Below are 144,179 nucleotides of genomic sequence, written 5' to 3'. Positions count from 1 at the left end.
TCCTTAGTAATATTTTTTGCATCAAGAAGTGTAATGGCCCTTCGGATGTGATTGGTCGTCCCACGGCCAGGAATAAAGCAATGTTGTCGTGTAGATACAGCCATATGGATTACAGAGGCCAGGCGTGTAGCTAGCATTTTTGGATAGATCTTATTGTCCAAGTTGATCAATGTTATGGGGTGGTACGAACCAGGATCTGTCAGTGGTTTTTTGTTGTTGAAGAAATACTATAATTTTGGCCTGCGACCAAGACGCTGGAGGTCTACCCCCATTAAAAACATGTATAACCAGCTGAGTCATACACTCTTTTAGCTGTATTGAGAGTTTTTAAATACAATTCAAGAGGTATGTTATCAAGACCAGTAGCCTTGCCACTAGGCAGGCTGTTAATACACAATAGTATCTCTAGCCATTGAGGCAGCTCTTTCAGCTGTAGTTGTTCCTCCTGTGGAAATTGTTCTTTGGAGGTCTGGTTAAGATATATCGCCATCTCTGCCGAGTTTTCTTTGAAGGTCTTCAAAGCAAAGCTTTTGGTAATAAGAGTGAAAAACCTTTCGTATACCATCTGGGTCTGAGATTAGTCCCTTCACAGGGTCTTCAATCACTGTGATTAAGTTCCAGGTTGCCTTTTGTCTAGTTCTAATGGCAAGATGGTGGCCCACTCACTCGCTGCACTCGTAAGCTTCCTCTAGCCGGGCAGCTAGTTTATCAGCCACACCTTTAGCAATTATCTCCATGGTTACTGACTTGGCAGCCATAACTTTTGCTTATGTTTCCTTGTGTTCCCCTCCATTTTGGACTATAGTAATCAGCTTTTCTTCCGTGGTTGCTAATCTCGCTAATCGCTCCTTCGCTACGGCTTGTTTTTTTAAAATTCATTGTAAAAGAGAATCTAAGTGTTTCCCCCGTATTCCTGACTTGAGTGCATCCCAAACAATATCAATGCTAGCGCTTCCTATATTCTCTTTAAGAAATTGAGGTATCCACCCCTTTATATAGTCACAATATTCTTCATTCAAGAGAAGTGCCCGCTCAAAGCTCCATGTTAACGTAGCGTTACCCTTAAACCCTCCTGTTGGACCTGGGGTTACAAGTCCACATAGGGTAGCCTAGCACAGAGTGGAAAGACTTATCCCAAAGGCCCTTGTGTTATGTTTGCGTCACACTCCACACAGCAACTCAGCGCCCATCCACTAAAAATGACACTACACCAGATTAGAAAAATACGGAATGCTTTATAAAAACTCTTTATAGGATCTCCCCTCCATCAGACAGGGGTTGTTTTAGTTAAACAAGCACTTCCACATTTGATCTCCAGGATTATTATGATTCCATTATCGCATTTGGTTCTAGAACCTTATTCTCCATTGACAAGACTTCAGTTATTCCTACAATTGCTTTAAACTCTGGTTAGCACTTTTGCGACCCAAATTACCACTTAGCCGTGAGTACACACCCACTTCAATTCAGAGGAGCACAAGCAACAATCTTAAGCCCTGGAGAACATTTGACACTCCCCATACAGTAAGAACAGAGTTTACATTGACAATTGTTGGTTTGATTCACCCCTAAGCAGATGAGAATATGCAGTAAACTTCAGCAAGATCAATCATTTGTGTATATCCCCCGTGAGGTTCTAACAGGTCTACTTGAGTGAGCGCCAGCAAAAGTACTACGAATTACGGCTCACTAGTCCCAGGGAGACAGTCTTTTCCATTCAGGCTCCCCTGGTCTAGGTATCCGTTTCCTTTAGGCTTCCACAGTAGGGTTCTGTAACGAGGTGGGGGCGCCTACCTCACGTGATTGGTGGAACCCTCACCCTGCTGACCAACCATCGACTCCTTCTTTTCAGTCAGGACGATGGGACGAAGGACGACGCGATCCGGAAGACGACCACAACAGCGGCTCCTTTAACTGGGCGTTCTCAGTAGATGAGGTGGACACTCCCCCAAAGGACGTCAGAGCGACGGGATTGGAGAAAAGCAGGCAAGTCCTGTTCGTTGGGTGTGCTAGCACCTCGGAGGAGGAGAGACAGGCGGAAGCAAGAGGAACGGAGGACGGAGGCGACATCGAAGAGAACGTGGAGAAAGCCAGCCCGGAGGAATATCACGGAGGAGACGGAGAGACGGAAGTCGGAGAGAAGCCAGGAGGCCTACGACCCTGTGGACCGCCGTGCCACGCTCCCGAGGGAGGAGTGTGGCTGTCACAGGTACGGCGGCGTTGGGCGGCTTGGCTGGGGAGGCGAAGCAAAAACGTGTAGATAGTGCAAATAGACCCTGTTCGTTCCTACCCTGTGTTGTGTTCCCGTCCCATCCACTCTCCCATTCCCACCCCTTTTCCTTCCTTTTCTTCCCCACCTCACAAGCACGCCAAGCACTGTAATATAAAGAGGCCCGATACACTGGGTTTCCCTCACATACCCCGGACCCCCTGGTGCAACCCCATTGTGGACTGGACCCTAACGGCTCCCTTTCTGTTGGTTTCTTTCATGCACCCGAGACTGAGGCAGCGGAGAGAACACCTGATACCGGAGATACCGGGGAGACCAACCATTCTACACCCGAGTAAAGGAAAGAGAAAACCATCGCCACGGACCCTAGCGTGTTCGCCCGAGAGAGACTGACATTTAGAAACAAAAAGACGTTTATGTCTAAACCTGCCAGAGCCATAAAAATAAAGCCATCTTTAACCCCATTACTTGGTGTCACGGTCGTCCCTTCTCCCACGCCCACAGGTTCCTTCACTAAATCTCGTGGCGTTGCCTCCGCTTTAATATCCTTCCCCAGCCCCCAGATCTCGGCTTACTTGTAGTGGCTTGACTCAGGTTCGATATTCTGGGGCAGCCGGCAGGCTACGTTTGAAGCGCACACCTCCCTTTCCCCAGGCAAGGCCGTAAAACCTACTGGGCCTGCACTGGGAGAGAGACACTTCTATTGATCCACAATGCAAGGCTCTCCTCTAGCCTCCGATGCGCCCGCTCTTCACCACAGAGCAGCCGTGGGTTAATGAGGCTGCGCAAGAGAGGCGCGTCTGAGGCTCGGCGCCGCCCCTTCAGGGAAACCTTCACGATCTCCTCCGGGCCTGCGCCGCGGGGGAAACACTTCCTGGCAGCGCCGCCCTCTCAGCGAAGCCTCTGCTGTCACAGGCAGCCGAACCGCTACCAGTTTGTTTCCCTCTTCTCACCACCGGACAGAGTCTCCTCACCCACCGATGACTATCTCTTCTTGTGGGGCTCTAAGGATGCTGCGAGTCACGCTACCCCCTCCCTTACGCCACAGTCGACTCTCCGTAGTTCTGCACTGGAGATAAAAACACAGGCAGCGTTTTACCTCACCTCTGGTAAGTCGGGGCAGGTTTCCCGGGTTATCACCTCCCCCATTCCCCCCCGTCCCCCGGGGCACTGTCGTTGGGACGGACACAGGGAGATGATGGGGGTTTGGTTTCTTTGCCGGCCCACTGGCCAGTTCACCCTCTTGCGGGGCAGTGGTGCAGCTGGTATAAAGCGGCTTGGGCCCCACAGTTACTCCGATCAAGTTTGAGGAGGAAAGGTTAAGTTCTCCTTCCTTGATGATGACGATCAACAGGACAAAGTCCTTCAAGATGAAAGCATGGCAGGGTCAGGTCTCGAAGTAGAGGGCAAGGTTAGCAGCAGGGAAGCAACCCCTAGGAGAAGTCAGCCCTAAGCGCCCTATCCCCCTGATACCACAGCCTGAACTCCCGCTAGCTCTAGGTTTCACCACCACCACAACCACAACAAAATGGCCGCCCAGGTTCTGGCCTTATATACCCCTGGACCCTGGTCACTAGAATGGGCCAGAAGGTTCTAGATGACTCTCAATAGTTTATGGGCCAGTCCCTGAGGTAAAATTCTCTGACAGTTGCCAGCCACCATTTTGTAAATGTTCACCTCACTACCACCACCATTTTAAAAGAACACCTGTGCCCCGTCAGGTGTAAAAATTACTGAGGCACCCAAAGCCCTACTGACATCACCAACAAAAAATATATGATGGACAAAAAGGGGGGGGGAAAGATGTAGGAGGCAGAAAGGGGACATAAAAACAAAAGGTAGGAGGGACCACCCAAAGGGCTGACAGGTCTAACACGCGTCCCCCCCAGCTGAAAGTGGGGAGAGCTACCCAACCCCTTGGGAGTTCTCATCACTAAGACGGAAATACCTAGAGAGACCGTCTGCATTGGCGTGGTCCACTCCAGGCCGTTGTTCCACCCGGAAGTCTATTCCCTGTAGGGAGATGGGCCTTCTCAAAAACTTGGGATTCTCTCCCTTCATTTGCATCAGCCAACGAAGGGGGCAGTGGTCCGTCTGTACAAGGAAGTGCGAGCCAAACAGATATGGCCGCAGCTTCTTCAGAGCCCATACCACCGCCAAGGCTTCCCGCTCAATCGCACTCCACCTCTGTTCCCGGGGAAGCAGTCTCCTGGACAAGAAGACAATAGGTTGGTCCAGACCCTCGTCATTGAGTTGCGATAACACTGCCCCAATGCCATGCTCTGATGCATCCGTTTGGACAAGGAATTCCTTAGAGAAATCCGGGGCCCTTAAGACAGGAGCCTCACACATTGCTTGTTTTAGGGTGTCAAAAGCGTGTTGACACACCGCAGTCCAGACTACCCGACGAGGTTGCTTCTTGGATGTGAGTTCACTTAGAGGTGCCACAATTGTGCCATACCCCTTCACAAAGCGACGGTAGTATCCTGTGAGGCCCAGGAAAGCTCGGACCTCAGTTTGGGTCTTGGGGGTTCCCGGGCCATGATAGCCACAATCTTAGCCTGGAGGGGCTGCACCGTTCCCCTGCCCACCAAGTGGCCGAGGTACACTACCAACCCCTGCCCAATCTGGTATTTGCTGGCCTTGATTGTCAAGCCAGCCTGTTTCAGGGCTTGGAGAACAGCCTGTAGGTGACACAAGTTGTCCTCCCAGCTGCTGCTGAAGACGGCAATGTCGTCTAGATAAGCAGCAGGGAGATCTGCCAGTACCCTGATGTGAGGTCAAAAGTACTCAGATATTGGGCAGCTCCCAGCCGGTCAACGAGCTCATCCGCCCTAGGGATTGGATGAGCATCAGTTTTTGTCACTGAATTCAGTCCCCGGTAATCCACACAGAACCTGAGTTCTGGAGTGGTGCCCGGTGGGGCAGCTTTTGGTACCAGAACCACCGGACTGGACCAGGGGCTACTTGAAGGTTCAATCACTCCTAGCTCCAGCATCTTAGTGACTTCACTATGAATACTGGCCATCACCTTATCTGACAGCCGGTAGGTCTTAGACTTCACAGGTGGGCTGTCTCCTGTGTCCACATCATGGGTACACAGGTGGGTCCTTCCCGGGATAAGGGAGAACAGCGAGGAATACTGCTCCAGGACTTGGCGGCAGTCCCTCCGCTGTTCAGGAGTTAGGGATGGTGAGAGAATCACTCCCTCCACAGACCCATCCTTTTCTTGAGACAAAAATAGATCAGGGAGAGGCTCACTTTCCTCCTCCTCAGCTCCATCAGTCACCATCATCAAGATGACCTCGGGCCTCTCATGGTGGGGTTTGAGGCGGTTGGCATGGAGCACCCGATGGGGCTGCCTGGGGGTCTTAAGGTCCACTAAGTAAGTGGCCTTGCCCTTTTTCTCAATCACCTCAAAGGGGCCTGTCCAGCGATCCTGGAGGGCACTAAGCTCTCCAGGCTCCGTCACCCACACTTTCTGACCAGGCTCCAACTCCACAGGGTGAGCATTGTGGTCATACCACTCTTTCATCACTGCCTGGCTGGCTTCCAAGTTGTCAGAAGCTTGCTTCCACAACTTAGCCATTTGGCTCCGGAAGGCCAGCATGTAACTCACCACATCCTGGGGAAGCTTCCTGGGAGTCTTTTCCCATCCGTCTTTCACCAGGCTGAGAGGTCCACGAACAGGGTGCCCGTACAGAAGTTCGAAGGGGCTGAAGCCCACTCCTTTCTGTGGCACTTTCCTGTATGAGAACAACAGACAGGGTAGGAGGACGTCCCATTCCCTCCGCAGGCTCTCAGGCAGACTTCTGATCATGCCTTTCAAGGTTTTATTGAACCTTTCCACCAGACCATTGGTCTGGGGGTGGTAAGGGGTGGAGAACCGGTAGGTAACCCCACACTCCTTCCACATAGCCCGCATGTAGGCTGACATAAGTTGGTCCCCCTGTCAAACACAACTTCCTTGGGGATACCCACTCGGGTAAAAATCCCCATCAGGGCCCTAGCCACTGCAGGTGCAGTAACGGTCCTCAACGGAATTGCCTCTGGGTACCGAGTGGCGTGATCCACCAGAACCAGGATAAACCTGTGACCAGCTGAAGTGGGTGGCTCCAATGGCCCAACAATGTCGATGCCCACCCTTTCAAAGGGGGTGCTAACGACAGTTAGTGGTTCCAGGGGAGCTTTCAGCTTAACCCCTGTTTTCCCACTGGCTTGGCAAGACACACACGTCCTACAGTAAGTGTCAGACGCCACCCTCATTTGAGGCCAGTAAAAATGGGGGACAAGCCGGGCAAAGGTCTTGTCCTGACCCAAGTGTCCTGCCAAGGGTATTTCGTGAGCCAATTCTAAGAGAAAGGCTCACTGTAGAGAAGTCCATCCTCCCAGTAAATGTGGTAGTTCCCTGCAATGTTGCCTGCTGCCTGGGCTTCGGCCTGTCGCCTCAGACCCTCAAGGGTAGGGCACTCCTTCTGGCCCTTACAAAACTCTTCCCTGGTAGGCCCCCCTCCACATGCCACTCGGCAGGGATAGGTAGGTTCTCCAGGTAGACAACATCCCCCTCCGTGGACTCCGGGTCCACCACTACATGTGGCCTGTCCATCTCACGGGGCGTGGATGCCGATGCAGGCTTCTCCTGTCCCCGGATCTTTCCCTTTCTGGCAGCTGGCTGTGCCTTTGTTCCAGGCTCCAGCCCTGGCGAACTTCCCTTCCGGGTAGTCGCGGACCTTGTGCTGGCACAGGTCCAGTCAGGTGTACCCAGCATCTCTGAGTGAGTCCGGTGTTCAACCTCCTTCCAAGCATTGTGCTCCATATCATTCCCCAACAGACAATCGACTGGCACGGCAGGGCTTACGGCAACTCGAAGAGGACCTGCAACCCCTCCCCACTCAAAGGGAACCTCGGCCACAGGGTAGTGACCTATTCTGCCGTCAGCCATCGCGGCGGGATGAAGTACGTGTGAAATCACCTGCTCTGGGGACACCAGATGACTCCTTACCATAGTCATACTGGCACCTGTGTCCCTCAGAGCTTCCCCTCTTTGGCCATTGATTGTGATCCACTGCCCATACTTGGTAGTATTTGAGGGTCCCTGGATCTTAGGAACCATCTCCCGATCTCCCAGGGACACTAAGGTGACTCCCGCCCACTCCCCTCCCTTATCTAAGGGCAACTCCTCCCCGAGCACTACACTAGCTACTCCCGGGGCTTTTCCTCCAGTGGGAGGGGGTGGTCTCTTTGGGCACTTGACATCACCTTTGTAGTGCCCAACCCCACCACATTCATAGCAGCGGACAACCCTTGGCTGCTGACTATGGTCAGGATGAGGTTTTTTCTGCGGGTTGGCCCTAGGAATGAATCCTGATCCCTTTCCTTGGAAACGGTTTTGGGGGCCTTTTGAGAACTCCCTCTTCTTGTCTCCCCCCTCCTTCTTCTGGGGAGCACTCTGTCCCGTCCTTTGGGAATCCCCTCCAGTCCCCTTTGAGGACACCCTGGTACTATCCCAGATGTCCGCCTCCTCAGCAAGCTTCCTGGGACTGGTGAGCTTGCTGTCCACCAGGTGTTGTCACAGCTCTGGAAAACATTTCTCGAGTAGGTGCTCTTTTAGGATTAGGTCATTCAACCCCTCGTAGTCCCCCACCTCGCTGCCTTGCACCCAACCCTCTAGGGCAGTGGTTCCCAAACTTTTGACTCCTGAGGACCCCCATTAAGTCACCACTGGAAGCCGGGGACCCCCAAGCAATTTGTATGAGTTAAATTTCAAATATTAAAACAGTAATTCGAAAAAAATACACACGTGTGCACACAAAACAAATACTCAAAGTACTTAGGGGCAGATTTACAATAAGTGACGCATCCATGCATATCAGCAGGGATGCGCCACTTATTGTGCGCCATGCCTCCGCCACCATTGATGCGCCGCATTTACAATGCTGCGCCTCATGGGGCAAAAAAGCACCGATGCAGGACGCATCTGTGCCGTAAAGGTGGCGCATTGCTGGAGTTGCGTCGCAAGCGCAACACAGCTCCAGCTATGCTCTGGGGGGGGGGCTGAATCTTGTTAATGCTGCATCAATCCTTACGCCTGCTTCAAGCAGGCGCAGGGTTTTGACGCAGCATGGGCCCCAAAGTGACTGAGTGAAATCTTGTAGATTTCACTCAGCCACTTTTAGGAGGCGTTCCTGCGCCGGAACGCCTCTTTCTGGCGCAGGGCTTTACAACGTGGCGCATCTCTCAGATGCGTCACGTTGTAAATACCCTGCACCATGGCGCATCGTTTGCGTCGCCGCTGCATCACGAAAGTGACGCAACGGTGGCATAAAAGAGGAGCTAGGGGCTTGTAAATCTGCCCCTAAGGATTTTGCGGCCAGATGTACAACCATTTCATTTAGCGCCTCGCAATTGGCGACACATTGCGAGTGGCAAATTACGAGTCGCTAAATGAAATGTACAACAGTGTGTTTAACACTGTTTCGGATTCCCAATGGGGTCGCAAATTGCGAGGTTCATTAATATTAATGAGCCTCTCGCAATTTGCGAGCCTATTGGGAATGCCAGCCCTCCTAGGTATGGTGCCTGCTGGGCTCTGCAGGCCTTCATGTCTGGGATTGCTTTTAAATAAAGCAGTTTAAAAAAAATGCAGCCCATTTACCATGCATTTAAAAAAAAAGAAAATGAAACGTTTTCGTTTCATTTTCTAAGGGCAGGCAGAGGTCCCTGGGACCACTGCCTGCCCTTAAAAAATAATTTTGCATGCATTTGCAAAGGGGAAGGGGTCCCCTGGGGACCCCTTCCCATTTGCAAATGCATTACCATCTACTTGAAGTAAGTGGTAATTGCGAATGTTTTGCGACCGCAAAACATTTGTACATGGTTTTAAGACTCGCTATGTGGAAGGGAATGCCCCTTCCAAGGTGATGTCAGAGCACTTTACATCACACACATATAGAGATATTGAATCGTACATGTAAAACAGTGTGTATATAAAATGTTTAAAGAGTGCTTGGTCAGGAAAAGCACAAACTCAGGATTCAGAACATAACACAGTGGCTAGCACTGACTTTAACATTAACAATGTATTTCCACCCAAATAAATCTTTTTAGCAGCATCAGGATAATGAATAACTGGGAAAAAACAAAAGTTACTAACTGGTACCATGCAGTTTGCAAGCAGCTCTTTGATGACAGTTTATAGGTCCCTCTGCTACATTACGATTATCACTTATGAAGTGCACAGTAACAAAAGAATCTCTGTGACAAAAGAAGTAACCACGAACCTATGCACATAAAATGCTGCTTTTTAAAATGCATGTTACACGTTCTTTGCAGTAGGCACATTAACCCTCTGTGCTACATTAGTTAAGTCAAAGCTGCCACTAAGCAAAACTCTCCTCATGCTCCAGCAGGTACATTAATCACTGGCTTTATCTTGACACTTTTATTGCGGCTGGAAAGCTGCTAATTATACAAGAAACGTTTCTGTGCTTTTAAAAATGTTGCCAGCGGACCCCCTGGGAATGTGTCACGGACCCCTGGGGGTCCGCGGACCACAGTTTGGGAAACACTGCTCTAGGGCCTTCTTGGCATAGTCTAGGAAATCCACCCAGTTCTGTGTGGCCAGTTTGTGGCTGTTCCTGAATTTCTGTCTGTACTTCTCAGGAGTCAGCCCAAACTTCCTTATCAGTGCCACTTTCATGGTGGGGTAGTTAGTCTGCTCCACCTGCTCTAGGGCTAGAAGAGCATCCCTCCCTACTGGAGGCATATATTTGTACAGGCCACACCCCCAGTGACTTTCTGATATCCCATGGGCTCTTAGCGAGACCTCATAGGCTGCCAACCATTTCGCAATATCGTCCCCTACACTGTAGCTGGCGACTACGTCTTTTGGCAAATAGGGTCTGGTTTCCCTGATGTTTTCTTTGGGTATGCTGCCACCAACAGGAGCACTAGGAGTCCCTATTTGCAGGGCCTTGAGGTCTAACTCCTTTAGACTCAATTCATGAGCCAGCCTTGTGTCCTCCCTCTCCTTCTCCAACCTCGCTAACTCCCACTTCAACTGCCTTTCCTCTCTCCGGTCAGCTAATTCGGCTTCGGTCAAGTTCCTTACAGAGACACTACTGCCCTCCCTCGAAAGTGTCCTAGGACCTTGCAGTAGGTTCCCCCTTTCGGTTTGGTACGGTTCATCCACCCCGATGACAGTGTCCCGATCCCCATCTTCCTCCTCCTTCTTCCCATCTGGGTGAGCTGCCACCCATGCTCTCAAGCTGGTTTGGAGTTCCCCCTTTTTCGCACCACGCTTGAAAAACACCCCCTTACTTTGGCAAAATTCCCTGAGTTGCGCCGCAGTGTAGGTCTCCAACTCCTCCAATTCAAATTCCTTCTTGCCAACAGGGTCCCAGACAGACACTTTGAAGGATTCAAGGAAGGGCGATAATTAAGGGCTACCTCCACCCACCACCAGAAGAGAATTTGGACAACAAAACGTCTAATTAGGGAGTCCGCCAGGAGAAAACTCCAGGTGTAGGTACGTGGTGCACACTAAGCTGCTGCTAAGTGGACGCAAGCACAAGCTCTAATCCCACCGCTGCCACCAATTATGTTGGACCTGGGGTTACCAGTCCACATAGGGTAGCCTAGCACAGAGTGGAAAGACTTATCCCAAAGGCCCTTGTGTTATGCTTGCGTCACACTCCACACAGCAACTCAGCGCCCCATCCACTAAAAATGACACTACATCAGATTGAAAAAATACGGAATACTTTATAAAAACTCTTTATAGGATCTCCCCTCCATCAGACAGGGGTTGTTTTAGTTAAAAAAGCACTTCCACATTTGATCTCCAGGATTATTATGATTCCATTATCGCATTTGGTTCTAGAACTTAGCCGTGAGTACACACCCACTTCAATTCAGAGGAGCACAAGTAACAATCTTAAGCCCTGGAGAACATTTGACACTCCCCATACAGTAAGAACAGAGTTTACATTGACAATTGTTGGTTTGATTCACCCCTAAGCAGATTAGAATATGCAGTAAACTTCAGCAAGATCAATCATTTGTGTATATCCCCGTGAGGTTCTAACAACAGGTCTACTTGAGTGAGCGCCAGCAATAGTACTACGAATTACAGCTCACTAGTCCCAGGGAGACAGTCTTTTCCATTCAGGCTCCCCTGGTCTATTTATCCGTTTCCTCAGGCTTCCATAGTAGGGTTCCTTCACTAAATCTCGTGGCGTTGCCTCCACTTTAATATCCTTCCCCAGCCCCCGGCTTACTTGTAGTGGCTTGACTCAGGTTCGATATTCTGAGGCAGCCGGCAGGCTACGTTTGAAGCGCACACCTCCCTTTCCCCAGGCAAGGCCGTAACACCTACTGGGCCTGCACTGGGAGAGAGACACTTCTATTGATCCACGATGCAAGGCTCTCTAGCCTCCGATGCGCCCGCTCTTCACCACAGAGCAGCCGCGGGTTAATGAGGCTGCGCAAGAGAGGCGCGTCTGAGGCTCGGCGCCGCCCCTTCAGGGAAACCTTCACGATCTCCTCCGGGCCTGCACCGCGGGAGAAACACTTCCTGGCAGCGCCGCCCTCTCAGCGAAGCCTCCGCTGTCACAGGCAGCCGAACCGCTACCAGTTTGTTTCCCTCTTCTCACCACCGGACAGAGTCTCCTCACCCACCGATGACTATCTCTTCTTGTGGGGCTCTAAGGATGCTGCGAGTCACGCTACCCCCTCCCTTACGCCACAGTCGACTCTCCGTAGTTCTGCACTGGAGATAAAACCACAGGAAGCGTTTTACCTCACCACTGGTAAGTCGGGGCAGGTTTCCCGGGTTATCACCCCATCCCCGGGGCACTGTCGTTGGGACGGACAAAGGGAGATGATGGGGGTTTGGTTTCTTTGCGGCCCACTGGCCAGTTCACCCTCTTGCGGGGCAGTGGTGCAGCTGGTATAAAGCGGCTTGGGACCCACAGTTACTCCGATCAAGTTTGAGGAGGATAGGTTAAGTTCTCCTTCCTTGATGATGACGATCAACAGGACAAAGTCCTTCAATATGAAAGCATGGCAGGGTCAGGTCTTGAAGTAGAGGGCAAGGTTAGCAGCAGGGAAGCAACCCCTAGGAGAAGTCAGCCCTAAGCGCCCTATCCCCCTGATACCACAGCCTGAACTCTCGCTAGCTCTAGGTTTCACCACAACCACAACAAAATGGCCGCCCAGGTTCTGGCGTTATATACCCCTGGACCCTAGTCACTAGAATGGGCCAGAAGGTTCTAGATCACTCTCAATAGTCTATGGGCCAGTCCCTGAGGTAAAATTCTCTGACAGTTGGCAGCCACCATTTTGTAAATGTTCACCTCACTACCACCACCATTTTAAAAGAACACCTGTGCCCCTTCAGGTGTAAAAATTACTGAGGCACCCAAAGCCCTACTGACATCACCAACAAAAAAATATATGATGGACAAAAAGGGGGGAAAAAAGATGAGATGTAGGAGGCAGAAAAGGGACATAAAAACAAAAGGTAGGAGGGACCACCCAAAGGGCTGACAGGTCTAACACCTCCCATCTTGATATCTACAATTAATGGGTTATGGTCAGCCAATATTCGTGGAGTCTTTTCGATTTTACAATCCCGAAGTAGAGAGTGGGATGCTAGAATATAGTCTATTCTTACATGCTTCCTGTGCGGATAAGAGAAATAAGTAAAGCCAAGATTTGTTGGGTTTTGCCAGTTCCAAAGATCCGTAAGCACCTGTCCTGACATAGTGTCCAGAGTGCCCTAAACACTTTTGGTTCCTGTCTCATATTCCTATCGGCTGGAAGGTTTATATTAAAGTCCCCGCAAATTATTAACGGGAGTGGCCAGTTGGCTAATTCGTTATTAATATAATGAATTACCGTTGGGTCATCTAAGTTACTGCCATAGATGGAGCAAATAGTGAGTGGGTCTCCAGTATTTCTATGGAATTGAGTTTTGGCCCATCTCCCTAGCTGGTCCACTGACGTACAGCTGAATTGTAGCGTACGGTTTGATACCAGGATTGCAATCCACCCCCTCCCCATGTGCGAGAATTCTGCATGGCCTCCACCAACACATACCCAAGTGCCCCTAAGAGATGATTTGTGAATTTTCAATATGCGTTTCCTGGATACAAATTATATCTGCTTTTAATAAGCTTAATCCAGCTGCTGTATTCTGTCTTTTTTTAGGATCATTGAGGCCGCAAATATTAATTATAGCGATACGTAGCTTACTCAAGTCAAATCAAGTCAAAATATACTTTTATTTGATTCATTAAAAATCATAAAAGGATGGACAACCATTATGAAACGCAATGCTTTAGAGTAAACATTTTAAAAACGTAAAAAGGGTTTGAGGTCAACATCACAAGAAGGGGCAGCTTATTATTTTAAAATAATGACAAGTATAACAGTGCATTTGGAAAATATGTGGCAATTAATTGGCTTCTTGGCTAGAGTCGCGTTTTGCCAGTTCTTTTGCCGCGGTTTTCCAAAGTGTTATGGCTCTGCAGGACAGGGTAATCGACGACCCTCCAAGACACTTAATGACCGCTGCTCTACATGTTCTTATTTGTTCCTTCCTTAGAACCTCCCGAAGGATGGATTTTCGAGTTTCCAATAAGAAAGGGAAAGTACATAGTAAATGTAGTAGTGACTCTTCCCCTTGATCACAGAGGCGGCATTCCTTGAATGGCCATGTTTGTTTCCATTTTGGGGTCAAATCATTTGAGGGGAAAGATCCCATTCGAAGCAAAGTCAGAGAATATTTTTTCTGGTGGGAGAATTGTTCCAACAGGTATTGTTGCGACTTCAGCCTCTGGTAGGCCTGTATCACAGCCTAGGCACGATGTTTCTTTGCAAAGGTCGTTTTAGCTTACTCATTTATACTTAAGAGATGCTTATTCCACCTAAAAAATATAAGCCTTCTGATTGTGATCTCCCTTTCACTAGACCAACCCGCCGACTCCCCCCGTGCTCCAGCCCCACCCCTCCCACCATCTACATTTGAGGTTACTTGACCGAGCCAGGGCCAGGAGAATGGCATCTGAGGGGAAAAAGCCCTGCTTTTCCTCCGGTCTACCCCGTCCCTTGTTCTCCCCTCAGTTAGAAAACGACAAAACTTTTCAACATTGTATAGAATATACGTGTGATATTGAAGGGTTTTCAGCGTGATTCTCCTTCCTAGAAATAGTGCTAGAAATAGTGTTAATAACAGAAGAAGAAACCTAAAGCAACATTATAATGGCATTGCTTCCCAGCTAATTATATTTAGAGCATTTGATCATTGTCTGTTATTGCTTATTTCCAGTTTGATCAGTAATTTCCTGCAGGTATGTTCTGGCCTGAATCTCGGAAATAAAGCTGCGTGTAGTCCCCTTTTATACGATTTTTAGGCGCGACGGATTCTGCAAGTACACATCAGCTCCTAGTTGTTGGAAAGGGACAAAGAGCTGCCTAAGCAGCCATCTCCGTTGGACTGTAGCGTGGGCAAAATCAGGTCTTGTGAAGAAAGTAACCCCATTAAATGTCTTTTTATTTGTAGGTCTGGCCAAATCATACAAAGCCTGACGTAGGAGAAAGTTTCCAAAATACAGAAGCATAGCGCGGGTGTGCTGAAGCACGTTTAGATGGAGTTAGCGGGAAATTTTGCGCCCGCTGCATTGCTTTGTCCCAGTCTCAAGTGTGTAGATCTGGGAAGGCCCCTTTGAGGAGTGTGATCATGTAGCTCCTAGGATCATTCCCTTCCACACCCTCTGGAATGCCTAGAAAGCGGAGATTATTGCGCCGCTGCCTATTTTCCTGCTCCTCCATCTTCCATATGAGGTCTTTAACTATGCCGTCCAGTGGCGGCTGGTGAAGTTTAAGAGTGGTGGGGCTGGGCTTGCATGGGGTGTTGGTGGGGGTTAATTAGGGGGAATCACAGGTTATGTCAGGGGTTCATGTTAGCGGGGCACATTATTTTTTGTGAGGTCAGTCATCATTTACTCATCTCATTCTTTTGCAAGGCTATGGTGCTGGCCTGGACTTACACGCCCTGAAATATCACGTCTCTAGCTAAGGACGCACATACTTCCATTGCCTCTCTCTTGGTGAGGCCTCTCTCAGCCATGCCACAAGATTCTGTTTCCTTGCAGTTTGATGTTACTCTTCCAACCGCCCAGAAGGCCAACCCACCAAGGCTGAAGACAGGCATCACACCTCTATTAGTCACACTTCAGCATCTTTTTTTTTTTGTTGAATCTTTTTATTAAATGCGAACAACAAAAAACATAGAAAAGAAAACAGAAAACAAGGCAGTACATTACAGTTGTGTCATTTCGGCGCTGGGGGGGCTACATATTCAAATCAGATGCCAGAAGTATGTGATGAGATTGGGGAGGGGGGAGGAGACGAGGAAGAAGCAAGATATCTAGATTCCCGTGGAGGAAACATCAGGTTGGGAGGATGACAGGTCAGTATCCAATGCTGAATGGGGGGGGAGTACAGATGTCACCATGGTATGCGTTCCATTGATTCCAGATCTTCCCCCATTTACGGGGCGTGCCACAGGAAACATATACTGTCTTTTCCCTAAACATGCACCAGTCCATGTTTTGTTGCCACACCAGAACTGTCGGTGGCCTCTGGGCACCCCACAACTGAGCAATGTCCCTCTTAGCGATCATATTACCCAAGGTCACCCATCGAAGCTGCGCTAGGTCATAATCATTCGGCTCCCAGACATTCAACAGACACCGCCTCGCCTCAGGCATTGATTGCACACTCGTGACCTCACTCATAACTTCATGCACGCGAGTCCAATAGCGCATCACAGCAGGACATTCCCAAATGATATGGAGAAACGTACCCACCAGACCACAACCACGCTTGCACAGTCCATCCACAGAGAATCCCATTCGCACCAAACGGGGACCAGTCACGTAGACCCTATGAAGAATCTTGAGCTGGACAAACCAGAGACGCGCCGGGATAGCCACTTCCTTCGGGGAAGAGATCGCAGCCTGCCAGTCCTCGTCATCGAGCTCCAGACCGTCACCAGTCCACGCCTCTCGAAGGGTACGCAGTAGGTCGGTTCTGGCATTGATCAATTTTTTATAGATGAGTTAGATCATGCTATCAGGGATATGCCCGTCTAGCCCAGGGGAAATACAGACAAAACCGCGTGTCGGATTTGCATATATCGAAAGGATTCTCTATCATTCAAGTCATACTCAACTTTCAGCTCCTCAAACGTCTTGACTCTACCCTTGATCCACACATCATTCACCCTGCTGATACCGATCACATCCCACTTGTCGAATCCCTTCGACTGCCAGAGGGAGCCAAGTTTTTCCGATGCATAAAGCAGGGTAGCACGGGTCGGCTTGTCAGCCCATCCCAGGGCCGCTGTGGCGCGATACCACACCTGCACCGCCGTTCTAGTGGGACCCGTGAGAGATCTGCCAACAGATTTCGCATACAGAGCCCTGTTGTAGTCTCCACCAGGCAGCAGCCATCTATCCATCTCAAACGCTGGGCTCGGCAAAGGACCGTATGTGCAGTGGTTGATGGCCCCCAGCTGAGAGGCCCAATAATAGCGGCGGATGTCCGGGAGCACGATACCCCTGTCGTACCACGGGAGCGTCAGCTTCGCAAGAGCAATACGAAGACGTCCCCCCCCATACCAATTGTCTCTGTAGACTATCAATCTCCCGGAAGTAGCGGGCAGGCACAATATCAAGTGTATTTTGCAGCGCATAAAGGAACCGAGGGAGCGACATCATCTTAAACAACGCCGCCCGTCCCAGAGGAGAGAGAGGGAGCCTGCCCCACGCAGTCACATCGCCACGGAGGCGCTGGAGAGGGGGCAACAAGTTGCGTTCATAACGAAGCACAGGGTCCAAGGTGATAAAAATCCCCAAGTACTTGAATCCCTCCCGCACCACCGAGATAGGACATCCACGAGGCAGGAGAGGAGCCTCGCCGGAAAGAACATAGATGCAAGACTTCGACCAGTTGATGACCAGACCGGAGTTTCTACGGAAAGAAGTCAAAACGTCAAAAAGGACAATCAACGATTTCCGAGGCGACGTAAGATATAGGAGTACATCGTCTGCATATAAGGATATTCGGTCTTCAAACTCCGGAGTCCATCTAATGCCCTTCAAGGACGTTTCCCATCTCAGCCACGCCGCCAGTGGCTCCAAAGCAAGGGCAAACAAAAGAGGGGACAAAGGATAGCCCTGGCGCGTTCCCCTACCGAGAGCAAAGGAGGCCGAGACACGACCGTTTACCACCACTTGAGCTAAGGGGTCGGTGTAGAGCAGTTTCACCCAGTCAATGAAGGTGGGGCCAAAGCCAAATTTAGAGAGGACCGCCCAAAGATATGGCCACTCCAGCGTATCAAACGCCATGGTGGCGTCCAAAGACGCCAAGATGGCCGGTTCACGCAGAGTCTCCGCTCGCGCGAGGACTCCATGCAGGCGCCGGAGATTGAGTGCCGTGTTACGATGGGGTATGAATCCGGATTGGTCCGGGTGAACCAGATCGCCTATGACAGTGACCAAGCGGTTGGCAAGCACTTTGGCCAGAATCTTCGGTTCGGCGTTGATCAATGATATAGGCCTAAAGGAGGCGCAGCGGTCACGTGGTTTGCCATCCTTGTGGATCACCACTATGGAAGCCAATCTTTGGTCAGGAGGGAGGGAGCCTGCCTCCAGCGATTCCAAGAACATCGACCGCAGATACGGTGCTAACACATCCGGACGGAGCTTGTAGAGCTCTACAGGGAGCCCATTAGGGCCCGAGGCCTTCCCCGAGCGAACCGAGCGGATGGCAGTCGCAACCTCATCAACTGTAGGCGGAGCCTCTAGAAGATCCCTTTCAGGGTCGGACAAACGTGGCAGCGTAATATCGCGCAGGAGCAAGTGGGAGTCCTGTTCAGGTCTATCAGAGACGGGGGAGTACACTTCCCGGAAATAGGCAGCGAAACATTCAACAATATCAGCAGGGTCGGTGATACTCACGTCATTCACATCCACAATCACAGGGACCACTCAACACGCACGTTCCCTCTTATCCAGCCTAGCAAGCAATTTCCCCGCCTTATCCCCCACATCATACAGACGTCCCTGCTGTTCCCTGCTCATCTCCTTTGCCACATCAGTCACCAACGCCCTATACTCGAGTTGTTTTAGACCCAAAAGGTGCAGCCTCTCTGGGGTGACCTCGGATTCCAACTCCCCCTCAAGAACAGTGATGTCATTTTCAACACGGACAACCTCCTCCCGCCTACGTCTCTTGACATTGCCAATCAAGGAGAGGGCCTGGCCCCGAATCACAGTTTTGTGCGCTTCCCACAGCGTGACAGAGGAGGACACGGAACCCACATTTTCAGCAAAGTATCGGTCAATCGTTTTAATTAGTTCTGCCCTAACCTTGGGATCGCGAAGATATCAGGGGTTTATCGGGGCCACTCTACCCTCCGACCCCAAGTGAGCGTCCACTACCAACCACAGTGGGGAATGATCCGAGATACCCCTAGCTAGATGTTTCACCTCCCTTATGGAGGAGGCCTGGGAGGAGGGCATCAGCACATAATCAAGTCTCGAAAGACTGCCATGGGCACCAGAGTGGAAAGTATATTGCAATTGCCCAGGATGAAGCAGGCGCCAGCAGTCTGTGAGCCCTAGAGCCTCCAGGAAGTCCCCCAACCAGGATTGTGACTTTGCGATTTCTCGGGGAGGGTAGCGATCACACATCCCCGACACTACAGAGTTGAAATCCCCACCCACTACAAGCAGACCCTCGGGGACTCCCAAGATCACTCTTCCCAGGTCCGCATAAGTGGTAGTTTGGAGACCCGGGGGCACGTAGACGGAGAGCAGGGTAACAACCCGTCCCTCCCAGCGCCCCACCATGGCAGCGTACCGTCCCCTGTCGTCAAGGATGATTTCGTCAACGGCAAGAGGGAGGGAGTTCCGAACCAGAATGCCCACCCCCCTGGAGCCAGAAGTGAAACCTGAGTGCGCGACAAGACGATAGCCACGCCTATTCATTGCATGGCACGTATTGCCACGCAAATGCGTCTCCTGAAGCAAAACCACATCAGGGGACAACCGTTTCAACAGCTGCAACACCACGCCCCGCTTGATCCTATCCCCCAACCCATTGATGTTCCAACACAGTACCTTAAGTCCCCTACCCCCCATCCCAGAGATCAACCCCATCCCCACCCCTCACCGGATGCGACACTGTACAAAAGGAGATCATCAATAATATGCCTTGAAGAAAACAATGAAACAGGAACTGTAACCCCCCAAACAACCCCGTACATCATACCCCCACCCCTGCGTAAGACTCAAGAGCCACCCCAACTTGCAGTGTGCCTGTCGCCCCAACATACAACTACTCTACGAAAAGTACCCCAGAGGAGGAAGACTCACCCACCCCCCCGCCCACACCCCAATAAGACATTATAATAGCAAGCAATAGTGGCATAGCACCAAACCACAGCCGAAAGTCAATACGATGGACCGGGAGCCGATTCCGCCCCAATTCCTGCTCCACCGGGCCTCCCTCCGCACCACCGGAGTGTCTAGAGTGTTCAGAACGATCAGGCCCCGGAGGCAGCGTGTCCAGCCAATCACTTGCCGCCCCCGGATGATCAAAGAAAAATGTTCGGTCATTGTACACCACACGTAGCCGGGCGGGAAAAGCATGGCGTACTTCATGTCTCTAGCCCTCAGTCTCTTTTTCACCCCCTGGAATCCAAGTCGCTGTTTCTGAACCTGCTGGGTAAAGTCCGGGTAAAAGCTGACTGCAGTGTTCTCATAAGCCGTTGGACCAGATAGGCGTGACGCTTGCAGGATCGCATCCCTGTCCCGAAAGTTAAAGATCCGAGCAATGATGGGACGCGGAGTGGCTCCCAGCTTAGGCGGGCCACCCGGGATCCTGTGTGCACGTTCAACAGCAAAAAACTTGCTGAGGCCCTTGGGTGCTAGATGATTTAGGACCAGATCTTCCACCAGCAGGTCCACCGAGGATGCTTCCAAAGTTTCTGGGACACCAACCAGACGGACGTTGTTTCGCAAGTTACCGACCTCTGCCTGTAAATCAGAGACGTCAGTAACAAGACTAGAGGTCTGTAGATCGAGGGATTTGACCTTTTCATTGGTTTTCGCAAGGTCAGCCCTGATCAAGGTAACATCGATAGCGACCGTATCCAACTTGTGGGCCAGGGCCTCATACTGTTGACCCAGCGTGGCCTTCATCCCGGCAATGGCGCCCATGACATCCCTCAACAACAGATCTTCATTCCTCGGGGATTCGTCTCCCACCGTGGCCGGGGATTTAGTCGATCCGCCCGGAGAGCCCTTGGGAAGGGTGTATCTGTCCATGACATTTGATTGCACGGAGCCCCCTCGCGTTGCCGGTCTGGTCTTGCGTTTCTCCACCTCAGGCTTGGTGGCCATCTTAGGTCGTGCGCCCCGAAGGGTAGTCTGAGACCTAGTAAAAATGGCTAAACTCGATGCGCCCGCAACAATGTAGAAATGAAGGTGAGACCCAATCACCAGGTGATAGATAGCAGGAGGCCGATTCGCCAGTTGGTGAATCGTGGTTAGGTTGAAAGCAGCAAGCCAGGGCGATCGAGACAAAGTCAAGTAGGTCTAAGCGCGAGAAACGAAACCGAAAGTAGACAACCAGGCAAAGGAGGCTCGCACGATCCGTTGTTGTTTAATTACTGTCCGGCTGGCAGAGAAACCGAGCCCGGGGGCAGTACCATGGAGCAGGCCGGAAAAGTTCAAAAGTCCATATCTTCGGCTCCCGACGTCCAAATCGAAGTCCAAAAATGGATAAACGATCAGCAGGGCCGTGCTAGTAATAACCCGTCGTCCAAGTCAGGATAGGGTTCAGGATAGCCGGTGGAGGTGGCGAAGGTCCGGGAGCCCTAAGGTCACGCGACCATCTTGGGTACGCGCTAAGCTCCTCCTCCCCACACTTCAGCATCTTGAATAGAAAAATAACTTGCAGTTTTATGAAAATAGTGTCTTTTGCTCCTTGTTATTGTGTTTTTGCAGTTGCTCCAGAACAGGACAGCCCAACGTGGATTCAAGATGGCTAAATAAAATGCATGTCCGATATTTAGGATAATCACTGGCGATATAGATACGTTTGATTTAGCGACACAGCTGCCCCAAACAGCTCCCAACAGTTCAGTCATGCCTTCAAGTCCACCAAAACAGACCCAATCCCAGGCCTATTGTGGCTGCCTGGCTAGTGCTTTTACAAACCCTTTGCTCCACAGCTTGTGTAAATCATCGATGCAGAAATTTGAATTCTACCGAAGCTGCTGCCAAGCCAGCCAACTTGGAGTGATTAATGGACAGCGAGGCTCAACAACAGAGAGGCGTGAAAGATAAAGGCAGAGGGAAAGTAGAGAGCAGCAATCCAGCGAGCCCTGCTGAAAACTTGAAAAGAATACAATCGCCATAAAACATGGCAAATGTGATCGCTCTCAATCATGTTTAGGTAGTGATGGGGATTTTCTGAAAAACGGCTGTTTATTTTGACAGTAATACACATTTAGCCATCACCCTTCCAGGTCGAAAATACATTTATATTGACCTGGTCACCTGGATTATTGTCTTTAACATATTAGCGAGGCCCAGTTAATACGTTTATTTTCTCTTTACTTACCACACCTTGTGGGGCACTGTTGTACCTGGAGGGAAGCTTCAACAGACACACGCATCTCTAGTGCGCACCACTTTGTCTGCTCCTCAGCTCCCGGCTGCCAGTGAAACTACACAAGCTGGAGCTCAAATGGCACCCATAGTCCTGCAATGCAGGAAACACCTCGAATCTGCGCAGTGTGTTTCCAAAAGTACTGATGACACACTGCGCAGTCTCGATTTCTCAGCTTCTTGTCTGCATCCTCTACCCCACCCTTTTCCAGCTCGTCACAGGGTGGGACACACCCCACTCTGTGACGAGTTGGGAAAGGGTGGGGTGACCATAATCTCCAAACCATGATGGATGTGAAGCCCCAGGCGCTGCAGGGCTTCACCCTGAAGCGCCTGGGGCTTCCTTTACCCCCATGCCATTAGGAGGTGGAGTCTGGTCACCGAGGCAATGTTTTTGCCAAGCTGATGACCTCACAGGCCTCAGGTCAGTGAGATCGTCAGCCTGGCAAAAGCTGTTCACTTTGGACGTTGCTGGCAGTGTGTCACTCATGACTCATCAGTGCAACAAACAAACAAGCAGGTGAGTGACACTGTGCAGCAGCACTGCCCCATGCAAGAAACATGTGTCCAATTTCTTTTTTTTTCAAAGAAGCAGATTTAAACACTTTTCTTTTATTTTGTCAATGGTATGCCCTGGGGGTAAAAGTAAAGGGGGTGGAGCCCCGACACCCATGACCAGAAACCGCCACTGATGACGTCCTGTTCTTCCCCTTGGGTTTTCAATGCGGCTAAGTCTTACTCTAGATTTTCTGTCTGTAATTCGACGGAAGCCATCTGATTGGCAATCTCTGCACAGGTTCTGCCAACCTTCCTAACAGTTCCTTGAAGTTTTTTGGCAGCTAAGCGTGATCTGCGACTGTCATATTTGGCTTCCTCCTGGAAGCTTTTGATGGTCTGTAGAACTGTTACCAGTGCAGGCTCTATCTTTGCACCATCTTCCCCATCTATTTCCACCATTGTTGCCTAGGATTGTACAGTTGCCTCCTGAGGCTACAGTTGTGTCTGACATGACAGTAAGTTGTGTGGCGGAATAGTCCCAGCTCAGATCTGCTGAACTTCCTCCGTCAGGGATATCACACCTTCTTTGTCGGTCCCCCTTCTTCTTTCTTTGAACCTTCCTCTAACCATGTCTGTTTTTAAAAAGTTCTGTGTTCGAGCTGCTGTTCCCATTTTGCCCCTCTTCTTCACTTGGTGATGATATACTTATATCCAAAATTTCCAATTCTTCGGTTAGGGAGTAGAACTTTTCCAGGAGATTGTCGGGCGTCTTGTGTGAGGTACAGGGGGTTTGGCAGTTTGTGCCTACCGCTCCTTCTAAGCGAGTTTTGGTCCTCTTGCATAGTTTGCTGTTATTTATTTCTTCTTTGCCATCACAGTCATCCCCATCCATGCAGTTTTGTAACTTGATAGGAGCCTCCTGATCAGGGAGTGCGTGGACATCTGGCTTGGTTTCCAGGTTGGCAAGGGGGTAAAGTGCATCTCGGGTGCGACCATGACCTCCTGTACTGAGGAAGCGGAAGTGTGTAAATGGATGGATTCTTTAACTAAGTCTACAGTTCCCTCACTTTGTGTAATCTATGTTGTTTCTGCCACTTTTGCCCCATTTGCAACAGTATGAATCTTGGGACCGGACCCCCCTGTTGGTCTAAAGCTGATCGCAGTTGAGGGTTGACAATGTCCTGAAACAATTTGAGTTTTCACTAGCGTTTTTCTTATGGCTTCCCTTTTTCTTATGGCTTCCCTTTTTAGGGCTCGCCTGCTGTGCACATGTGCACAGCTGGAAGCTCTATAGGGGCTTATCCAGTGTTTATCCACCACTGGCGATTCCACTGGCGATTCCTTTGAGTGCATGTGCTTTTTAGGTCATTGCGCAAGCGCAAGCCCTAAAAAGCGCGTGCACAATGCCACCAGCCGCCTGCCTGCCTGCCTCGCATTACCACATCAAAGGCAGCCCTCCCAGCGCATTTGTCACCACCTAATTATTCACGGCCGCCCGGCCGTACTTTCAGTTTCACGGCCGGAGGCCGTGTCTCCTTTTAAAACCTGTTTAACTTGTTTTGCTTGTTGTTATTCCAGCCAGCATGTCACGGTGCCTCCTGTGTTTCCTTGTCCCCGATGCCTTTCCCTCTGTGCGCTTGTGTCCATTAATCCTATGCTTCCGGAAGCATCTGCCTATTTGTAATTGTGCCCTACACCTTAAAGCAGTCGCCGTCCTTCGTCCCCCCGCTGCTTGGGTCCCATGATCTCAGGTCGCCTTTCCTCTTTGTCCTTTTGTTTCCTTCTGCCTATGCGGACTGGCTCCCCTGCCCCACCCTCTGCTCCGATTGTTCCTATGCTGCTTCGCACCTGTGGACCCCACTTTACTTCCTGGTCTTTATAGCGCCTACTCTCCATGCTCCATGACCGCCATTCTCTGTTCCCCTCTGCTATGCTCCCTGGCTCATGTTTTTTTTTTTCTACTTATGTGCCTTATTCTTCTGGTCCGTGTACCCTTTGGACCCCCTGACGCTTTTACCCAAGTAGCACTACGTCACTTTTTGTCACAATTATCCATATTCTGTTTGCTTTTGAAGCCCTATAGCGCCTGGTCCTTGCCCCAAACCATTTTTCCCGCCGTGTGTCGCACTGTGCGCCCCCGAGGATGTCTGCACAGTGGCCGTCCTGGAGTGCCACTCTCTGCACACAGTGGCCTCATTAGCGCCTCGGAACTGGAGCCCCTCGTAGGGTTCGTTAGCAGCTCTGGTGCCCGTGCACACGGGCCCGGTAATTAGAGTGCCCCCGCCCCCGGGATTTCAACTGCACAGTGCACGGCTAATTGTATTCTGCCTGCAGCCACGCAGGCCTATTATAGATGCACAGCTCCCGCGAAGCCTGTATTTTGGGGAAACATGTTTGGTACATCAGGCTCCAAGTCTGGAAATGTGAGCATCCTTTATTTTGAGATATGGCCACAGCGTAGTGCAGAGCAGATGTGGCCATCGTCACTGCAAAGGTACACCAGTGCCCTCATTGCGAAGTATGCTCACATTTCGTTAACATGTGTTTACAGTGAATTGTGAAACTCATTGGAAGCTATGGCACACATCTCCCGCGCTGATCCGGCATCACATACCAGAGAAGGCCTTGCAGTGATCTGTGCGAACTCCATGAGTAGAACATGCTTCATTTAATTACACTGCGGTTTTGGCCGAATATGTGATGCAATGTGAGGCCCGGCACTAGCAGAAACGGCAGGCTGGTCACCCATGCCACAGCCCTTAAAGGGCAATCTCAGAAGCGGGCCTAGAAATGTATGAGGCAGGACAAATAGAATGATAGCAATGAAACTGCTGTAACTTTCAAGGAAGTGACATCATCTTTTGGCAATGTTCCATGAAACATCGCAAGGAATGTAGAACATTCTGGCTTAGTGTATTTTTCCACCAACTAATCTCACACACACACAAATACACATGCTCTCTCTCCCCTCATTTTGGGATTTAAACAAAGAAATAGTTTGGCCTGTTTTTTTGCAGTTTTATGTAAAGCAAATTCGACCCGAAGGTATTCGAGCGCTTCACACAAGCACCAGTTACATGACACAAGGACACATCCTTTTGTTTGAGGCTCGGGCAGTTTAGTGATTTGCCCACAATCAGATGATGATGAGCCGACGCCGAAACTCGAACAGGGTCTCCCAGTTCCAAATTCGGTAGATCTGGCCTTTAACCAATGCTCACATCCTTGCCCCTTGTTCCCTTAATTGTCACAGAACTGTTTGTACGACTTTAAATAGTTTCACTCTCGATTTGCTTTTTATTTGTGTATTTGGAAACGAGATTTGCTCATAGGTTACTCCGGATAATGTGGCTTTTTCTAAGAATGTATTTTCATCTTTCTACAGAACTATCAATTGAGGAATATGAGCGTGTGAAAGAGTGTAATTAACTCTGCCACACACACACATAACCAAACACACACAACCACAAACACACAACCCCACACACACAACCCCCCCACACACAAACCCGCATGCACACACACACACCCACACACAACGTCCCCATACACACAACCCCCCCACACACAACCCCCCACACACACACAACCCCAGACACACACAATCCCACACAACTCCACTCACACACACAACCCCCCCCCACACACAACGCCACACACACACAACTCCACACACAACCCCCCCCACACACACCCCCACACACACAACCCCACCAAACACACAAACCCCCACATGCACAACCCCACACACACACAACCACACACACAGACACAACCCCATACACAACCCCCCACACACAACCCCATACACAACCCCCCCACACACACAACACCCCCACACACACAAACCCCCCAAACACAACCCCACACACAAACCCCCCACACACACAACCCCAGACACACACACAACCCCACACAACTCTACACACACACACACACAACCCCACACACAACCCCCCACACACACAACGCCCCACACACACACCCCCACACACACAACACCACACACACACACACCCCCCACACATACAACCACACACACACAAACCACACACACACAACCACAAGCACACACACAAGCAAGCACACAACCACACTCAACCACACAACCACACACACAACCCCACAACCACACACAAAACCCCACAACCACACACACAACCCCAAACACTACACACACACAACCCCAAACACACCACACACACAACCACACACACAACCACACACAACCACAACCACACACACATCTATCTATCCATCTACCTATCTATCTATCGCCCTCACCCTATCTATCGTCCTCACTCTATCTGTCTATCTGTCTATCTATCTATCTCCCTCATTTTATCTTTCTATCTGTCTATCTATCTATCTATCTATCTATCTATCTATCTATCTATCTATCTATCTATCTATCTATCTATCTATCTATCTATCTATCTATCTATCTATCTATCTCTCTATCTACCGCCCTCACTCTATCTGTCTATCGCCCTCACTCTATCTAACTATTGCACTCACTCTATCTATCTATCTATCTGTCTATCACCCTCTATCTATCTATCTATCTGTCTATCGCCCTCTATCTATCTATCTATCTATCTATCTATCTATCTATCGCCCTCACTCTATCTAGCTAGCTATCACCCTCACTCTATCTATCTATCTATCCATCTATCTATCTATCTATCACCCTAACTCTATCTATCGTTCTCACTCTGTCTATCTATCGCCCTCACTCTGTCTATCGCCCTCGCTCTATCTATCTATCGATTTATCTATCGCTATCTATCTATCTATCTATCTATCGCCCTCACTCTATCTATCTATTTATCTATCACCCTCACTCTATCTATCTATTTATCTATCACCCTCACTCTATCTATCTATCGCCCTCACTCTCTATCTATGTATCTATAGCCCTCACTATCTATCTATCGCCCTTACTCTATCTCTCTATCTATCTATCGCCCTCACTCTATCTCTCTATCTATCTATCGCCCTCACTCTAGCTATCTATTGCCCTCACTCTATCTATCGCTCTTACTCTATCTCACTAGCTATCTATCTATCGCCTCACTATATCTATCTATCGCCCTCACTCTATTTATCTATCTATCGCCCTCACTCTATCTATCGCCCTCACTCTATCGCCCTCACTCACTCTATCTGTCTATCTATTGCACTCACTCTATCTATCGCCATCACTCTATCTATCGATCGCCCTCACTCTATTTATCTGTATATCTATCTATCGCCCTCACTCTATCTATCGCATCACCACAGAATCACTCAGCACCACCACAGCATCACTCAGGGGCACCACAACATCACTATGCGTTACCTCAGCATCACTCGTTGCCACCACAACATCACTCAGCGCCACCGCAGCATCAATCTGTGCAACCATTCAACAACAACTAGTTCAAATATGTTCTCTCAATGTTTCAAGCTTTATTACAAATGTCACAAAAAGATGTTAATATTTCACTTCTGTTCTTGGATTTTCGTCACAATAAAATACACTGAACATAATCTTCACAAAAGTTATTTACAAAAGTTTAAGCTATTGCCATTATATATTACAATAACTTTTATTTAAGAATAAAATAAAATAAAAGCCATTGTTATTTGTAATATCATTACATCTAAGTCACGTAAATACAACACATATTGCATTACAAATGCTATAGGTGTCACATTTGCGAAAGTTATAACTATTGGCATTGTACATGACAAAGCTATTAATTTTGCTATTTTCAAAACCAACACATAAATAAAAAATGTGTCATTTACAATACCAATAGCTCAAACTTTACTAATGCGAGACCTATTGCATTGCAAATGCTTGTATGTCCTTTGTAGCCCAAACTCGCCATATGCGTTCTTAGCAGCCATGCTCTCGCACCCCAGCTCCCAGCACACCCACCTTTATCGGACCTTCTACGCTCGCCCTATCCCTCTGAATGGTGCTTCTAGGTTTACACTTCAATGCCCTCCCCTCTTAATTGTATTCATGCCCTCCCTTAAAGTCTACCACTCTCTCTCGCTCTCTCTCCCCTCTCCCAGCCAGTCTCACCCATCTCCACCTTTATACATATGGGTTTCTCTTTTATCTTCGCTGACAGTGCTCACCTTTCAGCAGTCCCCACTCTCGCTGACTGCTTACCACCCCCCCCCCCCCCCGGTACTCCCCAATCTCTCCCATCTTCCTCCAAGGCCCCTCGCTGTCCCCAATCGCTCGCTCTGGTCAGTTTCTGCCTTTGGTCTTCATCTCACAGCCTTGCTCGGTCTGTCACTCGCGCTCTCTTCTCTTGGTGCTTCTGCGCATCTCTCGACCCTCCTCAGTAACTTCCACCCATCCTCCTCTCCCTCCCTCTGCTCTCTCCCACTCCTGTATCTACATCTCTGCTCCTTCGCACCAGCCCCCCCCTCTTCACCTCAGCTTTTTTTTTACAACTCTTTATTCTCGACTGCACAATATTAATTACATCAAATCGAATTTACATTCTGTACAGCATAGTCATTTTCTCGTTTTCTCCCAACTAAGCAGAATAACCAATTACAAATCATCATGACATATCATATAGTAAAGGTGATACCACGTCAAAGACAGTTCTCAATTGTACAACACCTTACTATCACCAACATGAGCTTCATTGTTCAATACAACACCTCATGTAAGAACCAGGATTAGCAAAAATTAACCTTATCCCCAGTCCTCCCTCTGCCCCGCACCTCCCACCCCTATCCCACCCGTCTCCTGATCTCATTGAAAACCAGTATGTGTCGAACAGATCCAAAGCGTTACAGGGTTCAAACAGCTTGTGCGTAAGGAGGGTTCCCACCCACCTCGACTACACCCTCGGGCACACAATGTATACGTTCACACGGCCTATCCGCCTGTGATGGTACCAATTCCATCCCTTCCAGGTCTAACAACATGACCTCCCAATCCTGTGCTATGGGATACTTCCGCTGGCCTCTCTCCTCCTCCCATCAAAGCGCCACCATCTCCGCCCTGCCCCACTTCACTAGGTCTGCCTGCCACAAAGACGGTCTGGGTGTTCTGGGGGACTTCCACCTCATCGTCAGTGCTCGGACAGCTAATAATAGGGCCAAATCCCAAAATTTAAGTTGAACTTTTTGTGTTTTGGGACGTTTACGGGACCCCACCAAACAGTACAAAGCGTCCTCCGGCACCGGCAGATTAGTAACATCCCGTAGAGCCTGACATATCTCCGATCAATAATCCCGCAGTAGCGGACATGTCCATACCATGTGGAGAAGTCAATACTCTTCACCTCAGCTTAGTGCTCCCCTCTACCAGTCACCCTCCACCATCCTCCAATCACATAGCCTCTTCTTTCTACCTACCCCCTCCCCATCCCTGGTTCTGTATTGCACATTTGGCTGTATTTTCAAATATGGGATTCGCACATACATTTCCGTGGTATACTGTACATTTTAAAGTTTTGTGAATACATTTTATAACTTTTTATTTCCACATGGGATGTGATATACTGTCTGTACATCATTGCTGCATGCTCCAGACACGTTTGATGTTTTATATTGGGGATTGCTTTCTCAATTCCCCTTGCATACACTTTGTGGTTGCAGGAGTGTCCTCTGTTGCAGTATCAGTCCGGACCTGACCTGAGATTTTGCAGGTATTTTATTTTCACTACTACAATTGTGATGGTTTATTTGCCTATTGCAGCCCTTCTCTCTCTCTTCCCTGCCTCAGCCTTTCTCTCTCTCTCTCTCTCTCTTAACTGCCTCAGCCCTTCTCTCTCCTCCCTCCTTTCTCTGCCTCAGTCCTTTCTCCTTCCACTACCTCAACCCCCTCTATTTCTAGTTTAAACTAGTCCACACCAAGACTACAACCTGGTTCCCCAGGGTAAAATCGGCAGCTTTGTTTGTTAGGCTGCAGGCACAAGTTGCACACTTCCTTCTACCCCCTAAATCATCAGAGGCTTCTGAGGGCTATCACAGCATTTGCATCTCATTAGACAATGGTGTGGTGCACTTCCCCCTCCTGCTTCTTTAACATAGCTGTCCTCATCATCTTATTTATCGTGAATACATAGTTTGAGACCATTGGCGCCGCAGTTGTTCAGCACATTAAGTTAAAGGCAAGAAGTTCTGGGCTGGAGGTAAAGTACATTTGGCTTTAATTAACCATAACCTTTAAAGTAACCATGTTGTTCTTGCTTACATTTCACATGCTTTCATTAATCTTGTTTAAATTGTAATTTACTTGGCAATTTGACCACTAGTACTGCTCTCCTCCCTCTCTTTTTACTGTGCTATAAGCCGTTCAGTCTTTGCATAAGCAAACACAGCATTTGGCATAACTTTATGCGCTTATCAAATAAGCCAAACAGTTAATAAGCAAATAGCCACAGCCCCTTTACAGTCCGGATGATTTAATACATTTAGCAAACAGGCAAAAAGTTTACAGTTTGAACATTAAACATGTGATGTTTATTAACAAGGAAACATTTTGCTATTTATCTATCTTTCGCCCTCACTCTATCTATCCATCTATCTATCTGTCTATCTATCGCCCTCACTCTATCTATCACCCTCACTCTATCGCCATCACTCTATCTATCACCCTCACTCTATCTATCGCCCTCACTCTATCTATCGCCCTCACTCTATCTATCGCCCTCACTCTATCTATCGCCCTCACTCTATCTATTGCCCTCATTCTATTATCGTCCTCACTCTATCTCCCTCACTCTATCTATCTATCTCCCTCACTCTATCTATTGCCCTCACTCTATCTATCACCCTCACTCTATCTATCTATCGCCCTCACTCTATCTATCGCCCTCATTCTATTATCGTCCTCACTCTATCTCCCTCACTCTATCTATCTATCTCCCTCACTCTATCTATTGCCCTCACTCTATCTATCACCCTCACTCTATCTATCGCCCTCTATCTATCTATCGCCCTCTATCTATCTATCGCCCTCTATCTATCTATCGCCCTCTATCTATCGCCCTCTATCTATCTATCGCCCTCTATCTATCTATCGCCTCTATCTATCTATCGCCCTCTATCTATCTATCGCCCTCTATCAATCTATCGCCCTCCCTCTAGCTATCTCCCTCACTCTAACTATCGCCCTCACTTTATCGCCCTCACTCTATCTATCTATCGCCCTCACTCTATCTATCGCCCTCCCTCTATCTATCTATCGCCCTCACTCTATCTATCGCCCTCACTCTATCTATCGCACTCACTTTATCTATCTATCGCATCACTCAGCACCAGTACAGCATCACTCAGGGGCACCACAACATCACAATGCGCTACCACACCATCACTGAACGCCACAGCCTCACTCGTTGCCACCACAACATCACTCAGCGCCACCACAGCATCATACTGTGCAACCTTTCAAAAACAACTGGTTCAAATATGTTCGATCAATGTTTCAAGCTTTATTTCAAATGTCACAAAAAGATGTTAATATTTCACTTCTGTTCTTGGATTTTTGTCACAAAAAAATACAATGAACATAATCTACACAAAAGTTATTTACAAAAGTTTAAGCTATTGCCATTATAAATTACAATAACTTTTATTTAAGTATTAATTATTAAAAACATTAAAAACCATTGTTATTTGTAATATCAATACATCTAAGTCACGTAAATATAACACATATTGCATTACAAATGCTATAGGTGTCACATTTGCAAAAGTTAAAACTATTGGCATTGTAAATGACAAAGCTATTAATTTAGCTATTTTCAAAAAACAAAACATGAATAAAAAAAATTGTCATTTACAATTCCAATAGCTCAAACTTTCCTAATGCGAGACCTATGGCATTGCAAATGCTTGTTCCTTCTTGCTTTGCACCCTCCACTTGGTCACAGTTCTCCCCCTTCTCTCTTCTTTCAAGCGTCTCGCTTTTGCCCCCCCGATTGTCTGCTCTTTTCTGCCGGCTCTCGCCCGACGAAGTGCTGGGTTGCAGTACTGGTTGCACGTGAGAGCCGCTTTGTGCGTTTTTACTTTTAGCTGTTTTCGCCTCAATTATCTTTATTATTATTTAGAATTCTGCAGAATTCCACATAAAATGCATTTTTAAATCACAATACATTCCTCCAAAAATCTTCAATATAATTACAAATTATCATTTTCATATAAAAACACGAATGAACATAACAGTAGCAGTCGATTTTAAAATTTGCAAAATCAAAAAGGCTTGAATTTTAAATAATAAGATTGTCATACTTATATTATTGCCAATTTATACGAGTTTCTTGTCTTAATTCTATCATAAAAACATTCAATGATAAAACTTTTTATAAAATTCTTCGCCTCCCTGCGAGCCATCCTTACTTGAGCGTGTCAAGTCCTGCGCCCTCTACAAAGTATCCCGATACTATATCGGGCGGCCAGGAAGACCACGTATTGCCCAAGCAACTGAATTCCCAGGAATATCTCCCTCGCCGCGGGCAGGCTGTTGTGACTCACCGTCAGGTTTCCGTGTTGTAGCAGCAGAGGTGCAGAGTAGGGCCGCAGGCCGAGAAGCATCAGGGATGTCCGATTGATGGCGGCTCTCTCGAGGTTGGGACGTGAAGTGCGAATGCTTCGTGCTGCAGCAGCTCGTCGCGCCGACCCGATAGGGCAGTGCTGACTGTGCAAGGATGGCTTCATTCAAACTCTCCTTATGCTGCCTTTCTATAATACAGGATTCCGGTTACAGGTTTTTAGACGGGGTTGAAAAGGACTTTCACGGGGTCTGATCGGCGGAGAATCGCGTCTGTGTTATCCCTTAGAGGCCATCTTGCCTCCCGCCCACAAAAGAGGTCTCCTGTCCTCTATCTTTTGAAGAAAAATGCTGAATACTGTAATTTTTGCAAAGAATTATCTTCAGAGTGAATCAATCAATGACTCCATCGTAAAACTGCTGCTAATCCCAGCACAAAATTGCTATTTAGCCAAATTCACATCTAATGTACTGTGTTGCAGCTAATGTTTTCAAGTTTCACAATATACACAAAGTTTTACCCTAAGTTTTTATGAAAAGACAATTTTGGGGGCATCAGTTAATTCTGTTGCATACATAATGCTAGGGGGTAATTTTAAGCATTATAAAAATAGAAGATGGATAAACTTTTTATGCCCATGGGTGCCCCCAGCCCCCATAAGACTTGACCCCACATTGAGGTATGCAGGGCTGTGATTAATCGTGGTAAAGTAGGGGAACTTCCGGATTTCGCTGCTTCTTTCAGTAGGTTAGCTCAGTCGGAAGCAGTAGAAAAATCTATAAAAGCCACATACATAAATGGACCTATTACATATTTTTCATTACTTAATTGAACTATGGCTATGTTTTCTAAAGGTGAACCCTGTCCTCCAAGTCCTTCTTGTTCTAAAGTTATAATCCCATTATAAATCACTCACTGTAGCAAATGTTCTAATATGTCTTTTGTGAAAACTGTCCCCACGGAACCTAATAACGTTTTTGAACTATAAATGCTAGGAAGATTATGGGACCCCTTTTATATCTGGTGTCCACAGTACTCCATGGCCAGGATCTTGGAATATTTCTGTGTTGGTAACAATATTTAGCAAGCATTAAAAATGCAATAGGTCTCGCCTTTGATTAAGTTAAAGCTATTTGTGTGTGTCCTAACAATTATGCCTCCTTTGGAAAGAATCGATTGAGTTCCCAGCACTCCATTCTCTTTGAGATAACAATGCAGTGACCATAGAGAAACCTTTCACAAACTATATTTTCTGAGTCTGCACACTCGAAGATTCGATCTGCAGGGAATGAGCCACATGTCTCCAGACTATCTGGCCTGGTGTTTGTTTGGTAACATGAAGTTTCTTTGCTTTCAAAATTCTGAGAATTCAATAATTCCAACAGTCTGGGGGCAAGAGGTCACTATTCATTGCTAGATCGATCTGGAAAGGCAAGTTCAAAAATATGTATGTTTTTCCTCTTATATGTCTAAATATTGTTCAAATAAAAGGGACTGAAGCTTTAAAGGTGTCTGAAGGATAATAAGGAGGTGTCATGATTATGCACAGATGGTAACGAGAACTATGTTTACTCCTGCTCGTTTGGAATACCCATACTCCGTAGACACAAGTAGAAGGTTTAAAAGTTACCCTTTTCCACAGTCAAGCACTAATTCAATGGAGACAGAAAGGAAATGGCAACTTTTTTTTAATCAATAACATTCTAACAAAGCATTCTTATGCTGAATATTGTACACCATCTCCCAAACAGGCAATCATAGCAACCGACATCCAAAACCGAACAATACGTACCTTAATATGTACAGAATTAGAAAATACACAACTTGTCTAGCTTCCTCAATGGTCACATTATTCTCCAAAGAAAAAGAGAACTAGAGTAAGCAGAGTGTCCAAAAGCATAGCTTGATGCGGAGAGTGGGAAGCAGCTATTATTTGTATGTGGAGGCCAGAACACCTTTTTGCAAATAAGAATGCCAGGCATCCACATATTCAGGTGAACGCACAAGTGGGTTGTCCCTTAACACAGTAAAAAAAAGAAAACATCATTTTAGAATTTGGCAAAAATTCTGAAACTTGTTTTTCTGTGGGGTCTCCTAGCACGCTAATTATGGGGTGTTTGAACCCATCAATTCATTCGAGCTTGCAGGTGTTGACAATATGTTGTGGGGAGAATGCAATTTTTGTGATTTAATTACGCTGCAACCAATATATAACAGTTTCTGCATAAGAAGTTTGGTATGAGGGCAACCAGTAACTGGTGAAAAGCAATTTACAATAATGGATTTGTTTAACTACATGATTTTCATTCAGCCCACAGTTCGGCTAGATTAGCTTATTTCCCAAGCCTTTCCATCAGAATTGGACCCTGTAATTAAGGAGTTCTGATTGGCTGCGCTGCAGCCAATTAAAATGGCTGGCTTCCCCTCACCTTTCTACAAAGCTTTGAATTGGAGGTCTGGTTTTCCAAACTCAGAAGTGTGACATTTCGGAACCAGAATTATCCACAGAATTAACTGCATGCAGTCTGTCTCACAATGAGACAAGCACACATTCCCCCCAGCAATTTCAAGTCTGCATATGTGAATCGGCAGATGCTATTTGATCAGCATCCGAAACCCAAATAGTCTAATTTTGGATACGCACAATCTAAAGTACTGCGCTTCAAAGTCTTCAGCATGTCACCCTTTAGGGGCCCAATCAAATGTATTGGGAAGGATACGAGGCTCTGAAATAACGCCCAAGAAAAACAACACAATTTTGCTCATGTACACGGGAAATGTACTTTTTACAAAGTACCACGGAAGAATATCGAGACAAGTTGGGCAACAAAAGCTTTCCAGTTTCAGTCATTGGTGGGATTTGCTTCCCCATCCATTAATTTATAAGGAAATTATTAGGAACAGTTTTTTTGTTTTGCAAATGCTTGATGTTTGTGAAAAATTCATTACACCCTGTGTTTTTCTCATTTCATGTTTTCAGTTTCTTGTGGTTAAGTATGTCACGTGCATATTTTCCGGAGTATTTTTCTCTACTCTGAATGACTGAAAATCATTGTATGGACTCCTCATGTACAGCTTCATTAATTTGGTAAAGCTATTTAGAAAAAAGCGCAATGGAATCTTTATTAAATGAATAAATAGGTAAAGCTACTTCTCACAACGCACTCCAGAAATGCTTTACATAATGTAGTGTGAAGTAATAAGGATAACGGGACATTCATTTGTGTTAACATTCTTTAAAATGTATCCTACGGGCCATTAGAAATGCTTTCTTTGAGCCCAATGTTTTACGTTTCATATATTTTTCTTAAAAATGAATTAATGTAATTAACTGTAATATTGTACAACAATTGTATCCACATTTCTATACAGAATATGACGTCAAATCCACTGTGGACGGTTTTTGCTTCCAAAATGTGCTATTTTAGGAGAGGAAATATAAAGTTTGTCAATTGAAATCAGTGCCAGGTTAAATGAGACTGTCAATCAAAGAAACACTCTCTTCGATAGTCACCGACCGCTGGTGCATTTCTTCCCACCAGTGCAGTGCACGAGGGAGTTATGATACCGTACAACCTCAAGGATATGGGCACTATGAAAGGCTGAAAACCTACTGAACAAAAGCCTGTGACGTTAATGGTCGATCCCACTGGCTCCGCTCCAGCTAGCTAGCGAGCAGCTGGAAGCAGACCTGTCACTCCTGGCAGGTAAGTGCACACCCCCTGCTTGAGAGCTTTTGTTCCTTCCTCCCACGCGCATGTCTCCACACAGAGCAGCATGAATGTAGCTGGCCAACAAAACCGCTAACAGAGCACCCTGTGCCGCGTAGCCGATGACTTAATTCAGAAGCAAGCAGAAGCGCTCGTGAAATGGAGGCGCTCATTCTACAACCCGGGCGCCAATTACTCACTCAAGTGGATGCGTAGATTGTTTGAAGCCTCACATCGTCTACATCCATACACGATCACATGAAATGGCTCCTTACGGCTCTCCACAAAATAGGATTATCCCGGATCACTTCCTAAAATACAACTCGAAATCACAACAAACACACTCAGCCGCTGCAATGACTAAGCTCTTTTTTAAACAAGCGCTCGCCAGGCAGCCGCTGTTTATTTTTGCTCGCGCTTTAACTTTAAAGTGAAAGCACGATGCAAAAATAAACACGCGGCGCTCCGTCTCCTTTTGAGACGGCCCATCCGGACTGGATCGCATGGCTTGTTTATACAACACGCCTCCTTGGGATAGGAAACTGCTTCACGACAGCCGTGAAGCAGGCGATCCAGTCCGGGTGGGCCGGAACAAAAAGCAAAAGAGAGGCAACCCATAGAGCTCATTTCCAATGGCAGGCCACCGTTTAGCATAAATGGTGACATCAGCCAATGGAAATGAGGGGCGGGGCTTCAAGCCCTCTTCTCAAAGTACTCTCACAAAATCTCTCGCTGAGGCGGAGCAGCGCTTTGAGCTACAACGCCATGTGGGACCTAAAAATGGGAAATAAAAATATGGACCAGAGAGTTGCTTCTTTTTTATCATAGTGAAGGAGATTTAGTTAGGTCCCTTAGCACCAGACGATCTGGCTTTATCTGTTCAGCCAAGGGAGGCTCATGATCACATTCCATTTCAAGGGAGGGATGTTCTGATATCATAATATAGATGGAATCGAGCTGAAATAGAAGCATACACTTAAGACAAGTAGTAAAATCCATATCCAATTACTAATTGTAATTGTCTTTACTTCTGTTACTTCTAGCTTCTTGTATTCTTAAAAATGACTACCTCTCTGAGTTCAACCCATTTCTGATCTGCTTGGCGCTCAAGTTCTTCTCCTTTTTAAAAGGCTAATTATTTTTCTTCTTATAAATACAATAATTGGCATCTATCTATTTATTTTCCTAATAAGTTTGTGTTCAGAAAGATAACCTATCACTATGAGTTAGATTTTAAAGCTTTACACTCTTGTGATATTCCTCCCAAAAAGGCATCATGTAAGGTTCAAACTTTGCAAGTGGGGTTTCTTCGAGCTCAGACATATCCGCATTGGCTATTTTTAACTCTTCTCTTAAGTTCTTAGTTTTACCCGTATTCAAGCGTATTCTCCCTTTAAAAGATCTTACAATAAAGCGTCTCTCCTTACAACTACAAAGTTGTGCTTCTTCTAATAAAAGTCAATGCGAAAGAGAAGACTTTTCTATCACTATAAGAATTATCAATGGTATTCATAACAAACAGTAGCCCAAAGATATAATAAGAAGCATTTACATAGTCTATTATACAGCAACCAGAATTAAGATCGCCTAGCATGATTATTAAGGAGCATTGCTCTGCTTTAATAATCTGGGCTATGAATGACATTAGCAATTTAGTCAATGAAAAAAAGAAAGAAAAATTCTTTATTGGATAGTTAATTAAAACCATTACAATATTCCAAAACATAAAATATATTTCCTTCACGTGCTGTAATAGAATAGATATAAACGATTAATACCAAATTTAAAATTTGATTTCAATTTACAAAATATGTGCCTTTTAAAAAAACAAGCAGCAATTGCTGAATTATGGTTATAACCTATATTATTCTTTTCGTTAAATTATCAAAATAGGTTAAAAATGTAATTAATTGACAAATTAATTGTGGGTCCTTTGAGTCCAGAACTTTTAGAATTGCTGATCTACAGGTGCGGATACCTCTTTCATTAAACTTCCTCCTAAGCATATCCCGGCGGCGGCACCCTAACACCGGGCAAATGCATATTAGATGTATCAAGTACTGTACTGATGCTCCACATAGGTTACAATGTTTTGGGCCAGGGTTCCTCCAGTTAGGTTGATCAGCATTGGAAGGCAATTTCCCCATACACAGCTCCAAGTACTCGGTTTTTAGGTAAGGGGGGAAAGCGAGGCCCAGGTATTCCACTGGCTCAAACCTCGTGTAGGATTGTAAAACCATTCATGCGTGCTGCGCATGTCGATTTAAGGTTGCTTTGTCTTCAATTAGTGAATGCGATTTTGCAGCTTTTTTCATGATCAACTGGAATGATGTCAAGGGTAGTTTCCGTTGCCAGACATCTGCCGTCTTGGTTATTTTCAATGAAGCATTTAGGTACTTTGCGTAATGTGATTTTGGAACGTTTTGCAAGCCTTCCCACAGTGCCGAGTTGATTTCTAGGTCACGATTAAGCCATATTTTGTACCAAAATGTAATTGTCTCATACCTTTTATGGAGTGTTTGGTGCTGTAATCTGAACTCTAGGCGTACCTGAGCTGGTGAGGCTTCCCATGGCAAGCGAAATACTCTTTTGTACACTAGTGTTTGAATTTTATCTAGAATTGGGGCACTGTTTCCATGATGGACCACGCTTCCGTAGGCAATAGTTCAAAGTAGTTTTGCTTTGATAACTGCCAGAAGTGGAGTGAACACTGGGCCTTTTAACTGTTTTGATATGCTGCAGAATGCAAACAGTAAAGCGGTTCCCTTTTTAGGTCCCGCCTATTCCATTCCGCAGGAATGAATATGCGAGTCTAATGCCGCTAAACCAAGACTTAAACCCAAGGTTCTCAAAAGGCTCTCCAAAAGCGGATTTTCAACAGTTCACGTGACCACAAGCACGCGCATTTCCCCACATGAAAGGCATCAGCCTCCCTCCCACAGGATTGCATTTCTCCTCCCCTAATTATTCACTTCACTTTTCACGGCCGCCAGGCCTTGACTCACTCGCATTTCTCCTCCCACCAGCCCATCTCAGCCTACCCAGCCTGTGCCGTCTCTCCCTACCCCTTAACCCTTCACCCTGCCCCCACCACCTCTCGATATTGCTGCTTGTTTTGCGACTTCCAACTCGAATCATGGCATGGTCCCGCTCGCCCTGCAAAAGGGGGGGTGGCTGAACCAGGCATCAGTTACAATACATATTCGCTGACTGGACACAGTTCAAACAGCAGGTTGCCGTGTCTTGTTTCTTATCTCTTCCCTTCACTCCACTCCCTTTCTTTCCTTCCCTCCTGCTCCCTGCTGATCTCTCATGTCCCTTTTCTCTTGGTATGCTCTTGCCTGCCTTCCCCTCTCATAATTTTTTCTTCTTCCCAGTCTTCCTCCTCAGCCTTCTTACACCAGCCCCCTTTGCCCAGCTCTTTCTTTCATCCGTTTTCGCCTTCCACCCCTCATCCCGAGCACCTGAGATTCCTGGCGCCCCCCGATTTTAAGTGGCCAACACTTCGAGCTGCAAAGACGGAAGCCCCCAGCTCGAACCTCGGAAAGCATTCTGGGTTCGCCCCCATTTACTCTCCCAGCTTGTATTACTCACTCGCTTTCTTTCTCCCTTTTGCTCTCTTCACCTCTCTCGTTTTTCTCGCCCCCTGCCTCCTATTTCTCCTCTTTTCTTTCATCGTCGTCTTTCTTTTTTCGTAGGGCCTTGGAGTAGTACCAACACGCATTACCCAGCATCGAAGCTCCGCAACTGGACCGGGTTCACCGACCCAACATCCACTATAGCGCCTTGCAGCTAATGTCAGCTTAGTCCCACCACTCACGCATGCGCAGAGCGTCGCATCGCAGCCATAAACCTGGTTGGTGAAAGTGTCAGCGTGACCACCGGCCACCCAGCACATGACAAGTAACAGACCCCTTCCGCGTCCGTACACACCCGCACGAGGCACTACAAAGATGTTCACAGGATCAAACAAATTTACCCTTCAAGTAGCGAAACACAAACAAGAATGACCACCTCAAGCAAGTACAAAGAACCACACACAGGAGCAGAGGAAAAGGACACCCAGATGAGTAAAGCGCTATGGTGCCAAGTGAATGATACAGGGTGCTATACACATGCCAAAAGCACAAGCGCCATCATACATGGGGGGCATTCTTTCGCCTATGAGCCTTGTCTACTCCTCGTTTTTTTTTTTACTTTCACAGAGGGCAACAGTAAACCACTCGACCAGTGTAATTTTTTTTTGTCCGAAGATATTGGAGCGCTTTAGGCGAGTACCAGTTACATTACACATGGACACATTCATTTTAAGTGGGCACGGGGAGATTACGTGATTTGGCCAGAATAACAGGATGTTGAGCTGACGTCGAGACTCGAACCTGGTTCCCCAGTTCCTGAGTGGGCAGCTCCGGCTGTTAGCTCAGATCCTCCCCCCCCTTACTTATGCATGCTAAACGGCAGGCATATTGTACAGCTATGCAGCAACTATAGTGGCAAGTTTTTTAAAATCAAGCCAGTATTGCTACAAAGGAGTTTCAAAATCATTGGAAAAAGTAAGATATAAGGATCACGGTCCATATTATGAAACGGTAAGAAGAGGCTGCATAGAGGAGAATGAAAAATTAATTCTTACTACAGCTTGATATTTTTAAGCATTTGCAGTGGCTGCAGGTCTTCAAATGAGCACTAGAATAGCCTTTTCTCATATCAGCCTCCCTCCCACAGGCAGCTCGGCCTCAGGCATTCACCACAGCAGGCGCTCGGCGTCACTTCTCCTCCCCCCTAATTACATCCCTGCTGTTTCACACTTCTTTCACGGCCGCGAGGCCGTGCTTCAAAGGGATCCGCTCCCCCGCCCCCTGCTTTAAGTAAAAGCTTCTTTCGGCGATGTTCTTGGTTTAGTTTGCATCACTTTTTTAGTTTGCACGTCACAAAGCTTATTTTTAAATGTGCACAGCTGTGATTTAACTGACTTTGCATCCCTCAGTGTTAATAGAGGTAACTATATAACATGACCTCGAAATACATTTGCCTGGTTGAATACAACGGTGCGAATATTACCCCAGAGAAAGAGACGTAGCCGTGTGGCTTAGATTAATAGCAGATTGCGTTGTTTTTCGTGCACAACAGGGTTGGACTGGGGCAATCGGGCAAGCCAAATGGGCGGGTCTCACATGCCCATGTGTGGGCCGTTTTTTTTTGGCACTTTTGTGGGCCTGTTTTGTGTTCTTGTGAACCGTTTTTTTTTACTGTTAATTTCCCCTAGTTTAAAACAAACATTTCCATTTGCAAGTTTTCCCGAAATATTACATTTTATGTATGGATCCTGTACTTTAATTGCTGAGTCCCTGTCCCTCTCTTTTTCCCTCCCTTCCTTTTTCCCCCTCTCTTCCTCCCCTTTTCTCTCTTTATATTACCTACGATTTTTTACTTGCATTGTCTTGGACATTAATACTGTATATTATTTTTTCATTGCATTCTTTATGTCCATAAAGTTTTCCTTTAAAACTAAAAAAAAAACATTTCCTACAGCAAGGGGAAAGCCATGCGGTCTTCGCATAGCTTGATAAACACTCATACACTGTAACTTTACTAGTTCAAAACTCTGCAGATTTGCAAACACAGGTCACGTTGTTTTGTTTTTTTAGTGCCTGGGCCTATTTTCTTTCCCATTCCGAGCCTGTCTGTATGTAGAGCCTATTTTCGCAGATGTCACTTCGTAGCCGTTACAATATCAGGCCTTGATATTAGTTAGAGTCAAGAAATTAAACCTCGAATTACAACTCCTCAAACCTGAGCCCTGCGCGGTGTCTGGCACTGAACTCATTTACACCAAAATACACATAAGTAGCAAACTTTTTTCACTTATCTTGACTAGGATGCGACTTAAAAGCATCTTGAGAGACGTGTTTTTTTTAAAGTATCAACAGTTATTACAAGAAATATCGCTTTGAAGCAAGTCAACAAGAACACCTCCTGGAAATCCCTCCGGTTAGACAAGTAACCAGTGAGATGCCCTCTGCAGTCACGTTTGGTGTCAAGCAGAAAAGCAAAAGCTCTCTTGGTACAACAAAGCTCTGCCAGGAGTTTCATCTGGTTGTGGTGAGCAAGAGACCCTAGTCAACAATTATTAATTTAAGGCTAAACATGATGGGTTGAGTACACTGGAAGAAAATTAAAAGCCATTGTTATTTGTAATATCAATACATGTAAGTCATGCAAATACAAAACATGTTGCATTACAAATGCTATAGGTGTCTGTTAGACCTGACACCTTTTTGGCGTGGTTCTTCCCCCATCTTTTTGCCTCTGACTCATGTGTTTTGATGCTGTGCTGGATTTCGTTTTTGCTGATTTAGATGTTTTGGACACTCTGCCACTGCTGATCAGTGTCAGAGTGTAAGTGCTCCTTCTGTAAATTGTGATATTGATTGAGTATACCTAATTGGCATATTTGTATCACCACGAAGTCCCTAGTAGAGGGCACTGTGTGTGCCAGGGCTGGTGATGACAAATGCTACTAGTGGGCCTGCAGCGCAGATTGCGCCACCCACATGAGTAGCTTTTAAAAGGTGACTCAGGCCTGCCAGCGCAGGGCCTGTGTGCAGTCAGTGACTGCCATGTCAGCCTGGCCAGTGTCCCCACTGGCTAGGCCTAATCCTTCCCTGTCTGTGCACATCAGTCACCCCTATGGAAGGCTCAAGGTACCCCCCTGGGCAGGGTGCAGTGTATGGATAAGGTAGAGCATGTGCTAGTGCAGGTACTATGCTCTGGTAGTGGGCTACAGCCATTTTGTGTGCTCACCGCTGTAAGGCTATCTTGCTCCATAGAGTAACATGGAGGGGGGCTAGGCCCATGTGATACCAGCCTATCTCCCCATAGGAACAAGATGGGACATAAGTGAAAGATATCCCTGGACTCAGAATTTAATGACACATCTTTTAGTGAAGGGTGTTTTTAAATCCTGTGTTGGAGAATAGCACTTTTAGAAAGTGGCTGTTCTCTTGTCTAAACCTTTCTGTGTCCCTGGGTTTGTGGAATGTCTGCCTGGTCTGGATGTGACAGGAAGGGGCTGCAGAGCCCCAGAGGAGAGGGTCGGAGCCATCCCGGGGATGAAAGGGCACATCTGCCTGCTTGGGAGGAGGGAGGAAGGAATGCCAGATAAGTGCTGGGCTGTGCCTGCCTACCTCCCCCACATTCGCTCTCTCCTGGTGGTCAACTGACCCCACTGGCCCTGAAGCTGACAGGAAGAAGAAAGCCAGAGACACCTCAGTGCTCCGCAACCCCCAGAACTGGTTTAGACTGGACCCAGGGCCTCCATGCACAAAGAACTTCAAAGACATTGGGGGGTATAAGGAAAGGACCCCTGTCTGCAGAGAATTAGATTCTGAAATTCTGCAACCAAGAAGGAACCTCTGCTGGAAGGAGGACAGCTAGGGAACTAAAGGAAGACTGCCTTGCTGTGTGCTCTAAGGGCTGACCTGTTCTACTGTCTACCTGGAAGCTGAGGAGAAGAAAAGGGGCTTTGCTGTGTGCTGTGACCCTGCCTACTTGAAACTGCCAAGACTCTGCTGTGTGCTGTGTCTACAACTGAATCTCCAAGGGCCTGAGAAGAGCTGGCCTCCTGTTGGGAACCCAGGACTAAAGGTTCCTAAAGCTATCCCAGAAAACGGCTGGAAAATCGTGCTGTTGGGACCCGAGACGCGTGGTGCTGAACTGCGGAGCGTGAGGAAGGGATCGGTGTGCTCATCGGCACATTAACCGTGAGGGTTGGAGGCTTGTGGAGCCTCCCCTCGTGAAATCTGCTCCCAGGTGGTGGCAAGGTCGAGAGGGGGGGTCTAATCGAGACCAGCGCCCTTGAAAACCCTTTGCCGCCAAATCACCACCGCGGCCCGGGGCCAGGAAACCCCCCCGCGACTTGCTCCGAGGTCCAGGAGCTGCCGCGGCGAAGAACGAAGCCGCCGCGACCCCATTGGCTGAGGGAGCGAGCCCCCTCACCAACGCCGCGACGGGATTGGCCCGTGCGGCGTAGCATCATCAGCGTCCTGGTGCCGTGATTGGCCGAGCGGCGGAGCGTCATCGGCGAGGCCGCGCTGCCATTGGTTGGCGGCCTCGCGCTCAGAGGGGCTCGACTGAGGGCCGCGACAGGATTGGCTACCTCCGCTGAAGCTGCGGGAGGTGCCGAAGAATTGCCGAAATCACCGCCGGGACCGGGGAAGAGCTCTGACCCCGCCGAGGGACCTGGAAGCGTCCCGCACCCCTGGCCAGCCGTCCCTCCATCAGGTGAGCTTCACCGCCTCCCCCGCCGCTCGTTGGATTGTCGAGAGCGGGCGGGAGAGGAAAGGGGACCGGCCGGGGCGGGGACGCGTGCAGTCTGCACGGCTGATGCGCAGTGGTGCGCCTGAGTCCCAGGAAGACGCGAGGCTGCCCCGGGGACGAGAAAGAGTCCCTGGGCCTCGCGAGGGAGTTTAAACAGCGCATGAAGCCCATAGATATAAGTACACGTGGGCCTTGTTTTCTTTGCTCATGTTGAGAGCATCACAGTATAAATCAGTGGCCATATTTTCTTAAGTGCTGATTTAAGGGACTAGAGACTATTTTATCATTTGGAACCTGAGACTATTGTTTTGAATGACCAGAACTGCCTATTTACAAGTACCATCCTAGAGAATTACGTGCAACCTTTAAGCTAGAAATGCTATGTGTTCTAAAGAAGTGATTATCATGCAACTGCTTCATTTACATGCTGAAACTAGATAAAGTTATATTTTATATATACTTACCTGTGTGGTCTCAGTTTGTGGTGGATTGGGAATTGCTGTTGTGTTAAGTGCAAATGTTATCCACATTGCCTCCGAGTTTAGCCTAGACTGCTCGCGCCATGCTACCTAGAGGGTGAGCAGGGGTTATCTCAGAGGGTTATTCCGTCGCCCTGACCGGAGCTAGGGGTCCCTACTTGGGCCAAGGTACTTACCTTTGCCAACCAGAGACTCCCGGTTCTAACAGTGTCACATTTGCGAAAGTTATAACTATTGGCATTGTAAATGACAAAGCTATTAATTTAGCTATTTTCAAAACCAACACATAAATAAAAAAATAGTAATTTACAGGACCAATAGCTCAAACTTTCATAATGCGAGACCTATTGCATTGCAAATGCTTGTTTTAAATTGATTCGTAATGCGTGGTGAATGAAAACCTTCGGTCCAAGTATATCCCCAAGTATTTGTAGCTATCGACTACTTCCAACGTAGTGTTGTCAATTGTAAATTTCGGCTGTTTGGGCAGACAATGTTTTATGATCATGACCTTTGTTTTTTTATATTTATTTCCATCAGGTTTGTTTTAGCGAAATCAGCTAACTCATAGATTAATCGTTGTAATCCCATTCTCGTCTGGCTTAGAAGTACAATGTCATCTGCGTAGGACAGATGTGTTAGAGGCAGTGTGCCCAGCCGTGGCGGGTGTAAATTAACCCCGTATAGCCTTGGTGTTAGATCGGCCATGAATAAATTAAACAGGTGTCAAGACACAGCCTTGTTTTAACCCTTCGTTGGTGGGGATCTTCCTTGTGAGGCTCTGGCCGTCAGCGATTTTGACCTGCATCCAGGTGTTGGTGTAGAGATCCATGATTGGATTTAAAATTGAGTCTGATAGACCCTGGTGCTTGAGTTTAGCCCATGATGTGTATCGGCTAACACGGTCAAAGGCCGCCTTGAAGTCCACGAAACATAGATGTCGCTGTAGTAGACTTTTATCGGCAATTAGCCCTATACATTTCCAATTGTGCCCGTGCCATGTCGAAAGCCTGACTGGTTTATAGGGATTTTTTTATTCTCATCGGACCAATTCATCAAATCGGTTAAAGTTAGAGATGCATAATATTTGGCCTCCGCATCTATCAACGCGATCAGGACGATAGTTTGCTGGATCTGTGCACTCCCCGCCCTTATATATCAGATGAATAATTGTGCCTCTCCATCTTTCTGGCATACGACTGGTAGTGCCGATCATCTGGAACAGACTACAGATCTTACTTGCGCAATAGTTGGGATCTTGTTTTTTAAATTGCCGGTGGCACAAAATTCGGTCCTGGTGCACTATCAAGCCGACTTTTTCTTATGATTTGTAAAGTTTCTACTTCAGAATGGGCGAAAGTAGATTGAGGTGTATCTTCTTTTTGCTTTTCATGTGTAGTAGTTGCAACAGAGGGCACTGATCCAAATTATTTATCGAAAATGTGGAAATGAAGTGCTGTACCCATGCATGCCCGGTGACACAGGTCATGTTTATGATTTTGGAGGTTCTGTTCATGCAATTCACCTGCCCCAGAAACCTCTAGCGTCAGATTTCTTTGCATTATATAATAATTTAGTCCAAAAGTAGTTTTCTTAAGTTTTTTTATCGATCCAATTTTGTATTTTATCTTTAAAAGACGTACCTCCTCCCATACTGTAGACCGTGGACTATGATGTTGAGCCTTCCTTCCTAAGTGCCTTTCTCAGGAGCTTTCTTAAGCTTCATGATGTTTGACTGGGAAGACTATTGTTATCTGCACGTTTTTTATTTATCTGTTTTGTGGACGCTCCTGCATCGGGTAGATTTGCCAAAAAAGTGGTCCATGTTTCTATAGGCATTTTGTTGTCTGACTCGAGGATTGTCATTAGATTTTTAGCTTTTGAAGCTATATGCGGTAATGTGGTACATGTCCACCTCAAACACTTCAAATGAATTGTTGATATTTCCCCCTCTATTACTGGAGCCTTTGGGTGTTTAAAAGATGTTATTTTAAGCTCGATATGCTGAGCCGAATGATCACTATCGGTTGAGCATTTGATTTGAAAACTCTTTATTTGCCCTAGAAGAGGGAAGGTTACTATTGTGTAATCCAACACTGAGCTTGAGCGGGGGCCAATATACGTACAGATGGCAGGTTTATCCTGTTTTATTCTCCCTTTTAATGCATGCATACCTCGAGGTCCCTTATAAATTGCTGGCCTACTTTGTCATTGAGGTTTTGAACAGGAAACAACTGCTTTTCTACAGCCCAGGTTTCGTTTGCTGCAATGATGTTATCTTCCTCTTCTTGAAGGTGTAGTAGATTTGCATTGAAATCTCCCGGGAGGATTATCTCCCAAGTTGGCTGTTCGAAACAGAATTCCGTGACTGCATCAGTAACTTTCTTGAAAAGATCTTTTTTTATCTTAGATTTCGGATGTGCATAGATATTGATTAGGATGATGGTGCTTACCCCTGAGTGTGTGCCCAGGTCCATTTTTATTATTTGCATCGCTGAATTTGTTGATGTCAGCTGTGTTGACGAGATTTTTAATGCTGTAGAGATGTAAACGGTGAGGCCCCGCTTAGCTCTTCCACATTGCTGTGTTCTTATTGCATTCACGTGGTGACCTATCCTACCGGGGCTGTCAGCCAGTTTTCTTGCAGCACAATTATTTCATAGCTATCCCAGGACTCTGTCTTTCCTTTATCCTGAAGGATTCCTTTTGCTCCTGCGATGTTCCAGGATAGGATTTTTATAGGGGAAACCTCTGTTTTGCCTGATGTACTATAGCTTCATTCTGTATGTTTATGACATCTGCATCTTTGGCGCCTCGCAATACCGAGGGGATTAAGTTTTATGTTAAATTTTTTATCTCTGGAGTTCTTAACGTTTGAAATGGAGACGAATAACGTTGTATTGCTGAGATGGTAAGTGATATTCCCCAGCACTTTGGAAAAATTCTTCCCCAAGGCGAGCTCCCAAATCAGCAAGTGTCACTTATCCACGGACTCGCACCTCGAGATGGGTCCCGAAAGTGTGTTCTTGGACCTTGAGGATTCTGCCTCAAATGATGCTAGCACACCCGTCACTACGGACGCTACCCATATGTCTCTGCTGGACAGCATCGACCAGACTATTGAGTCGGTACTCCGGCAGCTAAGAACTCCGGTTACGCAGAGGGATCGAGATTCCCCACGGCCAGCAGGGATTTCCGACCACTCTGCTGTTCTGGATAATATGGGTTTAAACACGCTGGAAGCGGGTCAAGTGGTCTTGACAACAGTCCCTGTTGACAGCGGGGTGACTCAGCCCTTAAAAAGGAAAAGGCCTGTCGAATCAAAGAGGGCAAAAAGGGCAAAATTTGTTGCATCTGAATCAACACTTGAAGACAGTACAGACATTTCGGTTTCCCCTGAGCTCATTTTACCTGGGACTGGGTCGGATCTTGGGGCCTCGCCAGCTCCTGTGTTATCACCAGTGGTGGCGGGCCCATTTATTTTTGGTGGGCTATCCTCTAATAGTTCAGAATCAGTAATAAATTCCCTCACAGCCACTATCAAGAACCTGTTAACCCCCATCTTAGCTAGACTAGAGGCTATAGAGAATTTACTTCAGTCCCGGGGAAATATTCCTATTAGGAGTAGCCCTGGCGTAGCTTCAAATGACCCTGTAGCCACCGGGGAACTATCTGGGAACAGTCTACCTCCCTCTACATCACTACAGACTTTAAGCAGGGCATTGCCTGGAGCAAATGGTGTGTCTACTTCCCAGACGCGCACTTTGCTACCTTCAGTGCCTGGGCCCCCTGTTCCGGCACCCAGGAGATCTAAGCCACCCCCTGTGCCGCAGACAAGGGTGACAGTGGGTCCTACAAACGCCCGAAGTGATGGTTGTGTCCCTCCCCTAGATAGACGCAGGGAGGTCAATCTGCCCCCAGAAGCTGTCCCATACACGGCAATCATGGTGGGAGTTCCTGAGCTAGCTGGTGGTGTTAGGGAGTCCCAAGACTCCCTACGTAATAAGGTTATAAGCTGGCTCAGTATTAATAGACCGTTGCCCCCAAATTTGAAGGGTGAGGTTCTGATGGTAAGAAGGATCCCGTGGATTGGCCCTACCAAGAAGAACAGGTCAGGGGACTGTATCGTTCTAAGTTTCAGGAGCCCGCATGTTGCTAATTACATCTGCAACTGGCTTGTAAGGCCTGATAAGTCCACAATAGAACTTGTACCCCTTTCTTATTTCTACCCTAGTGGTAGCAACACGGTGGGAGGGAGTGAGAAGGGATGGACCAGGGTGGGCTTTGCTGTAGATGGTTCCCGTTACAGACCAAGGCCCTCCTTGCCAACTGCTCAGGCAAACTTCACCCATCACAACAGGTTTTCCTGTCTGGACCAGGTTGATTGACCACAAACTAGGCCAATCTTGTCTGGACATGAAAATGGGGTGGATGAGGCGCAAAGCCATGTGGGTTTGGGTGTGATCCCCATGTCGGAAGTAACCCGGCTCCTGGCTGCCAATGAGCGAGGGGCTGATACGATTGATAATCCGTGCCAACTGAGTCCCCCATTTAACACCGGGCTAGCCCACATTCCCCAAACAGGGGCAGTAGAGCTAGATGGTTGCGCCGCCACCGCTGTCGGCGGAACCGGCGCTTCTGACGTCGGTTCAACCAGGGCTATCCTGCAACCTCATGCTGGAGGTAAGGGCAGCCTGCCACTTGACCCAGGTCTGAGAATTCTCTCCTGGAATGTGGCAGGAATAGCGAACAAGGAGGGCTCTCCTGAATGGGACTCCCTGGTGGGTGAATGTGACATCGTTCTCCTTCAGGAGACTTGGGCGAGGGTCGCTCAGATCAGGAGAGGGTTTGATGTATTTGAAATCCCTGCCACATGGGCTGGGAGGGGGAGGCCATCTGGTGGTTTGGCAATCTGGATTGCGAGTCACACTGGGTGTCAGGCGGAACGGGTACACACGTGTTCGCAGGACATCCAGTGTGTGCGGCTCACTTGGCCTGGTAAAACTCCGTGGGTCATTGTCAATGTCTACTCGCGCCCGGTTGCCTCGTCAAGTGAATCACCTACCTTAAATGATTTGGCTTCCTTCCTGGGTCAACTTCCGGGTGAATACAAGGTGGTACTTGGAGGGGACTTCAATTGCCACTTTGAACCCTTGGAAGGTTTACTCGATGGTGCCCTTACGGCCGAGGACGACCATTGGGGGGTTCCACCCTCTTCTTCCCCTCACCCTAAAGCCTGGTCCCCTCTAGCCTTACAGCTCATGTCCCTTACTTTGAATGGCGCGCTGAGGGCGTGTAACGGTCGTACTCCTTCCGATACCCCCTCGGTGTGTACATTCAACAGGAGGGGCCACGAGTCGAGGCTAGATTATATTATGGTGGATATTTCACTCTGGCCCAAAGTGCGGGACTTTAGGGTTATCAAGAGGACAGACAGCGACCACAACGCTCTCTGCTTAAATATTCTGTGCCCTTCGCCCTTGACGGACTCACCCCTAGCTGGCCAAGGGGCTGATATGGGGGATCTGCTCCTGACCACAAATAGGCGCCGAGTTAAGTGGGGGAAGCTTGTAAATTCGGAGGAGTCAATCAAGAAACTATACGAGCTGGCGCTCCCTAGCCTCATGGAGGTGGAGACCCTCCTGAATGAACCAAGAACCACTGAGTACTGTGAGAAACTGGGAAACATTCACCAGGCTTTAGTGAGGGACTTGGCCGAGGTATTTCATCCGGAGGTCCCAATTCGAAAGAAAAGGACTCCTCTTCCCACTTGGTACACTTCAGACTGCAGGGCAGCAAAATCTGACCTTATTGCAGCCATAAAAGAGTGGTCAGATAAGGCCAAAGTGCGTGACCTGAGGAATCTCCATAAATCAGTGCTGGTGGCTGCAAGGACCGAGTGGGATTGGAAGTACTGGCAGGACCTCTATGATGCCCTCAAATCCAGGGACCCCCGGCAGTTCTGGGCACTTGTAAATAATGGGTCAGGGAAACTCAGTAAAGCGACTGAGCCTAATATAGCCCCTGCGGTATGGGAGTCCCATTTTGGGGCTCTCTACCTAGATACCAGTTCCTGCCCGGCCGTGGAGATGCAACTGGGTATTGAGGAGTCCGGAATGGAATTATCCCTGGGGGAAGTGGAGCTTGCCCTAGAACGTCTAGCAGTGGGGAAGGCGCCAGGCCTGGATAGGCTACCCGGGGATCTATTCAGGCATCACCCGGATATCTGGGGTCCATACCTTCTTGTTCTATTTAATGCCATTCTTGGAGGTATGGCGATCCCTGGGTCGTGGTTGGGGGCAGAGATTGTGCCCATCCACAAGAAGGGCTCTACTCTGCTCCCTTCCAATTACAGGCCTATAAGCCTCATAGATGTGCCCCAAAAGATCTTCGCGCGCCTCATTTTGGATCATCTCCTAGACTGGGTCGAGGCTAATGACATCTTGAGCCCCTTACAGGCTGGCTTCAGAAAGAACACGTCGACCATGGACCAAATCTTTCGCCTCCTTCTTCTGTACTGGAAGACGGTTACGTTAGAGGGAGGTCGACTGTACATGGTCTTCGTGGATCTGAGGTCAGCCTTTGACCTCGTCCCGAGGGGGAAGTTATGGGAGGTTCTGCAGAAGCTAGGAGTCCCCCCCACCTCCTTAGAATCATCATTAGACTGCACGAGAACAACTTTGCGGTAGTAAGGTGTGGGAGGGATGGCAAGCCCTCGGGCAAATTCCCGGTCCGCCGAGGTGTCAGGCAGGGCTGTGTTCTGGCTCCGACACTGTTCTGTCTGTACATCAACAGCGTCATTCAACACCTTGACGCTGTCGGGGACAATGACGCCCCGGTTTTGGCAGGAAGGAGGGTCCCGGCAATTATGTTTGCCGATGACACCCTCCTTCTTTCCAAATCCCCCATGGGGATTCAGAGGATCGTGGATGGTTTTGGTCACTTTTGTAGACAACACGGGTTGGAGGTGAACACGGAAAAAACTAAGTTCATGATCTTCAACCCTCCGACCAAGACCAGACCCAACCCAAAACTCGAGGGAACCAGTCTGGAAAGGGTTTCTACCTTTACATACTTGGGGGTCTCACTTCAAGAAAATCTGACTTGGGATTCCCAGGTGGCAAGATCTAGGCTGAAACTCTCCCAGCTTTCGGGCGCACTCCTGAGGGTATCTAATAAGTCCACCTTCAAGCCTGTCAGCCCGGCCTTAGAAATGTACAGGACTCAGGCGAAGGCGGCTGCCTTGTATGGCAGTGAGCTGTGGGGCCATAAAGCTGGGAAGGTCATGGCAGGGGTGGAAAATTGTTTCCTCAGACGTCTTCTTGCTCTCCCGCAAGGCACACCACTCCTCCCCCTAAGACTTGACCTGGGCCTCCCGTCAATTGCAGAGGACTTGCGGTCGAAACCGGTGAAGTATTGGCATCGGTTATGGTCCACTGAGGAGTTGCATCATTATAGGCAGGACCTCATACATGTCTTGAGGCTGGATGTAAATGGTAAGATCCCCTGGCTGGCACTTATCAAATCGGAATGTTCCAGCTTGAACTTGCCAGACCTATGGGATGACCCCGCCCAGGGATGTAGAAGGATTCCGCGCAAAACCCTGGCACAGCTCTATAAGAACAAAACCCTTGCTGATATGGACAGTGCACATGATAGCGGCACCCTGACGGGATGTTTTATTGTATCCAAAAATTCTTATGTTTTTGAACCTTTTATGGATTTTATTTACCCTCTTTTGGCGAGGAAATTGTTCCTGCAATGGAGGTTTGGTACGCTCCCTACTAAAGTTTTTACCCACAAGTGGTCGCTAGGGGGCGACAAGCTTTGCCCATGCTGTAAAGTTAAGGAAGAAGATGACTTGCACATAATGTTCTGTTGTCATGCCTACTGGAGTCCGAGGAGGCGCTGGCTAGCCCCTCTATGTCGGAATCTGGGCTTCAGTAACTATTCACAAGACTACAGGGTGCTGAAAACTAATACCCTGGGCCACATTGTGTTTGCGGTTTCCAAATTCCTAATGGCAGCATGGATAATAAGGAAGAAAATGTCTGGTTAATCTATTTTACCACGCTTCTCTAAACTCTGCAGGTCCAGTTGGTTTTTATTGTATATATTGTCTTTTATCTGTATGTATTTTTATTGCTTCTTTTATGGCCCATGAGGCCGAAATAAAGAATTTTTGGATTGGATTGGATATTCCCCAGTCCTCAAATTTTGTGGTTTCTTGTAAAGTTTCTTTTACTATTTCTTCATTCCTCCATATTGCTAAGGTGCCTTCATTTCCTATGTTGTTTCCAGGATTAACAAATTCTATTGCTATTAAATCTGCAGACGTTAAATGTTGTAATGTTGGGATTTCTGCCATAAGGGTAGGATGTTTCCTCTGTTCAGATAATCTTGAGGACCCTGCGAATAATAGTGTGGTGTAAATAGGATCCCATTTGTTAAGTTTGATTTATTCTCTTTTTTTTTGTGTGAGAAGAAAACGTCTGCTCGTTTGTTTGAATTCTTCCTGGCTCTTCGATGTCCCCGCAGTTTGCGTCATTACATTGCCTTTTTGTGTTAATCAGTCGCTGATCTTTCTTGCCATTTTCTAGAGGCTGATCTATCATCGAGTTAACTTTTCTATCGCCTCTCTTAACGCTGTTTTGTTTTAGTCAATGAAAGATTCTTAATACCAGAGGTATATACAAATTCTCCAGCAGGAGGGTGCAACGTTCTGATTTTACACTTACATTGCAAGACATTTTTATATATTGTACCAAATTTGAATAATCAGTATAACAGTGGTAAGATGATATGTTTGACTCCGCTATTTCAGTGTATGCCAATGTAGTTCAAACAGTATATAAAGACTGTGCCAACTGCGTCTGACAGAGCATACTTGGAAGCAAACTGCTTTGTATCTTTCAAGCTTAAGCTAAGATATACACCTCCACACTTGTGTTATGTTGTTTTCTCAGATTGTTGTCCCGCATTAACAGATAAGTGTACCTGATTTGTGTGTTCTCAGACCCTTTTTAATTGTATGTGATGTGGGCCTCCTCAAGACTGAGACTTTGAAGAAAAATGATTCCTCGTTTGCTGGTGCACATAGCTGCACACCCCTATATTCCAGTGTTGCGAAAGTCCCCGGTGTTGGCTCAACATTTTTTGAGTTTGGGCAAATCAATTAATCTCTCATACTTATAATAAAATTCACCTGGCGTTGCGTAATGTAATTTGGTGCTTACGTAAAGTGCTCAAGACCATTGACCGCGAGATATAAAACTGCAATATATAAATACACATCTGCCCCTTGTTGTAACACAAAAATAGATATGATGTCTTACCCCTTACTCTGCTGCAGAAGGAGGTTAAATAAAGTAGCAAAAATCACTGATAGAAACACCAAGATTTGTCAGAAGCTGTGCGATTTTAGTGAATGGATGCCACAGTCCAGCACCCCATTCTGAAAAGTGTTCCAGCTCCAGATTCTAGTGCAGTTCGCCAACTTCCATTTGTGTGGGTGCTTAATATCTTGGCCACAGTCCGATATGGAAGGCCGTGGTCTAGGTCGTGACACTTGCAAACAATTTCTGTTATTACATTTAAAAAATACCCCACCTCATGTCCATTACAGTACGGTGGGTTGCAAAAGTTTGTGTTCTGAAAATTGAGTTGTGGTTCTAAGAAGTTTGAGAAGCACTGTTACAGCCCAATCAACAACTTTCTATTGCAGTGATAATCAAAGTAAAGTAGTTCATTTATTTCTCTGCTGCTAGACAGGGCCTTAATGGAAGTGTCCATGTTGAAACTGGTTCCAAAGTAATTCACTTCTGAGGCAGTTTACAACTCATTTGATCAGAGAACCAGATCATTTTATTTTACTTAGATTGTGCTCACCGTGAAACACTTAGATTCCTATGAATCATTTGTGTTCATGTAGCTAGATAGGACAGTGGTTACATAGTTCAGGGGTACATGTTGCATAGTTCCAGTTACAGAGTTGAGGTTACACAGATACAATATACTAGCTAGGGACAGTGGACAGTAGACGTTTGGAAGAACAGTAACAGGTGAGAATGTTTGTTTGATCCTGGAATTATTCAAGTGTGTCTTGAATGTCATGCCAGATTGCATCAGAAATTCGGAGAGGAGAATTTGCCAGAGTAGGTTGTTCCAGAGGTAGAGTTCTGCCACTGGAATTTGCCGGTCATCTCTGTGTTTGCATCTGGCTGTGTGGGTAACTAAGAGACACTCATTTGCTGAGTACAGATTAGGTGCTTTTATGCATTTTGTATGTTGACGGTATTTGGAGGATGTACATTTGTTTGTGAGACAGAGAATCTTAAATGTCTTTTACTAGGAGCCAACATGCTTCAAAAGTGTGCTATTACTGTTCATGTTTTTTAAGGACAAAGATCAGTGTCCTGGTTGCGTTTCGTACCTTCTGTATTGTGTTGATTTTGAATGCTGGTAGCTTGATCTGCCTCCAGTAGTAAGTGATAGTATAGGTCAGTGGTTCCCAAACTGTGCGCCGAGGCACCCCGGTGCGCCATAATGGTGCCATGGGCGCCGCGCGCAATATGAGGGAAATTACATGCTAGCCAGTAATGGGCAGGGAGGGAGTGGGTATCAGAGGCTCAACTAGAGCCACATTTCGGAGGGGGTGTGGGGGGGGGGGGGTAGGGCTGAAGCTTTAAGCAATAGGCTGAGTGGAGCTGCAGGGGCTCTTAGAAGGGGTGAAACATCAAGGAAGCCTCATTCACATGCAAATGGTCTTTTAAAGACCTGTGAAGTGCTCGGGTTCGGCTGTGTGTGTCCACGGGAAGCTGTCTCAGCCCGGGCTGACACACACCGACGAGAGGTGCGGGTGGGGACTCAAGCCCTTTGAGTACAATGGGTGTTGCACGCCTGGTGGGTATGTGTTGTGATAGCCCACTAGCTCGTTTTGGGACTCTGGGTCACACTGTGACTGACTGTATGTGGTGCTCCTGTCGTCAAATTACTTTCCGTGCCAGCAGTGTCATCAAAGTCAGTGGAGCCTCTGTGATAATCTGTGGGTCATGGTGTGATCTGTGCCGCTGACTGCATAAATAAGACTGCTATTTGTGACATAAGAAATAAACCATTAACCCAGAGAGGTCCGCCCCGGTTTGCGCGCAGCTTATTAGTGTTTGAGTCGAGTTCACTTTTTAAATATTACAGTTTTGTTCACAATGCGCTGTACTTGTTTGTGTTAAGTGTTATTTACTCGGTCCTATGCCTATTTCCCTAGTCTTCATTGCTTGATATTGTGCAAGAGAAAGTGTCACTCATAGTCACTAAAATGTCACTCATAATTAAACTGAAATTATGAACATGTCACACATAGAAATCTGAAAACCTTCGCAGCTATGGTTGAGCGTTGTGTTGGTCAGGCAACTGCTGCTCAAATCTGCATGCAGTGTGAAAGGTTCTCATTTCGGAGAGAGAGAAGACTGGGCGACAGTATCAGTGGGTAATGGCGGCACTTGTGATGTATAGCTGTACAAAGCTGCAAGTGTGACTGTGAGGCAGAAAGTGTGTTGATATTTATTTGTCTGAGAGGTCGCCGTTGTGTTCTTGAATTTCAAGAGCACAAAGAAATGTGTGCTAATGGCAGGATTACGAGTTTGGGGTCAAGCTGAGTCTACATTGCGAGGTTTGGAGGCAGAAGGCTGACTACTCTAGGACGCAGGGGTCAGGCTTTAGATGGGTGCAGGGGCCTGTCTGCGGGCTCCAGAGTGGCCAGGGGCCCGGCTGCCGGTTCCACAGTGCCCAGGGGCCAGGCTGGGCGCGCCGGGCTGCAGGAGTTAGAAGCCTGCAGCGGTCACGCTGAAATGCTACAGCCTGCAGGAATTTGATGGTGCAGGGGTCAGGCCAGGCGATCCAAGCTGCAGGAGTTATATTTACATTTGTCAGAAACATGGGTTGCAGAAGTGGGCTGTGTATAGAGTCTGCCCACGGTGGGAGGGAGGTAGGGGGGCAGCAACCAGCAGTCAATCGACCATGATGGGGATTCTAGAAACAAACGCCTGTTACTGGAATTGTAAAAGGTCGACTATTCATGGATTCTTCTGAGAATGAGATTTAAGTTATAAAATGCCACACTGTAGTGATGGGCCTGTGGTCTTTGAGCTTGTAGAAAGCTGCCGTGGGCCCTAGCTCAAGCACGGAAAATGGTCCTGATACCTTGGGTTGGCAGTTAAAGAGCACCTACAGTTTGGGTCGGAGAGCAGGGGGTCCCTCAGAACTCTGGGCCCTGGTGCCCCTGCCCCGGCTGCACTATTAAACGTTATGCCCCTGCCATGGCATCTGAAGGGCATGAGAAAGGGCACATTGCCTCAGCTCCTCGAAATAAAGCCAGGAATACAGAGAACCTGGAAGGTGAATTAACTCAATACACATAACTCAGAAATGAGAACTGATGTACACATTCAACACTGGTGTGCGACATGGTGATAGTGGCAGCACATTATAAAGCATGGGGGCTGGGGTTACCACGGATGTGAGAAGTTGGCCTGGTATATGATGTTCACTATTCTAGTGAGCACCTTGCACCAGTCCAAACAACCCTTATGGTGATGGTTGTAAAGTCAACCTTATAGACCAGCTATCCTAGTGGTAGCATGGACAAAAGCAGTCTTAGGCTAAACTCAAGAGGGCATGTGAAGCCAGCTGTTTTACCATATGCAAGCCTTTTAATACCAAATGAAAGGACACCACACAGGTTATATATTCAAAATATATATTTATTTTTTCTAAAACAACCCTCTGAACTCTTTATGAGAACAGAAGCACAAGCGCATAACAAGTAACTTAATATAACATACAAAAGTTGCACAAATATGGAAAGGCCCTGGTGGCCTGCTAAACCATATACTAAAATAGTGGTATATGAACCACGTCACGAACAATGGTAAGGCCTAGGGCCTTGGAAATCGCTGGGGCTACACTGTACTAACAGTAGTTAGGGAGCAGGAGGCCCACGGGATGTGGGTGCAGTGTCTAAATGCACATGCGTGCTAACATTGAAGTCAATGGGTGCGTAAAGTTAGAAAGTTAAAGGTTTAGGAGTCTTCTGACTGGAATAGAAGCTAACCACTTGAAACTAGGACACTAGGAGAGTTAATCTTCACAGGAGTACCGCAGTACTCGCGTTACCTCACCCACAGGAAGCGGGTGCATAGGTCCCAAAGTGTGTCGGGTTTCGTCGTGGAGTTCTATGGAGCCTTGGAGAAAAGATGCTGCAGGCGACCAGGAGAGAAGAGTCCGGTTGGATCCAAGGGCGGATCGAGGATGAAGAGTACCTGAAAGCAGAGGGGACAGAGTCTGGGTCACTAGCCAATGACCAGGATGGAACCAGGAAGGAACCAGGCGATGTCGGGGAGCAATCAGGTGATGTCGCGAAGCTTGTCTCTGCTGCTACGTGGACCAGGAGGTGTCGACTACGACCAGGAGCTGGGCACGGACTGTCCCACGAAGACTCTCGTGTTGGCGGTGTCGATTCTTGATTCGGAATCAACAGGCCTTGGCAAATGCAACCCACGCAGGAATCGAAGATGGCTTCTGGATCAGACCAGCAAGGTCTGATGGGCTGCTCCTTTTCAGAGGGAGCAAGGGCCAGTCTGGAGCAACCAGACCAGCATTGGAAATTCAAGGTTTCGTCGTCACAGAGGCCACTAGCCAATGGGCAAGTGACCGGACAGACGTGTCGAGCCTGAAAATGCAAAAGGGCCCCACGCAGCACTCGGTGAGTGTGAAGAGGTGATCTTTGGTGCAGTGGATGCTCGGGGCTGGGTCTTCTCAATCCCCAATGCACAACTTCGAGGGTGCCTCAGAAGCTGCACGGAAAGCGTCTCGCTGGATTTCCAAGATGGCCGGTACCATGTCTCTCGTCGCCTCCACGGGTCTCAGCTTTGCTGTGGCTGTGGATCGGGCTGTTGGATGTCTGGAAGTCTGGGTCTTGTCAGGCTCTGGGTTCGGGCTCCGGCGGGAGCAACGACAAAGCAAACCGTTGAGCGCTTGATGGTGCCTGCTTGCCCAGGGTGGTCACTCCTTGACCACAAGGGAGATTTTTCAGTCTTCTACGTCGAGTAGGATGTCGAAGGTCCAGAGTTTCGTATCAGAGTTTCAGTCAGGATAAATCTAAAGTCTTGGGACTCAGCTCCTACCTATATACCAAATCTAGGGGCTGGATTAACTGCTAGGTCCCTCCTATGGGTGGGACCCAGGAAAGGGATGGTTACACCCCTTTCCCTTTGTCCAGTTTCCGCCAGACCTGGGGCTGGAGTGCCCCAGCACCGGTTTGAACTGGCCTATGCATGGGACACCTTGTGTGCCCCAGGCAGTGTCTCATTTCATTCAGCCCTCCCTGCCCCAATACACTATAGCCTGTCTGGGGTGGTGCTAGCACCTCCCTGTGACAGGAAACCTATTGCCCAAGCCTCCCTTGCTGGAAGGACTCCCAGCAGCAGGAGGTCAGACTTGTGTCTTTGGCAGCAGCATCCATTTTGTGATGCTGAGGCTCTGGTTAACTTTAACCGGGATTAATGGAAGTAAGATGTCTTCTCCCTCTAGAAGGGTGGAATGCTACCCCCGTCACCAGAATTGGCGAGGGGGTAGTATTCCAAAGCGTATGACACCTTACACGACATGTTTTGATAAAGCCAAACCAAAGTTAGCATCTGACCGCGAGGTTCATAACGCACTTAAGAGTATATGGTATGGCAGTATCCTAGAACAGCTATAAAGACATGGTTCCGAAAGCTGCAGACAGGCTCAGCTCATGCTAGAGCACCATCTCACATAAAACCAAACATTCTGCCTTCAGGATTGTTAAGGCCTGCCATAGGACTGACTTATAGGTGTATATGTGTCTAGATATAAGGTTAGACATAGGAATACTATATCTAAGCAAGGGGTGATTACACGACCTTGCCCCAGCTGAGTGATCAGCCAGTTGTGTCAGTTTGGATGGCCAGCCAGGGGTGGCAAAAGATATGCTGCAGCCCCTGGTAGGCCTTGGGTGCACCTATGCCCTGGGTACCTATAGTACACTGTACAGGGACTCATAAGAGTGACCCAAATCCCAATTGGTGATGTACCTAAAGTACATGGTGTTTATTTAGAGAGAGAACAGCAGGGCTGTGGGTCTGATTAGCAGGCCCACAGCCACATTAAGTCGAAAACCAGTGAAGCAAAAAGCAAAAAATGGGGTGACCATCGGAAAGCAGACCCTACTCTCCTGCATAACCCCCCCCCCCAACGCAGGGACATTAGACTAACCTTGACCAGTTGTGTCTTCATGTTCTAAGTGGAAGTAGCTGGAGAGACCATCTGCATTGCCATGGTCAGTCCCTGGTCTGTGCTCCACTGTAAAGTCCATCCCCTGTAGGGAAATGGACCACCTGAGAAGTTTGGAATTTTCACCCTTCATCTGATTTAGCCACAAGAGAGGCTTATGGTCTGTCTGAATTTTGAAGTGAGTGCCAAACAAGTATGGTCTCAACTTCTTCAGGGCCCAAACCACAGCAAAGGCCTCCCTCTCAATAGCTGACCAACGTTTCTCTCTAGGGGTAAGCCTTCTGCTTATAAAAGCAATGGGCTGGTCTTGACCATCTACATTAAGTTGTGAAAGCACAGCTCCCACCCCCAACTCAGAAGCATCTGTTTGGACAATAAACTCTTTGGAGTAGTCAGGACTCTTTAAGATAGGTGCAGAGCACATGGCCTTCTTCAGGTCATCAAATGCCTTTTGACAGCTAACTGTCCACTGAACCTTTTTTGGCATCTTCTTAGAAGTCAAGATATTAAGTGGTGTCACAATGGACCCATAGTTCTTAACAAACTTTCTGTAGTAACCAGACAGGCCCAAGAAAGCTCTGACCCGTGTCTGGGTGGTTGGAGGAGCCCAGTCCTTGATGGTCTGGATCTTACTCTCCAGTGGTTGAACCTGACCCCCACCTACAAGGTGGCCCAGGTACACAACCTTACTCTGCCCTTTCTGGCACTTTGTGGCCTTGATAGTTAGGCCTGCCTTTTGCAGGGCCTCCAAAACCTTCTTCAGCTGGATCAGGTTATCCTCCCAGCTGGAGCTGAAGACAGCAATATCATCAAGATAAGCTGCACAAAAGTCATCCAACCCAGTGAGGACTTGTTCACCAACTTCTGGAAAGTGGCAGGTGCATTCTTCAAGCCAAAGGGCATTACCACAAATTGATAATTACCTCCTGGGGTTGAGAAAGCAGTTTTGGCCTTGGCATCCTCTGCTAACCTGATTTGCCAATAGCCAGCTGTCAAACCAAATGTGCTCAGAAACTTGGCAGAAGCCAATCTATCAATGACCTCATCTGCTCTTGGGATTGGGTGAGCATCTGTCCTAGTGACAGCATTGAGACCTCTATAGTCCACACAGAACCTCGTCTCTCTCTTACCATCTTGGTTGTGAGGTTTTGGTACCAGGACTACTGGGCTGGCCCAGGGGCTCTCTGATGGCTCAATTACTCCCAATTCAAGCATTTTCTGTACCTCAGTCTTTATACAGTCCCTGACATGGTCAGGTTGCCTGTAGATCTTACTCTTCACAGGCAGACTGTCACCAGTGTCCACCTCAAGGGTGCACCAGTTAGTCTGACTAGGTGTCAATGAAAACATATGTCTAAAGGCCTGTAGAACTTGCCTGCAGTCCTGTTGCTGGTGGTCAGTGAGGCTGCCAGCAAAGGGCACACTATCAACTGAACCATCATCAGGGTTCTGAGTCAACAGGTCTGGGAGAGGGTCACTCTCTTCCTCCTGTCCCTCATCTGTAGCCATGAGCAAGTCCATGTCTGCCCTGTCAACATATGCTTTTAGTCTGTTGACATGGAGCTCCCTGTGGGGGCTCCTTGGGGTGCCAAGGTCCACCAAGTAGGTGACCTCTCCCTTTTTCTCAACAATGGTGTGGGGTCCAGACCATTTGTCTGGGAGTGCTGCTGGGGCCACTGGCTCCAACACCCACACCTTCTGTCCTGGCTGGTACTCAGTCAGCACAGCCTTTTGGTCATGCCAAGCTTTTTGAAGTTCTTGGTTAGCCTCAAGGTTTGTAGAAGCCTTCTTTATATACTCAGCCATCCTGGAGCGGAGACAAAGTACATAGTCCACTATGTCTTGTTTAGGCTTTTTGAGAGGTAACTCCCATCCTTCCTTCACCAGACATAGGGGTCCCCTTACAGGATGCCCAAACAAAAGTTCAAAAGGGCTGTAGCCAACCCCCTTTTGTGGGACCTCTCTGTAAGCAAACAGAAGGCAGGGTAGAAGGATGTCCCATCTTTGCCTAAGCTTTTCAGGTAAACCCTTGATCATACCCTTGAGGGTCTTGTTGAATCTTTCAACAAGCCCACTGTACTGTGGATGGTAGGGTGTAGTGAATTTGTAATTAACACCACACTCCTTCCACATAGCAGTCAAGTACCCAGACATGAAGTTTGCACCTCTGTCTGAGACAACCTCCTTTGGAAAGCCCACTCTTGAGAAACTCCCAGGAGGGCTCTTGCCACAACAGGTGCTGTTGTGGTCCTTAGGGGAATAGCTTCTGGATACCTGGTGGCATGATCCACTACCACAAATATAAATCTGTGTCGAGAGGCTGTTTGGGGATTTATTGGTCCAACAATATCAATCCCAACTCTTTCAAAGGGTACCCCCACCACAGGTAGTGGTATGAGGGGGCCTTTGTTGTTCCACCTGCTTTGCCACTGGCTTGGCAGGTCACACAGAGCGACAAAACTCCTTAGTATCCTCTGACATATGGGGCCAGTGAAAGTGAGGGACAAGCCTGTCCTAAGTCTTGTTCTGGCCTAGATGTCCTGCCAAGGGAATATCATGGGCTAAGGTAAGAAGGAAACCCCTAAAGGTCTGAGGTATGACCAACCTCCTGGAAGCACCAGGCTTGGGGTCTCTACCCTCAGAATAAAGAACTCCTTCATCCCAATAAACTTTATGGGTACCTGTAGCATTCCCAGCAGCCTCAGAAGCAGCTTGCTGTCTGAGGGGTTCAAGAGAGGGGCAGTCTAACTGAGCCTGCCTCAAGTCTGCTCTTGAAGGTCCCCCTGTCCCCAGAAACTCAATCTGTTCAGGTACAAGCTCTTCCAGGACAGTTCCTTCAGGAGTCTCAGAATCAGCTTCCTGAGAAGGCTGATCCTCATTTGAGGTCAGGGGGGAAGGCACTGCCTTAACCATACTGCTCTTTCTCTTGGATGCCACTTGGTCCATAGTTTCACGATCCAAGGCCTGTTCAGTGTGGCACCTCTTGGCCTGTGACCTCGTCACAACAAGGACATGAGCTGATATGCCTAACATCTCTGCATGAGTCCTATACTCCACTTCTGACCATACTGAGTTTTCTAGATCATTGCCCAAAAGACATTCAACTGGGAGGTCTGCACTTACCACAACTCTTTTGAGGCCAGTTACCCCTCCCCAGGAGAAATTAACAACTGCCACACTATGTGTAGTAGTGACATTGCTAGCATTGGTCACCAGGTAATTATCACCCAGTACAATTTGTCCAGGGTCCACAAAGTTAGGTGTCACCATAGTGACACTGGCACATGTGTCCCTGTAGGCTTGAGCCACTTTATCTTTAATCAAAGGTGTCTGTCTGTACTTGCCCAAAGTATTGGGACTCACAGTAGTGGACATAGCCATGTCCACATCACAGATCAGGACATCCTGAGTTGGAATCCTGACTAGGTCAGAATCTACCTCAGTACCCATGGTTAACCCCACTATAGTCTTGGGTTTGGAACTACCACTGCTGACTGTACTAGGGGGTGAAGTTGCCTTAGGGGCTGCAGTGGTAGGGGCTGTACCTTTCTTGGTGCACTCACTAAACCAGTGAGAGGCAGTTTTACAATAATTACACCAAGGTTTCTTTGGACTTTCTTTCTTCTTTGTCTTGGAATTTTGGGACCCCCCCCTCATTAGAAGTATTTTGGGGGCCTGAAGAAGACTTCTGGTCTTTCTGTTTCTGATCCCCACCCTTTTGGTCTGCCTTTTTATGATCACCACCTTGGTTCTGGGGCTTCTGGTACTGACCCATTTGTCTGCCTTCTTTCCCAATTCTTGGGGAGAGGTCAGATCTGAGTCAATCAGGTGTTGGTGCAACAACTGGTTCTGACAATTATTAAGGATTTGTTCTCTCATGATCAAATTATACAATCCTGTATAGTCCTTAACTTTACTTCCCAGTAACCAACCTTCCAGAGCCTTAGTGGCACAATCAACAAAATCAGTCCAGTCCTGAGTCTGTGTCTTCTGGGTATCTCTGAACATCAACCTGTACTGTTCAGTGGTTAGGCCAAACCCATCAATTAGAGCACTCCTCAGGACAGGGTAGTTATTAGCATCCGCATCACTAACTGTGAGGAGCTTATCTCTGCCTTTTTCTTCAAAGGAGAGCCACAAGATAGCTGCCCACTGACTCTGGGGAACCTGTTGGACTTTACAGGCTCTTTCTAAAGCAGTTATCCACTTGTGGATGTCATCCCCAACTTTGTAGGGGGGCACTATCTTACTCAGGTGCCTAGAATTCTCATGGGACCTGTCTTTATCCTTAGGGCAGTGGTTCCCAAACTGTGCGCCGCGGCGCCCTGGTGCGCCGTTATCAGTAGCCAGGGGCGTCGCTCCTTTGGGAATAAATCTGTCATGTCAGCCCATTTGCAAAGGCGCAGTCTTCTCCTTCCTTTTCTGAGAGGATTAAAAGGACAAAAGAGGAGGCTGAGGTGCGGGCCACGTGCAAGAGAAAGATGCTTCGTTTCTGCTTCATGAAGAGAATTAGAACTAGTAACTGCAGTGCAACCTCCTGGCCTTATCACAGAGGACAGGCTCTGAGCCTTTGGTCTCCACCTTTCTCTTTTTTTCTCTCCCCTTATCTTTTCCTTCTCGCTTCACTTCCCCCTCCCACTGTTTTTCTCCCCTTGCTGTCTTTTACTCTCGCCCCTTCACTCACTTTATCTCTTTTGCTTCTCTTTCTCTCTCTTTCAGTTCTCTCTTTCTCTCTTTATACACTTTTCTTTGCTCTCGTGTTTCTCTACCCGTCTTTCTTCTCCTTTTATAGCGCACCGATGGCCTTTTTCCCATGGTGCCCCCTGCTAACTATAATTAGTTTTTACTTCAGTTAAATGATCCACAGAAATTCCTTTTTTCTTTTTTTTTTAAATGAACCAATAGAATCCTTCAGATTTCTAATAGCTGTACGTCAAAGCTGATACAACTATATTGTTCAGGTAAAAACAGGAATTTTCATTATAATCGAACTGCCCAGCACATGAAGCCAGCCTGAGAGTTTCTATGTTCGGTATTTGCATTTTAATTATCACATTTAAGAGTGGGAGGCCGACACTTTGTATAGAGCTGTTGCATGTAACCATGCAACAACTCCAAGCGCCTCATGTAATATGGAACCTTTAGTCAATCTTAGCTTTTTAGCCATCATAACTTTGAATTTTGGTACTCATTGGTTTGTTTACTCTTATATTTATGTACATCTATCACTGAATTTAAGTTTAGCTGCTGAATATAGGTACCTTCTTTTTAAAAAAAATGATTTTTCTCTATTATGACGCCAGACATATTTTCTACAACTTGCCAGAAAATCAGTATCATACATATCATGACAGACACAATCATCCTGTATACATAGGTTTTATACATCTACAGCTGCACATACTGCCCCTCCCCTCCTTCCCGGGTACATGTGGGCCCCATACCGCTCTTTACTCGGTGTGTCGGATCCCAAAGGTGTTCCCTGCCCAGATCAAGACTCTTCCGTCTTTTATTTCACATTCCCCCCGCTCCGGGAAATCTCGCCATTTGGCCTAAATCTTTTCAAATTTTCGAGGGCAACCTCCTGCCTTGTATACCGTGGCCCGAATGCACTAATCCATGTTGTGAAACACTGCGATCAGGCTGGGCGGTGTCCTCACTCCCCAAGAGCAGGTTGCCAATTAACACACTGAGCTAACTTTCTGAATGATGCATTTTTTCCTCCCTGCCTACCTTTCATTGATGTTCTTACTTCACCATCACCCAGAGGCGCTACTAGAGCCAAATTTCGGAGGAGTGGGGGAATAATGAAAATTTCGGGGGTGGGGTGGCTAATTCTTCCAGCAATAGGCAGAATGGAGATGCTGGGGCTCTAAGAAATGGTAAAAATCAACAAAGCCTTGTTAACAAGTAAATGGTCTTTTAAAGACGTGTGAAGAACTCGGGTGCAGCTGAAATAAGACAGACACCAGACCAGCTAACCCACAGCAGGTCAAAAACTGTCTGTGTGTGCCTTGTAAATATGCCCCAACTTTCTTTTTTTGTTCTTAGTCCTTTTCTTGGTTCCCCGGGAGCAGTCACACTGTTGAGAGGCTTAGCGTCATGTCACCATGGTGCATGATGGCAAACCACCAGAATCCAGATTAACACGGCATCCTGAATAGAATTATGATATGGTTAATACTCGAAATTGAAGCACACAGAATTGTGGCAGAGTTCACCAAACTCTAAATCAGACCCATAGTCTCGCGAAATTTTAGAAGCATACATTGCTGCCTTCTGCTGTCTCCCTTGGTCCCCACAGCTAACAAGTCACACAGTCCTAGACACCCGGGTTTTCCACAGCAGGAATGCAGATCAAAGCAGCAGGTAAAATGGCCCTCTGGTGTAGGAGGAAAGATACTGAGTTAGCCTTTCCAACAGTGGTAGTACAGGTCAGACCTACAGGAACAATGGAGCAGGCTACTTTCAGGAATCGGGACAATGGGCAACCTCCAGACCTTCTACAAAGCGAGAGGCCCCCGTGTGAAAAACGGGGGAAAGACATAGCAGGAGAGTGAAGGGGGGAGCTTGAAATGATTGCGAAACGACTGAAAAAGTGAAAGAAAGATTGTAGGAATGATACAGAGGACACAGGAGAGTGAAAGGGGGAGATTGAGATGAAGGTAAAACATGGAGGAAAGACACAAAAGGAGAGAGAAGGGGGAGCTTGAAATGAGGGGGAAACAACAAAAAAATGCAAGAAAGAGTGGAGGAAAGACACAGAGGACACAGGAGAGTGAAAGGGGGAGATTAAGATGAGGGTAAAAAACGAGTGAAAAACGAAGGAAAGACACAGAAGGAGAGTGAAGGGAGAGCTTGAAATGATTGGGAAACAGAAAAAGTGCAGGAAAGATTGGAGGAATGACACAGAGGACACAGGAGAGTGAAAGGGGGGATTGAGACAAGGGTAAAAAACGAGTGAAAAACGGAGGAAGGACACAGAAGGAGAGTGAAGGGGGGAGATTTAAATGATTGGGAAACAGAAAAAGTGCAGGAAAGACTGGAGAAATGACACAGAGGACAGAGGAGAGTGAAAGGGGGTTTCAGATGAGTGTAAAAAACGGAGGAAAGACACAAAAGGAGAGTTAAGGGGGAGCCTGAAATGAGGGAGAAACGACTGAAAAAGTGCAAGAAAGAGTGGAGGAAAGACATAGAGGACACAGGAGAGTGAAAGGGGGAGATTGAGATGATTGGGAAACGACAGACAAAGTGCAAGAAAGATTGGAGGCTGGTCTTGCTTACATCGCCCCCCCCCCCCCCCCAACCCACCGGTAAAAAAAATGGTGGGGAGCCACGGCCAACTGCCAATTAGGTCAAGGGAGCCACGGGTTAAAAAAGTTTGGGAACCACTGCCTTAGGGATATTGCTGCCACCAGTGGGTTGTGACCCACTCAATTTCTGCTCTCTAGCTCGGGCAAGCTTCTCTTTGGCAAGGGCAACTTCTAGTTCTTGCCTCTCAATCCTCAGATTAGCTTCCCTCATTCTAGCCTGATGTTCTCTCCTTTCAGGAGAGGTCATCCTTCTCTAAGCAAGGGTATTGGATCCCCTAGAGGCATTAGAGCGGTGGGAGTCACCTGAGTGAGACCTCCTCCTCTCAAACCCCTGGTTAAGTCTACTAATAGGTCTGTTTGGGCCAAGCCCATTGTCAGCCCCATGTAGGCTTAGGTTGGCCTGGCTAACTCTCCCCACTGGGACCTGGCTGTCTTGGAAAACTTCTTCAGATTCTTCCTCTGGTTCCTCCCCATCGTCACCTATGATAGTGGGGTCTGGTGCATCATCTGTAGATAGCAAGACCTCTTCTGCCTGAACTGAGGGACCTTGTCTAAAGGCCTTCTCAACATCAGCCCTCTCTAGGAGCTCTATCAGGTGGGGGAATGGTAGGGTTGAAACCTTGTTTCAATCTCCTTGAGGTACACAAGTGTCTCATCTCTTGGAAATTGAGCATTTCATATCTAGAGGGTGCCCTGGGAGGGTCACCTCCCACAGGGAGAGTCATACTTGGCTCACCTGTGGTAGACATGATTCTAGTGAGGTGTGGTGTGTGCACCTACCTACACTATGTGTTTTCCTACTAGAACCTCTCTAAGAGTTGTAGTCAGGGTGTGGTAGGCCCTTTGGTCTACAACAACTAAGTTCAGTAGAACGTATGTATTCTAAGTTTTGTTATATGTACCTATGGTACCTAATGTGATCTTTCAAATGATATATCAAAGATTACAATTGGTAAAACACCAGCAAGCTCAAATCCCAACCGCTGCACACCAATGTGAGAAGTTGGCCTGGTATATGATGTTCACTATTCTAGTGAGCACCTTGCACCAGTCCAAACAACCCTTATGGTGATGGTTGTAAAGTCAACCTTATAGACCAGCTATCCTAGTGGTAGCATGGACAAAAGCAGTCTTAGGCTAAACTCAAGAGGGCATGTGAAGCGAGCTGTTTTACCATATGCAATCCTTTTAATACCAAATGAAAGGACACCACACAGGTTATATATTCAAAATATATATGTATTTATTTCTAAAACAACCCTCTGAACTCTTTATGAGAACAGAAGCATAAGCGCATAACAAGTACCTTAATATAACATACAAAAGTTGCACAAATATGGATAGGCCCTGGTGGCCCGCTAAACCATATACTAAAATAGTGGTATAAGAACCACTTCACGAACAATGGTAAGGCCTAGGGCCTTGGGAATCGCTGGGGCTACACTGTACTAACAGTAGTTAGGGAGCAGGAGGCCCACGGGATGCGGGTGCAGTGTCTAAATGCACACACGTGCACACATAGAAGTCAATGGGTGCGTAAAGTTAGAAAGTTAAAGGTTTAGGAGTCTTCCGACTGGACTAGAAGCTAACCACTTGAAACTAGGACACTAGGAGAGTTAATCTTCACAGGAGCACCGCAGTACTCGGGCTACCTCACTCACAGGAAGCGGGTGCATAGGTCCCAAAGTGTGTCTGGTTTCATCGTGGAGTTCTATGGCGCCTTGGAGAAAAGATGCTGCAGGTGACCAGGAGAGAAGAGTCCGGTTGGATCCAAGGGCGGATCGAGGATGAAGAGTACCTGAAAGCAGAGGGGACAAAGTCTGGGTCACTAGCCAGTGACCAGAATGGAACCAGGAAGGAACCAGGCGATGTCGGGGAGCAATCAGGTGATGTAGCGAAGCTTGTCTCTGCTGCCACGTGGACCAGGAGGTGTCGACGATGACCAGGAGCTGGGCACGGACTGTCCCATGAAGGCTCTTGCTGTTGGCGGTGTCGGTTCTCGATTCGGAATCAACAGGCCTTGGCAAATGCAACCCACGCAGGAATCGAAGATGGCTTCTGGATCAGACCAGCAAGGTCTGATGGGCTGCTCCTTTTCAGGGGAGCAAGGGCCAGTCTGGAGCAACCAGACCAGCGTTGGAAATTCAAGGTTTCGTCGTCACAGAGGCCACTAGCCAACGGGCAAGTCACCGGACAGAAGCGTCGAGCAGGAAAATGCAAAAGGGCCCCACGCAGCACTCGGGGACGTGTGGAGAGGTGATCTTTGATGCAGTGGATGCTCGGGGCTGCGGCTTCTCAATCCCCAATGCACAACTTCGAGGGTGCCTCAGAAGTTGCACGGAAAGCGTCTCGCTGGCTTTCCAAGATGGCCGGTCCCACGTCTCTCGTCGCCTCCACGGGTCTCAGCTTTGCTGTGGCTCTGGCGGGAGCAACGACAAAGCAAACCATTGAGCGCTTGATGGTGCCTGCTTGCACAGGGTGGTCACTCCTTGACCACAAGGGAGATTTTTCAGTCTTCTACGTCGAGTAGGATGTCGAAGGTCCAGAGTTTCGTATCAGAGTTTCAGTCAGGATAAATCTTAAGTCTTGGGACTCAGCTCCTACCTATATACCAAATCTAGGGGCTGGATTACCTGCTAGGTCCCTCCTATGGGTGGGACCCAGGAAGGAGGTGGTTACACCCCTTTCCCTTTGTCCAGTTTCGCGCCAGAGCTGGGGCTGGAGTGCCCCAGCACCGGTTTGAACTGGCCTATGCATGGGACACCTTGTGTGCCCCAGGCAGTGTCTCATTTCATTCAGCCCTCCCTGCCCCAATACACTATAGCCTGTCTGAGGTGGTGCTAGCACCTCCCTGTGACAGGAAACCTATTGTCCAAGCCTCCCTCGCTGGAAGGACTCCCAGCAGCAGGAGGTCAGACTTGTGTCTGTGGCAGCAGCATCCATTTTGTGATGCTGAGGCTCTGGTTAACTTTAACCGGGATTAATGGAAGTAACATGTCTTCTCCCTCTAGAAGGTTGGAATGCTACCCCCGTCACCAGAATTGGCGAGGGGGTAGTATTCCAAAGCGTATGACACCTTACACGACATGTTTTGATAAAGCCAAACCAAAGTTAGCATCTGACCGCGAGGTTCATAATGCACTTAAGAGTATATGGTATGGCAGTATCCTAGAACAGCTATAAGGACATGGTTTCGAAAGCTGCAGACAGGCTCAGCTCATGCTAGAGCACCATCTCACATAAAACCAAGCATTCTGCCTTCAGGGTTGTTAAGGCCTGCCATAGGAGTGAATTATAGGTGTATATGTGTCTAGATATAAGGTTAGACATAGGAATACTATATCTAAGCAAGGGGTGATTACACAACCTTGCCCCAGCTGAGTGATCAGCCAGTTGTGTCAGTTTGGATGGCCAGCCAGGGGTGGCAAAAGATATGCTGCAGCCCCTGGTAGGCCTTGGGTGCACCTATGCCCTGGGTACCTATAGTACACTGTACAGGGACGAATAAGAGTGACCCAAATCCCAATTGGTGATGTACTTAAAGTACATGGTGTTAATTTAGAAAGAGAACAGCAGGGCTGTGGGTCTGATTAGCAGGCCCACAGCCACATTAAGTCGAAAACCAGTGAAGCAAAAAGCAAAAAATGGGGTGACCATAGGAAAGCAGACCCTACTCTCCTACAACGGACACCAGAGGCCTCTTCGTACTGATGGAGGGGGTTAACCAGTGTTTTAAGTGGAATCTAGAGGGGGGCTGTGGGTGTGGGGGGAGTCTCTTAAAGGGACGTGGTAAAAAAAATGGTGGGAGCCATGGCCAACTGCCGATTAGGTCAAGGGAGCCACAGGGCAAAAAAGTTTGGGAACCACTGGTATAGGTGAAGGATGAAAGTTAGAGTTTTTTTAGGTTACCAATACAGTCACAGCGATGCGGTATGGACCAAATTACCTGTAGTCACCCCACTGATAATTTACATATGCCTCATCATTTTACCTGTAGACTTGCGTTTATTCTTTGCCAATACAAATTTGGCTTCTCAGCTTTTTTGCCAGCTGGACCCTCAGGACAGTTAAACACTTATGCATTAAACCAAACCCTGGGGATTGCTCCATGGAGGGTCAAACAACACAGGATACATACAGGTTAGACTTGTGTATAGTTGCACAATATATACTTTGAAGGAGTAAAGCAACCTGGTAGAAAAAAGACTCTGTTAATCTAGATTTATTGTCACTGGGCAGGGTTCGTTGTCCCTAACTCAAATGCCACTACATTGACCTATCTCTACACAGAAACTACCACATAGATTCAACACTATATTGCCCACGTACGTATACAAAGTAATTAAGTTCTACATCACCACAGTGTCTTGTCTTTGCCTCTACATTGACTTACTTTAACCCTAATCCTAAACTTACTCTATCCCAGGAGGGCTCTTGCCACAGGTGCTGTTGTGGTCCTTAGGGGAATAGCTTCTGGATACCTGGTGGCATGATCCACTACCACAAATATAAATCTGTGTCGAGAGGCTGTTTGGGGATTTATTGGTCCAACAATATCAATCCCAACTCTTTCAAAGTGTACCCCCACCACAGGTAGTGGTATGAGGGGGCCTTTGTTGTTCCACCTGCTTTGCCACTGGCTTGGCAGGTCACACAGAGCGACAAAACTCCTTAGTATCCTCTGACATATGGGGCCAGTGAAAGTGAGGGACAAGCCTGTCCTAAGTCTGGTTCTGGCCTAGATGTCCTGCCAAGGGAATATCATGGGCTAAGGTAAGAAGGAAACCCCTAAAGGTCTGAGGTATGACCAACCTCCTGGAAGCACCAAGCTTGGGGTCTCTACCCTCAGAATAAAGAACTCCTTCATCCCAATAAACTTTATGGGTACCTGTAGCATTCCCAGCAGCCTCAGAAGCAGCTTGCTGTCTGAGGGGTCCAAGAGAGGGGCAGTCTAACTGAGCCTGCCTCAAGTCTGCTCTTGAAGGTCCCCCTGTCCCCAGAAACTCAACCTGTTCAGGTGCAAGCTCTTCCAGGACAGTTCCTTCAGGAGTCTCAGAATCAGCTTCCTGAGAAGGCTGATCCTCATTTGAGGTCAGGGGGGAAGGCACTGCCTTAACCATACTGCTCTTTCTCTTGGATGCCACTTGGTCCATAGTTTCACGATCCAAGGCCTGTTCAGTGTGGCACCTCTTGGCCTGTGACCTCGTCACAACAAGGACATGAGCTGATATGCCTAACATCTCTGCATGAGTCCTATACTCCACTTCTGACCATACTGAGTTTTCTAGATCATTGCCCAAAAGACATTCAACTGGGAGGTCTGCACTTACCACAACTCTTTTGAGGCCAGTTACCCCTCCCCAGGAGAAATTAACAACTGCCACACTATGTGTAGTAGTGACATTGCTAGCATTGGTCACCAGGTAATTATCACCCAGTACAATTTGTCCAGGGTCCACAAAGTTAGGTGTCACCATAGTGACACTGGCACATGTGTCCCTGTAGGCTTGAGCCACTTTATCTTTAATCAAAGGTGTCTGTCTGTACTTGCCCAAAGTATTGGGACTCACAGTAGTGGACATAGCCATGTCCACATCACAGATCAGGACATCCTGAGTTGGAATCCTGACTAGGTCAGAATCTACCTCAGTACCCATGGTTAACCCCACTATAGTCTTGGGTTTGGAACTACCACTGCTGACTGTACTAGGGGGTGAAGTTGCCTTAGGGGCTGCAGTGGTAGGGGCTGTACCTTTCTTGGTGCACTCACTAAACCAGTGAGAGGCAGTTTTACAATAATTACACCAAGGTTTCTTTGGACTTTCTTTCTTCTTTGTCTTGGAATTTTGGGACCCCCCCTCATTAGAAGTATTTTGGGGGCCTGAAGAAGACTTCTGGTCTTTCTGTTTCTGATCCCCACCCTTTTGGTCTGCCTTTTTCTGATCACCACCTTGGTTCTGGGGCTTCTGGTACTGACCCATTTGTCTGCCTTCTTTCCCAATTCTTGGGGAGAGGTCAGATCTGAGTCAATCAGGTGTTGGTGCAACAACTGGTTCTGACAATTATTAAGGATTTGTTCTCTCATGATCAAATTATACAATCCTGTATAGTCCTTAACTTTACTTCCCAGTAACCAACCTTCCAGAGCCTTAGTGGCACAATCAACAAAATCAGTCCAGTCCTGAGTCTGTGTCTTCTGGGTATCTCTGAACATCAACCCGTACTGTTCAGTGGTTAGGCCAAACCCATCAATTAGAGCACTCCTCAGGACAGGGTAGTTATTAGCATCCGCATCACTAACTGTGAGGAGCTTATCTCTGCCTTTTTCTTCAAAGGAGAGCCACAAGATAGCTGCCCACTGACTCTGGGGAACCTGTTGGACTTTACAGGCTCTTTCTAAAGCAGTTATCCACTTGTGGATGTCATCCCCAACTTTGTAGGGGGGCACTATCTTACTCAGGTGCCTAGAATTCTCATGGGACCTGTCTTTATCCTTAGGGCAGTGGTTCCCAAACTGTGCGCCGCGGCGCCCTGGTGCGCCGTTATCAGTAGCCAGGGGCGTCGCTCCTTTGGGAATAAATCTGTCATGTCAGCCCATTTGCAAAGGCGCAGTCTTCTCCTTCCTTTTCTGAGAGGATTAAAAGGACAAAAGAGGAGGCTGAGGTGCGGGCCACGTGTAAGAGAAAGATGCTTCGTTTCTGCTTCATGAAGAGAATTAGAACTAGTAACTGCAGTGCAACCTCCTGGCCTTATCACAGAGGACAGGCTCTGAGCCTTTGGTCTCCACCTTTCTCTTTTTTTCTCTCCCCTTATCTTTTCCTTCTCGCTTCACTTCCCCCTCCCACTTTTTCTCCCCTTGCTGTCTTTTACTCTCGCCCCTTCACTCACTTTATCTCTTTTGCTTCTCTTTCTCTCTCTTTCAGTTCTCTCTTTCTCTCTTTATACACTTTTCTTTGCTCTCGTGTTTCTCTACCCGTCTTTCTTCTCCTTTTATAGCGCACCGATGGCCTTTTTCCCATGGTGCCCCCTGCTAACTATAATTAGTTTTTACTTCAGTGAAATGATCCACAGAAATTCCTTTTTTCTTTTTTTTTTAAATGAACCAATAGAATCCTGCAGATTTCTAATAGCTGTACGTCAAAGCTGATACAACTATATTGTTCAGGTAAAAACAGGAATTTTCATTATAATCGAACTGCCCAGCACATGAAGCCAGCCTGAGAGTTTCTATGTTCGGTATTTGCATTTTAATTATCACATTTAAGAGTGGGAGGCCGACACTTTGTATAGAGCTGTTGCATGTAACCATGCAACAACTCCAAGCGCCTCATGTAATATGGAACCTTTAGTCAATCTTAGCTTTTTAGCCATCATAACTTTGAATTTTGGTACTCATTGGTTTGTTTACTCTTATATTTATGTACATCTATCACTGAATTTAAGTTTAGCTGCTGAATATAGGTACCTTCTTTTTAAAAAAAATGATTTTTCTCTATTATGACGCCAGACATATTTTCTACAACTTGCCAGAAAATCAGTATCATACATATCATGACAGACACAATCATCCTGTATACATAGGTTTTATACATCTACAGCTGCACATACTGCCCCTCCCCTCCTTCCCGGGTACATGTGGGCCCCATACCGCTCTTTACTCGGTGTGTCGGATCCCAAAGGTGTTCCCTGCCCAGATCAAGACTCTTCCGTCTTTTATTTCACATTCCCCCCGCTCCGGGAAATCTCGCCATTTGGCCTAAATCTTTTCAAATTTTCGAGGGCAACCTCCTGCCTTGTATACCGTGGCCCGAGTGCACTAATCCATGTTGTGAAACACTGCGATCAGGCTGGGCGGTGTCCTCACTCCCCAAGAGCAGGTTGCCAATTAACACACTGAGCTAACTTTCTGAATGATGCATTTTTTCCTCCCTGCCTACCTTTCATTGATGTTCTTACTTCACCATCACCCAGAGGCGCTACTAGAGCCAAATTTCGGAGGAGTGGGGGAATAATGAAAATTTCGGGGGTGGGGTGGCTAATTCTTGCAGCAATAGGCAGAATGGAGATGCTGGGGCTCTAAGAAGTGGTAAAAATCAACAAAGCCTTGTTAACAAGTAAATGGTCTTTTAAAGACGTGTGAAGAACTCGGGTGCAGCTGAAATAAGACAGACACCAGACCAGCTAACCCACAGCAGGTCAAAAACTGTCTGTGTGTGCCTTGTAAATATGCCCCAACTTTCTTTTTTTGTTCTTAGTCCTTTTCTTGGTTCCCCGGGAGCAGTCACACTGTTGAGAGGCTTAGCGTCATGTCACCATGGTGCATGATGGCAAACCACCAGAATCCAGATTAACACGGCATCCTGAATAGAATTATGATATGGTTAATACTCGAAATTGAAGCACACAGAATTGTGGCAGAGTTCACCAAACTCTAAATCAGACCCATAGTCTCGCGAAATTTTAGAAGCATACATTGCTGCCTTCTGCTGTCTCCCTTGGTCCCCACAGCTAACAAGTCACACAGTCCTAGACACCCGGGTTTTCCACAGCAGGAATGCAGATCAAAGCAGCAGGTAAAATGGCCCTCTGGTGTAGGAGGAAAGATACTGAGTTAGCCTTTCCAACAGTGGTAGTACAGGTCAGACCTACAGGAACAATGGAGCAGGCTACTTTCAGGAATCGGGACAATGGACAACCTCCAGACCTTCTACAAAGCGAGAGGCCCCCGTGTGAAAAACGGGGGAAAGACATAACAGGAGAGTGAAGGGGGGAGCTTGAAATGATTGGGAAACGACTGAAAAAGTGAAAGAAAGATTGTAGGAATGATACAGAGGACACAGGAGAGTGAAAGGGGGAGATTGAGATGAAGGTAAAACATGGAGGAAAGACACAAAAGGAGAGAGAAGGGGGAGCTTGAAATGAGGGGGAAACAACAAAAAAATGCAAGAAAGAGTGGAGGAAAGACACAGAGGACACAGGAGAGTGAAAGGGGGAGATTAAGATGAGGGTAAAAAACGAGTGAAAAACGAAGGAAAGACACAGAAGGAGAGTGAAGGGGGAGCTTGAAATGATTGGGAAACAGAAAAAGTGCAGGAAAGATTGGAGGAATGACACAGAGGACACAGGAGAGTGAAAGGGGGATTGAGACAAGGGTAAAAAACGAGTGAAAAACGGAGGAAGGACACAGAAGGAGAGTGAAGGGGGGAGATTTAAATGATTTGGAAACAGAAAAAGTGCAGGAAAGACTGGAGAAATGACACAGAGGACAGAGGAGAGTGAAAGGGGGTTTCAGATGAGTGTAAAAAACGGAGGAAAGACACAAAAGGAGAGTTAAGGGGGAGCCTGAAATGAGGGAGAAACGACTGAAAAAGTGCAAGAAAGAGTGGAGGAAAGACATAGAGGACACAGGAGAGTGAAAGGGGGAGATTGAGATGATTGGGAAACGACAGACAAAGTGCAAGAAAGATTGGAGGCTGGTCTTGCTTACATCGCCCCCCCCACCCACCCACCGGAAAAAAATGGTGGGGAGCCACGGCCAACTGCCAATTAGGTCAAGGGAGCCACGGGTTAAAAAAGTTTGGGAACCACTGCCTTAGGGATATTGCTGCCACCAGTGGGTTGTGACCCACTCAATTTCTGCTCTCTAGCTCGGGCAAGCTTCTCTTTGGCAAGGGCAACTTCTAGTTCTTGCCTCTCAATCCTCAGATTAGCTTCCCTCATTCTAGCCTGATGTTCTCTCCTTTCAGGAGAGGTCATCCTTCTCTAAGCAAGGGTATTGGATCCCCTAGAGGCATTAGAGCGGTGGGAGTCACCTGAGTGAGACCTCCTCCTCTCAAACCCCTGGTTAAGTCTACTAATAGGTCTGTTTGGGCCAAGCCCATTGTCAGCCCCATGTAGGCTTAGGTTGGCCTGGCTAACTCTCCCCACTGGGACCTGGCTGTCTTGGAAAACTTCTTCTTCAGATTCTTCCTCTGGTTCCTCCCCATCGTCACCTATGATAGTGGGGTCTGGTGCATCATCTGTAGATAGCAAGACCTCTTCTGCCTGAACTGAGGGACCTTGTCTAAAGGCCTTCTCAACATCAGCCCTCTCTAGGAGCTCTATCAGGTGGGGGAATGGTAGGGTTGAAACCTTGTTTCAATCTCCTTGAGGTACACAAGTGTCTCATCTCTTGGAAATTGAGCATTTCATATCTAGAGGGTGCCCTGGGAGGGTCACCTCCCACAGGGAGAGTCATACTTGGCTCACCTGTGGTAGACATGATTCTAGTGAGGTGTGGTGTGTGCACCTACCTACACTATGTGTTTTCCTACTAGAACCTCTCTAAGAGTTGTAGTCAGGGTGTGGTAGGCCCTTTGGTCTACAACAACTAAGTTCAGTAGAACGTATGTATTCTAAGTTTTGTTATATGTACCTATGGTACCTAATATGATCTTTCAAATGATATATCAAAGATTACAATTGGTAAAACACCAGCAAGCTCAAATCCCAACCGCTGCACACCAATGTGAGAAGTTGGCCTGGTATATGATGTTCACTATTCTAGTGAGCACCTTGCACCAGTCCAAACAACCCTTATGGTGATGGTTGTAAAGTCAACCTTATAGACCAGCTATCCTAGTGGTAGCATGGACAAAAGCAGTCTTAGGCTAAACTCAAGAGGGCATGTGAAGCCAGCTGTTTTACCATATGCAATCCTTTTAATACCAAATGAAAGGACACCACACAGGTTATATATTCAAAATATATATGTATTTATTTCTAAAACAACCCTCTGAACTCTTTATGAGAACAGAAGCATAAGCGCATAACAAGTACCTTAATATAACATACAAAAGTTGCACAAATATGGATAGGCCCTGGTGGCCCGCTAAACCATATACTAAAATAGTGGTATAAGAACCACTTCACGAACAATGGTAAGGCCTAGGGCCTTGGGAATCGCTGGGGCTACACTGTACTAACAGTAGTTAGGGAGCAGGAGGCCCACGGGATGCGGGTGCAGTGTCTAAATGCACACACGTGCACACATAGAAGTCAATGGGTGCGTAAAGTTAGAAAGTTAAAGGTTTAGGAGTCTTCCGACTGGACTAGAAGCTAACCACTTGAAACTAGGACACTAGGAGAGTTAATCTTCACAGGAGCACCGCAGTACTCGGGCTACCTCACTCACAGGAAGCGGGTGCATAGGTCCCAAAGTGTGTCTGGTTTCATCGTGGAGTTCTATGGCGCCTTGGAGAAAAGATGCTGCAGGTGACCAGGAGAGAAGAGTCCGGTTGGATCCAAGGGCGGATCGAGGATGAAGAGTACCTGAAAGCAGAGGGGACAAAGTCTGGGTCACTAGCCAGTGACCAGAATGGAACCAGGAAGGAACCAGGCGATGTCGGGGAGCAATCAGGTGATGTCGCGAAGCTTGTCTCTGCTGCCACGTGGACCAGGAGGTGTCGACGATGACCAGGAGCTGGGCACGGACTGTCCCATGAAGGCTCTTGCTGTTGGCGGTGTCGGTTCTCGATTCGGAATCAACAGGCCTTGGCAAATGCAACCCACGCAGGAATCGAAGATGGCTTCTGGATCAGACCAGCAAGGTCTGATGGGCTGCTCCTTTTCAGGGGAGCAAGGGCCAGTCTGGAGCAACCAGACCAGCGTTGGAAATTCAAGGTTTCGTCGTCACAGAGGCCACTAGCCAACGGGCAAGTCACCGGACAGACGCGTCGAGCAGGAAAATGCAAAAGGGCCCCACGCAGCACTCGGTGAGTGTGGAGAGGTGATCTTTGGTGCAGTGGATGCTCGGGGCTGCGGCTTCTCAATCCCCAATGCACAACTTCGAGGGTGCCTCAGAAGTTGCACGGAAAGCGTCTCGCTGGCTTTCCAAGATGGCCGGTCCCACGTCTCTCGTCGCCTCCACGGGTCTCAGCTTTGCTGTGGCTCTGGCGGGAGCAACGACAAAGCAAACCATTGAGCGCTTGATGGTGCCTGCTTGCACAGGGTGGTCACTCCTTGACCACAAGGGAGATTTTTCAGTCTTCTACGTCGAGTAGGATGTCGAAGGTCCAGAGTTTCGTATCAGAGTTTCAGTCAGGATAAATCTTAAGTCTTGGGACTCAGCTCCTACCTATATACCAAATCTAGGGGCTGGATTACCTGCTAGGTCCCTCCTATGGGTGGGACCCAGGAAGGGGGTGGTTACACCCCTTTCCCTTTGTCCAGTTTCGAGTCAGAGCTGGGGCTGGAGTGCCCCAGCACCGGTTTGAACTGGCCTATGCATGGGACACCTTGTGTGCCCCAGGCAGTGTCTCATTTCATTCAGCCCTCCCTGCCCCAATACACTATAGCCTGTCTGAGGTGGTGCTAGCACCTCCCTGTGACAGGAAACCTATTGTCCAAGCCTCCCTCGCTGGAAGGACTCCCAGCAGCAGGAGGTCAGACTTGTGTCTGTGGCAGCAGCATCCATTTTGTGATGCTGAGGCTCTGGTTAACTTTAACCGGGATTAATGGAAGTAACATGTCTTCTCCCTCTAGAAGGGTGGAATGCTACCCCCGTCACCAGAATTGGCGAGGGGGTAGTATTCCAAAGCGTATGACACCTTACACGACATGTTTTGATAAAGCCAAACCAAAGTTAGCATCTGACCGCGAGGTTCATAATGCACTTAAGAGTATATGGTATGGCAGTATCCTAGAACAGCTATAAGGACATGGTTTCGAAAGCTGCAGACAGGCTCAGCTCATGCTAGAGCACCATCTCACATAAAACCAAGCATTCTGCCTTCAGGGTTGTTAAGGCCTGCCATAGGAGTGAATTATAGGTGTATATGTGTCTAGATATAAGGTTAGACATAGGAATACTATATCTAAGCAAGGGGTGATTACACAACCTTGCCCCAGCTGAGTGATCAGCCAGTTGTGTCAGTTTGGATGGCCAGCCAGGGGTGGCAAAAGATATGCTGCAGCCCCTGGTAGGCCTTGGGTGCACCTATGCCCTGGGTACCTATAGTACACTGTACAGGGACGAATAAGAGTGACCCAAATCCCAATTGGTGATGTACTTAAAGTACATGGTGTTAATTTAGAAAGAGAACAGCAGGGCTGTGGGTCTGATTAGCAGGCCCACAGCCACATTAATTCGAAAACCAGTGAAGCAAAAAGCAAAAAATGGGGTGACCATAGGAAAGCAGACCCTACTCTCCTACAACGGACACCAGAGGCCTCTTCGTACTGATGGAGGGGGTTAACCAGCGTTTTAAGTGGAATCTAGAGGGGGGCTGTGGGTGTGGGGGGAGTCTCTTAAAGGGACGTGGTAAAAAAAATGGTGGGAGCCATGGCCAACTGCCGATTAGGTCAAGGGAGCCACAGGGCAAAAAAGTTTGGGAACCACTGGTATAGGTGAAGGATGAAAGTTAGAGTTTTTTTAGGTTACCAATACAGTCACAGCGATGCGGTATGGACCAAATTACCTGTAGTCACCCCACTGATAATTTACATATGCCTCATCATTTTACCTGTAGACTTGCGTTTATTCTTTGCCAATACAAATTTGGCTTCTCAGCTTTTTTGCCAGCTGGACCCTCAGGACAGTTAAACACTTATGCATTAAACCAAACCCTGGGGATTGCTCCATGGAGGGTCAAACAACACAGGATACATACAGGTTAGACTTGTGTATAGTTGCACAATATATACTTTGAAGGAGTAAAGCAACCTGGTAGAAAAAAGACTCTGGTAATCTAGATTTATTGTCACTGGGCAGGGTTCGTTGTCCCTAACTCAAATGCCACTACATTGACCTATCTCTACACAGAAACTACCACATAGATTCAACACTATATTGCCCACGTACGTATACAAAGTAATTAAGTTCTACATCACCACAGTGTATTGTCTTTGCCTCTACATTGACTTACTTTAACCCTAATCCTAAACTTACTCTATCCATAATCCTACATAATCCCTCATCTAATTCTAAGCCAGTTTATCACCCTAAACCTAACCCTGTCCTTAAACCCAGCCCTAACTCTTACCAGAAGCATGACTTAATCACTAGCCTTAATCTTAAATCCAAGGCTAACGCTGCCATCTATACTAGCCCTAGCACTTCAATATTTTAACAGTGTCACTTTGGCTGGGACAGTGTTGTGTTATGAAGATTCAGCTGATGTGCTGAAATGGGAAGTACCTATCTATTAGTGTGTAAGTAATGGCATTTAAATGTAATGGATTTGATTTAGTATGGGTGCACCTTCAGCAGCCTTACATTCTTGTAGACATGTTGCATCCCTGCTATACAAATGTGTGTTAAAAACTTCCAGTAGGAGCTGTCAGATTTGGATGTGTATCCTCCGCACAGACGTTCACAAAGAGAGGAATGATATTGTCTCCCTTCAACTATTGCTTGTTGAAAGTATCATTAAAATTTGGATCAACCCACATTTCAGCCCATGGTAGTATAGACAAGACATTAGCTTGGGCATACATCTATATGCCTCCATTGCTTTAAAAAGTGCGAATTTGTTTACTCCATGGATTGTGAAGCTTCCATACCCTGCAATGGGGTGCGTTGGCACCTCTTATGCAAATGGCCTTCACTGTTTTGCAGTGGCTTGTGATCAGTGCTTAAGCGTGGAAATACAGTGTTACTTCAGGTGGAATTGATTTCTCACCCATTTCAGTACACAATGCAGGTATGTCCTGCTGTTGCTCTGTTTCTTTCCCAGCCATTGGCCTACGACCCCCCCCCCCCATACTTTGGCTGTGTACTTCTCCTTGGATGGCCTCCCGGCTACAGCTTCAGCTATCCTCCACGTGGTATGCTGTCAGTTCTGGGTATACTTCAGCACTCCTTGGGTTTTCCTTCATTCTGCTCACCTGGACACAACTGTAGGCTTGCCATTACTGTTCTTTGGGGCTGGGCTGCTCAACTCAGTCTTAGTTTTGCTTCAATCTGCAGGTCGTGATGGACTACAGTGCAGAATTAGCATCATGCTGCGATTGTTGGTTCCTTCTTTTTCTGCAGCCTGCGCACCACAGTTCCAGTTATCCTCTGAGCCCCAGTGTGTCAATGGGTAGAAGCACGTGTCAACCTCTTCTAAATCTGGGCTCCATACTAAAACTGTCCAGGATAGAGGGACTCCTCAGTTGGACCTTGAGGAAAGGGCACATTACAGAGAATGAGCAGTAAGTACATGCTCAGCAGCTGAAACGCCTAGCAAGATTTATACAAGGAATTAGCCAATATCCTTGTAACAAAGACACCTCAGGGACAGTTCTGCTAGTACCCCTCTGCTTTAATAATGGTGTTAATAAGGACTGTTCACTCAGACTCATAGCTGCCAACTCCTTCAGACTTTTCATTGTGCGCACAAGTCCAAAATATGCAGCAATTGTGCCATCATGTACTCCAAAGCAATCCGAGACTGTGAGGGAAACTCTGTCACCTAACATAAGAAAGAGTTCAGGACAAAGTGGAATGGTGCACCTAGAGATAGAACCGCCCTCAAATCCTCAGTTGTGTTTGAAAATATTCTTCTTTCATTTGATTCTCATATAATACATAAAATCCAGCAACGAACATCCAGTCAATGCGTTATGTTAAAAAACAGTTTGACTTTATCAGTACTTTTGTGTCATCTTAGTCATTGAATTCCTGATTCCATAGGCTGATATCAACAATATCCATATTCATTGGCAACGTATGGCCTCATGCCAGTCAATAATATCTATAATCCTAGACCAAGTCTGGCTGGGATTTGAAATTGATCCAAATTTTAAATGGGGAATTAGTGTTCTCCAAGTGATACCTGAAAATAGATTGTGACAACAAGCTGTCATAAACCAGCTGTCATAAAGCCTGACTAGTGCCATATGTCTGCCTCAATGCCACTACCAGCAGAAACTCCATTTTCTTTTTGGTTCACATTCTGACCCAGTAGAGGAGTCACATATATCTTCTCAGGATACTGATAATGGTATGTGCTTTGTATCTAGACCTGCAAAATCATGCCTGTAAATTAATATCTTATAGAGACTTCCAGCTGCAGATTCCTTACCTTTGAATTTCCCAGGCATCTGGCTGGATCCGGAAACTTTTGCTCGAGCAATACCACTTGCGTGTGCCTTTGGGTGACTTAAATTGGCTCCTCGTCTGCGACGTTAGCGTTGTTTATGACGTCACGGTCTACAATATAGGCGCCACCCAGGCACGGAACGTCAGTTCTTTTCTTTCAGCGCCAGTTAAGCGCCGATCTGGAGAAGAGCCACCCCTCTGTTGCTTTTTGGGAGGCCTTTTTTTACTTTTGTCGACTTCGTCAATTTTTATTCGAGTGCGAAGGATGTCTTCGAGGGAGACATGGTTTAAACCGCGTGGTAACTGACCCCCATCTAGTCTGTCTTTGGTGTTTCGAGCGCGACCACGACTCTAAGTCGTGCTCTGACTATCGAGCTATGGCTTCGAAGGCCTTGCGGGAGCGGGCTATGAAGCTCCTTGTGGCCCGGCAGTCTATTCCATTCATCGAGACTCCGCGGAGGTCTCGGTCTCGTTCGAAGAAGAGGTCTCAAGACCGCTCCCGGAGCCCAAGTCCTCTTCACCCCACTCGAGGTCATTTGGACACTTGGGGGAGAGGCATAAGAAAAAGAAGTTTAAGCGGACTTCGTCTTTGCCTCGACTGTCATCCATCGACAAAGGAGGTAAGGAGCACGGACGCTCTTGGCATGATTCTGCTGAGCCGAAGCCAGGGTCGACCTCGCGCACCTCTCCCTTTCCGGGAGCCGAGCGACCCCCCCCCCATTCCTCAAATACAAGAATTTTACAAGGCCACCACGACATTCCCTGGAATTGGACCCGAAGTCGGTGCTTCTGGCTGCCGGTGCCCAACAAAGATTCCAACCCCACCCTTATCCCCCACGACATGGAGTCGAAACGGCGTCGCTCGACACTGATTCCGATATCGATAGAACCCAGGGGTCCTATGTTGTCGCCTGAACATTTTGATGATGTTTTAGACACAGGAGAGGATTGGGAGAGGTCTATGGACTTCTTAGAACACCAGGATGTTTCTGCAGAGAAGATGGACTGCTATGGGGAACTTGGGGAGGCCAGTGGACTGGACACTTCCCTTGATAATTGCATGCTCTCTCCACCAACTGGGCTGAGAGGACCGTGTTTACAATCCGCAGTGGGCTGCAACTCTCTCCCTCCGTTCTTGCCACAGTAGGCCGCAATCACGCCGCCGTACCTGCACCGCAAAGGAAGGCCTAACAACGTGCCAGAAGAGTTGCTATCACGATCAGTGCCCCGTTCCCTGTTTCCCCCTGCAAAGAGAGCCACTACTTGCCGTTTGTTGGGACCATTCACTGGCTTCACCGGACGTCATCATGGGCAAGAATGACGCGCGTCAGCCTAAGCTCACATTCGAACCTCCCAAGCGACCCACCAGGACGGGACAAGAACCACCTGCACAAATGAGCGCTGCAGGACCGGCTGGGGCCATGGCGGAACAGCCCCAGGAGATCCAAGACATTTTGCGGGAGGTGCACCAGGGGCTTGCCACAATAGCGGACAAGGTAGATAGGATGTCCTCACGTATGGATGCAATAGTGCACAAAATGGATGTCCACGAAGAACGAATAGCGGAGACAGAGCGTCGCATATCGTACTCGGACGACGTGACTGCTAGACACATCTCGCAACTCTCTCGTATGGATAATCTGCTCCGAGTCATAGCTTCCAAGAACGAAGATTTGGAAGCAAGAAGCAGACGCAACAACATACGCATTTTACGTATCCCGGAGACCACGAATACTGGTCGCATGGAGGAGTATGTTGAAAAAAGGTTATTGGCTGCGGTGGGATCGGAGGCCTTCTCCCCCCAATTTATTGTTGAACGTGCACATAGATCGCTAGGCCCTCGACCCAAACCGGGCACTGCTCCGAGGCCTATAATTGCTAGACTCTTAAATTACAGGGACCGGGATGTGGCATTGCAGGCAGCATGCAGCAAGCACCCGCTGCCTTATGAGGGCAACTCCTTCACTATGTTTCCGGACTTCACGCCCATGGTCCAAGACGAACTGCGGACATTTCTGGAGGTCAAAGCGAAACTGTGTAAAGCGCTAATCGATTATGCTCTCCTTTACCCGGCCCGGCTACGAGTAACTCATCAGGGATGGCAGCACTTCTTTACAAAGCCGCAACAGGTAGACGAGTTTCTTAAGCTCCTCAGGCAGACAGCTCGCCCTGCGGCAGGAGAGGACGAAGACCAGCGGTCGCGGATGGAGGGTGCAGAAGATGAAGAATAATAAGATGCCTGGCTCTGTGCCTAGTCTAACATTGAACACTTGCCAATGTGAGTAAAGTTGAATGAGATTGGGACTTGCGCCATTTGAACTGTGTGTAATTATTGTCGGGGTTCCCCGGGTGGCTAGCAGATGACTCGCCGGGCCCCCTATATGCTCGTTGGGGCTGCAGTTCCTACTGCACAGGCTCCGAGAGTGAGGGGTGGATGTGTTGCTGTCTAGATAGGCCCCCACAGGGAATTCCCCCCAAATACCTTGCCAATAGAGATGGCAGGGACTGCTTTATGTTTTGGTTTGAATGATGGGGTAGGGAGGGCTGGGTGGGCGTTTTATGCTGGCGTGTTGGGGTTGCTTCAGTGGGAGGGGGGACGGACTTGGAAGGGAAATGGAATGTTGACAGTTTGTATTGAGAGTTATATGAGCACTTTTGAAGCACAGAGATGCATGATTTATATTAGGTTGACTGGAGCACAATGCACGACACACACTCTATTAGATCCTGCTCTGATTTTAGGGACTCATGGCTAACAACGCGGGTGTACACTTAAACGTTCTCACGTGTAATGTCCGGGGGCTCGGGGACCATAGAAAGCAAAGGCAAGTATTGGCGTACCTAGACAGGCACCACACCCACATAGCAATGTTGCAGGAAACGCACTTCTCACCTCTAAAACCCACCACATTCGCGTCCCATTGGGCCGTGCACAGGGTATTCTCCTCTTACTCCACATATGCCAGGGGCGCTGCCATATTAATCAAAAAACGAGTGCCATTCCATTTAGTGGGATCGTCTGGTGATGATCAGGGTAGGTACTGTATGATCTGGGGGCGCTTGGGCCTGGAATCGGTTACACTAGTGTGTTGCTATGGACCGAATGTGGACACCCCAGACTTTTATCATCCCTGTGGGGAGCGGTGAGACACATCGGGTCCCCACATATTATATGGGGAGGCGACTTTAATGTCACATATGCGCCGATCCTGGACAGATCGCACCCGGCCCCACATGATCGCACTAAGGCAAGCCTATTACTTAAAGACATCATAGCGGATAACCAATTGGCGGATGCTTGGAGGCATCTGCACCCCTCGGACAGGGAGGGCACACACTATACGGCATATGCAGCTACCTGGGCACGACTGGACTTTTGGCTTGTCTCTCGGGGGCTCGGCCCTGCAGTCTATCGGGCACGGCACTTGGCAAGGACTTACTCCGATCACGCCCCTGTTTGGCTCGCTTTCTCGTATGCAGACTTCAGTCCGCCGCGTAGTGCGTGGCGCCTCAATACGCGCATGCTCTCAGACACAGTCTTTCAAGATGAGCTGCATGAGGAAGTGCATGACTTTTTTGCACGAAACAAAGGATCGGTGCAAAATGTGACCATCAGAGGGTTCTGCATATCAGTCAGTCAGTCAATTAGGCTTTATTTCGATATGGTACATATCTTAAAAAGCATTACAAGTAGATAAAAACAGTTTAAAAAAAGCCAATGCGTAAATAAAATACATACAATTCATATTACAAATGGCGCGAATAAATTACATAAGAACAGTCTAAAAATACATATTAAACAAGGTGCAAAAGCCTAATGGATTTAATACGCCATGCCCAACCTAAGAATTTCGCCATTCCACATGCAAACAGGGGCCGCGGGTCCGTTTTCAAAATTCGTAGGGCCTCCTTGTGGGATCTAGTCCCAAGCTCTCTGCAGAATGGTTTCAGCCATCTGCGGCGAGGAGCTGCATAGGCCGGGCATTCAAACAACAGGTGGGGAACTGATTCTATCCTGGTTTCACAAAATGGGCAGAAGGGAGTTGTCTGTGGCGGGACCTTCCACCTGGCGGTCAGATTCCCAACTGGGAGTAGGCCTACCCTAAATTTAAAATATAGCGCCCTGTCCCAGGGTTTTAGAATGGTATCCAGATATGGCTCGCAGAAATGCACCTCCTTGACCAAAAGGAAATCCATAGTGGACCTACACAAATTGGCGTTACTATTTCTGCCATCAAGCACCCAACTCCAGTATAACTTCTTCAAAGCTGGCTTGGACGGTGCAGTTCTGGTAGTCCAAGCATCCTCGAGGCCCAGGTCTGCAAGAAGGAGCTTGACTTCCCTTAGCCAGCGGATCTTAGACCAGCCAGGCATTGAAAGAACTTCTTTAAGACCTTCCGCATAGCTGGACATTTCCGGGACTCTCCAGATACGTGCCCACAGAAGAAGAGGGCGCAACCTCGCCTGCTCACTAATAGGCCGAGTACCCATATCTAAAAGGAGTGGTAGAGTTGGCGTACTATAGGGGAGTCCCATTAAGTCCTTGTGGAATTTGTTTTCTGACCGAGACAACTGGTCCACATTCTCCACACCCCAGAGTTCCGCCCCATAAAGAGCTGCACTGACACCTCTTGCCCTATAGATGTCAAGTACCGGTGCAATGGGTTTGAGGGTTGAGGCACGCTGTTCGCTAAGGAGGGCCCCCACCACCCTCTTGTGGGTCAGCAGCATCTTTTGGTGATGACATTTCCAACTCATGGAGTCGCAGAGACGAATACTGAGGTAATCGAACTCCTTAACCCTCTTGAGTGGAACTGAGTCAAGGGTAGGTGGTTTGACGGTCTTCTTCGGGGGGTTTAGGACTAGGTTCTTGGTCTTTCCTGTGTTGATAACTAGTCCTCTAGAATCGCAAAAGGATTTAAAGCTAGTTAGGAGATTCTGCAGGCCTGCTGGAGTTTTGGAGATCAGGAGGGTATCATCTGCAAATAAGAGGGTGGGTATTCTCCTGCCAGCCAGGGATGGAGCGTCTGCAGGGTGTTGTACCAGGTGCTCCACCACTCCGTTGACTTACAAGGAAAAGAGAGTGGGGGCTAGCACACATCCCTGGCGGACCCCTCTATTTACAGGAATACGTGATGTTTTTTGGCCCTGGTTACCCCACCTGATCTGTGCAAAATTGTCAGCGTGCAGCTTTATCAGCATGCTTAATAGGTATGGGGGAATTCCCAGTGCATCAAGCACACTCCAGAGTTGGTTACGTGGGACCAGGTCAAAGGCAGTCCGTAGATCTATAAATGCTAGGAACAGACTGCCTTTGCCCAGTAGAACCACTTTCCAATAAAGCATCATAAGCTGAAATGATTGCTCTATTGTCCCCATACCTGGTCTAAAGCCCGCCTGGTAGTCAGAAAGGATATGCTTCTCCTCTACCCACTGCAAGACCCTTCCTAAAACCACTTTGCCTGCTACCTTCTGTGTGGAGTCCAGGAGGCTTATGGGACGATAATTAGCTGGCTCCTCCCGGCTCCCTTTCTTGAAAATTGGGACGACCACTGCGCCCTTCCATGAGTCCGGGAGAGCTGCACCAGCCAAGCCAGCATTCAGTAAGGAAGCAATAAGTCTCCCCCACTCATCTGGATTGATACGGAGCAGGTCCCCCGGTAAACCGTCAGGGCCCGCTGCCTTGTTGGGGACAAGAAGTTTAATCGCATCCACCACTTCCTTGGATGTGAACAAGAGCTCCTCATTAAGCTCGATGCAATTTGTGGGGGAATATTCAGTCGGGGTTACCTCAGTGCCTAAAACCATAGTGTAGAGCTGCGAGAAGTGATCAAACCATACGCCTTCCGTTATATTGCATGTTATAAGCGAGTCCACAGGTTTGACCCTAGCTCTTATTAAGTCCCAGAAACCCTTCGAGTCTTTCTTGGAACTGGCCACCTTAAGGTCATACCAAAACTGATTCTCGTGTTCAGCCTTGGCCTTAGATATTGCCCTTCTGTAATTACTTCTTGCAATACTAATCAGACCTACATCCTTGGCTTTCACCGCCTTAATTAGATCATTTTTGTCAGTGCGACAGGCAGGGGAGAACCAGCCCGCAATACCCTTGGGTCCACCTCTCGCGATGCCCCTTATGCCTACAGGGTGAGCTAGGAATAGTTCACTTAAGGCGTTGGTGGTTTGGGCGAACAGAGCAGGAACCTCATGCACACTAAGAGCGGGGGAGTCTAAGCGGGGCATGATGTTAGACATAATCGATTTTATTTCCAGGATCTTCCCCTCATTAACAGCAATCTTGTTCCATTTCAGGCGCCTACCGCAGTTAGAGGGACATACTTCGTGTGTTGTTCTCCAGACATGTGGGAGTGGGGGTGTAATCACTCCCGCCCATAGAGGGGACAGAGATAGAGGATTGTGGTCGCTGTCAGTAGACGGTAAGACCACCATATCTAACAAGTGGGCCCAAAGTCTATAATTCAGGAGAATGAAGTCAATTTGTGAGGAATGACCTACTCTATTAAACGTATGCGCCCCATTAGGATCTGAGTTTGAGCTGCCATTGGTTGCCCTAAGACCATGTTCCAGACAAAGGGCATTGAGATTAATGGCGCTTTGTGTCCAGCTTCTAATTGGGGGTAATGTGAGTGGGGGAATACCTCGCCTTGCATCATCCTCCCGGGTACCCAATATGTCCTCCATAGCAAGGGGTTCAAATGTGCAATTGAAATCCCCAGCCAGTATAACAAAGGAGTCAGCACCACTAGATCTAAGTTCCTCATCAATGCCCGTGAGGGACAGTGTGGATGTACCACCCCTTGAGCCTCTGACATATATATTAAAAACTTCAAGCCCCCTCCCCCACGAGGCACTCTCACTGTTTTTCTCTGCAAATCTGGCGACTTAGTGGCTATGCATCTAATAGAGAATCCCAGGGAAATACTTGCCCAAATTAATAGACCGCCAGAGGGGCGGCCCTTCCCACCAGGTGATTGTGTTGCGGAAACAAAGTCGGTAGTATAACCCACCTTGTGGCATGGTTCCAGGCACCAGGTTTGCTGAAACAAGCAAATCCCGAAAGATTCAACAAATGAATTCCATTCAGGTATGCCTGTATTACGTGTAAGACCCGCTATATTCCAGCTAACCACCTTTAGGGCTACGTCGCCACCTCCTCCCTGCCCTAGCGCCAATTCACTCACCAGGGCGTCATGCACAATGCTAGGGACCTCCTCCGGGACCAAGGTTAAAATTTTTCCCCCAGGCACCTCTAGGGGAGGTCGTGCAAGCTCAAGGTCTACAGCACCCTCCACAGACAGATGATCCATAGACATAACAGGAGCAAAAGGAGTACAAATAAGAGGCCTCACCAGATCCCCACTAAAGATTAGACTGTCGCTTAGTTTCTCCCCAAATGCCTCTGCATGCTTCTCCCGTAAGGGGTAGCTAGCGCGTCAATAGTTATGCCACAACCAACCCCGTGGCTGGAACGGGCTGTTACAAAATAGACTGAATTGGGAGAAATTACCACGAGCCAGCCTACCGCCCCGATCCTCCCACATGGGTGTTCCGACTGGCCTAGCTGATAGATTTGGGGGATTGAAGAAACTAAGGTCACATGTACCTATTGCTCCACCACTACCTAAGGAGCTATGCTCCCTGTTGGGAGAAGAGCAAACATAACTAGCAACCCTTGGGTTCTCAAAGTTTACTATGATACAATACCCGCTTATATTTTTTGGTCTAGTGCCGATCCAGCCAACTCTCCTTACATAAATTACCCGTCCATCCCAGGTATCAGGCAAGGGTCTATTTTCTTTAAGCCAGAATAAGGTTTTATTCAGTAATTCCGCGTAAGACTCTTGTTTGCCTGGACTAATTTCGGGCACCCCAGTTAATACTGCCACAAAAGGCTGGCAGTCGGGAGGTAGATTGGCATTTGGAACTATCCCCCCCTTGGGGCCCCTGCCTGACTGCAAGACATAGGCTGGTACTGGTTTAGCTATATTAGGGGTGGTACTCTCGGGGGCATTACTGGGGGCTGCAGTGTTAATGCTTGCTCGTCCAGGAGTGCTATTAGCCCTGGGACATGACATCTTTTTAGCTGGAATGGTATTAGCCTTGGAAGGCTTCGAGTTGACTGTGGCATTAGGTGCCAACGGCCCGGGCTTCTTCACTGCCCCTGGGCGCGCCGCAGAGTTAGGAGCAGGGACAATCATTGCCGGCACAGGTGCGGGACCGGCTATAATATTAGATATAGGAGTATGACCTTGTGGGGCGGTCGGAGTCTCCCTACTGTCTGGTCCTCCCCCAGACCCTTCCTCCCTAATTCTTAGCTGCAACTTAATACATGATTTTAGGGAAAAGAAATTGTCTAAAGTTGTCTGCTCTAATTTATCCATCCGATCTGCCAGACCCTGGATTCTCTCTAATACAGGGAGAAGTAATACTTTCATCATTTTCTCCATATTTACAATGGAAACAGTCTGAGGGTAAGGGCGGGGTAGAGGTCCCTACGAGATCGCTAATCTGGTTTGTGCAGGCATTGGGCACTGTCCCCTCCTTAGCTCCCATCAAAGTGCTGACGTCCCGTCCCGCTGCCTTTTGGGCACCTCCTGGCCTAGTGCCTAACCCCCGGGATCTCTTGTAAGGTTTAACCAATCTGCCTTTCCGAGGGCTAGCCATTCTTTTTCGTTTAATTGGCACAGGGTGTATTTGTGCCTGTACTACGAGTACAGGTTGAAGAGGTGTGTCCGTGTGTGTAGGAGTTATAGCCAAGGACGATGTAGGGGCAATTGACTCACTATCTGCGGGGTCAGAGTCAGTATTACTTTCAGCTAGATAAGCTACAGCCGTCAGACTCTCCAGCCTATCTATACTTGCTCTTAAGGCGGCCACCCGGGGGTGGTCCAGGGGAGGAGATACAGGGATTAATGGGTCAAGAGGACGCGCTGGCGATGGCACCAGAGCTATCGGGCCCAGCGATGACCGTTTATCAGCTAGGGGTCCACAAGAAATGCGCCGCTCTGTCATAGCGATCTCCTTTTCTATGACAGTAGCCACATGAGTAATGAACTTGTCCATGGTGCCAACCAAACCCCCATCCTCACCCATGCCCCCCCTTCTCAAGGTTTTGCCTGATCGGGTTGCCATCGACATGACAGTGAAGGCATGGTATGGACACAGTACCTTCAATAAGACTCTTTATCCTGGGACAGTTGGAAAATAACGGGAGTTCAAGGATCCCTCGCAACAAAAAGTCAGATTTCAGGGGTTGGCCCAGCCCAGCCACGAACAGCCCCGGACGGCCGCAGACGGCCCAGGCCTTGTCCCGGGCTTCTCCCGGCGCCGCCCGCGCGCCGCCCGCGATGCGGGGGTGAGGTCCGAGATTTAAACGCCTCCAGGCGCGCTGAGGGGGCGTGTCCCGAAATATGGGTGCCGGGGCTCCTGGATGATGTAGTCTCCCCGCACAGCGGCCGCGCCTAGGATGGAAGTAGGCATCGGCGGCGGGGAGACAGCTGGCAGCAAGCACCGGGACCCAGCAGGAAAGAAAGCAGCGAGGGCAGACCCAGCAGAACGCAATAAGCAGCCTCCTCCACAGGATGAAAATGCGCAAACAGGGCTCCCGCTCAACAGAAGTGAGGTCCGAGATTTAAACGCCTCCAGGCGCGCTGAGGGAGCGTGTCCCGAAATATGGGTGCCGGGGCTCCTGGATGATGTAGTCTCCCCGCACAGCGGCCGCGCCTAGGATGGAAGTAGGCGGCGGCAGGGGAGACAGCTGGCAGCAAGCACCGGGACCCAGCAGGAAAGAAAGCAGCGAGAGCAGACCCAGCAGAACGCAATAAGCAGCCTCCTCCACAGGATGAAAATGCGCAAACAGGGCTCCTGCATATCTAAAGGTTCAGGGGTACTCAAAGATATCCTCAACACACTGTCTAGATTGGAACAAAAACTGCAGGCACTGGAGGCTATACTGACACGAACACCGGATGGTGAGACACAAGAGAGATTCAAATCCAAATTGAGCGAATACATGGAAGAGGCACAGAGGGAGACACACTTCAGGGGTAAACATTGGAAGGCCCGCCGCTATGGAGAGGGAGAACGCCCTGGTAAAACACTAGCAGACTTAATTAGGGCCCCCCGACACTCTAACTATGTGTTGGAACTGGAAGGGCCGGATGGCGCACGCTACTGCGACACTGCGAATATCCTAGATAGCTTCACTAACCATTATCAGACTCTTTATACCACTACTGGTTCCCAAGATTTAGACCTGGACAACTATCTGGGAGAAGTGGCATTAGGGTGGGTAAGTGATGTCCATCGGGAGTTCCTATGCGCACCTTTTGAGATGGATGAAATGCGGGAGGCCATAATGGGCCTTCAGTCTGGTAAAGCTACAGGAATGGATGGCATACCTGTTAAGTTTTATAAAACCTATATCGATTTGGTGGCTCCCATCCTTCGAGAAGTCTATGAGGAGTCCTTGGAGGTCGGCTCTCTCCAGCCCTCCATGAGGGAAGCACTTATTATATCATTACTAAAGCCAGACAAACCTGCCCACTTATGCGGATCGTACCGACCGATTTCCCTTCTCAATTGTGATGCCAAAATCTTAGCAAAGCTCATTGCCAACAGAGTAAGTCTGTTGTTAGAACATCTGATATTACCGGACCAATCTGGATTTGTCCCTGGTAGGTCCACCTCCCATAACTTGAGGACCCTCTTTACAATGCTACATAATGGTGCCCCTGAATTACCCCTGGCCGCGGTTTTTTTGGACGCCACAAAGGCCTTTGATTCTCTTGAATGGAGGTATCTTTTCGGTATAATGACACACATGGGCTTCCCCCCTTTGTTTTTATCCTGGATATGCCTTTTATATCCGCAACCTGGAGCGAAGGTGCTGATCAATGGGCAACTGTCCCAGAAATTTTTAATTACTAGGGGCACGCGACAGGGGTGCCCACTGTCCCCGCTGTTGTTCGCCCTGGCGACAGAACCGTTGGCGGCACGCCTGCGTCAACACCACAATGCTATGGCCCTGGAGTGCAACATGAGACAAATATTGATCTCCATGTATGCTGATGACATTACCCTATATGTTCGAGACCCACAGCAAAATCTGAATACCCTCTTGAGGGAATTCATAGTCTTCGGTCGCCGAGCTGGAGTTCAGATAAACTGGGGGAAGTCTTGTTTCTTTCCCCTAACAGACGCGGTGACGCGTTTTCCTTTAGACTACCCATTGGAGTGGTGCGAGGAGGAAATACGATACTTGGGAATCAAGATTACCAGGAACAGGGAAGAACTTATGAGACTCAACTACGGAGTGGCAATGTCTCGTATCACTGATAGGGTTGATCGCTGGATAACGCTCCCGCTTTCCATGGCAGGGAGGGCGTCCTTGATAAAGATGGTGATCTTGCCTCAGCTACTCTATTTGTTTCTGAATATCCCGTACTCTCCAGGGCGGCATTTTTTTGCATCCCTCAAATCCGAGTTGAGCCGGTTAGTGTGGGGAGGCAAGCGTGCTAGGTTGAAATGGACGGTCCTCATTAAGCCGTACGCAGCGGGTGGGTTTGGCATTCCAGATTTCGAGCTCTATTACAATAGCGCCCAGGCACACTATTTGTATTTTTGGATCAGTCAGCCCAGGTATATGCCACAACTGGCAGCCGAACACTGGCTGTTGCACCCTACACCGATAGAGGGTGCCGTATACATGGTTCTAAATGCCCGGGAACGCACACAGGCCACTGTCAACGCCACGATCACGGCATGGCAGAGGCTTACAAGACTTTTTGATCTCCCCTTCCTGTATTCGCCATTGCTCCCCTTGGCGTATCATCCAGATATGCCCCTTTTACAGGAGGCCATCTTCCACAAGTTACAGAAACGCATATCCATCACAACATGGGGGAATCTGTACGCAGATGGCAAATTTCGTGATGCAGAAAGGCTGTTTCAGGACACGCACTATACTCCACTGGACAGTTTCTTGTATATATGACTCAAGCAGGGTATGAGAGCACTTCACGCCGACTTTCCCGGCGAGCCTCCAATGCTCCCGCCATTGCAGGTATTATTGCAACAGCCATCACCTAGGCGGCTGGTCTCACTAATTTACCGTGTCACACACACTAGACACAATGTGGAGGACTCACTATCACGTTCTAAATGGGAGGCAGAATTGGGAACTGAAATAACAGAAGAACAGTGGGAATATTGCTGCTCGCAAACTGAACGTATATCTGCTAGCAGCCGGCTTCGAATTATACATTATAAATATTTACACAGGCTGTATTGCACTCCGGCCGGTATGCATAGACACTAGCTGCGCGATACTGATAGCTGCGATAGGTGCCATGCGCCACGAGCTGATTTTCTACACCTGTCCTGGGAATGCCCGGCCATACGCGAATACTGAGGACATGTCTTCACGGCACTCAATCAAATGACCAATATGCAGATCGAAGTCACGCCGCTAATTGCTTTACTGAGCTATGTTAAAATGGTTCCGATGGCTCATCGTAAATACATAGCGCTCGCATTGTTGTTGGCCAAACGCCGTATTGCCTGCAGGTGGGGTAGGGGCAGGGCAAAAGGGTAAGTGGTGGAGAAGCACACCTTATTTGCTTTCTCTTCTTATTTTTAAATTACTTATTTAATAAGCGTGCTACAGTGGTGGCACATTTGTCCTACTACCGTGTCTTCTAGTAAACCTTCTTAACTCGAGTGAAATCACACTCGACCACTGTGCACTGTTGCAGGAAAAACTTTCCAATTTTATTTTCAAAGAAATTTTATCTTTTTTTTCTTTTTTCCACAAAAAGCTTAAACTGAAAGTTATCAAGTCAAATATACTTTTAACATGAATACATTGTTCTTTGTTTTCATTTGACATATAATCAAACAATACATTGAATTCACACTGTAATGAAGTTGATGTTCACAAAACATTAATTCCAGATTCAATTTGATGCCCAATGCATTTCGGACCACCAATGGTCCTTCTTCGGGGGCCTGAAATCTAAACAATGAAAACATGTGTAAACACTTGTTCAACATTTTTTCCAAAAATAATAATAAGTCAGAATTGTCAAATGCACATGGGACTGTAATTCTGTGTGCTCTGGACATGCTTAGTTTTTGTGCACCTTTAAAACCCAAAATAAAATAAAAATGAAAATAAAAATAAATAAAACTTGTGAAATGGTATGGAATAGTGTGGTTGAAACACCCAAAAAAAAACTTCCACCGGAAACATCTGCCCTGAGAGAAAGCTTACCCTGCTTCCTTTGAACTCTTCACCCTCCAAGCTGCGGAATATTAAAACTACCATCAGTATTTCACGTGTGTCGCACTACCCGCGCTAAAACATCCTCTTTAGTTTCCCCAATAACTCACCTCCGCAATGCTTCCACATAGAACGGGATGTCAACGACTGCTAATCACCTCTCTGCACACGTACTAGTTTTAAGTTTAAGTTCAAAGAAAACGAGTAGTTTTGGTAATTTCATGGTTGGTCATAATTTCAGAACGGAACATTGAGTGAGATTCGTTTTGTTTTCTAGCTTCTGTGCCTGATATGAATGGCTCAATTGTAAACTCTGAGGAAAATGAGGAAAACTCGGCCACAGCGACGAATTTGGTGAACAATGAAGAGGCGACATTAGTGGTTGGTGGGGAGACGGACTCTGCTGACTTTTATTCGCTATCTGAACGATCTATGTCCTCCTCAGAAGATCTCGCAGAACAGTATGCCATGCGTATGAGTGTGGAGGATGGCAGGTTGGAGGATGGAAGCAATCATAGCAGCTCGGATGGGGATTTGTTAGAGACAGAAGGCCCTGAGATCCGGACTGTGCGTAGGCTCCAATTAAACGCGAATGACAATGATGGTGTGGTCAATGAGGTGCGGGAGGAAAATAGAGGCGCCGCTGGCGCTGCAGCATCAGATTCTGAGTGGGAGAACTTATCACTGGGTCTGATTTATCAGACCATGATGCAACACAGAGATGAGACTCGAGAGGATAGTATGAGAGTTCAAAACTCCTGTAGGAAGTTACAGAACTCTGTGAGACGTTTGGTTAAGTCACACTCAGAATGTTTGGCCAGGGTGAACGAAGCAGAAACACGTATCTCGACCTTAGAAGATGAGCTAGCGCAACAAAAGAAAATGATTGAGTTACATGTGGCCACTAAGGAGGACATTAATTGGAAACTTGTGGACATAGAAAATCGTTCCCGCAGAAATACTTTGAGATTTTTGCAGATTCCTGAGGGGAAAGAGGGGACGGACACTCAAGGGTTTATAGTTCAGCTTTTAAAAACAGCAATGCCAGAAGCTACTAAATGGGATTGGGACCGGGAGGTTGAGCGGGCCCATAGATTTCCATTTAAAGTTAATCAGCGTGATCAAAAGCCTAGAGCCATCTTAGTGGCCTTTAACAGCTTTCAAGCTCATGAGGAAATATTTTTGAAGGCTCGGCCGGATAAAAAATGTAGAGGTCTCGATTGTGAATTTTTTGTGAGGCCCGATTTATGTAAACAATCTGTTGAAATACGATGGCAGCTTCGGCAGCTAATATCTGAGTTTCAAACTAAAGGGGTGCAGGCTTATCTGATGTTTCCGGCTAAATTAAAATTAATTCACAGGGAGCACACCCGATTCTTTACGACTTCCAGTGCTGCCAAAGAATTCTTGGGGTCACTGTAATATATGAGAGCTATAAGAATTGGTGGTATTGAGATTAACAAGTATGAAGTCAGTAATCCTTTTCTGCTCTTAGCTCTTCACTTGGAGAAGTGGGTATGAGTATGGTGAAGGCATGATGGGTGATGCCCCGCGGGCAAAGGCAGGGGGTTGGGGGTAAGCTCGTATCAAGAGGACCATAAGTCCTAATGCCTCTATAAAGGGAGAAGGGAAGGGGGGGAAGGGGGGTTGGGCCAAGGGGGTTGGTATGGGGGGTGGAAGGGGGCACTTCGGTGTGGGTGTGGGGCAAAAATTGGGGAAAAAATGTGTTCACAGCAATTAACACAGGAAAAATATAATGGCAGTAAAAAACAAATTGAATGTTTAAGTATTTTCATTTTAAGCTTTGGATTTTCTGTTGAGTGGGCGGAAGATAGTTGGGCGGCTGCGAACGGATTGGGACAGTGGCGAATAAAGGTGTAAGAATTTGCTCTATGAATGTGTCCGGGCTGAATAACTCTGTAAAAAGACAAAAAGTAGCTGCGGAATTGAGAGATATCCGTCCGGACATACTGTGTTTACAAGAAACTCACATTCCCTGGTCAAAAAGGGGAATGTTAAAGGAATTAGGGTTTATATTAGTGGTCGCGTCCAGTCAATCCAGTATGATAAGGGGAGTAGCTATTCTTGTTAGACAGAATTACGTAAATATTGGACGTAAAATAATGGATAAAATGGACGGTGGGCTATTGTAGAGTGTAAGATCGAAGGGAGGCAGCTAACGCTATGCACAGTTTATGGAGCTAATTTGGATGACCCGGCAGCCCTGAATGAAATAAATTTAGAATTAGCTACTTTCCCGCAACCAGTAGTGGTATGTGGGGATATGAACATAAATCTATTGAATAGTGCAATACAGGATGGTTTTGATAAATATACAGGCCGGAAACCGAGAGTATATAAAGCACTTGTCAATTTATTAAAATACCAAGGTTTAGTGGACGTATGGGGGCGGCTTAGGGGGCAAGACAGCGGGTATACATTTTATTCACATCCTCACAAGAAGTTGGTTAGATTAGATTATTTTTTTGCACCAGAGACTATACTGGGTGGGGCAACAATAAAAACTTATCCTAGGATTACATCTGACCATTCTCCTATAGTGCTGGAAATACAGGGGTGTGTGAACAACCCTAAGTGCTTTAACTTTACGCATGACCGGAAGCTGGGTTTGAATAAGGAATATAAGGTGCATATGGATAGTTGGATCCAGTCTTTTTTTAGCTATAACAAGGGATCGGCCAATGTATGCACAGTATGGGACACATTTAAAGCGGGATTCCCCGGTGAATGTATGAGTTTTTCACTCTGGCAGCAAAAGATATTTAAAAAAGAGCTTGCTATGCTATATGACCAGCTAGCAGAGACCTTATTAACGAGGGAAGTAATTAGCGGACGGAAAGAGCTATGGGAGTTAGAGAATAAGGTGGCTAAGGCCAGGGCTAATGTTCTTGGGTTTTGGAGTATAGAGATCGCCAGAAAGTTTTTAACATCTAAAATGCAAAGTCATTAGTTTGGGGAAAAAATTGGGAGAAGGCTCGCGGTCCGACTGCGGATGAAGGAGTCAGCTAGGAATATTCAAGCAATGAGGGATAGTGAAGGGGCATTACACTCGGAGCCGCAGCAGATTCTTAATATATTCCAGAAGTTCTATTCTGAATTATATACCCAGCAAGGTGGGGATGGTGTGGGCTCGGACTGGTACGATATGTTGGAAGTGGGGTTAAAGGTACTAGAGCCTACGCTAGCAAGTCATTTGGATTCTCCTATAACGATGTCGGAACTGGAAGTTGCCGTTAAAAGTTTGGCAATCGGTAAGGCAGCAGGTCCCGACAGAATTCCTGGGGAGGTATATAGACAGTTTTTTAATAACATTAAGGAAGAACTGCTAAGTGTAATGCAGATGGCCCAGTTGGGAAATCCTCCTAGTACTTGGTCGGACGCAACTATTGCGGTATTTTGCAAGAAAGGCAAAGCCCCTAACTTGGTGGGATCTTATCGGCCTATATTCCTACTAAATGCCGACAATAAAATGTATTCAAAGATTCTGGCCAACCGCTTATCTGAAGCTATGGCATCTCTAGTATCTCAGCAACAACATGGTTTTATATCTAAAAGAGGTACGGTAGATCACATAAATAAAGTTATTACTTTATTTGATACTGCTGCTGTGAATAATAAAGAATTAGCACTTATTTTACTTGACGCGGAAAAAGCGTTTGACCGGGTGCACTGGGGCTATATGTGGAGACTCATGGCCAAAATGGGATTTGGGCAGAAATTGATTGTATCAGTACAATCCCTTTATTCTTCACCCAAGGCTAGGATATCAGCCATGGGACTACTCTCAGATTCTTTGAATATTACCCGAGGGACTCGCCAAGGTTGCCCTTGTTCCCCGTTATTATTTGCCCTGTACATTACCCTTTTATAGAACAATTAAGCCGGAATACACTTATCCCCCCGTATCATGTTTTTGATTATTTCTTTTCTGTTTTCGCGTATGCGGATGACATCGCTGTCGTGACAGTTAATCCGGTAGCAGCCATTGCAGAGATTGAGAGGCTTGCTAAGGAGTTTGGATCTGTAACAGGGTACAAACTCAATGAATAAAAGACCCAGATCTTGTGCTCAGAAGCCTTAGTATGGGAAGATGAAAGGGTGGTTAAAGAAGTCATTTATTTGGGGATATTGATTAAAGCTAATATGACGGAGTTGGTTGATGCTAACTGGGACGATCTGTATGTTAAAATTAAGATGTCTCTTGATAGGTGGGAACGATTGTATTTTACCATCATTGGTCGGACTAACATTATTAAAATGAATGTCCTACCTAAGGTTTTATACTTGTTCAGGTCGATACCTTTGGAATTTCCCAAACACAAGATACAGGCCCTGCAATCCTTATGTGGCAAATTTATCTGGAGTCCTGGAAAGCCAAGACGGGCGATGAAGTATATGACGCTACCATTAGAGAGGGGGGGGCTGGCGGTCCCGGATTTTTTTCTTTACTATGTGACTTGCTTTTTATTGTAAATGAGGGTATTGCTTACAGGGGAGATAGTTGATGATATTCCCAACAACCCATCTATATTTGAAATTGTACTAGGTTAATGTGCGAAGCAGAGTTTATTTATTGAAATAGACAGCAGCTATCATAAACGCACGCGCTTCAAGGTTTTGCTGGGTGCATATAAGGTCTGGAGATAGCTTGCCAGAATAATGGATATAGGGAAGATATCGGACTATACACCTTTTAAAGCATCCAGGATACTGCCTACGATATTTTCAGATGGAATGTCACCAAATTGGCAGAGGAAAGGGGTGAGGTGGTTGGGGGATATTTGTTTGGAAGACGGCACGTGTAAATCATTTGATGAGTTAAGAGAACAGTTTTCTTTTCCTAGAGCTTATTTTTTTTAATTTCTGCAAATATGTTTTTTTTTCTTTAGACCGAAGTTAACTTTGCAAATTAATAAAGTAGTAGAAGGGGTTAATAAACAGCTTAAAATTGTTTTTTTGTATCAGATATTATTAAGGGAAAAAACAGATGACCTTGAGAAAGTAAGGGCAAAGTGGGCTAATACTCTAGGAGATTCAGATATAGTGGTGGAAGATCTACTTACGTTGTCAAAAGAGGCATTAATGTCTGCGAATTTAAAAGCCCAATTATTTAAGACGGTGTTCGATTTATACTATACACCTGAACGCATGGCCAAGTGGGGCGAGGGATATGATGGCAAATGCTTTCGATGTAAGGCTGATCAGGCAGATAGTATTCATATTTTTTTCTCTTGTCCCAGGCTACACTGTTTTATAGGAGGAATTGAAAAGGCAATCTCATTAGTTATGAATATCCCTTTAACTATTACACCTGCTATGATGCTTTTGGGGAAAGTACCCAAAAATAGCTCCTTGGAGAGCCTATACCCACACCGCTACTTTATTTTTTTTTCTATGACAGTGGCACGATTATGTATAGCTAGCGAGTGGCTTCAGGAAAAGCCGCCTGACTATCAACAATGGCAAGCAAGAATGTACAGTTTATATAAATTGGAGTGAGGGCTTTTCTCAATTAGTGGATCAAGGAGAAAAAAGAAGATGGGTATGAAAATGTGGTGGTTTTTCTTTGATTACTATGAAGATTGAGAATGTACATAAGAACAAATTATATTTGTTTATAATGGAATTATATTGGTCATAATTGTTCTATGTATTATAATGATATAATTACATGTATTTGGCCTTCGAACTCACTATTGTGTATACTGCTTATATAACACTTTGATTTCAACTCTTATGCTGCATTACTGTGTTGCTGTGAACATACTAATAAAAAAAAATGAAATATCTAATGTAGTTTTATACTTTTTGCGCACGATGTTATTTATCAGTGCTGCACTGTGTGCATTTTGTACTGCAAATGTTTTGCAGCAAGAGTTTAAATGCCAAAACTAGACGATATGTATTGTCTGGTTTGGAGACAGGAAACAAAGGATTGTTCATGGACGAGGTGCATGTTTCAATCACCCCTCGGTATTCAAGTTGATCTAAGATCTCCTTGCTTAACTGGATACTGCCTCTGAGCAGTTGGTTGATTTTTTTAACTGGATTTTATGCTGAGGAGAATCCTCATCCCATCCTACGCGATTTTTATATAATGCTGGAGCCTGGGCTACAGTCCATTTTCTGGCATAAGTATATTTGTTATGAATCGGAATATGATTGGAGGAGGCTGGCACAATGAGGTCTTCGCCATGTGGGCACTCCCTTACAAATTTTGGTGGCCAGTCTTTTTCAGCTAGAAGAATGTCATAACCCTTAGAGAGCTTCTCCCAAAAGAGTGCTTTTATTTTCCTAGTTATGTCCCCCTCCATCCGGAGTGTTACTTCATATAACTTATGGGATACACTAACCTTGGTATCGGCAGTTTGAACTTGAATATACTCATTCAAGTCCACTGTCTCCAGATGATCCTTCAGGATCTTGCGAGCTATGGTGACTTCTGCTGGTCTGTCCAGCATTGTCTGGGCCCACTCCCCGTTCTTGAGTTGTGTCCTCAAGATCCTCGGCATGTCTGATTTTTAGACCTGCTACCTTTTTTTTGGTGAATTGGGTTTTCTTATTTTTTGGAACTTGTTGATCGTCTTTGGACTTCACGCGTTCTTCCTTGTGTTCTGACCGTCCTCTTCTTTTCGATTTCTGTGAGGAACTCTGAAAGGTACGAGAGGAACGTGTATCAGTATCTTGATATCAATTAAGTTTTCTCAAATTATCCCTATTCCTGAGGTTATACCTCTTTTCAGAGGGCTCCCTTTGAGGAGACCTACCTCTGGTTTGAGAACGCTTCTCTTTAAGAAGTGTCTGTCTAGCATTTTCCCACTTCTTTTAGGAGTAGTGAGAGTGTTTTTAATAAAAACCTTTTCAGGATTTTCTGTTAGTTGGGGCTTTACTGGTTTCCCACCCAAACTATCTCTACCTAGTTCTTCATAGGATTTTTCAATTATTCTTGCTAGTTCATATGGTTGCTCAGTTACATCAAGTTCTTTTAATTTTTGGCAGAGCGCCACGGATGCCGTTTCACCTTTAATATTAGCTAATATTATAGCTGAGACCTGTTTGAAATCTTTAAGTAATTTCATAAGTAGATTCAAAGCAGGCTGTGGCCCGTATTCATTTTGAATCTGTTTCAGGACGTCTGGTATTACGGCCATAGACGGAACACCATGAGTTTTTGTGTAGATTGCAGCAAAGACTGTACCCCAAGTGTCGCAGTCCTCCAGATGTGGTGCAATCCCCATTGGTAAACAGATTGTTACAATTCTTTGTTTCTCATGAGGTGTACTGTCAGGAAATACTGCCTCGATTTGAGTAATCTTTTGAGCTAACCAGAATGTAATTTGTTCCCGTTTTGCAGGCAATTTACCAATGACTGATTGTATGGTCTGTGGTGTAATTTTATTTGTGTTCCCCTGAAGAGGGGTTTGCTGTGGAATCCTGATAGCAGGTTGGACTGTTAGAGTCTGCATGACATATTGAACCAATTGTCTATGTATTTTGATTAATTGTTTTCGTTGAACTAATAGTTGTTCACTTGACATTTCTGCAATGTCAGGATGTGGTGTATAGCTCGCTAGTACCGGCCATGTTGCTCCTGGTCTACCTAGTGGACCAAGCCTGGTAATGTGATTTTGATGTTGTAGAGCGCCTTTAAACCAGAGCTGATGCTCTTGATAAGTTAGTGGAATTTCAATGTCCTCAAAAGGAACGTATTCCGTTGGACGTTCCTCTACTTTGTAGAAGTGGAACACATGTGTTACTGGATTTGCGTCAGGGAAGACAATCCATGAATAGAATACCTCTGTCTACCGATATTCATGTGCCTCTATGACAAAAATTACCCTACCGCCTCTTGATGATAGGCCATTTGTTATTAGCTTTATAGTGATGGTTTTCCTTAAGATTTCCGGGATGATTATAGCATCCTTGTCATTTTGTTGGAAACCTGTAACGTCTAAACCCGGTCTGGCTGCAGTTGCGGCTCCACCGGTCTCGTTTTCAGTCATTTTGTTGACTGAAAGTTTGCAGAGCTAGTTTCAAGGAAACAAAGATAAGGTGCACAATATTTTGGAACACTGTATCCTTCAACGTTGAACAAACCAAAAACTAATACATAGGATTTGGCGGATATTTTATCCTTTAACCCACTCCAGACATCTATTGGAGTATTTTACGGGAAACAGGGGTCTCTGTGAAAAGCAAGACTGAGTTACTCTAGTATCTAGCGTTAAATTAGTGCCTTACCAAACGTTTGGCGCCATGTAGTGTAGTTCCTATATTCCCAATAGGCTCTGCGCATTGGAATAATATATCCTATAGATGTGACGTAGGGCTTAAGTCGACTAGGTCTCTATCGAATATATTAGACTTAATTGTGAGTGCCAGCTAGCTCAGAGGTCACTAGAAACTTTCTCGAATACACAAGAAGGGATTAGTTTCTGACAACTGCATAAACATGACAACTTTGTTTCCCCAAGAATAAAACTGATCTTCAGAGTCGTGGAAACAATAGATAGATATTTCACTCAGTCAATCGTACATGCTTCGTTTCACCAGAGGTGCAGAGAAATAGAGAGACGGGTGTTTTCAATAAAAGTATTTATTGAACAGTCCTCTTTCTCATGCAGAAGAAATTAACTGCTACAATCGTAATACTGGCTGTAAAGTATAATGCGTACAGCAAAAAGAGTATTATGAAATAATACTGTGAAAGCATGGTATGGTTTCTAAGCCATAAAATACATACATAAATAACAAAGACTAAAAGTACTCAACTGGTGCTTCTAAAATACGCCTACCCCAATGTACCTAACCTAAGTCTTGTACGAGGGAAGAAGTAAGTATGTGTTTAGTTTCTTTGCCAAGAATCTATCCAAGATTTTCTCTTAGGGTCTAATCCGCTCCGTACCTTGGTTTAGAATGAGGAAGGTCTAGTGTCTCTGTCTCCGGACTCAATTTCCCAACACCCCGCAAGGGGAGCTTGGAAAGCACTGGAGCTGGATTCTCAGCGAGAGAAAGGCAGCCTCTCTGTCAGTGCGTCAGCTGGAGGGTCGGCTTCCTTCGGTACTTGCGAGATGCGTCGAGCAAGTAGTTAGTCGAACTGCTCCAAACCACCGTGTGTTTTCTAGGGCAAGTGTAGACTTATTTATACCTTGTAGGTGCCTGGATTTACATAAGGTCGGACATAATAACGTCACCAAAGAACGGCAGTTCTTTGAAAACGCCATGATTTCTAGGATAAATCAATATTCAAGAAAGGGGATGTCCCTGGCTGCTGAAGCCGAGTTTTCCAAGAAATCGTTGTTGCTTTTTGGAACTAGTGGAAGTAGCCATGCCTGTATTAGGACCGCATGGGCTATGTCCAAACATGGGTATGATTTCTATGCCTATATAAGGGTAATGTGAATTATACCTATATAAGGGCATGAATCGGGAAAATTACACTAGGGTCCTAAAACGCTATACAACAGTGGAAGCGACAGGGAGTATCAGGGTAAAAGATGAGTCTTTTGAAGGAAGACTATCTTGATGCCATGGCATGACAGATATGTGAGGCTCTGCTTGCCCTTGCAGGGGTTGTTAAGACCCCAGATATTCCCAGAAATAAAAGGGAGATTCATCTCCCCCTCTGGGTGTCAGGAGGTAAATTGCAGTAATGTCAAGTATGATGATGGGAACCATAGTTGTGTATAATCCAACTTGTGCTTGGGGTGCGATGTAAAAAAAACAATACTATAACAAACCATACTAACACGACCCCCTCCCCCCACCCATACTAGACATTTAACCATCCAGTGAATCCCTAACCCATAAAACAAAAAACGGAACAATCCCAAGTGCAACAAGTCAGTGTACACCACAGAAGGGAGGTAACGTCTCGGAGTTTGCAAACAGTTATTGACTAATAGATGCAGAATCTAGTATATATTACAGAAAGCATAGAGGGATGTAGGTATGACCAGAATGTCAGCCTAGGGTTGGTCAAAGGGGTGCCACCCGTGGGCCAACACCAGGGAGAGTACAATAATAGAATGCATAGGAACGCAACAGAGTCAATCAGCAGACTCAGATGCAGCTGAGCATGGAGAGTGTGAATGTTCAGGAGTGTTCCGTTGAACATCCGGGGTGCCAGCCTTGTAATGCTTATAGAAAGTCACAGCATCAGCTGGTGTATCAAAAAAGCTAGGCATCCCATTGACCTCGACACAAAGCAGTGCCGGGTAGAGCATGGCGTATTTGAGGCTTAACTTGAATAGTAGCGCCTTGGCATCAGAATATTTGCACTGAGCTTCCTGCACAGTAGGGGTAAAATTGGGTAAGAATGAGAGCGTGGACCCCTGGTAGTGTTTGGGACCCCTCTTGTGCGCCAAGCAGAGCATGGTATCTCTGTTCTTATAATTCAAAAGATGGGCAAGTAATGATCTCTGTATGGCTCCCAGGATAAGAAACACGAAAGGGGCATCTGAGAGGAATTTGATGCGTGATCCCCTAACTGGTGAATTCCAGACAGGGGCTGGATGATTTAACGTGCAAAGTCTGGCTATGAGCCCAATAAGAGGTGGAGGTAGTCTGTTAGAGGGCACAGGGCTCTGGTGCAATAGCACATTTTTACAAGCTGTGAGGGGGAAACGCCAAGGTGCCAGCAGGCCAGTTGCATGAGGAAGAGTTATATTTCGTAGTTAGGCCCATGTAGAGAAGCAGCTAATTTCTTACACTCTCCTCACAATAACATTTCAGCTGTTAACTTTTGCACGTAGTTGCGACCACAACAATGTTGGATTAGTTTCCCTGAAACTAAACTTGTTTACACATCTACCCACACACTCACCCTCACCAATTGCACTCTCTCCTTCTGTAGACCGATAAGCTCAAACAAGCAAGATAACACAACCCCCCATCACCCACACAAGAACAAATATAGTACAACAGTACCACTATTAGTGTCTACCCATTGCATGTGCCAGGACCTGCACAGTATCCCCGCCTGTTCAACCAGGACTGGCTAGTGTTCTATTTCGGCCCGCATCCCGGCCGGTCCATCTGTTCTGTCAGTGGTCAATACTTCTTAACAGACTTGCTCGCATCTTCAGCCAGAATCATTACATAATCACTTCAGTCATCATATGCTTAGCCAAATCATACTTTTTCCCTACCAGGGAGCTCAATCTGCCCCTCTCAGCCCCAGAACAATGACAAAGATCCATTCGCAAACACATCACATGTAGCCACTACAAGCATTCAATCCTCGAACCTTTGGTCAAGGTTCCTTCAAGCATTACTCTAGCCATTTAGGCGCTCCAAGGAGCAGAGTTCAGTCACCTCCAGACCCCACCTCCGGGTCAACCATACTATTAGGCACAAAGTCCGGCACTGGGCTGAAGGCACCTGTTCCCGTTCCGTCTGACTGCACCTGCATGTCCGGATCCAGTTCAGTAGCGGGCAGTTCTATGGTGCTTAACTGCATGATGCCATCGTCACTAATCATTTCTTTCTGGGGACTCAGGGTAAGAATTATGGCTAGTTGTCCTTGCTTGGCTCCACCGCGAACGTTTGCAGGTGCGTGTCCCCCAAGCCGTGGTTGGCTGGTTACCGGTTGTCAGTTTGCCACTTCGCTTCTTCTTTCAAGCCATTCCCATATACCCTCCGAGCTTTAAAAAAAAAAGAGCTTTCTCTTGTGCAAGACTTTGAGCTTCGCAGGGTATAAGTGCATGTACCTAAGATTTAAGGTCCTCAATTTCTGCTTGACACTTAGATATGATTTACCTCGCTCTTGGGCTTACTTCGTATAATCTGGGTAGATGACGATTTTTGTGTTGCCAAACAGAGGGGAAGGCCCTCTAATGCTGCCCTTAGGATACAGGCTCTATCGCAAAAGTTTAGGATCTTTGCTATGATATCCCTAGTTGGTGCCCCCGGAGGCAGCGCAAGGGCCCTGTGCGCCCTTTCTACCACAGAAGTGGTAGTGCTAGCGCAGAAGTCACAAGCTCAGACGAGCCACCGGAGACCCTGGGCGAGGGTAACAGCCCCTGCTTTTGGACAAGCTTTTGTGGCCCCCTTATTAAATCTGGAAGTAGACCCGAATGTGGCCTGGGACAAACTGAAGGTAGCAATTCAGGTCGCCTTAGATACCATAGCCAGAGCAAGACCACTGACTCATTGTCAGTGAAATTGCTCTCCCACCCTCGCAGCTCCACCATTAAGTGAGGTGCCCCTGCCCCTGCACTCTTGAGTGTTGGTGATCGAGGCCCTCCTCCACCCGCAGGTTTCCCTGCGCCTCATCCCTGGTGGTCCAGTGGACCTCTGTCTCCTTTCTTTCTTTCTGCTCCTTCACTCCTTTTTCTCCCCTTTCTATCTTTCACCTTTCTGCACCTCTGCTCTTTTGCGCCTTATTTCTGCCCATTTCCCTTTCTCTCCCTCTGCTCCTTCACTCGTTTTTTTTCCCTTTCTATCTTTCACCTTTCTGCACCTCTGCTCTTTTGTGCCTTATTTTTGCCCATTTTCCTTTCTCTCCCTCTGCTCCTTCACCCGTTTTCACTCGTTTTTTTACCCTTTCTATCTTTCTCCTTTCTGCTCTTTTCTGCATCTCTGCTCTTTTGTGCCTTATTTCTGCTTATTCTCCCTTTTTTCTTTATCCCTTCTTTCCTCCCTTTACCTTTCCCAGCCGCTGCTGCCCCCGCGGCCCCTCCCCCCCCAGCACGACCGGCCCAATCCAGCTCCCCTCCTCGCTCCCGCCTCCCAGCTGTCCAGCCCTCCCCGACCCCTACTTAATGGCGGCCACGGGCTGCGGGCGCGCCGCTGGTGCACCGAAGGTGCGTCAAAGGCAAGCACGTCTGCGCTCGTCTGCGACCCGTCCGCGACCAGCACCAGGAACCCTGGACCTCCGCCCCGCCAACGCTACGACCCAGCAGCACTCCACGCACTCAACCCAGGCTGCAACAACAACTGCAAGCTAGCATCACCAGCCGACACCCATGGACCCTTCAGCTGTCACCGCTGCCGGCACACCTGCAGCACCGCCAAGAACACGGATCCAGCACAACCCGCCCACAAGAACACAACCGAACCGAAGACCCTGCAATGCATCCTCCTCAACGTCCGATCCCTCCACAAACACGCCACAGAAATCTGGGACCTCCTCGACAGCACAACCCCAGACGTAGCATTCTTCACCGAAACCTGGACCAACACCACCTCGGGACCGGACATCGCCATCGCCATCCCCCAAGGATACAAGATCTCCAGGAAGGACCGCCCCATCCACCCAGGAGGAGGAATCGCCATCATCCACAAATCCAGCCTCCGCCTGAGCACACTCTCTGACGAGTCCACAGAACTGATGGAACACCTTCACTTCAAGATACTGGCCAGCCCCACCGCCGCCCTCCGAGGAACCCTCATCTACCGACCTCCTGGACCCCGCCGACCCTTCGCCAACTCCATTACGGACATTATCTCCCTTCAGGCCATCGCATCCACCAACTACACCCTGCTGGGAGACCTCAACTTCCACCTCGACAATCAACTGGACCCCAACACCACATCCCTCCTGGACAACCTCCACAACATTGGACTCCGCCAGATCGTGACCGAGCCCACGCACTCAGCAGGACACACCCTCGACCCCCTCTTCACTACAGGAACCTCCATCACCTTCAGCCACACCACCGAACTCCCATGGACCGACCATCGTTGCGTCCACTTCACCTTCAGAACACCCACCATCCACAGACACCAGCACCTGCTTCCACAAAGAAACTGGACCAAAATCACCGATGACCAGCTCACCTCCTCACTCAACAACTCCATCCCAACCATCGCGGAAAACGACGACCCCAACACCGCAGCCCGAACCCTGCATAGATGGATCTCGGACAGCACCAACACCATAGCCCCCCTCAAGAAAATACCCGTGCCAAGAAAGCCAGATGGTTTACCACCGAACTTCGAGAGTCCAGGCGCACATGCCGCCGCCTCGAAAAGGCCTGGAGAAACACCAAATCCACAGAAGCCCACAACAACTTCAGAGCCGCCACCAACGCCCACCATCAGCTCATCAGAGAAACGAGGAAAAAAGCGATTGAAGACAGAATCTCCACCCACGCACACAACAGCAAAGAACTCTTCAGCATCATCAAGGAGTTCGCCCAACCCACCAGCGAGTCTACCGACATCCCTCCCTCACAAGACCTCTGCGACAAACTCAGCATCTTTTTCCACCACAAAATCAAAAGCATCTACGACAACTTCGACGAAGACAACCAACACACTGAACCCTCACCAACCACCCCCGACACCCGGAAACCAGCGATTGATGACTGGACAGCACTCACCACCGAAGACACACTGAAGACAATGAAGTCAATCCACTCAGGGGCCCCCACGGACCCCTGCCCCCACCACATCTTCAACAGAGCCGCCAACACCATCGCACCCATGCTCCGCCAGACCATCAACCGCTCCCTGGCGACCGCCTCATTCCCCGACGACTGGAAACACGCCGAGGTCAACCCCCTCCTAAAGAAACCCTCAGCGGACCCCACCGACCTCAAAAACTACAGACCCATCTCCCTGCTCCCGTTCCCAGCGAAAGTCATCGAGAAAGCCATCAACAGCCAACTCGCCACATTCATTGAAGAACACAACATCCTCGACTCCTCCCAATCCGGCTTCAGAAAAAACCACAGTACGGAAACCGCCCTCCTCACCGCAACAGACGACATCCGCACCTTACTGGACAAAGGAGAAACAGTAGCCCTCATCCTCCTCGACCTATCAGCGGCGTTCGACACAGTCTCCCACCGCACCCTAATACGCAGACTCTACGATGCAGGAATCCAGGACAAGGCCCTCGACTGGATCTGCTCCTTCCTCTCCAGCAGGACGCAGCGGGTCAGACTCCCCCCTTTCCTCTCGGACCCCACACCTATCACCTGCGGAGTCCCCCAGGGCTCCTCCCTCAGCCCGACGCTCTTCAACGTCTACATGGCTCCACTTGCCCCCATCGTCAGAACCTACGGACTCAACATCGTGTCATATGCAGACGACACCCAGCTCATCCTCTCCCTATCCAACGAGCCCAACACCGCCAGACGCAACTTTCGAGAAGGCATGGAAGCCGTCGCCAAATGGATGAAAAACAGCTGCCTACAACTAAACACCAACAAAACAGAAGTACTCATCATGGGCCCAAACCCCGACGCCTGGAGTGACACCTGGTGGCCCACCGCCCTCGGAAACCCGCCAACCCCCACAGACCACGCACGCAACCTGGGAATCATCCTGGACTCCGAGCTCAAAATGGACCGCCAGATCAACTCGGTCTCTTCTTCCTGCTTCCACACCCTCCGCCTCCTTCGTAAGACCTTCAAATGGATCCCCCTCGAACACCGAAAGACAGTCACTCACGCCCTGGTCACCAGCAGACTCGACTACGGCAACGCACTCTACGCCGGAATAAACAAAAACCTCATCCGCAAGCTACAGAACATCCAGAACGCCGCCGCAAGACTGGTCCTCAACCTGCCAAAACACTGCCACATCTCCCAGCACCTGCGCACACTCCACTGGCTCCCCGTCGAGGCGAGAATCACCTTTAAGATGCTCACCCACGCACACAAGGCCCTCCACGGCACCGGACCAGCATACCTGAACAGCCGACTCAAATTCCACGCACCCCAAAGGACCCTACGATGAGCCCAGCTTTCCTACGCTGTGGTCCCCCGCACCAGAAAGACCAGATCGGGAGGCCGCTCCTTCTCCTTCCTCGCGGCCAAAGCATGGAACGCCCTTCCGCTCCACCTCAGACAGTCAACATCGCTCCCCATCTTCGCAAGAAACCTCAAAACCTGGCTCTTCGACAGACCCCCTCCTTGATGGAATGGAACCTGCACCCCTCCAACCCCCCCCCCCCCCCACCCCTAGCGCCTTGAGACCCTTACGGGTGAGTAGTCGCGCTTTAACAAACTCCTGATTGATTGATTGATAGCCCCTCTGAAAAGAGTCAGTACCCAGAACAGGACAGCCCCGGCCCCCTGGTACTCAGATACCCTTAGAAATAAAAAGTCTGAGAGCAGAATTCTCTATAGAAGATGGAGAAAGTTAAGGAGGGAGCAAGATGAATGGGCCTATCGGAAATCACACAGAGATTACCTGAATAGCTGTAAGGCAGCAAGAAGGGCACATCTGGGGGTACGTATTAGTGAGGCCAAAAATTCATCTAGGGAACTTTATAGGATAGTGAAGGAATTTACAAATCCTAAAGTGAACAATGTGCCACTTCCCCCCACACATGAACTATGTGAGGACTTAGCTAGGCATTTCATCAATAAGATTGACCGGATCTATCAGCCTTTTGAGACGACTATGGTAGAACACGGAGAGGGAGATGCTCCCAATGAACCTCGGGTGGAAGAGGGCCTCTCCCACAGGTTGGACTTCTTTACCGCCATGACCCCCATGCAAGTGGGAGGCCTATTAAGCCATGTAAAGTCGGGTTCTCCATCTGACCCGGCGCCACCAGCAGTAATGGCACTTCTTAGCCCAATTCTAGCAGACGCACTATCCAAAACATATAACATCTCGTTGGAAACAGCTATATTTCCAACTGAATGGAAAGAAGCGCGGGTCAGGCCACTCCTAAAGAAAGCGTTGGCGGACCCATCCAAATTGCAGAACTATAGGCCAATATCACTTCTCCCCTGTTGTGCGAATGTCCTGGAGACTCTAGTGAACACACAACTGTCCCAGTACCTGGAATATAACCTCCTGGATCCCTCCCAGTCGGGATTTTGTGCATCCCACAGTACTGAGGCTGCATTGCTCGAAGTAACGGATACCATCAGGATGACACTAGACGGATGGAGTCCGGTGATCCTCGTCCTCCTTGATCTGTCTGCGGCATTTGATAACATCTCTCACCGACTGCTGCTAGACAGATTGAGGGGGATTGGAGTGCGGGGTAAAGCTCTGGAGTGGATTCAGAGCTTTTTATCAGGACGTACACAGAGTATCCAGTTGGGATCATTCGTATCACAGACTAGTGGGTTGGATGGGGGTGATCCGCAGGGCTCAGTATTGAGCCCCACGCTGTTCAACGTCTATGTAACACCCCTGGCGATATCATCAGAAGCCACGGGTTCGGGACCATCTCCTATGCGGACGACACACAGCTAATCGTCCCCATTGAGGATGATATTATATCAACTCAACGGAAATTCAGAAGCTGTATGTCTAGTATTGCTGTCGGGATGAGGAGAAATTTTTTACAACTTAACTCCTCAAAAAACGAAATTCTCCTTTTCGGAAAGGCCGACACAATCTGGTCCGCTGAGTGGTGGCCACCAGAGTTGGGTGAACCTCCGCCACCCAGGAAGTGGGCGAAGAATCTGGGCGTATGGATAGATGATGAATTATCCATGGAAGAACAGGTTAAGACAGTCTACGGTATGTGCTTAGGCACAATGAGGATGCTCAGGAAAATCTTTCCCTGGATCCCGTTAGCAGCAAGGAAGACCCTAATCCAGTCTCTCCTGGTGAGCTGACTGGACTACGGCAACGTGCTTTTGGTGGGGATCCGTGAGGACCTGCTGGCACGTCTGCAGGTGGTGCAGAACACCGCGGCCCGCCTTGCCTTAAATAAGCCGCCGCAAACTCCATCGGCTGAACCAATTGCACTGGCTTCCGTTAAGGAAACGAGCCGTCTTTAAAATGCTATGTGTATCGTTCAAATCTCTTCAGGGGAAGGGACCTGTGTATCTTAGTAACAAACTCAGGTGGTATCAGCCAGCGCGACAGCTAAGATCCAGCAATGCCCACCTTCTGTGTACTCAGAGAATACACAGAGCTAGAAAGTGTGGCAGAGCTTTCTGCCACCTAGCTCTGAGATACTGGAATAAGCTGCCAGTAAATATCAGGGTCTGCAGCGACTTACCTACCTTTAAAAAACTGTTGAAAACCTGGTTGTTCTAGATGACTCTGCCGCTCTGAGCTTTCTCCCATAGCGCCGAGAGATCCCCTTGGGGATGATTCGCCCGCGCTTAAGAAATTCACATCATAACATAACAAACAGATCTGATAAGCCTTGAAGTTTAAGTTCTGACACTATCCAGGTCTCCAGAAATCATTCCTTCGATAATCTGTCTGCTCTCTCTGGGAACCACAAGACTCCTACATTACTTAGTCGGTTATGGCTCTCCGCTCCAGGTCTGCCATGGCTGTAGTCATCTGGCGTTTGTGGACCACCACTTCCCCCTGTATTTCTTACGTTGCTCTCTGCAGATTTGACTTTGTCTGTCGCTTTCCTTAAGTCTGCCCTGAGATGATTGACATCAATGGAGACTGCTTCAAATTGGTGCTCAAGGGCAATGCGGGACCCCTGTATGGCAGCAAAAGTTCTGATCTGGATGGCTCCAACTCACCAACTTGTGTGTCCTCAGTCTCATTTGCACCCATTTGTCTTGTTATTCCCTGAGTGGGTTGATGCGGCATGGTGTATTGGGTGATAGTGTAAGCCCCATGGCTTGTGCCAGTTTGTGCTTTCCCATGTTTCGGAGTGTTTCTCTCTAGTCAGAGCATTCAGGCCCCAGGAACCAGTTCTTTGACTGGCCCTTGAGTCCGATCTCCCACAGGACAGCCAAGTGGTCCGACCAAGATCAGCCAGGAGTAGCTTTGCCAACCACCCCACAGCACCAAACCTTTGCCGCCAAGGTAGAACCCCAATGCCCGCCATACTTCTAGTGATTTCTTTGGTCCTCCCTGAATGAATGAATGATGGAATTTGTAAAGCTCTGGAATCACCCCTTAAGGGGTATCTCCATGATATAGAAGCAGGGACACCGGACCAATAGAATCCGTTGCAGAAGAGTTCTGTGTTTGAGAAGTTTTCTAAAAAGGAGGAGGTCTGTACACATTCAACGGTGCAAAGGCAGAAGATTCCAATATAGTGGAGCATGGTAGAAGAAGGCTTTGCCCCCGTATGAGACATCATAAAATGGGGGTAAAAAGGAGGGATTTCTCCCCTGATCGTAGGGATCTACTCGGCTGATAGCCGATAGTTTTTCAGTTCAATAGCTAGAACCCTTGCCATTTAGTGCTTTGTGTACAATACAACAGATCCTAAACTTGATTCTCTGACATATAGGGAGCCAGAGAAGACGTCACAAAAGAGGGAGAGAGGCTATTTTGGGTTGCATATTGAGAACCAGTCTGGCTGCAGTATTTTTGACCACCTGTAGTTTATTCAGTAAGGATTAATTTGTGCCTGCTAAAAGCGCAATCTAGTAGTCTACACGACTAATCATCAGAGCCTGGATCAAAGTTTTTCGTGCGGATAAAGGGAGGAGATGGAATGGTTTTTGCAAGAGACTCAACATATAAAAACAGATACCAGTGGCAGCTACAACATGATCTTTCATATTGAGGGATTGGTCCAAACGGACACCCAAGTTTTTAGCCACCGACTTGGGGACCGGGGTTATACCTAACTCTGGTGGCCACCATTCTGAAGACCATGATTGAGCATTACAGAAAAACATAACCTCTGTCTTATCTGCATTTTGCGGAACACAATTTTCAGTCATCCAACCTGAAACTGCTCGAATTCCTTTCACGGAATGGAATTTGGTAAAGGCAGTGCTATTGTCAAATGAATAGAGAAGTTGGGTATCATCAGCATATGAAAAGGGAGTAAACCCTTCAAGACAAGGACCTGGCCAAGATCCTCTCCTCCTGGGAATATAGAAGGAACAGTCTGTGTTACTACACATCTCCCTGCTTTAGCCTCTGTCCGGGTCTCCCGCCTCCGGGCCCATCACGGTAGGAAGTCTTGTATTTGTGCGCCACCGGGACACCCCCCGCCCTGCAATCAGCCCACCCAGTCAATGGTGATGTGTCCCTTCGTGGGTACATGCCCCCCGCCTCTGCGGAATGAATCTTTGCCACTGTTTGAGGGCCATCGGTGGGACCCATGTCCAGTAAGTGCCCCTCGGGTGGGCCACCCTCAGGCTCACTTCACCTCAGAAGCTATGGGGGCCCCGGAACGGGGACTGGCCAAATGTCCCTGTGTCCAACTAGAACTGTGTGATGCTGGGCCTTGTGGCCTAGAGGCTCCACTCTGCAGCTCTCTCTGCATATGCACCGGGGGATACCTTCTCCCTGACACTCCAAGCCTCCTTACCAGCCTTGTGTAGGTGGCCCTTAGGGGTCTCTACTGCCATATCGGCATGAACCAGGGGGCCACCCAGGGCTTCCCCAGAGATCCCTTCGGGAGACAGCTGACCAGACAGGGTCAGCCCCTCTCAATCCCTCCTATCAGTATATGCAGGCCCAACAACACTTTCCGGCAAGCACCGTACTGGCGGTCCCCATCACATCACGCTGGGCTCCTGTGTAGCCAGGGCTTCCACAGAGGTCAGGGACATGTCACGAGCCTAGCTCGGTAGGCCATGTTCTCCACATCTGCTAGTTACTGTTGGATCATTCAGGCAATTCAACCTGCAGTTGTCAATTCCTGATGGGTGGGGAGGGTGAGTGCCACTTCCCCTCCCTGGAGAAGCAGCGAGATGCCTATTTTAGCAGGATTTAACAGGATTATCACGTGGGACTGGGTGGGAGCTCACGTTCTGTCGGCCATGTTTCCAAGCCACACCCCTACCTCAGAAAGTTACATGACTGACTTGGATATTTCGGGAATTCAAACTCATGGCCTCAGGGCACTCAGTCGTTGAAGATACTTTTAATTTCTTTGAATTCACACGGAATATTCTGTAGCCTACAAACTCACTTTTTCATGTGACACTCTAAACACTCATGCATGTTCCATTTTATAATGCTAACATTGAAAGTGTCCACCCAACAGCTGTCTCGTGCAATTTTTCAGTACTGCACCATACCATGTTGGCTTCCAATCATTTACCACTCTCCCTACAACATGCCATATATAAAAGTGAGGTAGGGCCAAGATAAAGAACATGACAATGCTAGATTAAATTCTGTGAGCCAGAGGGCAGTTTTGAGATGATGTAATGATATTGGGCGGAAGTAAAAGTATTTCTTTGTGTGGCTAAAAATGAGTGAGAGATACTAAATTGGAGGATGATTTTATCAGCTTGTTTGTCCATTCAAATGCACACTTTGAAAAACGCCTAGCAAAAATGGGTCTTTGTGGATGTAAAATTGCATGCCCATCTCTGTTTATTGCAGTTGGAGGGGGAGGGAAATGCAATGCCATGAGGTTTGAGTGCAACCTGAGGCAGGAATGAATAACAATATCACATCATTGAACGATTGACAGTGGTACAAACCACTGAAGAAGTCTCTCACACTATCAGTTTGCATGGTACAAACCACTGAAGAAGTCTCTCACACCATCAGTTTGCATGGAACAGGACCCTGACCACCCAGCCTAGCTGCAACTTGTGAGGAGCCTAGGGGAAAAGGAAATACCCTGCCTCAGTAGAACAAACACCACTGTTGCCCAGGTTTAGACTGGCCAGCTATAGGTCAATCAGGCAGTGCCCAATGGGCTGGTCTGAAAGGATAGTGTTTGCCCAGGTTTATTTGTCTGTTTATGGGCCTGTTTTATGTTCTGCTGGGCCTGTTTTTACTGATGATTTTCTGGATATTAAAACAAACATTGCCTGCAGTAAGTTCACACCCATGCAATCTTCCATATCTTGCAAAACACTTATATAGTGTGTCAAGTTCAACACTGCCCTAATTTGCAAATATAAGCCTCTTTTTCGGTCTCGCCTAGGACTGTGTGCACAGTAGTGTGCGATAGATTGTGTTTATTAAGAGGCATGGAGCCTGCCCATTGTTTACTATTTGTTTGCTTCATTGTCACTTTGATTTGCTGTTTTCTAATTGCCCAGCATGTGCCGGTTTCAATTCCTCTTAATTTGTGTGGCGCATGGACCAATTACTTCATTTTCATTAGGGTCTTTCCGCTGCTTGTGCTTTAATTGAGGTACTATTTTTTTTCTTTCCCTGTCGTTCATCGTTGTCAGGTCTTGCATCTTTGTGTGGCTTTTTCCTCTCCCACCCTCCTCTTGTCCAGCGTTGTAGGTGTCACAGTGCTTTTTTAGGTCTCGCCTGAGCCAGCGCATGCGCTGTCTGGCGAGACTTTTAGTAAGTGGGCTTCAGAAAATGCTACCACACGCTTTTGCTTGTGGTGGCCTAGAGTTTGCGGTTACGCCCGCGCTTCCGAGCACAGGCGCCATCTGCCCGCCCACTTGCGGTTACGCGCTTCCAAGAACAGGCGCCATCTGCCCGTGATCACTTTCGCGGTTGCGTCACTTTCGAATGCGCGCTTGTTTAACAAATGCAAATCATTTGCTTCAAAACATTTATTATTCGCTCGCTTTTTTGGTGTCGGTTTTTCTCCTGACAGCACGTCTGTGCATCCTGAGTTGCCGTAGACTTTGGGTGACTTCTGTTATCCACACAGAGCAGTTTAGAAGCCATGTGCGACCACGAAGAGTTACACTGGCTTCATGATGGCGCTTTTCTTTTACAAGCCGCCAAAACTCCTGAGTGAGTTTCCCAGTGCTGTGTCATATAGAACCAGTCTCTTCGCGACTTCCTGGTTTCTCAGCGCTGCTCGCACTGACAAACTGGAGGAGGCGGGGTCAGCTGTCGAAAGGAAGAAGTCACTCACTTCTCGCCGGATCCCCGCTTACTCACTGACCGCTCACAAGCCAGACATGTCAACAGGGAAACAAGCCAGTCACTGAACTGAAGTGCAAGAAGTGGATGGATCCGTCCTGCACGCTCCCCTCGGCGGGATTGCTTCAATGGAAGCCTACTTCGGGCGCTAAGAGGGGAAGGTAACAGGGGGCCATCTCGCCCGATCTGCCTGCTGCATTAGGATGTCCCCACTCTTCAGCTGGGTGGCTAAGGTATGACGTTTCTTGGACTTAGTAGTTAACATGTTTTTAAATGAGTTAAGTTGTGCATGCAGTTCACTTACACCGAGGTGTAGACCTATAGGAAAACTGTTTGGACTGGCTGAATTAAGATGCAGCTAATCACTTTTTAATTCACTATATTTTCAGAAGCTTTCGTGCTTTTAAAACCACTTTAAACATTGAGGTGAAATTAAATGTTACCTGTATCGGAATAAAATAAAATAAATAGAATGCCGCTATTTTTCTATTATATGTCAAAATATATGTAAACTGTTTTTATGCAATATGGTAACCGCAGAGCACAGATGCATACAGCTCTCTTTGCCATGATGCACATGTAGATTATCTCTGTTGCTGCTTGGGTGTTATCGCACTTCTGAGTCTGACCTTGTTTTTTAAAGTAGTCTATAGGTTGTTCAGGCACAAGTTATCCTTTGGTATCTTTGTGCACCCATGCAAACTATTTTGATCGATATATTCAGGACTATGTATTGGTTCCAGTCTTTCATGCTGCCCGAAAATATTATGCCATTAATTCAATGGGGTTGACCCAATAAGTCAAAGGACCTAGGTATCAATTGATATAAAAAGACAAAATGGTCCTAGACATATCTTGAAACTTAAATAAATTCATCAATTATTATTTACATTTGTAGAAATAAATCCTAATAGCAAAAGGAGATAAAATTCTTTAAATAGCCAGAATTATATATCAATGGATCGTACCCAACTTATATATATCAAAAACAACATGTGGAAATACTTTCTTTTTTAAAAACATTTTCTCAATGTTTTGTTGTATTTCTCCAATGGACAGACCTAAACCCTGGAAAGCTTACCAAGGCAATGCAGCTCTTAATGCCTGGAGTTCAGCAGTGCCAAATATGTGTGGGTTTTTCTAGGGTACATCATCTGCACAGTCATTTTATGTAATATTAGAGCAGCCCACTAAATTATGTAAGAATTACTTTTTATGGTGCACTGTACATTTGATGGTAGCTAGCAAACTAGGGTCTATATGGAAAGTATAAAAAATATACATTTTCTAATCCTGTATGGCTCAAGGAATCTATTGGTGCAAGCCAGATAAGAGCATGGGTATCTGGCTGGCCTGTAGAGCACTCTAAACATGAAACGTTTCAGATTTCTCAGCAATTGTTCCCAAATTTTGGTAATTCCCTCCAGTCTTCCTCATGCAGGAACATGTTTCTGCCAAGGTATGGTCCTCCCACTTCGGTCCTCTGAAAATGGCTGTACCGCCATGTATGGGGTTTCTATGGTGTCAGATTGCCCTCAGGCAATAACTAGATGCAGTGCACGTTGTAAATTTGGAAAGCAGCTGCAAGTGACATTCCGGATTAGGATACCTCTCTTCTGGTCACATTATTACCTTAGGCTGTATGGAAACATACACAACTACATAAAATTAACATCTACATTGCATAAAGAGTCAATTTCTGGATGCACCATTCATATTGAATTTGCTGCTTACTGTAACGGGATTTGAGGCGGCCTCCATGAACCATTGGCTTAATTTGCTCCTGAACCTTTAAATTCTGTGGTGCTTGTGCCTTCAATGGCTAGCATTCTGTTCTGTGCTTACTGTAAAAGGCTTTTGGTTAGCCTACTTGAATCCTGGCTTGTTTTGCTCAGGGAACGTCAGCCATTGGTTTGATACACTGTTGATCACCTCTTGGATCAGTGCACAGGAGTATTGTATTGCTAATGTTTTTCTATTGGCTTTTTGAGTGTTTTTTTTCTAATCGCATTGGAAAGCATGAATTATTGTTAAGGAACTGAGATCTGTGTGCCAACGGCCTGGTAGCAATGGACACTAAGCAAGAAAAAAGCAACTGAAAATGAATTACACATTTTTAAAAAAGGATTTCTTTTTGCTGCATCCATTTTTTCAGCTGCTTTTTTTCTGAGTTTGCTCCCTAGTAGCAAATTGGTTAGGCGTTTATAAGGCGCACGCAACTGATCCACACACCATACAAACGTCAACCAAATGGCTTTTTAATGGCTGTTATTCATTTTGGCCAATCATTGTATAGTGATGTCCTACGTATAGAGAATTGAGAGGTATGGAGAAGTGTGGCTCAATGGTTAGAGTGGCAGACCCTGATGCAGAGGTCTGCCCCGGGACCAGGGTTCAATTCCCGCCTCGGCGGGTCTTGGGCTCAATTTCTCCGGACCTGATCATTCTCGCCTCGGTGCCTATTCTAATCATGGGTCCCACTCTGCAACTCTGGGCAATAGCTTGCTTAATCTCCACAACGGCCCCAACAGCGCTAGGATGCCTAGCTTCACCATGGGGGTGCCCAGGAGTGGGCACTTTCGCAGGGAAAAGCCAGGAAGGGTTCCACAGCGGTATGTGTACAGCGCCTTGAGACCCTTCGGCGGTGATTTGTGCGCTATATAAGCACTACATTTACATAGCTGGGAACTCCTTTTAACAAAGCATTTATGAGGGCTGTCCGTATGTGGCAGAAACTTAGGCAGCAAGTAGAAGTATCAGAGCAGAGAAGTACAATTTAAATTGGATTTGGGTTACTGGAGTTATATGTTAAAGCTTTTTTCTTTACACCGGGTGCACTCAATAAATAAGTGAAGGCTTAGATCTATGAAAAACATTCAAGAACGTTGGTGGATTCCTAGCTAGGCGGTCCTCAAAATTTCTCGACCCATGATTCAATATATATTTATATTATTAGAATCATGTTCGATAATCTTTGCAAACTATGTTTCCTTTTGTTGTTTTTATTGTATCTCGAAAAGGTTGCTGCTTCCTGTATCAGAACTGCACTAAATGTGTCAAGAGTGCATACACTATGAAGAAAAAATACATTTGGATACAACTTTTATTGGTAAAGTCTCCATAGCGTGTACATAATTCGCAAGGATTATTGCATTATGAAGTTCATAATGGATATTCTGGGGATTTATTTTTTTAAGTAAGTCACTGTATGTGACTCCTCTTAACTGTAGAGGTTAAGTGCAGCCATTGCTCTGATGTAAGATGTTTTTTAGGCAACACTGTTGTGTATAGTAAATCATTTTCATGCATGTTAGATTAAAATCAAATTATCTTCAAGCGATTCAGGACATTGGATATGCAGCAAGGCCATGAAGTATTACAGTAGGTACATAATATCCCCCTGAGATTAATTGAGTATGTCAAGAAATAGGCCTCAGATTAACCATCCTTTGCCTTCAGATGTACATGGGAGAGAGACTAACATGAAAAACTCCCAGTAGGAACCCAATACCATAATCTTATCTGGTGAAGAAACAGCATGACTAGCAACCTTCTAAATAGCTATCAACTGGCAATCCAGAAGAAGTTTTCTACAGTCCTCATGGAAAGTAATTGATGTTTTGTCATTGCATGCTACTCCATACAATTCTTAGCACAATATATTAGTCCCACATAGTCATCTGCCATGATTCGACTTGCCAGATAAACAAGCATTGGCATAGCCAATAGGTCTCGCCTTTGTGACCTTATAAGTTGTTAGTTATGCAACACAATATCCTTGGTGCAACAACATCAACTGTTGCATGGCTAAACACTTATAAGGTCCCATGGGCGAGACCTATTCGCTATGCCAATTCCCCCTTTTAGCCATGCTGCACAGCTTCCGCGCTGCTGTACAACATGGCTAAAAGAAATTATCAAAGCCAATAGCTCTTGCATAGGCAAGACCTATTGGCTTTACCAATGCTTGTTTTAAGGGCATCCTACATGCACACCTTATCAAAAGGTTGAATAAATGACATCCTCACTCACATCCTCCTGGAACTTCACTTGATGCCCTTGCCAGCCTCCACCATCTTCAGACAAAGCAGGGCTCGACAAATCCACTCGCCCGCTCGCATTTGCGAGGGAGAATGGATGAGGACGAGCTATTTTTAGGTCTTACTCGCCCTTTCTGGCGAGTAGGAAGTCAAACTAACTTTTGTCCTCTGTCTTTTAAAACAGAGCAAAAGTAACAAGATAACAGGATTTAAAGGCATTTTTATTGCTCACAAAGGGAATGAGCAATAAAGATGCCTTTAAATCTTGTTATCTTGTCACTTTTGCTCCGTTTTCAGAGACGGAGGTGGATTGCAGTCAGGTCGAGGGGATTTTCCATGGTACTAGACCTGCAGGACTAGTACCATTTTTCGGATTTATCGAGCCCTGCAAAGCTGTATCCATTACAAAGCCTTCACGGCCAGCACCCAAGTCTATCTGTCAGAGGAGCTCAGCTGACTCCCACACCCCAGCAGCCAGGACACAATCAAACTAGAAAAAGTGCAACAACAACAAAAATAAAAGCCCAACCGTTGGCAATGCCAATAGGTTTCACTTTTCAGACCTACTACCTATGACAATGGTTTTAGCAATGTTACTGTATATACACTGTTGGGTGGGTCAGGAAGAAATCTTAAATCTCCCTGGGGCTATTAGGATCCCATGGTTGGGGCACATTAGACATGGTCTAGACGAGATTGGGAGTGGAAACATGTGGGCACATCCAGAAACGTTGTATAGTGTTTACAAGTCCATGTTCAAGGAGTTGTACTGGAGGCATGCAGATGGTAGACCCCACCGGTCTAGAGGGGTTAGCACCTTAAATTTGGCTTTTATGGAATTTGACACTTATTGTTTTGTCGAGGATATGGATGGATTTGAGCTTCCGGCTGACAGATGTCTTTATATTAAGTTCTGTGTTGGGACCCTAACACTTCAGTCATTTACTGTGAAATGGCAACACTTCCATGCCAAACCGGACGCGAGCTGTCCTTTCTGTTTTGAGGTTCAGGAAACATCATGTCCTGGAAATGGAAATGGATTTTTCCGTGCTCCAATCTGGGCATCAAGGACTTTAAAATTGCAACTAGAAGACTATAGGCAGACACCGCTCAGCCAATTGTATTCGCTGTTTCTTGCTTTCTCACATATATGTGGAGATATAGACAGAAAAGGGTTGACCTGTTGCTGCTTGCTTAGGGCCCAGAACTTGTGTGCGTTTATGCTGTATCCAGCAACAACCTGTGATCGTATGAATTTTATGTTACTTATGAATGCAGACTTCTAGCATATGTTACAGCACTAAAAATGAACACAAACAGATACTGTTTGAAAGCGACGCACTATTCACATGCCCCCGCGGGGTGCTTTATATGCCATAGTGATGCATATTTACTCAAAGGTTTGAAAACATATCTCAAAACAACTTTATATCAGGTTCATTCACCATAAAATGATACAACAGAAGAGTAACGACAAATCAAATAAGAAACATTGAATGTTTAATTGAGATTTTCTTGTGTTCTCATTTTCCTTTATATTCTTCAGTCAGATAATACATTTCTTCATGTACATCCCATCCTCTGGTTCATTTACTCCCAATGCATTTCAGTATGTCTATACCTTCATCAGGGGAATACTGCAATTGAAATGAATACAATAACGATAATCAAACTTGGAAATTAGGGAACCCCCAAACTCCACCCTGTGTACATTTTGACTGTAGTGCAAGTTTGTCAAAACTAGTACCAGCTTAGCTCAACCCTCACCTACGTGCAAAACAAAAACATGCCAACACTGCAAACGTTGTGTGGTCATGCACAGTATGATCACCTGTACACGTGTACCTCATTCTGCGCACTGAACGACTTGTCCTCTCAAAAAGATGATTGTCCTGAATGAATCAAGTACAGAAAAAATGACTGCCTGTCCAAACCATTGTCAAAAAAAATTCTAACACAACACATGGGGACCCTCCGACGCCTACCTTAGTCACTGCGTGTTCTCTCGGGAAATGCAATGTAGCCCCGCTCCGCTTTATTAATATCTGCGGGAAACACAAGAATCTCTATGAATCCTCCGCTGTTTAAATTCCTGCTGAAACCTAACACCTCCCCGCCTTGTATCTAACGCTATCTCTACCGCGTACCTGTTCATAAGGAACTCCTCTCCTCTGCTCGTCGTCTTGCGTTCACATGCCGCTGCCCTTCCGCCTGCATTAAATGAATCCTGACTTGTTCGCGTGAACAGCGAAAACGGACTAAACAACTCTGTATCTCTGCGGGCGCCATTGTAGACTAGTCATTTAGTCTAGTGTGCAAACTCCTCTAAAACCAAAGACCTAAGAAAGTGAAAAATCAAAAACGAAAACCTCCTATATTCTAAAAAATCCTATCCCTCTAAACTAAGTAAGTGCTGGTTGTGACAAAGTTGCTAACAATATTGCCAGAATAAAAAACATCCACAACATTAACAGATGATGATTTCAATACAAATCGATATTTACAGGAAACAAATTAATTCAATTTTGTCATTAAGCCCATAGGGTTCAAGCGTATTCAAATGGCGAATCCAGTATGTCTCCCTTTGTGCTAATTGGCGGTTGGTGTCAGCATGTACCTCTTGATTAATGCTTTCTAGCACTGTAAACCGTAATTGTGGGATTGTATGGTGTCTATCTTTCCAATGCATGGCTAGATTGGATTTAGGGTTGCTGGTTCTTATCAAGCTCTTATGCTCTGTTACACGAACCTTAACCTTTCTGGTGGTCTTCCCTACATAAACCAACCCGCAAGGGCATTTGATAGCATAGACTACCATGCTTGTATTGCAATCCGACGTGTGCCTCAATTGTATGTGTTTGCCTGTCTGGGGATGTGTAAAGACATCCCCTACCATTACATTTCCACAATGTCCACAATTATGGCACTTTACCATACCTCTGTGCCGGACATCAGTCCTTTTTGTCTGAGATTGTTTTAATATCTCCTTAATGTTTTTCGACCTTGTGTGTGCAAACATAGGTTTATCAAAAAACACTTCTTTGAAATCATTTTCTTGTTCGATAACTTCCCATCGTGTCAGAATACTGTTTTTAATGTATCTGCTTGATGTGGAGTGTTTGATTACGAATACCTCCCTCTTCAATGGTGGTCTAACTGTTTTTTCAAGCAGTTGTTGTCTGTCTTTGTGGCTAGCCTTCACTTTGGCCTGCTGTAATACTGTTTCTGGATATCCTCTCTCTCTGTATGCCTGCACCATGACATCCATCTCATGTATACCTTGTTCTTCCTGCGAGCAAATTCTCCTGGCACGTAGAAACTGTGAATAAGGTAAGTGGTTTTTCAAAGAAAATGTATGAAAACTGCTGTAATGCAATGCGCTGTTACGGTCAGTGTTTTTTTTGTACAGGCTTGTATGCAAACAATCTCCCTTGTTTTCTATCAGTATATCTAGATAGTTAATGGATGTGTGATCAATAGAATATGTGATCTTGATTTGATCATGACAGCTATTTAATTCTGTTAGCTGGTTCACTAATGCTTCTTGTGTTCCATCCCACACCATTAAAATATCATCTATATACCTGACGTAAAGTTTGAGGTGTTCTGACCACTGGGGATGCTGTAGGATATTGTCATGTTCGTATTTTGCCATAAATATATTAGCAAAAGTTGGTGCTCCGGTAAAACCCATGCTCGTACCTGTCCTTTGAAGATAAAAGTTATCTTGCCATCTGAAATATCCATGGTAGAGACAAAAGTGAAGTAACTCTAGAAGGAACACATTTAAACCTTCCTCATAGTCATGCTGTAATAGCATCCATTCTACTGCCTCTATACCCTCCTGGTGAGGAATGGAGGTGTATAGGGCTGCTATATCGACAGTGCATAACAATGCGTTGTCTGTGGGTGTAATCACCACTTCCTTGATTCTTTTTAAACACGCTGTCGTGTCCTGTATGTATGTGCTCCATTGTTGAACCAGTGGCTGCAAGTAGTGATCTAGAAACTTGCCTAAAGGTTCATGCAAGGATCCACACCCTGCCACAATTGGCCTGAATGGTGGATCCGTAGGGTTCTTGTGCATTTTGGGCACCATGTAAATATGAGGTCTTTTTGGGTATTGGACAGTTAAAAACCGCCGGGTTTGCTCATCAATCCAACCCATCTCTTGTGCTCTTTCAAGAATATTATTCAAAATACTTTGAAAACGGACTGTAGGGTCAGTATCCAGTTTAATGTATGTGTCCTCGTCGGTAACATGCTGATTGACCTTTGCCAAGTAGTGGGACTGGTTGAGTACAACCAGCGCTCCTCCTTTATCTGCAGGAACGATCTTCAACCTGTCATTCTGTGCTAGTTTAACTAAGGTTTGATGTTCTTGTTTGGTCAGGTTGTTGTGTCTACTCTTAGTGGATGAGATCTTGTCAATGTCTTTCCTCACCAAGGTTTCAAATAGATCAAGTGTTTTATGTGAAAATGGGGCCATAAACGTGCTCTTAGGTCTGAAGGTCTGTGGTTTATCAGGTACAGTAGTGGAACAGTCTGCCTCTGTATTAATCGTGTGGAAAAACCACCGTAACCGAAGTTTCCTCATGAACTTGAATAGTGAGACTTCCGTTTCTAATGTGTTGGTAGAATAGGTCGGAACAAAGGACATGCCTTTGTTTAAGACCCGTAGTTCTGTTGAATTGAGTGGATAATCTGAGATATTCATCACTAGGTCTTCCTGTTTCTTGCCCTTTTTTTGTTGAACCTTGTCCGTTTGATTTGGACTGTTGTTGCTCCGTAGGTGGGTGATTTGAAGTTTTGCCCCCCTCTAAAAAAGGCGGCCCAGTTGTAGAATTGGAACCCCCCTCTGCTCCTCTCTCAGTACTATGGCTCGGAGTTTCTGCCAACGGTGTACGTGTTGGTAAAATGTCTTGGTCTGTTGCCTCACTTTCTTCTGAAGAGTGCGCCTGAGGTTTTTTATACACTCGTCTTTGGGCATATTGGTCTGCCCAAGAATAGACCTCGTCCAGCTTATAATCAATTGTGTCGCGCTTAAACTTGCTCAGTTTCCGTTCATGTACCTCCCTAGTGTGTTCATCTAGTTGATCTTGTATGTTTTTAAGTGTAGTGGCCAATTCTTCCTCTGATAACCTTGATGCCAATTCAGTCTGTAGTTCTTGTATTTCAGTATCTAATTCCTTCAAAATGTTTGACAATTTTTCCACTATAAGCAGAATCAAGTCTAAAGAGCACTTGTTAAGTATTGCATACCACTTTAGCATGAATGGTTTGTTAAATTTGAAAAGGAGTGGTCTAAGGGATATACGTAATCCGCGAGGAATACGCTTGACTTTATGATACTGGATTAACGTAGTGGCATGAAGCCGTTGGTTAATCTGCTTCCTTAACGTGTATTGTAATTGCTTAATCATTTGTGGGGTGGACCCTGGTTTTCCCTGAAAATCTCTGACATCTTTTATCAATGCATACACGCTCTCTGCTTCATTGTCAGTATAAGCTTTAACGTCGGCCTGATTCGCCGTTAGATGTGAGATTTCATCAAAATCCATGGTTTGTGGGTGCTGAGTGCCAGGAGTGAGCCCCTGGGGTAAAGACTATGTATAAGAAATTGACACTCTGCACTCCTATTTGTCAAGAGTCTATTACACTTAAATACGTTCTGCGTTTGTAGGGTGCTGTCGCCTAACCTGACGGGCTCACGTCAGTACCAAAACATGAACACAAACAGATACTGTTTGAAAGCGACGCACTATTCACATGCCCCTGCGCAGAATGAGGTACACGTGTACAGGTGATCATACTGTGCATGACCACACAACGTTTGCAGTGTTGGCATGTTTTTGTTTTGCACGTAGGTGAGGGTTGAGCTAAGCTGGTACTAGTTTTGACAAACTTGCACTACAGTCAAAATGTACACAGGGTGGAGTTTGGGGGTTCCCTAATTTCCAAGTTTGATTATCGTTATTGTATTCATTTCAATTGCAGTATTCCCCTGATGAAGGTATAGACATACCGAAATGCATTGGGAGTAAATGAACCAGAGGATGGGATGTACATGAAGAAATGTATTATCTGACTGAAGAATATAAAGGAAAATGAGAACACAAGAAAATCTCAATTAAACATTCAATGTTTCTTATTTGATTTGTCGTTACTCTTCTGTTGTATCATTTTATGGTGAATGAACCTGATATAAAGTTGTTTTGAGATATGTTTTCAAACCTTTGAGTAAATATGCATCACTATGGCATATAGAGCACCCCGCGGGGGCATGTGAATAGTGCGTCGCTTTCAAACAGTATCTGTTTGTGTTCATGTTTTGGTACTGACGTGAGCCCGTCAGGTTAGGCGACAGCACCCTACAAACGCAGAACGTATTTAAGTGTAATAGACTCTTGACAAATAGGAGTGCAGAGTGTCAATTTCTTATACACAGCACTAAAAATACCATCCAGGAGTTTTGAAATAATTATGTTCTGTTTTAACTGTCATGATGTCTCTCTCGCATGTTGCTAGTTCTTATTCAGATACGCCCTTTTGACCATTTTTTTTAGGTCTAGCCTAGATCATGTGCTGCTCTGCATGTTGCAACTAGTATACGTAGTTTAAGAACTTCCCATCTTTTCTATTGGCTTCCGTTAGTGCCCTTCTTAAAAGTCTGCTTTTGTTTGGTGGATGTGCTTAATTAGTCCCAACTGTTGGACCCTCCCAGGCGACTGTGTTATTACTCCTTTTTTTTTTTAAATATATGTTCTTCTCACGTATCAGCACACAGCCCTTCATGTTTTGGACACCATTTATATTACACCTGCCTTATCTTCCCTTTCTGTCGCTGCCTCTTTATATTTTTGGCTCTCCTCCGAGAACAAATGCAGATGTGGGTTTCTCAGTACACACTTTATTTGTAGGCACGGGGAGAGCAGACACCGAGACTCAAACCTGGTTCCGCAGTCCCAAAGTTTGCAGCTGTTTTTTTACACCACACCCTGACATTTTTATTTGTTCCGATAGGCATATTTTGGATGGCAAATTTGCCATAAGAATAAATAAAATTAAACAATGGAAGCAAAATTACAAATGCTGATCATACTCCTCGTTCCTAGTATGACTGGCATTTGTAATTCTGTTTCCAATATTTAATTAATCGGATTACCTATTTTTTGTAGGCATGAGGGAGAGCTGACGCAGAGACTTGAATTTGGTTTCCCATTCACGAAGTCGGCAACTCTGTATAGTCACTACACCCTCAGACATATAGCAGACACTGAACCACCACCAATAAGGCTGCACCAGAATGCTGCTAAACAAAAGTGACGCAAGAAAACAGCAATAGAAGATGAAAGCGTAGTCAAGGCGATTGGTATGTTACTGCCAGCCCATGCAGCAGATTTTTTGTGAAGGGAAGAAAGTGGTGCATGCTCAGGGCTGAACATGTACAGCAGCCAGGAGAAGTGTGTGCAGCCTGCTTTCCCATTCACTGCTTCCAGGTGTGTGATTTTGTAGGCACACACATGCAGGAGATGTGAGTCTACAAAATGATGCGGAGAGCCGTGTCAAAGGCTTTTGTTCATTTTTAAAACCTTAGCCATGCTGCACAGGATTGGGAATGCTGTATAGCATGCCCAAAAAAACATTTGCAAAGCTGATAGGCGAGACCTGTCAGCTTTGCTAATGCTTGTTATATGCTGTGATGTTAATGAGCTAATGATTGTATTCTTTTAATATATTGTTACATTTGCTTTTATGGCACTCTCCAAAATGAATTGTATATACATTGCATATTTTACATAAGTAGAGGCTTTGAATTTGTTTACATTTGGAACCTATCTTTGCTTTAGTACAATGTTCTATTATCACTGGAATATACTTTATTATGTATTGGCAAATCCAAGACGTCTCTTCTCTGAAAGGTTTAACTAAGCTATTGGATTTTCCAGTGATTGTATGGTACATGTGAGCCGAGTTACATTTAGGTGTCAGTGTGAATTCTCTTGGTGGGAGGGTGTTCGCAGATCGCATGCTCAAACTCAGTCATCTCGCTAGAGCGCACGTGATGGTCACATATACCACTATTTATAATTACCAATTATATACAAAAAAAATCATTGTGGTTACTCATTTATATCAAACTTTAACAAGACTCCCCCAACAAAGTTCTGGCTTCTTTAAGGCACGTTGGTCGTGAGATATTAAGGAGTACATTAGCAGAAAACACACACATTGCACCTAAATGCTGGTCAGGCAGCATGCTGTGTAAAACATAGGATTGTTGTTCATGTTTTAAGCCATATCCATAATTACCCCCTCTCCATTCCCTACCACTGTAGGCTTTCTGATCCATAATAGGGGTTTTGCTTATGGCCAGCTAAAAGCTGTCTGATAAGTGACCCCTTTGCTCCTGTGTCGCATTCACTCTGCAGCATCTCTGGGAGGGCAGGAGCACGTCTGGTGTTTTGCATGGGAAAGGTGCACTTCAGTGAAATAAAATTAAAAAAATTTGGAAGGTCCTGACCTCTACTGTGGCACCCCAGATTGTAGGCTCTGTGGTTCTCGGGGCCACCACTCCTCTTTTGTAGCAGAACTGCAGTATTTGTTCCCCATAGAAGTTAAACCAAGTGCTATGCAAGTCATTTGCTCCCTAGCAAGGCAGACCCAAATGTTCTCAGGTTCTGTGGACCTTAAGCACAAACAATGAAACTTGGAAGACAGAGCAATCTGGAGAGCAGTGGGAGGGGGTATTACAGAGGAAAGCGCTGTAGGAAAATAATATTTAGGTGGGGGCACAGAGGGCGTCTGGAGGAAAGTAAACTGGACAAAAAAAATAAGCATTTTAACTCATGCATAAAATGCAAATATAAATTGAGCAGTTAGAAAAAAAATTGCTGCACCTCAGGTTGGGAATCCCTGATTTATGCACAGAGGCTCTGAAATGACACCCCTTTACACAAGGCTACGCCAACCCTACTTCAGCTTAGGAGAGAGCTGAAGTCACACCCCTTTTAAGAACACAATCGTGATGCAGTAACAGTCCTATTTTGCTCTTAGAAACCTATTGCCGCTCCTAATGTGTTGCTAGTGTCTTTGTCCTGGACTATGTACAGCGCTGATCTCTCTTTCGGCTAAGTACACTATATAAATACCATGAACTAACTGGATTGTGTTATTTGGGGCTATGCAGCAAAGTAGGGTACTTTTTTTTAAAGAAAACAAGGGGGACCCGAACGGTAGCTGAGGACCAAGGGTATAAGTCATTTGAAAAACAAAGGTCCCGAGTAAATTGAGGGATACAAACAAGTGTAATATAGACCACAATAGGTACTATATAGTTATCCTGTCCAGCCGGACCAGGAATTTATTTTAATTGGAATAACACAATAAAATGTGAGTAAAAAGACATCAAATGATAGTAGGGCTCAGTCCTGTACCGTACTAATGGAAACGACACAGTGACAGAGAAAAAGTACAGAAAAAGAGTTTCGCAGGCATAATTAAGTGAGCAACCTGGACACTTTTTAAATCAGTGTAGGTAGTGTTCTCCAGAGTAGAACATACACAAAATTATACAATGGTTACATGTATGTCCACTTAAAAAAGTAGACGTTTCGATCCATAGCTCTAATTAGAAAGGATCATCATCAGGACTAGAAACAAGATTATTTTGCCTGGTATGAACAATGCGCCTCGAGTTGGAGGGTGCTTAGTGCTGAGCGTGGCAAGCTATGCGGAAGTTTCAGCGGTTGATTGGGCTATGGATACAGGCAGGCGCAGGGATTTAGGCGGTCATCAGCGTTTTACGATAATGAGGAGCGGCTTCCGTGTAAGGTTACACGTTGATTCCGGCGTTCTTATTTGGATAGACGATACGCCAAGTACTGATAAGTGTCAGGGTCTCTGGGCAAAGGGAGCGCAGGTCCGCCGAGGTGCCCTTACCGAATCGGGCGGTAAGGGCACCTCGGCAGACCTGCGCTCCCTTTGCCCAGAGACCCTGACCAGTACTTAGCGTATCGTCTATCCAAATAAGAACGCCGGAATCAACGTGTAACCTTACACGGAAGCCGCTCCTCATTACCGTAAAACGCTGATGACCGCTTAAATCCCTGCGCCTGCCTGTATCCATAGCCCAAGCAACCGCTGAAACTTCTGCATAGCTTGCCACGCTCAGCACAAAGCACCCTCCAACTCGAGGCGCATTTTTCATACCAGGCAAAATAATCTTGTTTCTAGTCCTGATGATGATCCTTTCTAATTAGAGCTATGGATCGAAACGTCAACTTTTTTAAGTGGACATACATGTAACCATTGTATAATTTTGTGTATGTTCTACTCTGGAGAACACTACCTACACGGATTTAAAAAGTGTCCAGGTTGCTCACTTTCTTTTGCCTGCGAAACTCTTTCTGTACTTTTTCTCTATCACTGTGTCGTTTCCATTAGTACGGTACAGGACTGTGCCCTACTATCATTTGATGTCTTTTTACTCAAATTTTATTGTGTTATTCCAATTAAAATAAATTCCTGGTCCGGCTGGACAGGATAACTATATAGTACCTATTGTATACATTTGTTTGTATCCCTCAATTTGCTCAGGACCTTTGTTTTTCAAATGCAAAGTAGGGTACATCATGATTAGCCAGAATGCAGATCACCAACTCCGTCATTTGTTGCAGTCTTTGAGCCCGAGCTCTGAAGATATCGCGTACTGCGTATCTTCATTGTAATCTTATTAAGTCTGTGCTCTAGTCCCAGTTTTACCAATCTAATCCCTTCGTCCTGTCCCTTCTGTAGTCGTTGTTTGAGCCTGACTTTGATCAACCCATTCCTGCTAGTTGATTCCTGTGATCAAATCCCCTTAGGTTTGTACTTATGTGTCCTACCTAATGTATGGGGGTCTTTTAGTGTGCTATTTCCTAAATGTGAAATTACACATAGCACATGAAACAAAGCTTCAATAACTGATAACTGCTTTATGTATGTTTTCAATCACAACCCCCCCAATAGGATTACTTTGTCTACAGACACCTGCCATTCTGTGAATATTAGCACATTGGTAGTAGACGCGATAAAACGGGTCTCATTCACGTCAAAACATCCACTTTTGTCTCCTAACATTTACAAAGACCACAAACAATATCACCATGCCCTCGATGTTTTCTTTATTGTGTAGTTAGTAGAGGGTGGCAGCATCATGATGCCTAGACTTTACATCCCACCACACGTCACCTGAGATAAGGGGATGGGTGTTGCTGGAGCAGCTATTCTGAGCCTAAGCCCTAGTACGAGTGAGGACTTAGAGTGCTAGGGGATAGGTAGTTACATATGATCCCCTGTGCAGACAAAAAGCAGCTATTAGGGAGCCCTACATGTAGATTTCAAAAGTAGGATGAGAATATTAACTGGGTTTTGAGGAGGCACTCAGCCTAATGTTTGTACCCTGAAAGGCTGATGGTACGGGTAACGAAACGCAGAACTGTTAGCAACTGGACACAGGGGCTCAGACAAGAAATTCAGAGATTCACGTTTTTTATTACCACAGAGCCAACGAGTTTTCTCACTCCATACAGATGGGCAAGGCAGAACTTGGAACCAGGTCGAGGAAGCATTGGAGGAGATGTGGATGTAGAGCTTCAGGTTCTCTTCAGAGCAGACTGCAAAACTCCAGGCAGTTGAAAATTAATGGTCATGGATGATTGAGTATGAAGCAGCAAATTGTGATCCTGGAGCCAATGGGCACACAGGAGTACACGGTTCAATTAAATCACTTAGTGATGGGGAAGAAGCCTGTTGAATTAGAAGAGGTTAACCAATGTCTTCTAGAAATTTGCCAATGCACTTGTTTCGTTTGCTCGAAAGCATGTTTGTCAGAGTGTTTCACACCAGTATGTGCTGGGAGGAAGACAATTTTATGCGACCTACCAGCTAGTAAGTAGCATGCTTTTAAAGATCATGGATGATAGGCAGAGCACATTGCCATGGTTTCCAACGTCAACATAGGAGTTACTGAAAAAAGTGGCACCCGCCTTACAAGGGTGGTTTAATTTACCGTGATAGGAGACTGCGAGGGGGAAAAGAAAAATGTTTTGGTATAAAACATGAACTTGATATAGGTGTTCGCACAAAAAAGAAACCAGTGAATATGACATACCCTTATAGCTGAGACAAGTAAAGAAATGGTTTTAAATGTAGGTTGAAGACATACTTGCGGTTAAAAGTGGGGTTATGTGACTGTATGTCTGATCGTGTGTGCGTAAACGTGATGCTCAAACGTGATGTCACTTCAGTTATAACTGATATTTTGTTGACTTGACCATTCATTTTTGTCTGTAGTCTCAACCATTCATTTTTGTCTGTAGTCTCACACTTTTTGTTGCAGTTACATGTATTTGTGTGAATATACAACGTTGCAGTTATGTATTCATATCCGCCGAGTAATAGTTGATTTATTACCATTGTTCTGTGTAGAGAAGGGACTTTTGACTCACGAGTAGCAAAGCCTGCTGTGGGTCAATTTGCCTCAACATCGGGACAATAACATACATCTCTATATATGGTTTATGCCACACTATTATGCTCATTACAACCTCGGGATAATAGCATACAACTCTATATATGGTTTATGCCACATTATTATGCTCATTACAAACCGGTATGTAAGCCAACTGAAAGCACAATCTCACTGCACGGGTGCTTTGTGTGAAACCGCATGTCATCTACGTCCAGAAGATGCAGGTCTGTTATGCTAAGTGATGGGTGGTTTGCCATCACGTTATAGTAATAAAGGCAGAAATCTGCGTTTTACAGGACCATATTTATTTTTACAGACATGGCATACACGAGATATACGTAGAGATTGTTTAACCATTGAGTGCAAGTTGGAGGCACAAGTCATGGGGCTGATGTCCATGCCTCCTTAACAGTGGTAATAAATGGTATATAATCACACTCCGCACAACTACATGTGTGGTTAATGCCACTTGATTTTTTTCATCTGCAAATATATTTAACTACAACAAGCACGCAAGGGGCCATTTGTCAGCGAAAATAAAAAACGGACTTATTAAACCATATTTGGAGCAAGTGTAATAATGAGATTCAGACATTTATCACTAAAGGACAAAGGTCAAAAAACAAGACTTCTATCTTAACATGCGTGCGTCTTCTAGAGTGGATTATTAGTGCTACACAACATGGGCATATGCAAGGAGAATGTGCTGCGAGTTTGCTTAAACATAAGGGACAACAAAACACACACGTCTGAAAGCATAGATGAATAGCACAACCTTTATGTTCACGAAAGTGTCGACACCCATTCTAAAGCAAATGACGGGTAATGTACATCAGTCACATAGATCATCAGTCACATAGATTGCTGCAGGGGGAATGGCCATACAACTTACTGTGGGGTTCAAACTGGCTGGTGTGCCCACCAGTTTAGAAACCCATTTGTGAGGGCCTTATCCTGCATATAAAAAAATGCAGCAGGACCCTCGCACTCAGAATCTGGTGCACGTTGTTTGTAAAAGTATAAATCATACCAAAAGTCCGAGTTAGGGTAACTATTATGCTGTAGAATAACGTTTTTCCCAACCTATTGTGACATTTTGTAAATGACAGAGCCTTTCAAATATGTATTATTTAATATAAATATTACAGAACGGAGGGTTATCAATCCATTAGTGTACATAATGCCGATTTATTCAGATTCAAACGTCAGAAAATGAACGTGTATTCAAGTAATCCCCGAGAATAACTAGACACAGAGCTCACAACCTAATGCTGACTTACAGTATATAGGTATATACCGCCTAGCACTATTCGTGTTATGCCAGACAAGCACGCGATTTATAAAATGCAGAACAGCAGCCACAGCAGCACTTTTTCATTCAAATGAAATTTATTTGTGAGAATAGAAAAACTAGTTTCGTTTTAAAGCAAACTGCCACAAATGTAAAAATGAACTAATATCAGTACTGCTCACTGGACAGTCCCCTTCCCCTGGTCACCTTAACTGCAGCAGGAAGTGTCCTGGTTTTAGAGCCACGGTACACATTAGAACCATCGAGCAATTGTCTCAATTCTTTAGAAATAAAAACCCCATCACAAAAATCTTCAAAATACTGCTTCGCACTGTCCTGCAGGGAGTACACTGTGCAGTCCGTATCAGGTCGTGTGTCTATGATGGTAATCTCCCAAGCTTCGTATCATTTAGTTTACTTTGATGGAATTCTGCATTTTGAAGGAGTTGTTTTATCCTAGGATCTCTCTCGCCTAGAGATTCATACAGAATTTTGTTAACGGTTACTCCGATTAAGATGGCAAGGCGATCCACATTACCATATAAACCACGTCCTGCGTATCCAGATGCACCCATCGTATGACATTTGCCAGATCGCCCAACTTCGTAGTATGAGAAGACATTGCGCCACATCTCTCAGGCGCCCTCTTCAGTCACCATCTCTGGCAGCGTGAGATGGTGGGAGAGGGAGATCGCAGGCTCTACTACCACCGAGGCCGGGAGGAAACGGGAGGCCCTCTGCGGGGACTCATGTCATAATAATCATCGTAGTCGTCGTAATCTCTTCTCGAAGAATACATGGGGCGCCCGCTTCGGCTTGGTGGCATGCGATCATATTCGCCCCTCCGTTGCACTGGGTAGCTCATTGGGCGTTCTTCATAGTCGTCGTACATCATTGCGAACCCCCCATAATCGTAAGAGTCGTCGTAGTAGTCTGGCTCGTAGGGCTGCGAATGACCTTTGATTGGGGTCTCAGATATGAGGTCGAGGATGACTTTGACCCCCTCAATGACTCGCTCCCGTTTTCCACCAATTAAAACAACTCGATCGGTTGAGTGCGGGCAGCACTCTCGGAAAACCGTGAGAGTGGTCTGAGTGCTTTCTCTGAGCTCCTTTATTTTTGCCCCCTTGACTCCAATAATGCCGCCCACTAAGCTCTGGTGAATCAACAGCCTCAGTTCACAGTCGAGGTCGGTTCCTTTGTAGCCCTGGGGCTGTGTGTTGAAGGTAAACGTGGGGATGATTTTCTTTAAAATGTCTCCAATGGCGTCTTTGTCGGCGTTGATGCTCAGTATGCGGTCAGGCCCCTGGTACCCAGCCACGGATATGTTGGCCTTGAAGTCTGCCCGCAGCGCCGTGATATTCTTGCCGCCTTTTCCAATCACGGCCCCAGCATTCTTGCTCTGGAGGAGGATGCGCACGTCTATTTTTTCACCCGTGCCGCGGGACTTCTTTGGCGCCTGTTCTTCATTCTTTTCGGCCGCTGGGCGCTTGCCGTTGGTCTCAGCGCTGTTGAGTTCCACCTCGTGCTCGGTCTCACTCTCCATTTTGAACACTTCAGCTGTTTTTTTCGGCAAACGCGGCCTTCTGCAACGCACACAAACCAGCGCGGGATCGTGCGCTCTCGTCGAGGAACGAAGCAGGAACAGGAAGCCGCTCACGGAAAGTCAGACAAAGACCCAGGCCGGAGCGTTAGGATAGAAGAGAGACGACAACGCTAAGGATCATGGGAATTTGACCCGTTGCATACGCTATATTGGCAGCCATTTTAGAAAAACAACCCTGTTTTTTCATTCCACGAAAGCAATAATACTCACCGTGAAGCTTTAAATGGAAATATTGTCTAACCCAAACGTAGCTTGCATGGCTATATAATATATGAATACGTATAATTCCATTTGAAGTTACATTTAAGTAAATGTCCTCCCTGTGAAAATATATATATTATTAAACAATCATAACATTTCCGTTTCATTTCTTTATTATCAATACTGATGTTTAAGTGTACTTATAAAGCGTCTGTAAACCAAACGTACCCTTGCATGGTTTCAAGATGGCAGCCGCTTGTGTTGTCTTTTTGTGCATTGTGCTCACTAGACCTTCTGGTGGGTCTTTTGAATCGATCAAATGGCGTCACATTTTGGTCCTCCATAGTTATGTTCGCTGCACTAAAGGACAATAAAGTTTGTTGATAAAGGGTGCGCGGGGCATGGTGGGATGGCTGCGCGCAGTGTCTCAGGCCGCAGCCGGCCATAAGGAAAGCCAGTAGTAAGCTTGACCCGGTAGTCAAGTCTTTAGTAGGGGCTGGAGGAAATAAGAGAGCTAGCGAGCGCTCGGGGCAAAGCTGGGCGCATGGAAGCAACAGCGAGCGTCTGCCGACTTTGAAGCATGCGCTGCTAGGTATGAGGAGAATCTTGTGTGGATTAGTTGCAAGAGCTTCAGTATACCTGTCGTATGGTAAAGGCGAGGGCTTCGGTGATGCTCGTATACATTGGGGCACCGTTGTCTTGTTCGGTAACAGGGCAGTGGAGCCTTAATTGACGAATAAGCTGAAAAGAAACCAAGGAGTTGTGGACTTTTGCCATATGCACACCTGTCAACCTGTTGGCGCGTATTTGCGAGTGAAGTCTGAAACCGAGGAGAGCGACCCACTTATTGTGAACTAAGGACAACCGTTTTGGGAGGCTGATGTTGATTTGCAAGAGAGAGGGACTCTTTTAACTTCTACGGAGGCATGTTGCCTTTAGATGAATGATTGCCATTGAAAAGAGGGCGAGCCCCTCAAAATAAGGGTGAGTATATCTATATCGGGAGGAGGGCAAGATACTGTTACATATGTAGATGTAGTCAGTTTGTACTTGGTTGCTTAGGAAGTGGCGACAATGTACACCTGCAGTGTGACCAGTGAGAAGGCAAGTGCACTGCCCTGCTTGAAATCCCTGTACGGGACTATACCTAACATGACGAAAGGATTGTCATTGTAAACCAGCAGCATGACTTGCTGGGGCTTGGTGACTGAATGACACCTGCTGAATGGTGAGATGGTCTTAAGTTTATTTGTAGAGACCTCAAGCTTCATTCGGCACTTGCAAAATTCGCAGTTGGGTTGGCCACACTCTCTAATACATTCCGCAAACTCCACATAGGTTAGAAATAGCAGTTGGGAATGTGTTAAACTTCTGCTCCTACCCGTCGATGATATATTTTCCATATTTAACATAAACGTCCGCCTAAGATAACCAAATCAGTTTGTTTGTACTCCATGTGTACTTTTACGTAGGGTTTGTTTTTCTTTTAAAATCATTTTGACCATTTCCCCTGCTTAGTTTTATTACGCAGAGCAGTCACTATATTGATTTTGCATGATCTGGGGAAAAGAGTTTGGGTCCATTTGATCTAGGAGAGATAGTCAACATGCAGTCAAGAATAATATATGGGGATTTGAGTGTGAACGACACCTAAATCACACGGTAAGGGCAGGTAATCCATATAATCTTATTGCCCTAGTAAGAGTGTACAACCAATATGTAACCTGGTTGCACACTCAAAATGCAAAATATCCTGGGACCGGTTTCAGGATAACACCCCTCATCAGCCAGGCTAGCTTGAATACAGTGGCACAGCGAGCAAGGTACTTGCGCCTGGGCATACCCATCCCACTTAGGGCAGAAAGTGCTGCAACAACAAATGATGGATGGAATGCTGAAAGAATCAAACATCCACCCCCAGTCGAGATCTGGGTTAAATCCATCGTTTTTTTGCTCACTATGCCAACCCAGTTTGGAGCCAGCCATATGCAAATCAGTCTTGGTCCTGCTCCTCATGGGTACAGTCTAGCCCAGACTGCCAAGCCGGTTCCTCCCTGGGGTGGCGTAGCAAGCAAAGATGGATGAATTTTACAGCAGGTCTCTTGACTGTGGGTGAATATTTGATTCAGCATTCCGTCCATTATTTGTTGCCACATCACTTTTTTGAGTAAGTGGGACGGATATGTCCAGACGTGGGTCCCTTGCTCGCAGTGCCACTGGATTCAAGCTAGCCTTGCTGATGAGGGGTGGTACCCCGAAACAGGTATCAGGATGCTTGATTCCGGTCCCGGGAGGACTCGGCTTGGCAGTTTGAGCTGGACTGTTCCCGTGAGGAACAGGGTCAAGCCTGATTTACATGTGGCTGGGTCCAAACTGGGCTGGTGTATTGACCAAAAGAAAAATGGATTTTACCCCAGATCTCTTGACTGGGGGTCAATGTTTGATTCATAATAATATAAACATAAGAGGAACCCTGAAAGACTAGTTCAGCGGTAACATCCAACCAGTGAAAGAACCAACTAAGAACATGACATGAGGGCTTTTGGGCAAGTGTTGTAGATCACATAACTGCCACTACAGGCCTTCGGATCAAGCTAATACCCTGACATTGCCTCCTGGCGTTAGTTCCTAGGCCTAGGAAACAGAAACTTTCTTATAAATTGTTGCAACTGATGTTAGTGCTGGCGAGGTGTAGGGTAGCTATAACCTGGATGGGACAGAGGGCCCCGGAGATACCCACATGGCTTAGAGACGTGAGGAAACGGTCGCTTGCAGAAGAAACACATATGCAGAATACTAGGAGGGACGAGAAATTGCAGGAGGACCTGCTTGCCTGGCGAGCCATGTGCATGGCCGGGTTGGCAATGAGAGAGCAATCTGCCCACAGCGATTTCGAAGGGACCAGTGGCAAATTATTTTCAGCGCAGGGATCTGGGTCTGAGGAGGAGGAAGTGGGTGACTCCTAAGGGTTCTCTGGTACAGTGCATGGGGCTGGGGCTGGGCCTGGCTATGTCATCACGATAACGCTTATTTACATGCTTGTTATTTTATTGTGCCTCATGTACCCACGTATATTCCGGTGTAGCCTATGTACAGAAAAGTGCCATAATGAGTCCATCGATCTGTATGCATGTGTTTTTAATGATGCCTTTTGGGGGGGGGGGTTCTTCCATTGTACATTATAAACTTGGAAAAAAAAGTAAAGAAAAGAACATGGCATGATGTCCCCTCTAATAAGCAACAAATCAGTCTCGGTAATAATAACATAAAAACCAACAACAAAGAAAAGCGCTGACGCGCGTTTCGAAAAATGTTACTGCTTAGTGATTTCCTTCATCAGGGCTCATTGTTCCTGCTTTATATAGAGAGTAGTGGCCGGAAAATGGCCATCAGTCAAAATGGTACTGGATATAGTGCGGAAACAAGGCAGTAAGACTGTACATATTGTGATCCTATTGCCCATTGTTATATACTGTGCTTTATGTCTTGTGTGGTTTTTCTTGTAATAGTCTTTGACTTTGTTTTTTCTGTATGTCCTATTTGATAATTATACTGCTGTGTTTATAGCGTGTTCCTCATTTTTTTGTATTTCGTTGGCTGGTCTTCATGGTTCATGAATATGTATGTAGTCCTTATATGAAGATATGTTCACCTCCTCTGTGATATTTTATGTATAAATATGAATTTTTCTACTTCCCTTTTATCCAGAAAAAAATAATGATGAAAAATAAATAAATGATTTAAGAACTGATCTGTGGGGTATCTCTAATTATCTTGGAGCTTCTGCCCGATTTGTTGCTTATTAGTGGGGATATCCTGTCATGTTCTTAGCTGAATGTTTGATTCATTCAGCATTGTGTCCATTGTTTGTTGCTGCAGTGCTGAGAGATTTAGGGCATATCTTTGTCATCCTATAGCAATAAAGCCTTTTTGGTATTGAAGATTGTAAGTACCAGGTTATGATGCGTGACAAACAAAACTTTTTTTCATGATCTCGCTGGTCCAAGCTCTGCCAAATTGCCCCGGATTCGGACAGGAAGAGGGCTAGACTCCTTGACTAGTCAATCATGAAGCACGCAAACACGGCACACATACTAGCTCGTATGGTTCTTGGTGTTCTAATTTGACAACAAATTTGTGAATTTCCTAGTAGGCTGATGTTCAATGTGGCAGGCTAGGAATCAAACATTTCAGGGTTTATTTGTTTCAGGATTTGCTTCAAGTGATTGGTGTTACTGACAAACAATTGTGCTCTTGATTTAGCAGCCTCAGTTGTAGCCTTAACTGTGTGCTTTTCAGAAGATATACTTTGGGTATTTGCTGGGTGTCACTATATATGTGTACAGGTCTTCTTTTGC

The 144,179-nt window shown here is 46.7% G+C and overlaps 1 protein-coding gene and 1 pseudogene across 1 annotated transcript in view; one reads left to right on the top strand and one right to left on the bottom strand.

Annotated features, from left to right (window-relative positions):
• Nucleotides 1-137,007: 137,007 nt before the first annotated feature.
• LOC144799171 (heterogeneous nuclear ribonucleoprotein K pseudogene) lies at nucleotides 137,008-139,710 on the bottom strand (annotated as a pseudogene).
• Nucleotides 139,711-140,129: 419 nt separating this feature from the next.
• DHX38 (DEAH-box helicase 38) overlaps nucleotides 140,130-144,179 on the top strand; it is a 1,077,951-nt gene continuing 1,073,901 nt past the window's right edge. The window contains exon 1 of the mRNA XM_078670369.1: nucleotides 140,130-140,805. The gene's annotated coding sequence lies outside the window, so the exon portion shown is untranslated. The remainder of the gene's footprint in view (nucleotides 140,806-144,179) is intronic.

Source organism: Lissotriton helveticus, chromosome 12 (assembly GCF_964261635.1).
Source record: "Lissotriton helveticus chromosome 12, aLisHel1.1, whole genome shotgun sequence".
Classification (NCBI taxonomy): domain Eukaryota; kingdom Metazoa; phylum Chordata; class Amphibia; order Caudata; family Salamandridae; genus Lissotriton; species Lissotriton helveticus.
The sequence above is the reverse complement of the archived record's forward strand: the minus strand, read 5'-3'. Positions and strand labels throughout refer to the sequence as shown.